This window comes from Neolamprologus brichardi, chromosome 3 (assembly GCF_056152115.1).
Source record: "Neolamprologus brichardi isolate AB-2024 chromosome 3, ASM5615211v1, whole genome shotgun sequence".
NCBI lineage: Eukaryota > Metazoa > Chordata > Actinopteri > Cichliformes > Cichlidae > Neolamprologus > Neolamprologus brichardi.
Window position 1 is genome coordinate 18,211,629 of NC_142106.1, and position 132,036 is coordinate 18,343,664.

The following is a 132,036-nucleotide window of genomic DNA, read 5'->3' on the forward strand; positions in this document are numbered from 1 at the left end:
CCAGGCCGCACTCTTATCCCCCTCGGTAACTCTGTCATTAGCTCAGCCATTAGCATCGCCAACCTCTGTTCATCCCTTAGCTTCCCCACTCCAGTCAGTTCCCTCACCTGCTGTTCAGCTTCCACTCCAGTCAGTTCACTCACCTGCTCTTCAGCCTTCACTCCAGTCCCCTGTAGTCCTGTCTCCTCCCGTCCTCCAGTCTGTCCAGTCTCCTCCCGTCCTCCAGTCTGTAGTCCAGTCTGTCCAGTCTCCTCCCGTCCTCCAGTCTGTAGTCCAGTCAGTCCAGTCTCCTCCCGTCCTCCAGTCTGTAGTCCAGTCAGTCCAGTCTCCTCCCGTCCTCCAGTCCCCTGTAGTCCAGTCTCCTCCCGTCCTCCAGTCCCCTGTAGTCCAGTCTCCTCCCGTCCTCCAGTCGCCTCCCGTCCTCCAGTCTGTCCAGTCTGTAGTCCAGTCAGTCCAGTCGCCTCCCGTCCAGTCGATTCAGTCCCCGGACCTGCAGCCACAGCACCCAGAGCTAGCTGTGAGCCCTCCTGCTCTCCAGCCAGGGGCCTCCGCGCCCGCTGGCCCGGCCGCTCTCCCGCCAGGGGCCTCCGCGCCCGCTGGCCCGGCCGCTCTCCCGCCAGGGGCCTCCGCGCCCGCTGGCCCGGCCGCTCTCCCGCCAGGGGCCTCCGCGCCCGCTGGCCCTGCAGCTGTGGCTCCGTCACCCCCGGCTCCCGTGCCGTCGCCTGGTCCAGCCTCAGACTCAGCTTCAGCGTCTGCTTCGCCTGGGCCAGCCTCAGACTCAGCTTCAGCGTCTGCTTCGCCTGGTCCAGCCTCAGACTCAGCTTCAGCGTCTGCTTCGCCTGGTCCGGACTCAGCTTCAGCTTCGCCGGGTCCGGCCTCAGCCTCATCGCCAGCTTCTGCTTCGCCTGGTCCGGCCTCAGCCTCGTCGCCAGCCTCTGCTTCGCCTGGTCCTGCGGCTGCGCACCGTCGCCCCAGCCCCGTTCTGGGCGTCATCGCCGGCACGGCCGCCCACCGGACCTGCTCAGCGGCCGCCGCCGCCGCCTTCCTCGCGGCCGCCGCCGCCTTCCTCGCGGCCGCCCACCGGACCAGCTCAGCGGCCGCCGCCGTTTTCCTCGCGGCCGCCCACCTGAACTGTCTTGTCTCAGCCGCCGGTCTCGCGGCCGCCCACCTGAACTGTCTCGTCTCGGCCGCCGGCCACGTGGCCGCCCACCTGAACTGTTTCTGTTTTGGACTCCGTCCCTCCGTCCTGGGCCCCCTCCGCCCGCCCTGTTCTGGTTTTTCTTTCTTTTGGCCGTCGGGTGCCGGCCTTTGGAGGGGGGGGGGGGTACTGTCAGGGTTCCTGGGTCGGTGACCCAGTGCTTTCCGTTTTGTTCACGTTCAGTTTATTTCGTCACTTCCTGTTTGTTCCTGTGTTAGCTCGTCTCGTGCCGTTAGCCAGATTATGTTCAGCTGTGTACTCACCGGTCTCTCATTATCATCCTCATCAGTCTGTGTATTTAAGTCTTCTGTTTCTATTCGTTCTTTGTCGTGTCATTGATGATGTTCGTGTGATGTTGTCCTCCCCGTGTTCTCTCAGTCAGTCAGCCATTCAGTGTTCCAGCCAGTCAGTGTCCGTTCACCCTCTGTTCCTCCACTCCTTATACTAAACATCCACCAGTCTTCACCTACCTGTGAGTCCTGCGTTTGGGTTCCTTCTTCCTCGCCTCCACACAACGCCTGACAGATCTTCAATATCAGTATCAATAGATCCTCATTATTTTTTAAGGTGAAACACAAAAACAGTTTTACTGCAAGGATGTGGATGAAGATGAGGCTTCACTGTGTCTTTTTAAGCAGAAGATACAAAACATCACAAAGATAAACTCACAAGATCTTGAGAGAAAAAAGCAGCAATATGTCAGTGACCACTCCCTGCTTACATTAATTATGTTGTTTTTGGTTTTACAACCTTTACTATAGATAGATTTTTTTTAATTTTGGTATTGTATATCAGGAGGTGTTTTGTAAGTCAGTGCTAAAAGTGAACCATGTTATTGATGTTTTAACTCACTAACATAGTTTAATTAACTAACATAGTTAATGTCATCAAGACAAAAGCACTGAATCAAACAACAGTGATGATGCGAGTGATGTTTTATTTACAGTGAACAAACCAAGGTGAGGGCAGAACTAAACAAACCTAAACTGGAAAAGCTAACAGACAAATCTAAAAACATAAGGACAGTAGGGAAAACAGAGATGACACGAAGAAGGCTGGACAGAGAGACGCAGCGTAACACTGATTAACAAGGAGTAATGCAGACGACGCGACAAGGAGCACAGCCTGACACCCACTATATATACACACACAAGGTAATCAGGAAATGGCACACAGCTGGAACTAATGGGCATAACGAGACACAGACCTACAAAGTAAAACACAAAACTCGGGGACACGAACACAGAAGGAAGACACAGGTAGGGTCTCACCTGAACTCACACGAATACCAAACCCAAAGAATTAATACAAAATATAAGCTGACACCAAAATGAAACACAAAACGCTGGGTCAATGAGCCAGGACCATGACATGTTCCACCGATAAGACAGTGTCACGTTTGTTTTCTTTAGATCAGATAAATCCAGATTCTCGTTGACTGATAATTTTTCAATAAACTAATGAAAACATTTTTTTCAATAACTTCACTAAACAAATTTACTATGTGACTGTTAATCAGTTTCATTTATATGTGAATGTGTTATTTGTTATGTAGCTCTGACTTTCCTGAAGAGTAAAAGTCATCTATATGTATTCAAAGTATAATAAATGATTTATAAATGTGTCACATGTGAAGTCTCTGTAAACCACATTCTCTATTGTTTTTATTACATGTGATTAGTTGTTTCCTATATGACACATTAAACAGTTTTTCAGCCTTGTTTGTATTCAAATACTGAGTGATGATTAGTCTAACGGCCTGTGACTGGGATCTAAAAAAAAGGAGAACAGTCAATTAGTCTTTTTTATTTTGCTTCACAAGGTGCTTAGAAAGGTTTTTGTTTCCTACCATTAGTTTTGTTTTTTACAGCAAACAATAAATCCAGTCACTCTGACCCCGCCTCCACCTCCTTATTTCATTGGTTTGGTCCATGTGCAGCGCTGCTAGTATGTGCTGAGCATTAAGATGGTAGGATGTCTGTTAAAACTGGAGTTTTAAGTTTAAAAAAGAAAGACAGACAGGTGGAAATTAAACTCATAGTGAGGTCCACATAAAAGAAACTGCTTGACTTTGCTAGTATTAGTTAGTTCACTTCACTTCTAATAGAAAACAATGTACCCTCTTAGATGAGCCCTGGCTAGATGTTGAACAGGCACTATGCAATGATCTAGAGATTTCAGACCTACCATTTATTAGCTCAAACATCAAAAGACATGAATGCTTTAAAAGCATCAACATCAGCTTTTCTCTGACAGCATGGTGAGAGTTTCTAAAAATAACGGAGTCTTCATTAATCCCATGCAAACGTACTCCTATCTGGAATAACCCTGACATATTACAAAACAATAATATGATTAATTTCCCAGAATGGAATTGTAAAGGAATTAAATACTTAGAACATATATTAGAGGGAACAGAATTTATTCCATTTGACAGACTAGTTACACAATATGGGATCAACAAGAAAAGATTTTTAGAATATCAACAAATTAAATCCATGTAAAAAAGAAATTTAACCTCAGTCAAGTTGAATTACAAACACCACCAAGTGTGATACATTTTCTTACTCTTAAATCCCCCAAATTATTATCTAAAATATACAGAACACTTTCTAAAATAGATGAATCAATATCCCTTCCTATTGCAAAGTGGGAAGCAGATTTATCAGTCAGCTTAGACCAAAACGTCTGGTCTCAGATGTGCTTAAAAACCTTTAAATTGATTAAAAATCCCAGTCTGCAATTAATACAATACAAAATACTACATAGAGGGCACTATACAGGTCATCGAATGTTCAAGATGGGCTTTACATCCGCCAACAACTGCTCACACTGTCAAGGCAATACACCAGACAATTACATCCACGCTCTTTTGGTTCTGTCCACCAGTGCAGAAGTTTTGGCACGAGATATGTGAAGACTTATCAAAGTGTCTGAAATGTAAAATTCCAACCTCCCCTTTAGTATGCTTGTTGGGAAATTTGGATGATGTCACTACAGAAACTAATACAGTCCAGATGGTTTTTACTGCTCTATGCATCGCCAAGAAAACGGTCCTCATGAACTGGAAAAATAAAAATAATCTTAATTCTAGCCAATATAGAAACTATCTAATAGATCACATTAGTCTCGATATAGCCTCTGCCACCACATTAGATCAATCCCTCTGGGCTCCTTTGATCGGCTCCATCACCTAGCGGGGGTGGGGGGTCGTGGTTTGGTCCCGCCTTGGCTATTGTGGTTGATGTGGAGGTTGGGACGGGCTTAGGGCACCTGGAGGACCCCTAGAGACGTTATCCCTGGAGGGCTTAACCCGGGGGTTGTGTTCCTGGTTAGTGGCTCTGGTCGCTCTTAGAGGTTGTTCTCCTCGTGGCTGCGTGCAGCGGGGTTGGAGGATGGTCTGTGCTGGCGGACGTAGGTTACTGGCCTGGTGGCCTGGCTGCCCCTGAGTGGATCCGGGGCAGGCGTGGGGGTTTGGGGTTCGGGGGTGCTTCGCCTCCGTGCTGGGGCTCTGGCTGGGCCTTGGGGGCTTCGGTCCTCGTCGGTGTGTCGCCGAGGTTGTGGGCGGGTGGGTTAGGGGCTCAGCCCTGGCGCAGGGGGCCTCCACTGGCAGGGAGGTTGTTCCATCCTTGCAGGAGTCCACTCTGCAGGTGGGGGAGAGATATAGGCGAGGTGGAGAATAAACTTAACCTGGGTGTCTGTTGTCTTGTGTAGTCCCCCCCCCCCCCGTCCTCTTCTGGCCACCTGTGCCTCAATTTTATCTCACAACTTAGACATCCACATTACTTACACTCTCATAACACACACATATATATATATATATATATATACATATATAGGGCCTTGAGGGTGGGCACGTTAACGGCGTCCAGTAGACGGTGGCTACTTGGCGGGGCCTGGCGCCTGTTGCTCGGTCAGGCCTCTTCCGGGGCGCGGAGGGCCCTCAGGCCTCCGGCCTCTGTGCCTGCGGCTCGGTTCACTGTGCACGCCGGTGCAGCCCCCTCTAGTTTCTGCCCGGTGGCTACTGGGTGACCCCTCGTCTGGGGATCCTCAGCCCTTCCCATGAAGGTGGCACGGATGCCCCTCCGGTGGTCCTCCTTGGGCTCTTGCACTCTGGGGCCTCTGGATGTCTGGGGCCTGGATCTCCTCCATGCCTGCTTCATGCCCTGGGGGACAGGGCTATGGCTCTCTACATCCTCTTGCAGACCATTACATGGGGAAACCATTTGAATACAAGCGCGCTGATCCACACAGGTGTGCACACGGGTGTTCACTGTTCGTAGACTTAAATCACACGTTTCTTGGCTGCTACTTCAAAGCACATTGTGCTGTCTGTCCTGCGTGCTGCACAACAACATTCAATATTTAGTATTTACTGCTGTTTACACTTAGCTAGATTAATGCGATGGTGTTGTGTTTAGTATGTTGCTTTGTTTTTTTTTTGCTTGTTTTCTATTCTTTTTCTCTCAACAGGTGATCCAGGAGATATTTCCCCCCCCCCCCCCCCCTTCTCACTGTCCCTCTCCCCTTCTGTTTTTCTTTTGCTTCCTCTTTCTTTCTCCCTTTCCTATCCCTCACTCATGTCTTTCCCGTCTGTAACAACTGAAAATAAAATAAAATAAATAATAAAAACAAAGGTCGATCAAATGGACCAATACGGCAATGCCATGATGATCCATTTGGCAAAATAAATCCATTGGGTCCAAAATAAATCCAACAATTCTGATGGCTAAAGAACCAAATGGGACAGGCAAAAAAAAAAAAAAAAGAAAACAATGTGTTTGTGTTATTTCAGCAAACGTATAATTGGTGCAGGCAGAGCCTTTGTATGTGTACTGTATGTATACTGAATCACTGATCTGCTGCCAGGTCAAACAGATCAAACCTCTTGCTCAGGCTTAGCTCTCCCACTCCCATCTCCCCACTCCTGACACAGAACCAGCCCCACTGACACCTGAATTTAAAAAAAAAAAACTATTTTAAACTATATTAGCTCTGTCTTTGAGCTCCACTAGGTCTCAGGGCAGAGGCACATTTTAGTTAACTAAACTTTGTTTGAAAACTGATATACAAACTATTGTTATATTTGCCAATACTTAATATTATTTTAAAAAATCTAATAAAATGTAAACGGTGGCACATATTTCATCAATCTTACACAAAATCAAAAACTCAATTTCTCTTAGCAGAATATTGATCCACGTCTGCAGCCTTATATTTTTAGGGGTGGCGTGGATTGCAGTGTCAAAGTTCTGGGGGCCCAAATTCATATTGTTTTCACAGGGCCCCAGATCCCTGGTGGCACCCCTGCTCACACTGTAACAGCTGGGAAAGGCTCCACCACCCCTGTGACACTGAAATGGATAATGGATCATTTAAAACAACACTGAGTAGCTTATCAGTGTGTGTTCAAATATCAGTCCTGTACTGCCACCTTCAGTATGATAGCTGAGATAACACATAACATGTGAACACTCCCCCCTTTTTGAACACCATAAAGACAGATATGGTTTCAGCTCGTATTTTATAACAGGCTCAAAGTTCAGCATTTGACACAGTGTATACCTGAACTAACCAGATTCAACAATGAGTGTTAACCTGATAAATTAATATTTTTCCAGCATTATACTTTAAACTTTGAATCTTAAGAGCCTATTTTTTCATAACTCTGAGCTTACATGAGGGATCTGCAGTTGATAAGCCAAAGTAAGTTCAGCCTGCAGGTTAATAATTTTTAGACTTCACCTTGTAGTCTCACACAACTTCCCACAGGTAAGTCTCTTTCAAATTGTTTATTTAGTGTGTTTACGTTCTACATGCTTTTCTGATGTCTAGATATAAAGTCTGACTATAGTATAATTTATTTCACTGTCATAAATAAATCTTTGTAAATGTAATTAAATATTTTATAAATTAATCGCAGAGATTTTAGATATTTGACTGGAGAGCAGAAAATAAAGTTTTTATAGTTAAAGTATACTGTAGAGGTGTGAGAAAAGTTATTCTATTGAATAACTCAGTACAGTATCTATGAAAAGTCATACAGGGGTCATTTCAAGAACAGAGATAGCACTGATCAAAGGTTATTCTCTAGGCTGCAATTTGGGACTAATGTAAAGTAATGGGTTTGCTTTAATCAACAACTTTATGTCTGTTGCTTTAACTCTGGAGTTATTAGGGAGCAATAACATGTTAAGTGAAAGTCATGTTGATGACCTCATGAAGATACTTAATATACTGAAATAACATCTAAAATATGTGTTTATTCTTGAATAAGTTGATTTTAGATATGAAATGAACAAATTATTATTATATTAACTTTTGTGACCACACTTGATGTATTTTCAGAGGAGGATGCTTCCACAGATAGATGCCCTCTCCCTTACTCGAGTCAACGTCTTCAGTATTTTGGTTTTCCATCTTCTAATACACTTAAATAAAGGTAAGTTTGATGTTACATGTGTAATATTTTTTATTATCATTGATGCAAATGTTCTCACTTTTTTTTGTGCAGTAAAACTGTATAAAAACCATACAGTTATTACAAAATGGTGCAAATTTGTTACATTTGGTTCAAATAGTAATTTTTACTTTGTTGCTTTTATTTGTTTCCTGGCTGCATTTTTTAAATTTAATTCTTTAGTGAAACATTAGTTTTTGACATTTTTATGGTAGCCAAGATTAAAAAAAAAATACAGACAGATAATGCTCTATGCTGAGTGTCATCTTTAATTTTGATATATGCATTCACTCCTGCTGCAGAAATTAATAAACTAATTTTCTGTCTTTCTTTCTTTCTTTCTTTCTTTCTTTTTTTTGTCTCCTGTCTACAGCGGAGTCTGAGGTGGTTGGTCCACATCAACCAGTAGTTGCATTAGTTGATGATGATGTTATTTTACCATGTCACGTGGAGCCTGCAGAGGATGTGACAGCTGAGATATTGGAGTGGACAAGATCTGACTTGAACCCAAGATTTGTCCATGTGTGGCGATCCGGTCAGGATCTGGTGAATACAAGAAATCCTTCATACAGGGGAAGAACATCACTGTTCATCAATGAACTGAAGCGTGGAAACATTTCACTGAAACTCTCCAGAGTAAAACTCTCTGATGGAGGAACATATGAATGCAGCATTCCTTTAATGGAGAAAAAATCTTTTGTTAAACTTGTGGTTGGTAAGTAGATACACGTCACATGTTCATGGTGTAGTGGATTTAGTTACAGTGAAAATTAATATTTGTGCAGGATGAGGAAAGATTTTATCCCAGAAATGTTTATTTATTAACTTTACAAAGAGAAAAAAAACAAACAAATCAGAATTTTGCAATAATAATAATTTCATAATTGTGAATTACTGTACAAAGTGTTTTTGTGAACTATTGATATCTTTTTTACTCTTTTTGTTCAGCATCAGATGCTGCCACCTCACCTGTCATCAGTTTATCAGGGATTGACAAAAACAGAGGAGGAGTGGTGTTACAGTGTGAGTCTGCAGGCTGGTATCCAGAGCCTGAGCTGCTGTGGTTGGACGGTGAGGGAAACCTCCTCTCTGCTGGACCTACAGAGACCCTCAGAGGTCCTGATGACCTCTATACTGTCAGCAGCAGAGTGACTGTGGAGAAGAGACACAGCAACAACATCACCTGCAGAGTCCAACAGAAGAAAATAAGCCAGAGCAGAGAGACACACATACATGTTCCAGGTACAAAATAACTTTATTTGGGTATGCTTCTATATTTGTATATATTCATAAGTCTAACCTTTTCTCATATTTCAGATGATTTTTTTGGGACTCCATGTAGCTCTGCAGCTTGCATTGCCATCAGCATGACTGCTTGTGTCATGAGTGTCCTTGTACTCATCTTTGCTTTGTGGAAAAACAAAAACAGTAAGTTAAGTCAACAGTGTATTAGTTTTAACCTTCTTGGATTTGTGAAATTCACAGTATAACTCTTCATATGTCTGTTTATAGGTTTTGTTAAAGTAGCAATAAAAAATACAGATGGGTTTTTACCATTTTTTTTGAAAATATTTTTGTCACTGAAACACATTGGAATTAAAATGTATTATTTAAATGCCCTACTGAGATTCTAATATTAAGTCACATTTAAGTTGTTCTTTTCTGTCCTGTTAAACTTTCAAGCATCCGTGCACACATTAGCTGTGAAACTTCCTGTTTGTCTGTTTGATAACAGAAACCACTATGACCGGACAACAAGAGAACTTGGATCACACAGAGAATCAAAAAATGAAGGATGACATGACCAAACTTACAAAAGAATTACAGAAGAAGGAGGAAGAGCATAAAAACATGGTGGGGAAACTGATGTTACACAAGAAAGAATTGAAAGAAGAGAAAGATAAATTTAAACTGCAATTAAAGAAAATGGAGGAAGTGGTGGAGGACAGTGAAACGGAGCTCCACTCAAAGGAGCAAGAAAAAGGTTCCTCGAGTGCACCATCTTTAGATCTTAAAAAAAAAGTCTTAGAATGCAAATGGAGCATGGATGAAACAGTGACAGCATCTGAAAAACTACTACTAAGCATAGAGAAACTGTTACAATATATAAAAACTGTGGCAAGCCCTGGTTTACAGAGTACGGACTCAGGACATAGTATTTGTGAAGACAGTACACTGATATCAGAGGAAGAAAAAAAAGAGTACAGCGATCACATTAATAGTGTGATCATTTTTTCGCAGGAAGAAGAAATGCTCATGCACTAGTAGGTTGGTCTTAAATTTGCTTCTGGTTAAAGCAAATGTCTATCCATAACACTCAGCAAATGCTGTAATGTTACAGTTCCTCTGTTTATTTGCAAATTACCACATTTAGAATTTGTTTGGTGAAGTAGTGTAAAGTGATGCATTTCAATATATGTCAACATAAATTTTGATGCTGTGGAAATTTAGTGCCTAAATAAAGGAAATCTGCTGGAGTTGTCCTTTGAAAGTTTTATTTGTACAAGAAGGAATTCAGTCTAAACACAGAGCACACAGAGGAGCAGTAAGGAATTCACTGGAACAGAAGACACAGACCCTACTTATACAGGGTCCCTAAGAGTCCCTAGTTGAGTACCCTAAGAAATAAAAAAGGACACTCAATTACGGAGTTTCTGCACAGACAGCTGTATCTTTAATATATAACAAAATGATCTACAAAAATCTAAAATGAATCATGGCCGTAAAAAACAAGAAATAACATGCAAGCAACACTTATGATGTCATGGTGGCTGAGATGGACTCTGAAGTCAGATACTAGTAGCGAGAGGCAGAAATGTTTTATTTAAACCAGGAGCTTTGCAAATGGTGGGAAGGATGTTAACTGAGTTTGAGGTGAACTGCTGAATTGACATTTGTGAAATTGGAAGATGGAAAAGTCTTGCGTGGAAATTATACATTTTAGGCCCAAGGTTTCCTCTGAGTGAGAACTGAGTGACAGTAAAACTAGTGGAGAGCTGGCAGGCAGGTGAGTTTTCCATGCGAGTCCTTCCACACTGTTTTCTGACAACATCAAATTTCTTGTAAAAGCTTGAGGCAGTGCTGACGTCCGATGTGGTGAATGAATCACAGGAAACAATGAGCCACTCAGGAAATGAAAAACCTAAAGCAGATGGAATATTTGCATTAATTGAAGAAAGTCATTAAATGCATCACCCATATTGCACCTTGATCATATGAATAAAATGGTGACCTAACTAGAGAAAAACCATTACTCCATAAAATTATCTAACACTAATGCCATACTGTCCAATAGCACCAGAGTGGAATAAAAATACATAGCAGTACAATAAATACAATTTTAACTGTGCAAGTGCTCAAATAATGTTATTCCCCTTAGTAACACACTGCTGAACATACTACTACTAAAATAGACCTAAACTATGTTTGTTCTGTTTTGGGGTTTTTTTTCAACATAACTTTATTTATATCATGGGGGCAATTCAGAGTATATAGATGTATCAAACACTAGGGGGCAACAAAGAGTCATAAGTAGTCATTGGTCCTGGGTCATTTGATCCAGCATTTCTATGTTTCTGAACTTACTAGTGATTATTTGAATATTCTATGTTGATTCATGGTTTAATATGTACTTCATGTATTCTGACATGTATTTGGTCTAGCTTTCAGTTCTTAGTTTCTTTGTATATTTGTTTGTCTTAGTCTCCCTTTGTCCATTGTCAGACTGTCTGTTTCCTTTTGTATTCTTTTCTTTTTGTTATGTTGTACTTTCATCAGCTATTTAATCAACTAAACATTTAGTTTTTGTTCCCTGCAGTCTACCTGTGCCTGTCTGCATTTGGGTCCAGTTTACAATGTATGATCTGCATTTCCTGCTGATTCCAACAACTTGGAGCTTGAAAATTTGAAAAAAAAAAAAAAAAATTTGGAAATGGCTTATTATCCAATGATCAAACTCAAATGTAGATGCAGGTGTTTGTAAGTTGTGGTCTACTCCAATATCAGCTGAGATATTGGAGTGGACAAGATCTGACTTGAACCCAAGATTTGTCCATGTGTGGCGATCCGGTCAGGGTCTGGTGAATACAAGAAATCCTTCATACAGGGGAAGAGCATCACTGTTCATCAATGAACTGAAGCGTGGAAACATTTCACTGAAACTCTCCAGAGTAAAACTCTCTGATGAAGGAACATATGAATGCAGCATTCCTTTAATGGAGAAAAAATCTTTTGTTAAACTTGTGGTTGGTAAGTAGATACACATCACATGTTCATGGTGTAGTGGATTTAGTTACAGTGAAAATTCATTTTTGTGTAGGATGAGGAAAGATTTTATCCCAGAAATGTTTATTTATTAACTTTACAAAGAGAAAAAAAACAAATGCATCAGAATTTTGCAATAATAATAATTGTGTAATTGGGAATTACTGTTTTTTTCAACTATTAATATCTTCTTTAAATGCTTTTTGCTCAGCATCAGATGCTGCCACCTCACCTGTCATCAGTTTATCAGGGATTGACAAAAACAGAGGAGGAGTGGTGTTACAGTGTGAGTCTGCAGGCTGGTATCCAGAGCCTGAGCTGCTGTGGTTGGACGGTGAGGGAAACCTCCTCTCTGCTGGACCTACAGAGACCCTCAGAGGTCCTGATGACCTCTATACTGTCAGCAGCAGAGTGACTGTGGAGAAGAGACACAGCAACAACATCACCTGCAGAGTCCAACAGAAGAAAATAAGCCAGAGCAGAGAGACACACATACATGTTCCAGGTACAAAATAACTTTATTTGGGTATGCTTCTATATTTGTATATATTCATAAGTCTAACCTTTTCTCATATTTCAGATGATTTTTTTGGGACTCCATGTAGCTCTGCAGCTTGCATTGCCATCAGCATGACTGCTTGTGTCATGAGTGTCCTTGTACTCATCTTTGCTTTGTGGAAAAACAAAAACAGTAAGTTAAGTCAACAGTGTATTAGTTTTAACCTTCTTGGATTTGTGAAATTCACAGTATAACTCTTCATATGTCTGTTTATAGGTTTTGTTAAAGTAGCAATAAAAAATACAGATGGGTTTTTACCATTTTTTTTGAAAATATTTTTGTCACTGAAACACATTGGAATTAAAATGTATTATTTAAATGCCCTACTGAGATTCTAATATTAAGTCACATTTAAGTTGTTCTTTTCTGTCCTGTTAAACTTTCAAGCATCCGTGCACACATTAGCTGTGAAACTTCCTGTTTGTCTGTTTGATAACAGAAACCACTATGACCGGACAACAAGAGAACTTGGATCACACAGAGAATCAAAAAATGAAGGATGACATGACCAAACTTACAAAAGAATTACAGAAGAAGGAGGAAGAGCATAAAAACATGGTGGGGAAACTGATGTTACACAAGAAAGAATTGAAAGAAGAGAAAGATAAATTTAAACTGCAATTAAAGAAAATGGAGGAAGTGGTGGAGGACAGTGAAACGGAGCTCCACTCAAAGGAGCAAGAAAAAGGTTCCTCGAGTGCACCATCTTTAGATCTTAAAAAAAAAGTCTTAGAATGCAAATGGAGCATGGATGAAACAGTGACAGCATCTGAAAAACTACTACTAAGCATAGAGAAACTGTTACAATATATAAAAACTGTGGCAAGCCCTGGTTTACAGAGTACGGACTCAGGACATAGTATTTGTGAAGACAGTACACTGATATCAGAGGAAGAAAAAAAAGAGTACAGCGATCACATTAATAGTGTGATCATTTTTTCGCAGGAAGAAGAAATGCTCATGCACTAGTAGGTTGGTCTTAAATTTGCTTCTGGTTAAAGCAAATGTCTATCCATAACACTCAGCAAATGCTGTAATGTTACAGTTCCTCTGTTTATTTGCAAATTACCACATTTAGAATTTGTTTGGTGAAGTAGTGTAAAGTGATGCATTTCAATATATGTCAACATAAATTTTGATGCTGTGGAAATTTAGTGCCTAAATAAAGGAAATCTGCTGGAGTTGTCCTTTGAAAGTTTTATTTGTACAAGAAGGAATTCAGTCTAAACACAGAGCACACAGAGGAGCAGTAAGGAATTCACTGGAACAGAAGACACAGACCCTACTTATACAGGGTCCCTAAGAGTCCCTAGTTGAGTACCCTAAGAAATAAAAAAGGACACTCAATTACGGAGTTTCTGCACAGACAGCTGTATCTTTAATATATAACAAAATGATCTACAAAAATCTAAAATGAATCATGGCCGTAAAAAACAAGAAATAACATGCAAGCAACACTTATGATGTCATGGTGGCTGAGATGGACTCTGAAGTCAGATACTAGTAGCGAGAGGCAGAAATGTTTTATTTAAACCAGGAGCTTTGCAAATGGTGGGAAGGATGTTAACTGAGTTTGAGGTGAACTGCTGAATTGACATTTGTGAAATTGGAAGATGGAAAAGTCTTGCGTGGAAATTATACATTTTAGGCCCAAGGTTTCCTCTGAGTGAGAACTGAGTGACAGTAAAACTAGTGGAGAGCTGGCAGGCAGGTGAGTTTTCCATGCGAGTCCTTCCACACTGTTTTCTGACAACATCAAATTTCTTGTAAAAGCTTGAGGCAGTGCTGACGTCCGATGTGGTGAATGAATCACAGGAAACAATGAGCCACTCAGGAAATGAAAAACCTAAAGCAGATGGAATATTTGCATTAATTGAAGAAAGTCATTAAATGCATCACCCATATTGCACCTTGATCATATGAATAAAATGGTGACCTAACTAGAGAAAAACCATTACTCCATAAAATTATCTAACACTAATGACATACTGTCCAATAGCACCAGAGTGGAATAAAAATACATAGCAGTACAATAAATACAATTTTAACTGTGCAAGTGCTCAAATAATGTTATTCCCCTTAGTAACACACTGCTGAACATACTACTACTAAAATAGACCTAAACTATGTTTGTTCTGTTTTGGGGTTTTTTTTCAACATAACTTTATTTATATCATGGGGGCAATTCAGAGTATATAGATGTATCAAACACTAGGGGGCAACAAAGAGTCATAAGTAGTCATTGGTCCTGGGTCATTTGATCCAGCATTTCTATGTTTCTGAACTTACTAGTGATTATTTGAATATTCTATGTTGATTCATGGTTTAATATGTACTTCATGTATTCTGACATGTATTTGGTCTAGCTTTCAGTTCTTAGTTTCTTTGTATATTTGTTTGTCTTAGTCTCCCTTTGTCCATTGTCAGACTGTCTGTTTCCTTTTGTATTCTTTTCTTTTTGTTATGTTGTACTTTCATCAGCTATTTAATCAACTAAACATTTAGTTTTTGTTCCCTGCAGTCTACCTGTGCCTGTCTGCATTTGGGTCCAGTTTACAATGTATGATCTGCATTTCCTGCTGATTCCAACAACTTGGAGCTTGAAAATTTGAAAAAAAAAAAAAAAAATTTGGAAATGGCTTATTATCCAATGATCAAACTCAAATGTAGATGCAGGTGTTTGTAAGTTGTGGTCTACTCCAATATCAGCTGAGATATTGGAGTGGACAAGATCTGACTTGAACCCAAGATTTGTCCATGTGTGGCGATCCGGTCAGGGTCTGGTGAATACAAGAAATCCTTCATACAGGGGAAGAGCATCACTGTTCATCAATGAACTGAAGCGTGGAAACATTTCACTGAAACTCTCCAGAGTAAAACTCTCTGATGAAGGAACATATGAATGCAGCATTCCTTTAATGGAGAAAAAATCTTTTGTTAAACTTGTGGTTGGTAAGTAGATACACATCACATGTTCATGGTGTAGTGGATTTAGTTACAGTGAAAATTCATTTTTGTGTAGGATGAGGAAAGATTTTATCCCAGAAATGTTTATTTATTAACTTTACAAAGAGAAAAAAAACAAATGCATCAGAATTTTGCAATAATAATAATTGTGTAATTGGGAATTACTGTTTTTTTCAACTATTAATATCTTCTTTAAATGCTTTTTGCTCAGCATCAGATGCTGCCACCTCACCTGTCATCAGTTTATCAGGGATTGACAAAAACAGAGGAGGAGTGGTGTTACAGTGTGAGTCTGCAGGCTGGTATCCAGAGCCTGAGCTGCTGTGGTTGGACGGTGAGGGAAACCTCCTCTCTGCTGGACCTACAGAGACCCTCAGAGGTCCTGATGACCTCTATACTGTCAGCAGCAGAGTGACTGTGGAGAAGAGACACAGCAACAACATCACCTGCAGAGTCCAACAGAGGAACACCAACCAGAGCAGAGAGACACACATACATGTTCCAGGTAAATGTAGTTTGTAAAATTTATGTTGTTGATTTTGGTTTGAATGAACCAGAATCTTTTAAAATAACATGTAATTCTGTTTTTATTGTTTCAGATGAATTCTTTGAGCACACATCCAGTTCTGCTGCTCCCATTATCATTGGTGTTGTTGTTAGTTTGGCTCTAAGCATCATCTTGATTTTAATTGTAGTTTTTTTCATCTGGAGACGAAACAAAACAAGTAAGACACAAATTAATTTACTTAATTTATTTTATTTGTTTTGTTGTCAAAATTATTATCTAAAGTTTTGCCTACAGGGGTTAAAGCAACACAAATGCAAAGTTAGAGATTTTTTTTATAAACCTCTTTGTGTTGCATTAAAAAGAAAACATACAGCATATTTAATTAATTTATATTAAAATGAGATGATAAATGATGTGTTACCATTCTAAAGCCCAGGAGGACATCATATTGACTTTCTTGTCTAAACTTTAACAGATGTCTGGAAACCTCACTGCTTACGAAAAAAACAAGAAACAACAAAAACTGAACCGGACCAAGAGCAGGAGACGCTCATGACACAGGACATCGAGTCAGTGAGTGATATGAAAGAAACAGACAAGGCAACAAAACATGTAGAAAAAAAAGTATGGCAAATTTCCTGTATTTGGAGAAAATAATGTTTATAGATAAAATATAAACATTTTTAAAGAAAAGAAAGAGACAATTTTACTAACAGTAAAATGGAAATAAAACAGTTAAAAATCATCAGAGGAATAATGTGATGGGAAATATATAGTGATCATCTTCTCCTGTATGAATAGATGGTATTTTTCTACTATCCTAATATTTAAATATGTTTCATTTTGCAGTACATTATGTAACAACCCAAATGTTTCTGTTCATATCTTCTCTCAGTCTGGAGGCTCATCAGCTCTCACCAAACATCAGCAACTGAAGCAAAACTTGAAAAAGAAGGAATGCAATAAAACAGAGGTTAGCAAAAGTGTTTGTTTTTTAAAAAAAACAACAAAAAAAAAAACCTTTAGATATGTTTCTTGTTTGTGTAAAACATTTTTTATGCTTTTTATAATTCTGAGGGAGCTGTTTTCTCTGTTTACAGGTCATTGATGAGGTTAAGATTATGAAATAGAAAGAACAGAAAAATATAAGAGTACTTCTTGTTGTTTGAGAAATTAAATCAAAATGATTGTGTTTTAATTTAATTTCTGAAAACTGGACTGAAACTTTGTTAAAAGTTACAAAAACACAGAGACCACATTATCAATTATTTTATTTTATATCCTATCTTAACTGTACATAAACACATGCATGTTTCTTTTACCATAAATATATTTATAGAAATAGAAATCTTCAGCATGTTCTCATATTCAGTGACATTATTGGAGTTCAGTTCATTATTAGTTCATTATTGATAGTTTTGTTCAGGCTGAACCTTTGTGTTCATCTGTTTGTCTGTTAGTTGGAGAAAAACCAACATGCAGCTGAGGAGAAGCTAAAGGAGGAGCATCATCACCCGGAGAAGAAATATGCAGAGATCAGCAACATGAAAAAAGAAGTAAACACACACAGACTGTTGTTTTGAACACTTCAGGACAAACACACATTCACTTACTGGGACCTTGCTCTGTCCCTTAATAAGTATAATGTCCCCAAAATCCTATTTAGGGTGTCAGATAATGTGCATTGACTATTTAGATATGTCAAAGGAGCTTACTGTTTACCAAACAGTTGTTGCTATATTTACTGTGATAGTTAGGATCCAATGCACAGCTTACTTACATGTCAGGAACTGGCATCCCCCCATGAAGCAGTATTGCTGCCATACAGAGTGTGCACAAGTAATTGTTAGTCAAATAGCTGTGAAATTACTATATTACTTACTTATTATTTTACTTACTTACTTATTCTTATTATTTATATTATCTTACTATATTTACACTAGTTACTTTTAATCAGATCAGGACTAGAGAAAAGTTTGAAACTCAGCAATACACACCTTTCCTGTGTCTGTGATGTTTGAAGAGTCATGTAAATCCACATAATTTGTGAAACAATTAGAAAAGTGACCACCACAATGACCTTAGCTTAAAAAACACACTGAACTTTTCAGGCAAAACCGCCTGACTGTTTTATCAGGTGTTGTCTGTGTTCTATTGCTGATCCCTCGTGGGTGACAGAGTCTCTCTCCTCATGTCACTAAGTTGCAGCTTGGCATGCTCTTGTTGGAGCAGGGTGCTTTTTCACCCCTCACTCTCTCGTTCCAACGCAGCTGTAGGTTGAAAGGACAGAGCACGTCGTACACCCTTATCATCTTCCTCAGTGTCTATGGCAGACATCTTTCTTAACCTTTGTCGTTATTGCTGCGGTTCTGGAATCTTCTCTTGATGACCAGCAGGACCCCAAACGACATGACTCTCGACCTTAACTGCTGCCTGGGCTGTCAGCTTTGCGTGCACTGCTCCCTGCTTCCTGCTGAGTCTCTGAAGATTCTGAATCAGCACCCAGTCTCAGTCTGGAGGTTCCACCCTTAGGATGATTTCGTCCAGCAATACTCTGACTACTGCACCTGTATCTCCTTTACTAGAAGGAAACACTTCTACCCATTTTGGAAGCATATCAACCATCATGAATCAGCATTTTACTTTCTGTTCAGTGAACTTCACTTGTGGGTTATCAAAAGCTAATCTATTCCACTTGTAGAGTTTTAATACATGTAAAAAAAATCATAGAAAAATCACCAAATAGTCTTAGAGTAAGCCTGGAATCTCTCCTTTTGACACACGGTCCTTCCCATGTGGTAATTTACCATAATTAGGAGAATGAGGAAAAGAAAAAGGTTAGGTACATTATTTCTAAAGCAATATCAGGGCTTCTCCTCTGGCGTAGCTTCACTCCAGGCCTGTAAACCTGTGTTAGGAAGTGAAATTAGCATGGTGTTCATGCTAGGTCTGCTTAACCCCTGGTTTCATGGATTTAACTGAACTAGTAAAAAAAGTTATTATTCCCTTAATATGCCCAAATCATGGATATAACCAGCGGTCATGGTCATGTGGCTTTCCGTTGCCCTGGAGGTCCACCCATTTGTAGTTAGAGCAACAGAAGATGATTGGGACAGACAGTTAAACTTCTCCTGCTCATACATGCCTGGAACGATCTTGTCACACTGAAGTGGACGCGTAACAAGATATCATAGCGTGGCTCAAGCACGTTTATCATAGTTTAAACCCCTTGTTTTGCACAACGGAATACGGCCTCCCGTCTGCAGCTAAACACCCCAATAGCTTTTGTAATAGCTTTAGCCCGGTCGGATTGGGCTGCTTAAATGCCGCAAACTCCTCTGCTCCTCCACTTGGACTACTAGCACTGGCCATAACTACTGCTTGACAGACTGACCACGCGCACCATACACATACTTTTTTTTTCTTTTTCAAATCTTCGGATCACGTGCGTACCAAACCGTGGAGTGGGATTGGTTCGGATTACGGATCAACCGTGATCCATTGCACCACTACTGACAGAAGACAGACGGCAATTATCAGCGCAGGAGAAGACATCACGAACGCTTCCAGGCCATCCAGTGTAGATGTTAGTGAAACTGTTCGGAAGACAACTTTGGAGAAACGTGAACATTTTATTTGTACGGCTGGACAAAGCTGGACTGAAAGATAGCACAGAGGCACTAATCATGGCAGCACAAGAACAAGCTCTGAGTAGAAGATCCATAGAGGCTGGGGTCTATCACACCAGGCAAGACCCCAGGTGCAGGCTGTGTAAAGATGCCCCAGAGACAATCCAGCACATAACAGCAGGGTGCAAGATGCTAGCAGGCAAGGCATACATGGAACGCCATAACCAAGTGGCCGGCTTAGTGTACAGGAACATCTGTGCCGAGTATAACCTGGAAGTCCCGAGGTCAAAATGGGAAATGCCCCCAAGGGTGATGGAGAATGACCGAGCTAAGATCCTGTGGGACTTCCAGATACAGACGGACAAAATGGTGGTGGCTAACCAACCGGACATAGTGGTGGTAGACAAACAGAAAAAGACGGCCGTAGTGATCGATGTAGCGGTTCCGAATGACAGCAATATCAGGAAGAAGGAACACGAGAAGCTGGAGAAATACCAAGGGCTCAGAGAAGAGCTCGAGAGGATGTGGAGGGTGAAGGTAACGGTGGTCCCCGTGGTAATCGGAGCACTAGGTGCGGTGACTCCCAAGCTAGGCGAGTGGCTCCAGCAGATCCCGGTACTAACATCGGAGATCTCTGTCCAGAAGAGCGCAGTCCTGGGAACAGCTAAGATACTGCGCAGGACCCTCAAGCTCCCAGGCCTCTGGTAGAGGACCCGAGCTTGAAGGATAAACCGCCCGCAGTGGCGTGCTGGGTGTTTTTATATATATATATATATATATATGAAGTGTAAACATAGGTTGGACACAGCTCACTGGTGCAGATTCTCCCATAATTATTTAGGATGATCTTGGTGTGTCGCTGAGGACTTGCCCCACAACTCCCCCTTTTTGAAGTGTTGCTGGGACCAAGGATTGACTTTTTACCGAGGGGTGATCAGCCGTCTTTGGGGTTGTTCCTCAGCGCGCGAACGCGGAGCATCCCGTTTGTGACGCCAAGCTTGTCGTAGAATTTTGTAAATAAAGTCTGCAACACGGAAAGAGCTGTGATCAAGCAATTTATTACTGCGCAGGAGAGCCAACACACACATCAAACATCACAGTTCACAGTCATGCCAGCTCTGCCCTTGGGATGTCTCAGCTCCGCTTTTATACCCCTCCACACACAACTTTCTGTATCTTTTAGTTACAACAGGTTTCTGTCCCATGGGCTGTGGCTGGGCAGAGAGCAACTCCCACTATTGTTTCCCAGGAAGCTCCTGGTGCTGGCCCTGAGTTTCATCCTTCTGAGCAAAACAGTTAGCAGATAACATAGTGAAACATCATTACGCCTAGCTAAGCAGTTTTCCTTACGAGGTCATACTGACAGCTTCACCTAAGCATACAAAGGTTATACCAAATCCTACAGTGAGATTCTAAACACATAACTCTGAATGTCAGGATAAACTAGAATTTTTCATAACACATTTGACATCAGTTTGTACTGTCTGTGATCAGGAGAAAAAACAGGAAGCTGACACAAAGTTGAAGAAGGATGGAAAACTGAATTTACAACAGGAGATGAAACAACCATCTGTCAAAGAACATGCAAAACAGGTAAATACAGACAGACAAACACGTTTTCAACACTTCACTGATTTACAGTCGTTCATGGGATAAGAACTAAAAACTGGATCATGAACATCTCACTGAGAAAGAATTTGAAACTTTAGTTACTTCTGTGATTCATATATTTGTGTTTCTCAGCATTACCTCACTTCACTGAATTCTTTTGTTATAAACAGTTTCCTAGCTATAGTTTCTTAAGATTTAGCAACTTTTAGCAAAGACATTTTCTAAGAAGCTCAAATTATTTTACATCACTGATCTTTCACCCACTAATCTGTATTGAGTGACGTTAAAGCAGAGACTTTTTCAACAAAGTAATTCAGAAAGTTCTCACAAACTACAGACAAGGCCTCCACAGGACAGAGTTAGAGGGTTTATCACAGAATTCAAAATAAAAAGAAGTTAAAGCCAAAAAGCTGAAAATGTCTGCGACCTTCCGAACTCTTATTTCCATGTTTTAGAATCTAAAAGTATGAAGTCAAAAATCAAGTTTGATTTTTTAAATCTTAGCTGTTTACCTCTTAATGAACAACATATCATAAATATATATATTTAAATTAAAGGACAAAGTTATGAAAAGTAACAGAAATACTTTGATCTTTTTGAACAAACTGTTTTGGTCAGACTAGTTACCTCTGACATCAGTTTGTACTGTGTGTGATCAGGAGGAAAAACAGGAACCTGGCAAGAAGATGAAGAAGGATGAAAAACAGAATTTCCAGCAGGAGATGAAACAACCATCTGTCAAAGAACATGCAAAACAGGTAAATACAGACAGACAAACACATGTTTTCAACATTTCACTGACTTACAGTCATTCATTGGAAAGACGTGAAATTCTAATTGTTATTAATTATAATTATAATATTATTATTATAACATCATATTTAGACAGAAGTTATGAAGTGTCTGCAGAGGCTGAGCTTCTTTACTGTGTGTGATGAGATGCTGCATATATTGATCACACTGTGATGCTCAGTGCTCTCTGTTATGCTCCTGTGTGTTGGTGGAGCAGCCTGATGGAGACTAACAGCAAACAGCTGGAAAAGCTGCTAAAAAGTGAGCTGTTATGTTTAACAGTCCAGATAGTTTTGTTCAGGCTGAACCTTTGTGTTCATCTGTTTGTCTGTTAGTTGGAGAAAAAACAGGAAGCTGAAAAGAAGATTAAGGAGGCCAATGAAAAAGAGAAGAAACATGCAGAGATCAGCAACATGAAGAAAGAAGTAAACACACACAGACTGTTGTTTTGAACACTTCAGACCAAACACACATTCATTTACTGGGTCCTCGCTCTGTCCTCAACCATAAACAAACAAACATGCAGCACATTTACATTTATTATTGATTTTATTGGCTTTTTAATGCCAAGAAAGGAAACAAGGACCCAAACTGAGTGTGTAAAAACAGATTTCTATTACAAACACAGACAAAGACTCACATCCACACAATAAGAGACAATGGAGAAGGAAACTGCAGGTTTGCTGCAAAAACCTCTGAAATCATTCAGCAATCACAGAACAGAAGTAAAAGGCAAACAAGCCGAACATTTCAGAGACTTTCAGGACTCTTATTTCTACGTCTCACAGTTCAAACTGAAAAAATATGAAGACACAAGTATTAATTATTTTTAAATCTCACCCGTTTTAATAAACATGTAGTCATAAAATATATATTTGTATTAAAGCACAAAGTTTTGAAAGAAAACAAACCCTGCTCATTTTAAAAAAACTGTTTTGGTCAGACTAGTTTCCTCTGACGTCAGTTTGTACTGTGTGTGATCAGGAGAAAAAACAGGAAGCTGACACAAAGTTGGAGAAGGATGAAAAACTGAATTTCCAGCAGGAGATGAAACAGCCATCTGTCAAAGAACATGCAAAACAGGTAAATACAGACAGACAAACACATGTTTTCAACACTTCACTGATTTACAGTCGTTCATGGGACAAGAACTAAAAACTGGATCATAAACATCTGAGAAAGAATTTGAAACTTTAGTTACTTCTGTGATTCATATTAAGACCAACAATAAATATTTGTGTTTCTCAGCATTGCCTCACTTCACTGAATTCTTTTGTTATAAACATAGTTTTGGGCTATTTATTTAATGTGTATTAAATCTTTTAGCAACTTTTAGCAAACACTGTTTCTAAGAAGCTCAAACTATTTTACATCACTGATCTGTATTTGTTGTCTCTCTCTCAGCAACAGTCAAACAAACCTAACACACCACAGAAAGGTGACATCATTTTGGACGAGGTCGACAGACATGGTCACTATATCTGTCTGAAAAACACTTGCAGTGAGGTACTGCTGCTTGCATGCTGACGAACAATGAGTACTACCTAAACACAAACAACATGTTTTGTGTAGTCTGAAATATTTCTGAAACAACACACATTCATTTATAAACAATTTGGATTGAACACACATTGAACTTTATTAATGTCTCATTCTTTTGATTCCCTCTTGCAGGATAAGTTGTTGACACGTTGGGACATAGAACTACAGATCAACAACAAAAAAACGCTCACTTACAAATTTGAAAGAAACTTTACACTGAAAGCTGGAGAAGGACTCACTGTGAGTCTTTGTGTTACTAAATGTTTCTTTCTGTTAGTTTAATTATTACTTTTCACTTGGACATGTGTGACCTTCTTTTTGGCTTTATTTACAGTTGCGTGGAGCAGGTGTCATGAACCCATATCCTGACAATGCTGACCTGAAGTGGCAGGACCTTTGTAAATGGAGATCTGAAGACGACCTGAAGATCAGCCTCATCAGCAGCAGTGGAGAAAAGCACCAAGTAAAGTGATGCTTTTTACAACCTAGACTAAACCATGAGAATACACCAGAATGACTTTTTTTGTTTTCTGATGAACAAAAGAAAAAAAGAGCAATATTACATTTTATATATTTCATATAATTTTTGTTAATTACAAATTTTGTATTTTTTTATTGAAATAAAAAAAAAAATGAGGTTAAGATTATGAAATAGGAAGAAAAGAAAATGTTTAGAGTATTTGGAACATTTGCATTTAAATTTGTAATCTGAAAACTGGACTGAAAATTTGATAAAGTTACAAAAACACAGACACCAGATTATCAATTATTTTATTTTCATACTCTATATTAATTGTGCATGAACACATGCATGTTTCTTTTACCATAAAGATATTTATAGAAATATAAATCTTCAGCTTGCTCTCAGATTCAGTGACATTATTGGAGTTCAGGGTCAGTCAGAGGTCAGATTTCCTGTTTGAGCTCTTTAAGGAAGAGAGATTTGAAAGCAAACAGAAAATGTGTGAACAGTTTTGGAGACGTGTTCAGACTGCTGTGTTTAACAGTCCTGATAGTTTTGTTCAGGCTGAACCTTTGTGTTCATCTGTTTGTCTGTTAGTTGGAGAAAAAACAGGAAGCTGAAAAGAAGATTAAGGAGGCCAATGAAAAAGAGAAAGAGAAGAAACATGCAGAGATCAGCAACATGAAGAAAGAAGTAAACACACACAGACTGTTGTTTTGAACACTTCAGACCAAACACACATTCATTTACTGGGACCTCACTCTGTCCTCAACCATAAACAAACAAACATGCAGCACATTTACATTTATTATTTATTTTATTGGCTTTTTAATGCCAAGAAAGGAAACAAGGACCCAAACCGAGTGTGTAAAAACAGATTTCTATTACAAACACAGACAAAGACTCACATCCACACAATAAGAGACAATGGAGAAGGAAACTGAAGGTTTCCTGCAAAAACCTCTGAAATCATTCAGCAATCACAGAACAGAAGTTAAAGCCAAACAAGCCGAACATTTCAGAGACTTTCAGGACTCTTATTTCCACGTCTCACAGTTCAAACTGAAAAAATATGAAGACACAAGTATTAATTCTTTGTAAATCTCACCCGTTTTAATAAACACAACGGCATAAAATATATATTTGTATTAAAGCACAAAGTTTTGAAAGAAAACAAACCCTGCTCATTTTTAAAAAACTGTTTTGGTCAGACTAGTTTCCTCTGACGTCAGTTTGTACTGTCTGTGATCAGGAGAAAAAACAGGAAGCTGGCACAAAGTTGGAGAAGGATGAAAAACTGAATTTCCAGCAGGAGATGAAACAACCATCTGTCAAAGAACATGCAAAACAGGTAAATACAGACAGACAAACACGTTTTCAACACTTCACTGATTTACAGTCGTTCATGGGACAAGAACTAAAAACTGGATCATGAACATCTCACTGAGAGAGAATTTGAAACTTTGGTTACTTCTGTGATTCATATTAAGACCAACAATAAATATTTGTGTTTCTCAGCATTGCCTCACTTCACTGAATTCTTTTGTTATAAACATAGTTTTTGGCTATTTATTTAATGTGTATTAAATCTTTTATCAACTTTTAGCAAACACTGTTTCTAATAAGCTCAAACTATTTTACATCACTGATCTGTATTTGTTGTCTCTCTCTCAGCAACAGTCAAACAAACCTAACACACCACAGAAAGGCGACATCATTTTGGACGAGGTCGACAGACATGGCAACTATATCTGTCTGAAAAACACTTCCAGTGAGGTACTGCTGCTTGCATGCTGACGAACAATGAGTACTACCTAAACACAAACAACATGTTTTGTGTATTCAGAAACAAGGTCCTTTTCAGTTGCAGATACAACACCCCCCCCCCCCCCCCCTTTTTTTTTTTCGTTCTCTTTTACAGGATATATTGATGGCAGGTTGGAAGTTAAAACTACACGGAAGTGACCATATCACCACATACACATTTAAAGAAAACTTTACACTGAAACCTAAACAGGAACTCACTGTGAGTCTCTGTGTTACTAGATTTTTCTTTTAGTCTCTCTTATTATTACTTTTCACTTGGACATCTGTGACCTTTTTATTGGTTACATTTACAGGTACGACGAGTAGGTGGCAGGAACCCATATCCTGACAATGCTGATGTGATGTGGGCGGACATGACCATGTGGAAGCCTGAAGACAACCTAAAGATCAACCTCATCAGCAGCACTGGAGAGCTCCACAGGCTAAAGTGATACTTAATAAAAACACAATTACATCATGTAAAGTCACCAGAACTCTTTTTATGAATAAAAGGAAAAAAGAACAATATTACATTTTATACATTTCATATAATTTTAAGTCAGTGTAACATTGTTTGTTTTTATTAAATTAACAATATGTAAATAATAAAGCTGATCTTCAGTATCAGTATCAATAGATCCTCATTATTCTTTAAGGTGAAACACAAAAACACTTTTACTGCAAGGATGTGGATGAAGATGAGGCTTCACTGTGTCTTTTTAAGCAGAAGATACAAAACATCACAAAGATAAACTCACAAGATCTTGAGAGAAAAAAGCAGCAATATGTCAGTGACCACTCCCTGCTTACATTAATTATGTTGTTTTTGGCTTTACAACCTTTACTATAGATAGATTTTTTACTTTGGTATTGTATATCAGGAGGTGTTTTGTAAGTCAGTGCTAAAAGTGAACCATGTTATTGATGTTTTAACTCACTAACATAGTTTAATTAACTAACATAGTTAATGTCATCAAGACAAAAGCAATGAATCAAACAACAGTGATGATGCGAGTCATGTTTTATTTACAGTGAACAAACCAAGGTGAGGGCAGAACTAAACAAACCTAAACTGGAAAAACTAACAGACAAATGTAAAAACATAAGGACAGTAGGGAAAACAGAGATGACACGAAGAAGGCTGGACAGAGAGATGCAGCATAACACTGATTAACACGGAGTAATGCAGACGACAAGGAGCACAGCCTGACACCCACTATATATACACACACAAGGTAATCAGGAAATGGCACACAGGAGGAGACACAGCTGGAACTAATGGGCATAACGAGACACAGACCTACAAAGTAAAACACAAAACTCGGGGACACGAACACAGAAGGAAGACACAGGTAGGGACTCACCTGAACTCACAAGAATACCAAACCCAAAGAATTAATGCAAAATATAAGCTGACGCCAAAATGAAACACAAAATGCTGGGTCAATGAGCCAGGACCATGACATGTTCCACCGATAAGACAGTGTCACGTTTGTTTTCTTTAGATCAGATAAATCCAGATTCTCGATGAGTGATCATTTTTCAGTAAACTAATGAAAACATTTTTTTCAATAACTTCACTAAACAAATTTACTATGTGACTGTTAATCAGATTCATTTATATGTGAATGTGTTATTTGTTATGTAGCTCTGACTTTCCTGAAGAGTAAAAGTCATCTATATGTATTCAAAGTATAATAAATGATTTATAAATGTGTCACATGTGAAGTCTCTGTAAACCACATTCTCTATTGTTTTTATTACATGTGATTAGTTGTTTCCTATATGACACATTAAACAGTTTTTCAGCCTTGTTTGTATTCAAATACTGAGTGATGATTAGTCCAACGGCTTGTGACTGGGATCTAAAAAACAGGAGAACAGTCAATTAGTCTTTTTTATTTTGCTTCACAAGGTGCTTAGAAAGGTTTTTGTTTCCTACCATTACTTTTGTTTTTTACAGCAAACAATGAATCCAGTCACTCTGACCCCGCCTCCACCTCCTTATGTCACTGGTTTGATCCATGTGCAGCGCTGCTAGTATGTGCTGAGCATTAAGATGGTAGGATGTGTGTTAAAACTGGAGTTTTAAGTTTAAAAAAGAAAGACAGACAGGTGGAAATTAAACTCATAGTGAGGTCCACATAAAAGAAACTGCTTGACTTTGCTAGTATTAGATAGTTCACTTCACTTCTAATAGAAAACAATGTCTTTGTGTTATTTCAGCAAACATGTAATTGGTGCAGACAGACCCTTTGTATGTGTACTCTATGTATACTGAATCACTGATCTGCTGTCAGGTCAAACAGATCAAACCTCTTGCTCAGGCTTAGCTGTCCCACTCCCATCTCCCCACTCCTGACACTGAACCAGCACCACTGACACCTGAATTAAAAAAAACTATTTTAGAGCTCTGTCTTTGAGCTCCACTAGGTCTCAAGGCAGAGACACATTTTAGTTGACTATACTTTGTTTGAAAACTGATATACAAACTATTGTTATATTTGCCAATACTTAATATTATTTAAAAAAATCTAATAAAATGTAAACGGTCGCACATATTTCATCATTCTTACACAAAATCAATAATTTTCTCTTAGCAGAATATTGATCCACGTCTGCAGCCTTATATTTTTAGGGGTGGCATGGATTGCAGTGTCAAAGTTCTGGGGGCCCAAATTCATATTGTTTTCACAGGGCCCCAGATCCCTGGTGGCACCCCTGCTCACACTGTAACAGCTGGGAAAGGCTCCATCACCCCTGTGACACTGAAATGGATAATGGATCATTTAAAACAACCCTGATCAGTGTGTGTTCAAATATCAGTCCTGTACTGGCACCTTCAGTATGATAGCTGAGATAACACATAACATGTGAACACTCCCCCCTTTTTGAACACCATAAAGACAGATATGGTTTCAGATCAGTTATTTTAAGACAGGCTCAAAGTTCAGCATTCGACACAGTGCATACCTGATCTAACCAGATTCAACAATGAGTGTTAACCTGATAAATTAATATTTTTCCAGCATTATACTTTGATTAACAAGAACTTTGAATCTTAAGAGCCTATTTTTTCATAACTCTGAGCTTATATGAGGGATCTGCAGTTCATAAGCCAAAGTAAGTTCAGGCCGCAGGTTAATAATCTTTAGACTTCACCTTGTAATCTCACACAACTTTCCACAGGTAAGTCTCTTTCAAATTGTTTATTTAGTGTGTTTACATTCTACATGCTTTTCTGATGTCTAGATATAAAGTCTGACTATAGTATAATTTATTTCACTGTCATAAATAAATCTTTGTAAATGTAATTAAATATTTTATAAATTAATCGCAGAGATTTTAGATATTTGACTGGAGAGCAGAAAATAAAGTTTTTATAGTTAAAGTATACTGTAGAGGTCTGAGCAGAGTTATTCTATTGAATAACTCAGCACAGTATCTATGAAAAGTCATACAGGGGTCATTTCAAGAACAGAGATAGCACTGATCAAAGGTTATTCTCTAGGCTGCAATTTGGGACTAATGTAAAGTAATGGGTTTGCTGTACTCAATAACTTTATGTCTGGTGCTTTAACTCTGGAGTTACTGGAGCAATAACATGTTAAGTGAAAGTCATGTTGATGACCTCATGAAGATACTTAATATACTGAAATAACATCTAAAATATGTGTTTAGTCTTGAATAAGTTGATTTTAGATATGAAATGAACAAATTATTATTATATTAATGAACTTTTGTGGCCACACTTGTATCATTGATGTATTTTCAGAGGAGGATGCTTCCACAGATAGATGCCCTCTCCCTTACTCGAGTCAACGTCTTCAGTATTTTGGTTTTTCATCTTCTAATACACTTAAATAAAGGTAAGTTTGATGTTACATGTGTAATATTTTTTATTATTATTGATGAAAATGTTCCCACTTTTTTGTGCAGTAAAACTGTATAAAAACCATACAGTTATTACAAAATGGTGCAAATTTGTTACATTTGGTTCAAATAGTAATTTGTGCTTTGGTGCTGTTATTTGTTTCCTGCCTGCATTTTTTAAATTTAATTCTTTAGTGAAACATTAGTTTTTGACATTTTTATGGTAACCAAGATTAAAAAATAAATAAAAAATAAAGACAGATAATGCTATATGCTGAGTGTCATCTTTAAGTTTGATATATGCATTCACTCCTGCTGCAGAAATTAATAAACTAATTTTCTTTCTTTCTCTCTCTCTCTTTCTTTCTTTTGTCTCCTGTCTACAGCGGAGTCTCAGGTGGTTGGTCCACATCAACCAGTAGTTGCATTAGTTGATGATGATGTTATTTTACCATGTCACGTGGAGCCTGCAGAGGATGTGACAGCTGAGATATTGGAGTGGACAAGATCTGACTTGAACCCAAGATTTGTCCATGTGTGGCGATCCGGTCAGGATCTGGTGAATACAAGAAATCCTTCATACAGGGGAAGAACATCACTGTTCATCAATGAACTGAAGCGTGGAAACATTTCACTGAAACTCTCCAGAGTAAAACTCTCTGATGGAGGAACATATGAATGCAGCATTCCTTTAATGGAGAAAAATTATTTTGTTAAGCTTGTGGTTGGTAAGTAGATACACATCATATGTTCATGGTGTAGTGGATTTAGTTACAGTGAAAATTCATTTTTGTGTAGGATGAGGAAAGATTTTATCCCAGAAATGTTTATTTATTAACTTCACAAAGAGAAAAAAAACAAATGCATCAGAATTTTGCAATAATAATAATTGTGTAATTGCGAATTACTGTTTTTTTCAACTATTAATATCTTCTTTAAATGCTTTTTGCTCAGCATCAGATGCTTCCACCTCACCTGTCATCAGTTTATCAGGGATTGACAAAAACAGAGGAGGAGTGGTGTTACAGTGTGAGTCTGCAGGCTGGTATCCAGAGCCTGAGCTGCTGTGGTTGGACGGTGAGGGAAACCTCCTCTCTGCTGGACCTACAGAGACCCTCAGAGGTCCTGATGACCTCTATACTGTCAGCAGCAGAGTGACTGTGGAGAAGAGACACAGCAACAACATCACCTGCAGAGTCCAACAGAGGAACACCAACCAGAGCAGAGAGACACTCATACATGTTCCAGGTAAATGTAGTTTGTAAAATGTATGTTGTTGATTTTGGTTTGAATGAACCAGAATCTTTTAAAATAACATGTAATTCTGTTTTTATTGTTTCAGATGAATTCTTTGAGCTCACATCCAGTTCCGCTGCTCCCATCATCATTGGTGTTGTTGTTAGTTTGGCTCTAAGCATCATCTTGATTTTAATTGTCGTTTTTTTTATCTGGAGACGAAACAATACAAGTAAGACACAAATTAATTTACTTAATTTATTTGTTTTGTTTTGTTGTCAAAATTATTATCTAAAGTTTTGCCTACAGGGGTTAAAGCAACACAAATGCAAAGTTAAAGTTTTTTTATAAACCTCTTTGTGTTGCATTAAAAAGAAAACATACAGCATATTTAATTAATTCATATTAAAATGAGATGATAAATGATGTGTTACCATTCTAAAGCCCAGGAGGACATCATGTTGACTTTCTTGTCTAAACTTTAACAGATGTCTGGAAACCTCAATGCTTACGAACAAAACAAGAAACAACAAAAACTGAACCGGACCAAGAGCAGGAGACACTCATGACACAGGACATCGAGTCAGTGAATGATATGAAAGAAACAGACAAGACAACAAAACATGTAGAAAAAAAAGTATGACAAATTTCCTGTATTTGGAGAAAATAATGTTTATAAATAAAATATAAACATTTTTAAAGAGAAGAAAGAGACACTTTTACTAACAGTAAAATGGAAATAAAACAGATAAAAATCATCAGAGGAATAATGTGACGGGAAATATATAGTCATCATCTTCTCCTGTATGAATAGATGGTATTTTTCTACTATCCTAATATTCAAATATGTTTCATTTTGCAGTACATTATGTAACAACCCAAATGTTTCTGTTCATATCTTCTCTCAGTCTGGAGGCTCATCAGCTCTCACCAAACATCAGCAACTGAAACAAAACATGAAAAAGAAGGAATCCAATAAAACAGAGGTTAGCAAAAGTGTTTTTTAAAAAACCTTTAGATATGTTTCTTGTTTGTGTAAAACATTTTTATGCTTTTTATAATTCTGAGGGAGCTGTTTTCTCTGTTTACAGGTCATTTATGAGGTTAAGATTATGAAATAGAAAGAACAGAAAAAGATAAGAGTACTTCTTGTTGTTTGAGAAATTAAATCAAAATGATTGTGTTTTAATTTAATTTCTGAAAACTGGACTGAAACTTTGATAAAGGTTACAAAAACAGAGAGACCACATTATCAATTATTTTATTTTATATCCTATCTTAACTGTACATAAACACATGCATGTTTCTTTTACCATAAAGATATTTATAGAAATAGAAATCTTCAGCATGCTCTCATATTCAGTGACATTACTGGAGTTCAAGGTCAGTCAGAGGTCAGATTTCCTGTTTGAGCTCTTTAAGGAAGAGACATTTGAAAGTAAACAGAAAATGTGTGAACAGTTTTGGAGACGTGTTCAGACTGTTATGTTTGACAGTCCTGATAGTTTTGTTCAGGCTGAGCCTTTGTGTTCATCTGTTTGTCTGTTATGTGGAGAAAAACCAACATGCAGCTGACGAGAAGCTAAAGGAGGAGCATCATCACCCGGAGAAGAAATATGCAGAGATCAGCAACATGAAAAAAGAAGTAAACACACATAGACTGTTGTTTTGAACACTTCAGGACAAACACATATTCACTTACTGGGACCTCGCTCTGTCCCTTAATAAGTATAATGTCCCCAAAATCCTATTTAGGGTGTCAGATAATGTGCATTGACTATTTAGATATGTCAAAGGAGTTTACTGTTTACCAAACAGTTGTTGCTATATTTACTGTGATAGTTAGGATCCAATGCACAGCTTACTTACATGTCAGGAACTGGCATCCCCCCATGAAGCAGTATTGCTGCCATGCAGAGTGTGCACAAGTAATTGTTAGTCAAATAGCTGTGAAATTACTATATTACTTACTTATTATTTTACTTACTTACTTATTCTTATTATTTATATTATCTTACTATATTTACACTAGTTACTTTTAATCAGATCAGGACTAGAGAAAAGTTTGAAACTCAGCAATACACACTTTTCCTGTGTCTGTGATGTTTGAAGAGTCATGTAAATCCACATAATTTGTGAAACAATTAGAAAAGTGACCACCACAATGACCACCTTAGCTTAAAAAACACACTGAACTTTTCAGGCAAAACCGCCTGACTGTTTTATCAGGTGTTGTCTGTGTTCTATAGAGTCTCTCTCCTCATGTCACTAAGTTGCAGCTTGGCATGCTCTTGTTCAGTGGTTCCCAAACCTTTTTTGCTGGGCCCCCCTTGTTTTACAAGAAAAATGTTCGCGCCCCCCCCTCGCGCGCACGCGCACGCACGAACGCACGAACACATCCTCCAACCACACACACCCATATTTTGCTCCATTGCGGTTTATTTCACACCTCAAACATTTAGTAAACAATTAAGCAAATACAAGTAATCTGCAATAAATTACAGGTAGTAAGAAAATAAACTACTAAGTCTTTTACGCTACGTCCACACCTACACGGGGATTTTTGAAAACGCAGCTGTTTCATCCACACGTAAACGGCGTTTCGAATCACTCTGCAAAATGGGTTCAAAAACATAAATAACTGTGGGATCCTGTTTGTCCGTGATTTGAACAGCCCAGCGCTGCTCCCAACAAAGGGAAAACCAATTCTGCAGGGAGACCTACCTCAGCACTTGTGCAGGTGAAACCAAAGGGAAGACCTGCTTCACCATATTTTCTAGTCTTTGGCTTAGAATGAAGTTGGTTTGGAAACATATTCAGTGATGCTTCATCTCCTGCTTTGCGATTGTGTGGGCGCCGTGCTAGCAGTGTCCAAGCGTTGTTGTTGTTTTTTTTTCCCCTTTTCATGCCGCGCCCCCCCTGCAATGGCTCTGCGCCCCCCCTAGGGGGCGGGCCCCACACTTTGGGAACGTCTGCTCTTGTTGGAGCAGGGTGCTTTTTCACCCCTCACTCTCTCGTTCCAACGCAGCTGTAGGTTGAAAGGACAGAGCACGTCGTACACCCTTATCATCTTCCTCAGTGTCTAACGCAGACATCTGTCTTAACCTTTGTTGTTATTGTTGTGGTTCTGGAATCTTCTCTTGATGACCAGCAGGACCCCAAACGGCATGACTCTCGACCTTAACTGCTGTCTGGGCTGTCAGCTTTGCGTGCACTGCTCCCTGCTTCCTGCTGAGTCTCTGAAGATTCCGAATCAGCACCCAGTCTCAGTCTGAAGGTTCCACCCATAGGATGATTTCCTCCAGCAATACTCTGACTACTGCACCTGTATCTCCTTTACTAGAAGGAAACACTTCTATCCATTTTGGAAGCATATCAACCATCATGAATCAGCATTTTACTTTCTGTTCAGTGAACTTCACTTGTGGGTTATCAAAAGCTAATCTATTCCACTTGTAGTTTTAATACATGTAAAAAAAAATCATGGAAAAATCACCAAATAGTCTTATAGTAAGCCTGGAATCTCTCCTTTTGACACACGGTCCTTCCCATGTGGCAATTTACCATAATTAGGAGAATGAGGAAAACCAAAAGGTTAGGTACATTATTTCTAAAGCAATATCAGGGCTTCTCCTCTGGCGTAGCTTCACTCCAGGCCTGTAAACCTGTGTTAGGAAGTGAAATTAGCATGGTGTTCATGTTAGGTCTGATTAACCCCTGGTTTCGCCACCGCATCTGCTCTGTAATTGCCCACAAAACAGACTCTTTAGTTAATATAAACTTCACATCTATAAACAACTGTAGATCAGAGGAGTAATAAGGCATCCAGCACTGTAGCCACAAGTTTGTCAATGGATTTAACTGATCCAGTAAAAAAAGTTATTATTCCCTTAATATGCCCAAATCATGGATATAACCAGCGGTCATGGTCACGTGGCTTTCCGTTGCCCTGGAGGTCCACCCATTTGTAGTTAGAGCAACAGAAGATGCCTGGGACTGTTCAGCCATAACTTTAAACTTCTCCTGCTCATACATGCCTGGAACGATCTTGTCACACTGAAGTGGACGCGCAACAAGATATCATAGCGTGGCTCAAGCACGTTTATCATAGTTTAAACCCCTTGTTTTGCACAACGGAATACGGCCTCCCGTCTGCAGCTAAACACCCCAACAGCTTTTGTAATAGCTTTAGCCCGGTCGGACTGGGCAGCTTAAATACCGCAAACTCCTCTGCTCCTCCACTTGGACTACTAGCACTGGCCATAACTACTGCTTGACAGACTGACCACGCGCACCATACACATACTTTTTTTTTCTTTTTCAAATTTTCGGATCACGTTCGTACCAAACCGTGGAGTGGGATTGGTTCGGATTACGGATCAACCGTGATCCATTGCACCACTACTGACAGAAGACAGACGCCAATTATCAGCGCAGGAGAAGACATCACGAACGCTTCCTGGCCATCCAGTGTAGATGTTAGTGAAACTGTTCGGAAGACAACATTGGAGAAACGTGAACATTTTATTTGTACTGTATAATCTGCAGATTCTTACAGAAATCTGCAACTATCCTTGAAGCACCGCTTCTCTCCAAAATAGCACGAAGATGGCCCCAACTGACCGAGTGCTCAGTTACCTCAGGCAGCAGAAACCCAAGAAAGAGGAGGGAGACAAGGAACCATCATGGAGGGACAGGCCCCAGCACGGTATGTACCACCGGCAGATAGAGGAGGTGGCTGATATCCAGAAATCCTACCAGTGGCTGGACAAAGCTGGACTGAAAGACAGCACGGAGGCACTAATCATGGCAGCACAAGAACAAGCTTTGAGTACAAGATCCATAGAGGCTGGGGTCTATCACACCAGGCAAGACCCCAGGTCCAGGCTGCGTAAAGATGTCCCAGAGACAATCCAGCACATAACAGCAGGGTGCAAGATGCTTGCAGGCAAGGCATACATGGAACGCCATAACCAAGTGGCCGGCATAGTGTACAGGAACATCTGTGCCGAGTATAACCTGGAAGTCCCGAGGTCAAAATGGGAGGCGCCCCCAAGGGTGGTGGAGAATGACCGAGCTAAGATCTTGTGGGACTTCCAGATACAGGTGGACAAAATGGTGGTGGCTAACCAACCGGACATAGTGGTGGTAGACAAACAGAAGAAGACGGCCGTAGTGATCGATGTAGCGGTTCCGAATGACAGCAATATCAGGAAGAAGGAACACGAGAAGCTGGAGAAATACCAAGGGCTCAGAGAAGAGCTCGAGAGGATGTGGAGGGTGAAGGTAACGGTGGTCCCCGTGGTAATCGGACCACTTGGTGCGGTGACTCCCAAGCTAGGCGAGTGGCTCCAGCAGATCCCGGGAATAACATCGGAGATCTCTGTCCAGAAGAGCGCAGTCCTGGGAACAGCTAAGATACTGCGCAGGACCCTCAAGCTCTGGTAGAGGACCCGAGCTTGAAAGATAAACCACCCGCAGGGGCGTGCTGGGTGTTTTTTTTATATATATATATATATCCATCCATCCATCCATCCATCTTCATCCGCTTTATCCGAGGCTGGGTCGCGGGGGCAGCAGCCTAAGCAAAGAGGCCCAGACCTTCCTCACTCTAGCCACCTCCTCCAGCTTATTTGGGGGAACACCAAGGCGTTCCCAGGCCAGCTGAGAGATATAATCTCTCCAGCGTGTCCTGGGTCTGCCCCGGGGCCTCCTCCCGGTGGGACATGCCTGGAACACCTCACCCAGGAGGCGCCCAGGGGGCATCCTTGTCAGATGCCCGAACCACCTCAGCTGGCTCCTTTCGATGTGGAGCAGCAGCGGCTCTACTCTGAGCCCCTCCCGGATGGCCTAACTTCTCACCCTATCTCTAAGGGACAGGCCAGCCACCCTTCGGAGGAAGCTCATTTCTGCTGCTTGTATCCGCGATCTCGTTCTTTCGGTCACTACCCACAGCTCGTGGCCGTAGGTGAGGGTAGGGACGTAGATCGACCGGTAAATTGAGAGCTTCGCTTTTACACTCAGCTCCCTCTTCACCACGACGGACCGGTGCAGCATCTGCATTACTGCAGCTGCAGCCCCAATCCGTCTGTAGATCTCCGGCTCCCTTCTCCCATCACTCGCGAACAAGACCCCAAGATACTTGAACTCCTCCACTTGGGGCAGGAACTCATCCCCGACCCGGAGTGGGCACTCCACCCTTTTCCGGCTGAGAACCATGGCCTCAGATTTGGAGGTGCTGATCCTCATTCCCGCTGCTTCACACTCGGCTGCGAACCGCTCCAGTGCGAGCTGGAGGCCCTCACCCGATGAAGCCAAAAGAACCACATCATCCGCAAAAATCAGAGATGAGATTCTGAGGCCACCAAAGCGAAAGCCCTCCGCCACTTGGCTGCGCCTAGAAATCCTGTCCATAAAAATTATGAACAGAACCGGTGACAAAGGGCAGCCCTGGTGGAGCCCATCACCCACCGGGAACGAGTCCGACTTATTGCCGCCAATGCGAACCGAGCTCTTGCAACGGTTGTATAGGGATCGAATGGCCCGTAGCAATACTCCCACAACACCTCCCACATGACACCCCGAGGGACACGGTCGAATGCCTTCTCCAAGTCCACAAAACACATGTAGACTGGTTGGGCAAACTCCCATGCACCCTCAAGTATCCTCGAGAGGATAAAGAGCTGGTCCAGTGTTCCGCGACCAGGACGAAAACTGCATTGTTCCTCCTGTATCCGAGGTTCGACTAGCGGACGAACTCTCCTTCCAGCACCCTGGCATAGGCTTTCCCAGGGAGGCTGAGGAGTGTGATCCCCCTGTAGTTGGAACACATCCTCCGGTCCCCCTTCTTAAAGATGGGGACCACCACCCCGGTCTGCCAGTCCACGGGTACTGCCCCTGATCTCCACGCAACATTGCAGAGGCGTGTCAACCAGGACAGCCCTAAAACGTCCAGAGCCTTCAGGAACTCGGGGCGGACCTCATCAACACCAGGGGCTCCGCCACCAAGGAGTTGTTTAACTGCCTCAGTGACCTCGCCCCCGGAAATTGGCGGATCGTTCCCCTCATCCCCAGACTCTGCTTCCTCCTCGGAAGACGTGTCAGTGGGATTAAGGAGGTCCTCGAAGTATTCCTTCCACCGCCTGACAATTTTCTCCGTCGACGTCAGCAGCGCTCCGCCAGCACTATACACAGTGCAGGTAGAGCACCGCTTTCCCCTCCTGAGACGCCTGACGGTTTGCCAGAATCTCTTCGAGGCAGTCCGAAAGTCTTTTTCCATGGCCTCTCCGAACTCCTCCCACACCCGAGTTTTTGCTTCAGCCACTGCCCGAGCCGCATTCCGCTTGGCCTGTCGATACCTGTCGGCTGCCTCCGGAGTCCCACAGGCTAACCAAGCCCGATAGGACTCCTTCTTCAGCCTGGTGGCTCCCTTCACCTCTGGTGTCCACCATTTGGTTCGGGGATTACCACCACGGCAGGCACCAACCACCATGCGGCCGCAGCTCAATGCAGCAGCTTCGGCAATGGAGACGCTGAACATGGTCCATTCGGACTCAATGTCCCCAGTCTCCCTCGGAATGCTGTTGAAGCTCTGCCGGAGGTGTGCATTGAAGATCTCGCGGACTGGGGCCTCTGCTAGTCGTTCCCAGCACACCCTCACTACGCGTTTAGGTGCACCAGGTCTGTCCAGCGTCCTCCCCCGCCACCTGATCCAACTCACCACCAGGTGGTGATCAGTTGACAGCTCAGCCCCTGTCTTTACCCGAGTGTCCAGAACATATGGTCGCAGGTCTGGTGATACGATTACAAAATTGATCATCGACCTACGGCCTAGAGCGTCCTGGTGCCACGTGCACTTATGGACACTCTTATGTTCGAACAAGGTGTTCGTTATGGCCAAACTGTGATTAGCACAGAAGTCCAATAACAAAGCACCGCTCGGGTTCAGATCAGGGAGGCCGTTCCTCCCAATCACGCCCCTCCAGGTCTCGCTGTCGTTACCCACGTGAGCATTGAAGTCTCCCAGCAGGACAACACAGAGGAGCACCTTCCAGCCCGAGCCTAAGGCGCAGGGAATAAACCCTCTCATCCACCGGGAAAAACCCCAACGTACCGGCAGCAAGCCGAGGGGATATTAGAATACCCACCCCAGCCCGCCGCCTCTCACCAGGGGCAACTCCAGACTGAGACAGAGTCCAGCCCCTCTCCAGGAGACTGGTTCCAGAGCCCAAGCCATGCGTAGAGGTGAGCCTGACTATATCTAGCCGGTACCTCTCAACCTCACGCACTAACTCAGGCTCCTTCCCCACCAGAGAAGTGACATTCCATGTCCCTATTGCCAGTCTTGGCAGCCGGGGGTCGGTCCGCCAGGGCCTCCGCTCCTGGCCGCCACCCGGCACACAATGCACCCGACCCCTATGGCGCCTCCTGCGGGTGGTGGGCCTGCGGGAGGATGGGCCCATGTCTCCTCTTCGGGCTGTGCCCGGCCGGGCCCCATGGACTAAGGCCCGGCCACCAGACGCTCGCCCTCGGGCACCCTCCCTGGGCCTGGGACCCTATCCCGGGCAGGGTAAGCTGTTCCCTCGATGTTCTTTTCATAAGGGTCTTCTGAATCGCTCTTTGTCTGGTCCCTCACCCAGGAACAATTTGCCATGGGAGACCCTACCAGGGGCCAAAGCCCCCAGACAACATAGCCCCTGGGATCCCTGGGGCACACAAACCCCTCCACCACGATAAGGTTGCGATTCACGGAGGAGATATATATATATATATATAGGAACTGTAAACATAGGTTGGACACAGCTCACCGGTGCAGATTCTCCAATATTATTTAGGATGATCTTGGTGTGTCGCTGAGGACTTGCCCCACAACTCCCCCTTTTTGAAGTGTTGCTGGGACCAAGGATTGACTTTTTACCGAGGGGTGATCAGTCGTCTTTGGGGTTGTTCCTCAGCACGCACACACGGAGCGTCCCGTTCGTGACGCCAAGCTTGTCATAGAATTTTGTAAATAAAGTCTGCAACACGGAAAGAGCTGTGATCAAGCAATTTATTACTGCGCAGGAGAGCCAACACACACATCAAACATCACAGTTCACAGTCATGCCAGCTCTGCCCTTGGGATGTCTCAGCTCCGCTTTTATACCCCTCCACACACAACTCTCTGTATCTTTTAGTTACAACGGGTTTCTGTCCCACAGGCTTTGGCTGGGCAGAGAGCAACTCCCACTATTGTTTCCCAGGAAGCTCCTGATGCTGGCCCTGAGTTTCATCCTTCTGAGCAAAACAGTTAGCAGATAACATAGTGAAACATCATTACGCCTAGCTAAGCAGTTTTCCTTATGAGGTCATACTGACAGCTTCACCTAAGCATACAACGGTTATACCAAATCCTACAGTGAGATTCTAAACACATAACTCTGAATGTCAGGATAAACTAGAATTTTCCATAACACATTTGACATCAGTTTGTACTGTCTGTGATCAGGAGAAAAAACAGGAAGCTGACACAAAGTTGAAGAAGGATGGAAAACAGAATTTCCAGCAGGAGATGAAACAACCATCTGTCAAAGAACATGCAAAACAGGTAAATACAGACAGACAAACACGTTTTCAACACTTCACTGATTTACAGTCGTTCATGGAACCCTAAAAACTGGATCATGAACATCTTACTGAGAAGGAATTTGAAACTTTAGTTACTTCTGTGATTCATATTCAGACCAACAATAAATATTTGTGATTCTTAGCATTACCTAACTTCACTGAATTCTTTTGTTATAAACAGTTTCCTAGCTATAGTTTCTTAAGATTTAGCAACTCTTAGCAAAGACATTTTCTAAGAAGCTCAAATTATTTTACATCACTGATCTTTCACCCACTAATCTGTATTCAGTGACGTTAAAGCAGAGACTTTTTCAACAAAGTAATTCAGAAAGTTCTCACAAACTACAGACAAGGCCTCCACAGGACAGAGTTAGAGGGTTTATCACAGAATTCAAAATAAAAAGAAGTTAAAGCCAAAAAGCTGAAAATGTCAGCGACCTTTCAAACTCTTATTTCCATGTTTTAGAATCTAAAAGTATGAAGTCAAAAATCAAGTTTGATTTTTTAAATCTTAGCTGTTTACCTCTTAATGAACAACATATATATATATATATATATATATATATATATATATATTTTTTTTTTTTTTTTTTTTTTTTTTTAAATTAAAGAACAAAGTTATGAAAAGTAACAGAAATACTTTGATCTTTTTGAACAAACTGTTTTGGTCAGACTAGTTTCCAGCAGGAGATGGGAGCTGAGAAATATCAGGTACTTCATGGCAACTTTATCCATCTGTAGTTATTGGAATATCTCACTTCTGTGTGTGTGATATAGATGAAAGAAACAATAATAATTATAATTGTTATTAATTATAATTATAATATTATTATTATAACATCATATTTAGACAGAAGTTATGAAGTGTCTGCAGAGGCTGAGCTTCTTTACTGTGTGTGATGAGATGCTGCATATATTGATCACACTGTGATGCTCAGTGCTCTCTGTTATGCTCCTGTGTGTTGGTGGAGCAGCCTGATGGAGACTAACAGCAAACAGCTGGAAAAGCTGCTAAAAAGTGAGCTGTTATGTTTAACAGTCCAGATAGTTTTGTTCAGGCTGAACCTTTGTGTTCATCTGTTTGTCTGTTAGTTGGAGAAAAAACAGGAAGCTGAAAAGAAGATGAAGGAGGCCAATGAAAAAGAGAAGAAACATGCAGAGATCAGCAACATGAAGAAAGAAGTAAAGACACACAGACTCTTGTTTTGAACACATCAGACCAAACACACATTCATTTACTGGGAACTCGCTCTGTCCTCAACCATAAACAAACAAACATGCAGCACATTTACATTTATTATTGATTTTATTGGCTTTTTAATGCCAAGAAAGGAAACAAGCACCCAAACTGAGTGTGTAAAAACAGATTTCTATTACAAACACAGACAAAGACTCACATCCACACAATAAGAGACAGCGGAGAAGGAAATTCAAGGTTTCCTGCAAAAACCTCTGAAATCATTCAGCAATCACAGAACAGAAGTTAAAGGCAAACAAGCCGAACATTTCAGAGACTTTCAGGACTTTGATTTCCACGTCTCACAGTTCAAACTGAAAAAAATATGAAGACACAAGTATTAATTCTTTGTAAATCTCACCCGTTTTAATAAACACGACGTCATAATATATATATATATATATATATATATATATATATATATATATATATATATTAAAGCACAAAGTTTTGAAAGAAAACAAACCCTGCTAATTTAAAAAAAAAACTGTTTTGGTCAGACTAGTTACCTCTGACATCAGTTTGTACTGTCTGTGATCAGGAGAAAAAACAGGAAGCTGAGACAAAGTTGAAGAAGGATAGAAAACTGAATTTCCAGCAGGAGATGAAACAACCATCTGTCAAAGAACATGCAAAACAGGTAAATACAGACAGACAAACACATGTTTTCAACACTTCACTGATTTACAGTCGTTCATGGAACCCTAAAAACTGGATCATGAACATCTCACTGAGAAAGAATTTGAAACTTTAGTTACTTCTGTGATTCATATTAAGACCAACAATAAAATTTTGTGTTCCTCAGCATTGCCTCACTTCACTGAATTATTTTGTTATAAACATAGTTTTTGGCTATTTATTTAATGTGTATTAAATATTTTATCAACTTTTAGCAAACACTGTTTCTAAAAAGCTCAAACTATTTTACATCACTGATCTGTATTTGTTGTGTCACTCTCAGCAACAGTCAAACAAATCTAACACACTACAGAAAGGTGACATCACTTTGGACGAGGTCGACAGACATGGCAACTATATCTGTCTGAAAAACACTTCCAGTGAGGTACTGCTGCTTGCATGCTGACGAACAATGAGTACTACATAAACACAAACAACATGTTTTCTGTATTTAGAAACAAGGTCCTTTTCAGTTGCAGATACAACACCCCCCCCCCTTTTTTTTTTTTTTTCGTTCTCTTTTACAGGATATATTGATGGCACGTTGGAAGTTAAAACTACAGAGCGGTGACCGAACCACAACACACACATTTAAAGAAAACTTTACACTGAAACCTAAACAGGAACTCACTGTGAGTCTCTGTGTTACTAGATTTTTCTTTTAGTCTCTCTTATTATTACTTTTCACTTGGACATCTGTGACCTTTTTATTGGTTACATTTACAGGTACGACGAGTAGGTCTCAAGAACCCATATCCTGACAATGCTGATGTGATGTGGGCGGGCATGATGATATGGAACCCTGAAGACAACCTAAAGATCACCCTCATCAGCAGCACTGGAGAGCGCCACAGGCTAAAGTGATACTTACTAAAAACACAATTACATCATGTAAAGTCACCAGAACTCTTTTTATGAATAAAAGGAAAAAAGAACAATATTACATTTTATACATTTCATATAATTTTAAGTCAGTGTAACATTGTTTGTTTTTATTAAATTAACAATATGTAAATAATGAAGCTGATCTTCAATATCAGTATCAATAGATCCTCATTATTCTTTAAGGTGAAACACAAAAACACTTTTACTGCAAGGATGTGGATGAAGATGAGGCTTCACTGTGTCTTTTTAAGCAGAAGATACAAAACGTCACAAAGATAAACTCACAAGATCTTGAGAGAAAAAAGCAGCAATATGTCAGTGACCACTCCCTGCTTACATTAATTATGTTGTTTTTGGTTTTACAACATTTACTATAGATTTTTTTACTTTGGTATTGTATATCAGGAGGTGTTTTGTAAGTCAGTGCTAAAAGTGAACCATGTTATTGATGTTTTAACTCACTAACAGTTTAATTAACTAACATAGTTAATGTCATCAAGACAAAAGCACTGAATCAAACGACAGTGATGATGCGAGTGATGTTTTATTTACAGTGAACAAACCAAGGTGAGGGCAGAACTAAACATAAACCTAAACTGGAAAATCTAACAGACAAATCTAAAAACATAAGGACAGTAGGGAAAACAGATGACACGAAGAAGGCTGGACAGAGAGACGCAGCGTAACACTGATTAACACGGAGTAATGCAGACGACGCGACAAGGAGCACAGCCTGACACCCACTATATATACACACACAAGGTAATCAGGAAATGGCACACAGGAGGAGACACAGCTGGAACTAATGGGCATAACAAGACACAGACCTACAAAGTAAAACACAAAACTCGGGAACATGAACAGAGCACAGAAGGAAGACACAGGTAGGGACTCACCTGAACTCACAAGAATACCAAACCCAAAGAATTAATGCAAAATATAAGCGGACACCAAAATGAAACACAAAACGCTGGGTCAATGACCCAGGACCATGACATGTTCCACCGATAAGACAGTGTCACGTTTGTTTTCTTTAGATCAGATAAATCCAGATTCTCGATGACTGATAATTTTTCAATAAACTAATGAAAACATTTTTTTCAATAACTTCACTAAACAAATTTACTATGTGACTGTTAATCAGATTCATTTATATGTGAATGTGTTATTTGTTATGTAGCTCTGACTTTCCTGAAGAGTAAAAGTCAGAACATAAGAAGCAGCAACAAAGCTTCTTCTACAGCAGCGTAAATGTGACACGCCATAATGTGTGGTCACATTATATGATTTAATTTTGTATATTGTACAAGTCTTTAAGTCTACAAATCAATTTAGGGGTGGGAGAAAATGTTCTTGTTTCTGCAGCTCAGAGTCGCACGCTGACCCTCCAGCACAGGAAAGACAGGACTCTCCAGGATCACAACTGATTAAAAAGAATGTTTTCGTTTCCATTCATGCTCTCAAATATTTAAAGCAAAGCCATTTAATTTTCAGTGACAGTAATGTTGACAGTGTTGCTTCTCCCGCCACTTTTAGTAGTTTCACACCAGTATTTTCCACTGTCTGCTGGATAGGCTCTGTGAATGGTACAATATACTGTTGATCTCTGCTTAATCACATGCTGATAGAAATCCCTCAGTATTCCTGATCCCTCTAAACAGACTCGTACTGAAAATTCAAAGAACAGGTTTATGCAGTGTGCCGAAACATTTATTGTAGGTTAAAATTTAGATATAGTCCAAGCTTAATTCATATGGAGAAAAATAGGGATAAAAGATTATGAAAAAAATGATTGCTACATACTGCTGTGCTGGACACATGCACTCAGCAGAATGAAAACAAAGCATGGCTGCAGAGATAAAAGCAACAAAAGCGCTATATAAATCCAATCCATTATTATTATACACTTTTCTGGTTTGGAAATTTCATTGGAATGAATCCTAAAATTGTGAAACATAACTTACTCCAGTGTGATGACTTTTATGTAAAGAATGTTATGCATGTGTGATCCATAATGTCCACAAAATACCCACAGAACAACAAGCTCCACAGTACACTTTTTAGCTTCAGAGGGGAACCTGTGAAAACAGAAAACGGATTTTCAAGCGTTCATAATACAAGTAGTATTAAATACACCGCTTAAAAGTGGTTCAGCCTACAATGCAGGGAACTGATGCATCAAAAATCACAGGACAACCTTCACCTTAAAATAAAGAAATAACCTTTTCTTTCATCACTTTAATTGGCCAAATGCCATTTTGATGTGTTGATACTTGGTCTAGATATGAAGCAGTGTATATCTACCCAGAATTTATTAGGACACATGGAAGGTATCACCTAATATCCTGTCAGCCTGAAAAATAGTGGATTACTTAAAAAGGAAAAAAAAATCTTGGGGAGTTAGGGGTGTTTGTCCCATGATCGTTCCTCACGTTTTCACCAAATCAAAAATTTACCTAAACAAATGAAATGTTCAGTTATATGGCTGTATGTTGTGTACTTGAGTACAGTAGCAAGTAAACATTTATTTTTATTGTCACTACTTCAGTATGCTACAGAATCAAATCAGCAACACATTTCAATTTATCTAGTAGAAAAAAGTGTGAACAGCACAAACATCTTTCTTTTTAAAGCGAACATTAAAGAAATTCAATTTCATTAAATGTTATTTACACAGCGCCAAATCATAATAGTCACTTCAGAAAACAGAAAACTGCGAAAACTCAACGATCTGCTATGAGCAAGCACTTTGGTGACAGTGGGAAGGAAAAGCTATCTTTTAACACTCCTTTGGTTTGCTCTGATACCATATTTTTCATTGTTTCAAGCTCCTGTATTTAGTCATCACCTGTAGCTGTTCTAACAGCCATTTTTACTGGACGTTTTCCTGCAATCTGTATCTCAAACTAGCTCACATGGGTGTAACACTGATTACACAGGACAGGCTATATGATGGAGTACTTCATCAGACCTTCTATTGATCAAACAGCCCTTACAGACCCAAAGGGCTGGCTCGTTGCAACAGGTCTGATTTACTTTTGACAGTAATGGGCAATAACACACATAAGCTCACAGTGCTGCTGATATTGAATTAGGTAGAAAGGTTAATTGCAACATACCATAGTACTATTTGCACTTGATTAATGTGTTAACCTTTCTTCAGTTTAGGGTAAATAACATTTCTGAATGTTCTGCTTTGTAGCTTATATTTTAACATTAACATCATGAGGCCAATCAAATCCATCCGTCCATTTTCTGAACTACTTTTCATCTTCATGATATCACGTTAATATATAACGCAATAATGTAAATGTGGTGGCAGGGTGTGGTTTGTGGCTGAGCTCCAGGGGACAGGTGGTGCAGTATGTTCAGAGGTCAGTACGGTGCAGTCAGTGCCTGGCAACCTGACAACACTTTAAAGTTCAGTTCTTTAACCCTTTAAAACCGGGCACGCTCTGTTTTGCATAACTATTTTTAAATCCCGGTAGCTCTGCAACCACGTAAGCTAGCGCAATATTTTTTTTGCATATGAAACCAGAGGAGTTGTACTTACATCTTATGCCATCAGCTTTTCCTAGGTCACGGTTTCCTTCCACATATAGCTTTGCAAAAACTGCATAAAAAGCGCTTGCAGCAACAAAAACATAATATTCCAGAAACAGGCTTTGCCAATCCGATCAGCTGTTCATAACACTTCCTACTTGGAATAGACATCAGCGCGAACTTTCGCATGTCCGCCATTACCTGCCCGAAACCGGAATGGACGTCATTTTCGCGGAAATGTCGTTTTTTTACCATCAAGGCCTCATGGGCCATGACGGGCCTATAGGCCCATCAAGGCCTAGGCCAGTATAGATGCTGGTGTTTTTAAAAGTTATCTTTGACTTTATGACTTTCTGTGTCGTTAGGACTCATATTGCACTGCTGGAAATAGTTTATATTGATGCATATGCTGCTTTTTTTGCAAATGTGCACTATAATATTAATTTATAATTAATATTATATTAATATAATATTAATATTATAATTTGCACATAACATACCAAAAAATTTTCATTTTTGGTATGTTATGAATTGCTCTAACAAACTTGGGGGAGAGTGAACTTTCCTCAGCTGTGATTACTTGACCTTAACATGTAATATACTACGTTATCATCATTTATTATTAGTGAATCATTTATCATGTATTTACTTTGAATGTCAAATGATTACAGGGGAAATCACCTGGAATGGAAACTACTGAAAATAGAAGTAAAATACAAGTGCTGTATAATCTAACAAGTTCCTGCAACCTATTAAAAGACAAATAACATTTTGCCCAGCAGTGCTCATAATGATAGTTTGCACAAGGTCATTGCTTCACTTGAGGTTTGCACATGAATTTTTTTATGACACCAATCTGTTACCTGGCAACACTGTCAAAGTTCACTTCTTCACTTAAATATGACTCTGTTTTCAATGAGAAAACAACACGATTCTATGTGAATTCTGTGCTATTTGAGTGTTTTCATTAGGAAAATTGTGAGACATTACTTACAATAAAAACTAAATTCATAGTAGTGATAAACAGAGCAATTGAATATTGTGAGCCTGTTAATTATTTACAGATAGTCTGATCATTTTAAAGGATGGGCTACATGCAACACGTACGTCACCCCGTGACATTAATATTGGTTTGATATTATTTCATGCATTGTTTTTAAAGTGGGTCTCCATTCAGAGTTCTCATCTTTATTTTCTTCTTCTTTTCTTCTTGTACTTTGTGCAAAAGCCTCTTATTTTTAACAACAACTCAAGAGGTTAGTGAGTGCGGCTAAAACCTGGCCAGGAAATGCAGTTTGTCCTCTTTAAGAACACTGCCAGGCTTCGTAGATACCTATCAATGATTTACACAGTGTGATGAGATAATGGACGGCGGCATTCGGGTATGTATTTGTTTGTTTTAGTGTTATCTAAAATTTATTTTAGAACTTAACTTCACAGAAAACATCACTTTGAGACTGTTCTGTGGTGTCTTAATTTAAAAGCATGCTGCTGATTATCAGCTGTTATTTATGTATAATTGACACCGGACTGTGTCACATGAAATGTTTTATTGTTCACTATAATATTCAAAAGATTTCAGCACAGGTTTTTATGACACTTTGGGAGATTTTTCAAAATCTTAACATGACAAAAGTAATTTTATACACAGTAACTATTAATAAATAAAGGATCGACAGCCCAAAGATAAGAAAAACTGGAACAGAAGCGAAAGCTTAAAGCCACAAATTAACACATTAGCATTTATAGCAGTGACATCACCCTGACAGTAAAATGACCAATTGAAAAGCTTTGTTCACCTTCAAGTTGCCTAGGTTATGAAACTTTTGAACTTTGTCTGCAGACGAGTGCTATGTTTTTCTATTCTATAATTTTGTGTCAGTCAAGCTAAAACTTCTTGTCTTGTTCTCTCTTTGTTTTTTTAATTGTCTTTTTACTTTCAGTCGTCTTCCGTTCTCTTCAAAATGGACCGTCTTCGCATTACATCTCAGCCCCGAATTCTCACTGTACTGGTTTTTCATTTTTTCTTAATACACATCTGCAGAGGTAAATACAGCTGTGATAACAAACACTTGAAAAATTATGAGTTACAAAGAAAAACTGTTAATTATATACCATCGTATTGAAGCATGGAGTGCTACAGACCTAAAAAGAAAAGAATATATATATATATATATATATTTTTTTAAATAACACAGAGACTTTGGATTTCCAGGTCAACCTCCAATCTTAAAATTGGCAACACTTGGTGCTGACATCTTCTTACCATGCCATGTCGACCCTACTGTATATGAAACTGACTTTACGTTGGAGTGGACACGACCCGATCTGAACCCCAGATTTGTTTATGTGTGGCGGTCCGGTCAGGAGCTTGTAGATAAAAAGCATGAATCATTTGTGGGAAGAACATCACTGTTTCATGATGAGCTGAAACATGGAAACATTTCACTGAAACTCTCTAATGTGAAAATATCTGACCAGGGAACGTATAAATGTTTTATTCCAGCACTGGAAAAGAACTCATTCATTCAGCTACTTGTTGGTAAGTAAATATAATCATATTATTATGTATCTGGACAAAGGAATTAAAAAGAAAGTTCCAAGATATGATTCAAGAGCACAATTATTATTATTATTAACTATTGTACTTTAAAGAGGCAAAATTACAAAAACGGTTGCTGTCCAAATACTTATGGATCTGAGAGTAGGAAAGGTCTGAGTACATGCTGCAGGTTTATTTTTATGCTTCACTTTTATTCTTTCTCTTCTGCTTAGTATCAGATGCCATTTCTGGGCCTGTCATCAGTTTATCAACCATTAATAAAGCCAGAAGCGGAGTGGTGTTACAGTGTGAGTCTGCAGGCTGGTATCCAGAGCCTGAGCTGCTGTGGTTGGACGGTGAGGGAAACCACCTCTCTGCTGGACCTACAGAGACCCTCAGAGGTCCTGATGACCTCTATACTGTCAGCAGCAGAGTGACTGTGGAGAAGAGACACAGCAACAAGATCACCTGCAGAGTCCAACAGAGGAACACCAACCAGAGCAGAGAGACACAGATATACATTCCAGGTAAACACAATTTGTAAATATGTGTCATGATGTTAATTTTGGTTTTAAGTGAGTCTAGTTTGATCAAAATGTCATGCCATTCATGTATATGTTCTCATTGCAGATGATTTCTTCCCGCTCGTGTGCAGTCCTGCTGTACCCATCATTGTTTGTTTGACTGTTTGCACCATTTTAACTTTAGCAAGTGGCTTGTTTATGTTTAAATGGAGACAACAACTAACCAGTAAGTCACAAATTAATAACCTCATGTACATGGGAAATTATTCTCATGCGTTTAATAGGGATTTTCAAAATGTGCAATTAAGTGAATCTAAATAAAAACAGATAATCTAGTTTTATTTGTTATCATCAGGGTAACTGGTTGTTAAAACCAAATCTACTGTTCTTATTTTACACAGAGACAAGGAGGAACCAGTTGGATGAAATGGAGAAGGGAGAAAAATACAGTTATTCTAAAAGGGACATAAATCAGGAAGAAAATGAGCACGGAAAACTAATGGCACATGAACCAGTGCCACCCAAGGTTTTGGAAGAAGGCGCTAACACAAGCAGTCATGTAAGAAACAGCAATGTGATCACAGGTTCAGTAAATAAAGTAAAACACTAGAACTTTATAATAAAAACACTTTTGTGTTTTCAATGAAGCATTTAGTGTAAACAAGGTAACACAATGCTAAATACTGATAGATCTGATAAAACAAAATGTGACAATGTGCAATTGTTTAGATGTAACAACCAAACTACTTTCTACTTAATTCTCCTCTCTCTATCACTGTAAATACAAAAACAGAAACACTTCCAGGCTATCCAGGATGTTTGTTTAGTAAATACCAATAAATATATATTTTATATAATTTCTGAAGGTCTCTAGTAATCAAGTCCAGAGGCAACTGTATTACTTCCTTATTTTATATACATATAATTATTCTATATACATATTATATACGTATTTGTCTGTTTTCAGTTGCTCAGTGCAAAACATGTCGAGGATGAGGCTGTGGAAAACATGGAGAATAAAGCAGAGATGAATGAAACTGAGGAAAAACAGGTAGGTCTAAAATAAATTAATTTCAACACGTGTGAAATACATGACCTGTACAAATGAAAACAACAACACCTGGATTTAACTAAGCAACCGTCACATCTGGCAAAACGTTATTTAACCTCAACTGACTGAAGTGCATTTTCTTAAACAACTGTGTTGGAAGGTCCTGTGTTCATGGAAAAGATTACTCTAAATAGAAATTATTGACCTGCATCAAGCAAAGAAAACAACTAAGGTAAAAACAGAAACCATTAGAATTTAGTGAAAAACTGTACTTTATAAAAAAATATTACAATAGTGGTGAACAGTCAGCTTCGAGGAAGAAATGTAGTCTTCAGTGCATGGAGCGATGTACTGTTTAGATCAACTCCTCTGAGTACAGTGTTAACATCTGGGGTTGCTTTAGTTTATCAACTCAGTTTAGTTGGTCAAACTTCAACAACTTTATTTGCCCAAAATATTAGGTTGGTCACTACTTTCTTATGTTGAATGGCCAAGTTTTTACATCAGTATATATATATATATATATATATATATATACTGCATGTGTTTATATGTGTTTATAGGTAATCATGTAAATATTTTTTTTTCATTCCCATTTGGAGGGAAACCAAGCTGCTGAATCCCAGTCATCCTGGTTTCCTTTGGTAAGCCATAACATACAGTCACTGTTGCTTTACATTTATTATGCACAGAGTAATGAAAACTCCATTACTTCCCAACTACTCTTAATATGATTTTCTAACATGTTTGCTCAAAGAAAGTGTGTTACATGTCTGTTGTGCTTCATCTCAGTTAAGGTATTCCTTCAAAAACCTTAACAATACTCAGCATGGAAGGGAGAACCGTGTCAGAGAAGTCACAACTTTAAAAGAGAAGGTTAATCTTTTTTCATTATTATGTACATGCCATTTCATGTCAATGTGTTTCTGCTCTAAAAAAAATCATTCAGAACTTTAGATAATACATAAATAATTCATCTTAATCTTAAAACTGAGAAATCTCCAATACGCACAACATGAAACTACAACAACAAAAAATAAACAATATGAGTTTGCATAAATTTGTGTTTAGACCTGCATGTTTCTCTTCTGGTGTTCTTTAGCAGTGCGAGTCCAAACATCATCTCAAGTCTGTCATTAATAATCAAGGGTCTGACAAAGACCTGACTGAACTAAGAGGAGAGAATGAGCAGGTAAGAAGTACAAATAAATAACGTCTTTATATATATTATTATATTTCATGCTGTCACTGTGCATTCCAGATCAATTTCCAGGTCAAGAATTCCCTCATCATAAGAGTCTATGACAGCTGGTCTGTTCACTCAAAGCAGTGGTAGAAAACCTTGCATAATTAGGAATTTTGATTTCCAACAATTAGTGAAACAGCAGCTCAGGTGCCTTTGTAATCTTATAACATCCAACCCCTGTTTTATTTTCAGTTAGTGGAGAATAAATAGAAATAATTTTATTTTGTGTAGATTATTTTGTTACATTGTAAGTACTTGGAAGGTGTATATCTTATGTCTGTTTCAAGTTACCCTGAGAATGAAGGTATTGTTACTGCTGTCACATTTGACAAAACATTTATGTAAAGTAAAAGATTTAATAGTGCTTTTTTTGTGTTTTTGCTTTGTTTTCCCTTTTTTTTAAATTTTAAGAATTAATTATCGAGACAAATCTGTGACATACAAAAGTATGGGTCTATTATTAAGCTTACAGTAAAGAATGATACCAAATTTCTAAAGAGCCTCTCTACCTGTTCAAACATCACATTTTCTCTTTGTTTGTCAGCCAGAGAACCAAAAACAAGCTGATAAGAAGTTGAGTGAAGAACTGAGGGAGACACAAGAACAACTGGACAACAAGACAGAAGAAAACAAACAGATTAAAAGACATGTACACACGTTAATATGTATCATTGTGTCACATATCACACAATATCAATATGGTGGTGAATCACCGAGCTTCATTATGTGCATTCACAAATATGAAGGGAATAATCCCAAAGAAACAAGGATTTTTGGATGGCTGCAAGATTTCTGTAAAGCCATCAGTATAACCATGCTCAAAACTGATAATTTTTTAAAAAATATCAGTTTAACATTTTTACCAAACTAGTGTAACTCTAAAGAGATATTTCCAACTAGTTGATTAATTTTCATTACATTAATTAATAAATTAAAAAAAATCTTGTTTTTCAGGTGGACAGTCTCATGGCTTCCATCAAGACCCTGAATGATGAGAAAAAACAACTGCAAAAGCTGCTGGAGACCAGAGAAAAAGAGGTTTATTTTAAAAGTATTCAAATATAAAATACAGAGGAGAAAATCTGCATATATTTTAGATGAAATGGTGATTTTAAAATAAAACTTGCTGGCTTTGCTTTCACGTCCTCATTCCTATTTTTTTTTTTTTTTTGTATTTATATTCATGTGAAGAAAAAATATAGAAACATATACAACAATGATACACATGCTGACATTAAATTCCATCTTTCTGTCTATTAGCTGGAGAAAGGGAAGGAAGCTACTGAAGGACTGAAAGAAGAGGTGGAGAAACAGAAATCTGAGATCAGCGCGCTAAAGACCGAATTAAACACACACGTTTTTTTTTTAAATCTCAAAATTTACTGGGACTTTGCCCTAAACAAAATTATAAAGAAACACACGCACAGCCTTGTGATGAAGAAAGTCTACCCTCTTTTGTTCTAATGTTTTACAGCACAATCCAGGACATAAAAAATAAGTAGGTCTAAAAATTAAGCATACACAAACTCAGATGAGGAACAATGTGGCATATTGCACTCATATACCACCCCCACCCACATGAAGATATAAAATAGATTGTAGGAGTCAATATAAAGCAAGTAGTAATCTATAAATATTTGAGACAATATAACCAGACATTGGGCAGCCTCATTGCACCAAGGTCTTGGGTTCAAGTCTATGATTTGAACATGGTTAACCAATGATTTGAAATTGCCCATAGATATAAATGTGAGTGTGAACAGTCTCTCTGTGTTAGTCCTGTGACAGACCAGCCACCCATCCAGGTGGTACCCCGCCTCGCCCCCAGTGGCAGCTGGGATAGGATCTAGCCCCCACGACCCTGAACTGGATAAGAAGAAAATAAGCATGTCTTGATAACTAGATATACTTTCAATGTTCATGATGTAACAGATGAAACTCTAGAAAAGTTTTATTTTATTTATGTCTGCTCCCTTGTTAAAAGACTGGCAGCCCAGGTATAATAGGTCATCTGAAACACAAGTGTTCTATCACTATGTTATATATTCAGTTAAAACATTTAATGACCCTGTAATGTCTTCTTTACAGTTCCACTAATAATAACAGATGCATTTTAATTTCAAATTTATTTTTATGTATTCCAAAATAAGCTGTCTGTCTGTCCATTCTTTAACAGCTTTCTAAGCAGCTCAGCATTGAGGAGCGGAAGGAGGCACAAACTGAATCTGAGTTGAATGAAGTCCTGACCAAGAACAAAGAGGTTAATTCACTTACAATCTTTTTTTTTTTTTAATATTTCCCTCATAATCTAAATGTTGCAGATTTATTGAGGTCACTCAAAACGACACATATGCACTACCATTACACAAAGAACTAATATTATTTATTGTCCTTTAAAACAGGAGCAACATCAGATTCTTCATTTTGCTTCACCATCTTAACAACTCACTTTGAGCTTTTCCCCTTAATTTTAGTGAAATGTGGTTATTTTAAAGATTCATGTCATTTAGTTAAGTAGCACTCTGGCTGTGACACCTGAATCTCACATGCATGACTTAAAATTATGAATAAATTATCCTGACCAGAGTATTATATAATGTAAATAAAGTAAAATATGCATCGTGTTGTCTTTTTTTCTTCCCTTCTATTTCTCTTAGTTGAAGGAGAGACTGAAGGAGGAAATAGAAAAAAGGGAGCAACTCGAAAAAGAAATGGAAAAGTTGAAGAATGAGCTGAAGACCAAGGTTAATTTCATCTGCAGACTCTAATCATTCAAAGCAAGAGCATTTCACTGAGAAATACTCAAAGTATTAAGAAAAGAATCCCTCTGAAGAAAGAAGAAGGAAAAAAAAACAGTCATTGATAAACCAAAAAATAAAAAAAATGGCATTACGGAGGATTGTATTGTGTCATATCACACCATCCAGCATTTGTGTTTAGAGAAAGATGTTTTAAACATGTATGTGTTTTTTGTTAGCTGGTAATAGAGACTGTTTCTCACAACTCTTCTGTATTTTATGAAACTAAAAACTCCTGTATGCTTCCCACATGAATCACTAACTTGTGTTATCATCCTCTCAATTAAAGGTACATCATTAACATTCAAGGCTGAGTAGAAATCACTTTAAATATTTTTCCATTTTTTCAGCTTTTCTTGTTACATTTTGTTTTCTCTTTCTTCATAATATTGCCTACCTGCCATTTTGTGATCTTCGTATTTAATACATTTACAGTTATGACACTCAGATCTACATGATCTCTGTCTTTACCTGGTGTGGTTGACCCTAACCTGCCCTGGAGCTCTGAACACCATTTGCAGATCACCATCATCTTAAACACTGAACAAAACCACAACCCACTGTAATACTTTCTAAACACTTGAATACTTACTTTCTTATCTCAAAATCATTTTTTTTTAATTTCATTTTAAAACTTCTCATTTAAAATGCCCATTTTGTATTTTTATTTTAAAACATGCAGGCACCACCTTCTCATTTTTTGGACATTGTCAGTCACCTGGTTTGAGGACAGGTCAAAATACTGTGAGCTACATTGTGTTCATATTTTGGTTGCTCAGCTAACATTGGGTTTGATTCACCTGCTATATTATTGTGTTATTAAACCAATAATTCCATTTCAATTTATGTAAAAAATAAGGTTTTGCTTATCTCAATTCTAACTAATAGAGACCACACAGGGTTCAATTTGATATTTACCTCTAGGTAAATATTATGTAAATATTATGAGCAAAAGTGGTCCTTATATTTTGTGACAAGTAATTAAAAATAATACTAATAAGTAAGATGTATGCAGAAAAAAAAAATATTTTAAACAAATATAAATGAAAAAAGGTTACTGAACACTACTATTTGAATCTTCTTCTTCTATATCTTTATATCTTCCACTCTTTTCCCCTGACGGAGTATCACGGCAGTGCAGCGTGTGATCTGGACACAAGCGATGGAGGCACAACTTGGAGAACTTTGGCAAGCTCATCCGAGCCTTTTCAATGTGGCCTCACAAAATTATCACGACTACAACAACCGTGAAAAGAGTTGGATGGACATTCCTGCTCAATTGCAGCTGTCTGGTCAATGTTTTTCATTAGCAATTTAGCAAAGTTATTGGTGGTGGTGTGTCTGTGTGCGTGAAAGACAGATAGGGAGACAGAGCGGGAGAGCGAGAGACAGAGACAGATTTTGTGTTATAAGCTTCATTTTATGGACACAGTGTGAGCACTCAGGTTGCATCGTGGTTGTTGTTGCAGGGAACCCAAGTACCTGCAAACCAGTCGTCAAGATCTTTTTGGTAAGCCAAAATATAATACATTTCCTAATCTGTATCAAACACTCATCGAAAATGAAACAGCAATTTTCACAGCCGATTTAAGCAAAATTTCAAAACATATTTCCACAGTGCTTCAGAGTTTCTGAGGAAAGACGAAGGCTGACTGTGAAGCTGAATCCATGATGAAAATGGTATGAGTGCCTGTTTATTTCTGTATCGATTTCTCATGTAGAACAGTTGAGAGTTCTTCTAAACTAAAAAGTTTGTGTACCAAAGTCTTTGAAGCTAGCATACTGTAATAATAAATAAATAACCCAAAGTTATATTTCCACAGATTCACTGAAAAATACATATAAATATAAAATGTATAAACTTATTATTTTATTTTTTTTATTAAACCCTTACATAAGGTTGACATTTTTCAGTTATAGGTACAGTATGGTGGCGTGGTGGTTAGCACTGTTGCCTTACAACAAGATGGTCCTGGTTTCATTGTGTTAATTTTTTATTGGAAAACTATTGGAAGTCTGACTATTTTGTCATAAAATGAAGTGAAAAAGTGATAAAGATTCCAAAAACACTGACACTACATATTTTGATGCATGCTCAGTCATCCAGGTATAGAAATCCCCAAAAGTTCTTTTTGTTTAGGCATAGTGTTTTCAGTGGGAGAAATGAGGAAGGGATACATCTTTCACCATCTCACAATGGTTTGTGATTACAGGAATTTCCCTAATCTCTGTGGATGGTACTCATGGCCATTGATCAATCGTCATTGATCAATTATGTTTGATCAGGGGTTGTTGATTAATGGTGATGACAATTTGCATAATGATCAAGAAACCAACCTCAGCCCATTGTTCACTAGTGTTGCTACTTTCAGTAATTATGCAGATGTATTGTTTATAAAGTTCGGGTAATCTGTACTCAGCTAAGACTGAAGAAGTCACTTGGATGAGTGACAAAACTTTTCTCTGACTGAAAACGCTACGTTCAGATAAACAGAAGCAACTTTTGGGGATTTATTTATCTGGATGATTGAGCATGTATCAAGATATTTTAATTAGGGGTGTGTTTCAATATTTGATTTTTCGATTAAAATTGATTTTAGCTTGAATAGCACGATATCAATTCATTAAATCCTAAAGCTTTCATTTCAACAAGCATAAGACAGCTAAAACAGCAAATGAGAGCAGATAAATGGATTCCACACAAAGACAAACAAAAAGCGCGGACCGGACGCATCAGAATCTGTGAGATGTTGGCTTTCTCACTCAACGCCATGTAGATGGACATGCAGCAGCAAAAGAAGAAAAAACGAAAAGAAGATCAAAACTACGCTTCACATTTGATAAACATCGTAATTAATTCCCTCTCGCCTTTGATTTTTGGCTTCCACTATGGTAAAATCACGCTTCCTGCATAGCTCTTTCTTTCTCTCAATGTGCTTCAAGAACAGCTTCCCATCTCAAATCTCTGTTTTCCGTAATATTCACTTGCTTATTACGCACCAGTCTACTATTGTTTATAGCACTGTCAGACACCATCTGTTGAGATGGTGAATGTAAGATGGCTGATTACAGGAACCATCTGAGATTCAGCCTCTCATGCAGAATAGGACATCTTTCAACATCGTACAATGCTGCAATACGAGGATTGTAATATGGTGAATGATGTACAGGATATCTTAATGTTTTTCAAGATGTTTTAAAAATATGTGAGCATAAGTAACACGTTAAAAAGTACAAAAAAGTATAGCTTTTGTCAGGCTGAACCTTTGCGTTGATCTGTTTGTCTGTTAGTCTGAGAAACATCAACATGCAGCTAAGGAGAAGCTGAAGGAGGCCATTGAAGAACTGAAAAAGGAATATCATCACCCGGAGAAGGGAAATGCAGAGGTCAGTAACATGAAGAAGTAAACACACACACAGACTGTTTTTATGAACACTTCAGGAGAAACACACATTCATTTACTGGTACCTCGCTCTATCCTCAACCATAAACAAACAAGCATACAACATATTTCAATTTATTTATTGACTTTTTAATGCCAAGACAGAAAACAAGGACCCAAACTGTGAATGTGTAAAAACAGATTTCTGTTACAAACAGAGACAAAGACTCACATTCACACAATAGAAGACAGTGGAAAAGGAAAAGGAAACTCAACGTTTGCTGCAACCCGAACATTTCAGAGACTTTCAGGAGAAAATACAAAAATTAAATAGTTTAATTATCTTTAAATCTCACCCATTTTAATATGCAAGATATTATAAAATAGAGTGTATTATTTGTATTAAAAAAATACGTTTTGAAAGGACAGAAAAAAATATTCTAACATCAGGCCGTGCAGTAGAATGACAGTGAAGGGACACAGCACCTCCACCCTTTTGTGACTCGTTTCTGTACGTAATTGGTACATTGTGATAAAGTGTTAGTGTATATTCTTTACAGAAAATGAGTCAAAGGCAAGGAATCTGAGGTTGAAATAACAAGAAGTTGCATAACCTTTCTTTTGATAATCACTTAAAATGGGACCCTTTCCTCAATAAGTTATATGAATTTATTTTTTCAAGCTTAAGTCATCAGAACACATTTGAATAATCAAGATATAAAAAATTTAAAAAGTGACTACATATGTTGTTTATACATATCAAAGAACCATTAATTTGAATTTGTAAAATGCTCACATACACAAGAATAAGTAGCCAATGTCACACTGAAATGTACAACATAACATTTATAAAAACAACATGGAAAAACCAAGAAAAAGCATTAAAAGACTAAAAGTCATCAACATGCAAATGATTTGTACACACATTCACAAAAACAATATTTTAACTGCCTTTTCATATTAGCATACCTTACAATTTAATTTATCCCACTTCTATCTATTCTTCTGTGTTAGTTGTAGTAAGAAGCTTTGTTATCAAGTTCTAGTGCACAGATCACACTTCCATCACTGATTTACACCTTGGTTAATGTCATCCTGAGATCTCACATGTTGACATGGTGGGTTAGTGACTCTTAGGATGACGTCCAAGGTGACAGCTCCACAGAAAGTGTCCTTGACTTCATCTCAGTTCAACTTGAAAGACTTGAACTGAAGCCAACTGTTTTATAGTTGACTTCAGTTCTAAAAGGTGACTTCCCAACAACTTTTAGCTGTTGGGAAGTCAGCTCTCAGATAAGAGGTGAAATGTTTTCATAAACCTAAAAAGAACTCCAGTTGACTTCAACCTAATGTTTAAGATTGCCACAATCTGGAAGACCAAGAACATACCCTGATATCTCAAATTAACTCCTAACAGTAAGTAGAAGATTTCAAAATAAATGAATACAACAAAACATTGCTCAGCACTTGTTTACTGACAGGACACAGCAGTACTTACTTACTTACTACTTACCACATCATCTTTTCTGTCAAATGCATAACCACTGGTTTAACTGATGTTAAAAATTAACTTTCACCACTTTGGAATTACAAATAGTCATATATTCATATCTCAGGACCTTAGCATCATAATTTAAATATTTAATTAAAATTAAATTAAATGCTTGCTTTTAATAAATACAAACTGTATTTATGGAATTTGTCATATTCTAGATTGACTAAAATACCAAATTAAGATCCACTTTAATTTCTTTAACCTCCTAAGACCCGAACTCTTCCACGACATGCATTTTTAATTTCTCTTTGATATTTGGGCTGATTGGGGCCCGATGAATGTAAAAACAAAGAATTACCAGATTTTTTTTTTCAACCTTATTTTTGTTTTTAAGAAAAATAAGAGCCACATATGAGGATATTCGTTTAAAATTTTGATAGAACAGTAGCAGTATAATGCCCTCGTAAGTAGATATCAGGCCCATGTAGAGCAAAATTGAGTATTTTAGTCTTAATAACCCAAAATGTGATGTCCACATATATGAACACCAGGTCCTAGGAGGTTAATGCTTGCATGCACTTTCTTCGGTTATCTATAAGAACATTTAAAATTATATGTCCCATCTCACTTTTAGGTCTGCTGATCAAGAGCAGTCATTTTTAGTTATTTCAAAATGCTAACTGGCTCTTTTAGCCAACCAGGCTTTCTCAGATGAAGCTTCAAAAGCCTCTATTTCCACTAACAGTATTCAAATCCCAATTGAAAAAATATATCTTCTTACTGTGCTTTTAAATTTCTTGTTACTTTTAATTTTCAGTATCACTTACACTACTGTGTCATTTAAACAATTTTTTTTGCCCCGCCTAATAATTTTGAAATTTCTATTATTTTTTGGCAGATTCTTACACTTAGATTGGATCGCATTTCTCTTACTCTCTATCTCCTCCATTTGTCTTTTCATTTGCACTAAGTGTTTCTCCAATTCTTCTTTCTGTTGTGTCATACTAGCAACCTCATCATTTATAGTATTTATTAGCGTGTCTGTATTAAATTCAAATTGTTGATTTTTTTTTTTTACCTCATTTATTTCCCCTTTGAGATCGATCATGATTTTTTTTAGTTTGAGGTATCCCTTTGCTTTATCTCCCTTTGCTACAGGATCATTTTCAACTGATTTAATCTTCTCCTCATTCTCCGTAGTCAGTCTTTCTGCCTCCTTTGTTTGGCTGATAAATTGTTCTTTCTGCTTCTCTATTTGAGTCAAAATCTCCTTTAGAACATCATCCATCCTCTGTACTGCATTCTTTTGTTTTTCTTCACACACTTTTAACTCTTCATCAAGTTTTCCATTCATGCTGCCTAAATCTTCCAGGAAAGACTGACATTCTGTGATACGAGTATCTTGAATTTTCATCTCTGTGGGAAAACAAATAAAAATTAAATATATACACTTTTTTTTAAACATGCATTTAGTTCAAAATAGCACAGTTTTACAGACTTTGACATGAAATGAATGTATAAATAAATCAAATACATTATTAACTCACTGTTTTTCCACATAAAAATAGCGACTGCAAGAACAAATATTAGGCAGAAAATCACATTAAAGGTGACAGCAACAACACAGCTTGCTGGAACCACGAAGAAATCATCTGAAACAATAGAAACAAGTATATTTTAAAAGCACAACACCTTCATTTGCCTTAAAGGGATTTTATTTATTAAGTTAAATGTTTTTATTCTACCTGGAACATATATGTGTGTTTCTCTGGTCTGGTTGGTGTTCCTCTGTTGGACTCTGCAGGTGATGTTGTTGCTGTGTCTCTTCTCCACAGTCACTCTGCTGCTGACAGTATAGAGGTCATCGGGACCTCTGAGGGTCTCTGTAGGTCCAGCAGAGAGGAGGTTTCCCTCACTGTCCATCCACATTACTTCAGGCTCTGGATACCATCCTGCAGACTTACAATCCAACATAACTCCACTGCTCGCTTCATCGAGTCCTGCTAAGTTGACACCAGGTTGGGAGGAAGCACCTGATGAAAAAAAGAAAAACGACATATTTAATCAATGACTGGTCCAATATTTAAACTAAATAAATGATCCTTTTTTTCATAAATGATTATTTACAGAAATAATCATTTAAAAGTGGCATATGCTGGTAGCATTTAAAAGTACATATTTAAACCTTTGTGTAACTTTACCTCAAGACAATTATAGTTTTTCTCGATTGCTTGAATACTATAACCAATCTTTTGAACTAAAATTTCCAAACCATAATGCTATTTTTCAAAAAGCACACCCATTCCTCTGAACTTTAAACACTATCCCCCTGCTTTAACACATGAGTCAGATGTGGTGTGGTGAACTGTTACTGCAAAACTACACACAAATCCCCAAATTTTTTAGTGCTTACACCATGTGGTCATTTAGAAAGCACTAGCATTCAATGAAGTTAACTTAAGTCAGCACAGCTTGAGCTCAATTAGCACACAATTAACCAAGTGGAAACACTAGGAGTCAAAATGTATCACACGCCAAACTTTAATGGATATATATAAAAGGGCCAAAGTCAGCTCATTCAGGTTTTAAACAATGGATCCACAGACATGCAAAGGAAGAGGTTGAGGAGGAGGAACATAATTGGCCATTGATATATTGTAAATCATCGGCCGGCGGGCGGGGGGGGGATTTGCATTTTTTCAGAAGCCCGGGGTTTTTTGGAGTGTAATTTCTTTCATAGTTAGATGCCTGACTGACAACTGTATAAAACAAAACCTACGCACAATATTCGAAGCACATAGCGCACAGTTGTAAATTCCCCCTAATTTTGGTATGATCCGAGCTCAGGCACTAGGCACAGCACTTACGCATGTGAGCGAGGGGGGGAGAAGCTGCTGCCTGTTTTTGCTGTAGAAGTGCAGACAGGCAGAAAGAAGAGAGCTTAAGTTTGACCAGGTACCAAAGCAAATCATTCGTACTGTACAAATAATGTAAATATGACGGTGAATCACAAAAGATTGATATCAAACTGATCACGTGACCCATATTACATTACTTGCTCTTCGAGTGAATCAACAAATGGCGAAATGAAAAGCCGAACAACAACAATGCTGTTTTTTAGAGAGTCTTAGCTTATATGTGTGTTTATTTCATATTTTCAGTTGTTACCCTCCACAGCTTAATAAAGCACTCAGTTTCACTTATGTACTGATGAACGTAATAATGGACATAAGGGGCTTATTTCACCGGAAAAACTCAGGTAGATGTTATTTTATATATTATGTTTTGTATGTTGTTCAGTATATTTCTATGCAAAACAAGAGGAATTTCAACACACAGCAGTATATATTGCTGTGTGTATTGAAACCAGATATTTACATTGACTTTATGGAAAACACAAGAACATTTTTTTACTGTACAACATCAATTTAGAGTAAACTTGTTTTGTTTTAGATAAATAAATATTGAAATAACTTTTGAATTAGTTAAATGTCAGAATAAAGAGAGACAGAGCTGTCTATTTTTATCAAGCTTCTGATTGGTTAGTAGAGTCCATGTGTGTAAATTGGTGGCACAACTGTGGATATAAGGCAAAACACAGAGCCTGTTTCTTTCAAATGGGAAAATCAAGAGATATCAACCAAAACACCAGGAAAAGAATTGTGGAGCTCCATAAGTGTGGCTCAATTTTGAATACAATACAGTTTAAACTGTATATTTGATGATGTTGGTGTTTGGCTTGATTGTCACACAAAGAGGGAGATGGAGAGGAGAATGAAGACAGAACATAGATGGAACAAGAGCCAGGTGAGAAAGACATGTTAGTCAAATGGTTGTTTACCAAAACTCATCAGAACATGTATCTCGTACCTAGTGTATCTTTTTAGATACCATTTGTTACTTTTCAAATTCTATATTTATTAAGTTATGCAGGCTTGTTTGCACAACAAGGTTAAATAGTTATGTAAACTTTTCTGAATCTAAATAGTGGACTTTGGTAGAATTAAAAAATAAGTGTAGTGCAGGTCTATGATGATTTTTAGTGCTACTATCATCTAGTTCTGATTCTGGTTCTGTCTTGGTTAAATCCTAAGTAGTCCTGATTTTGAACTGTTGTAGTCCTGTTTTAATTCTGGATCAGTTCTGGGTCTGGTTGAATTGGGGTTTAGTCCGCGTGTCTTGATACAGCCCTGATTTTGTTCTGCCTTGCTGCTTAATTAAAAAACTACTTTAAGGTGTCCTGCATATGTGATATATATTTTGTTCCTATATGAAGTTATTCTTTTTTGAACAGACTCAAAACAGAGCCTATTAATCTTTCAGTTTACTGTTTTGAGAATTCAAGGCATAGTTTCAAATAATGTATTTAAGCAACTGAGAAAAACTGTAGGATCCTCACCATTTATTGTCAAAGGTTTTGTCTATTTAAATGCTTTCTCGTGATTATTTTTATGTTGGCTTGAAATAAAATATCTCCATCTGCCGTTACTCTAGCTTATTGCAGCTTCTGCGTAAGTATGCATTTCAAACTTTGGAGAGGCAAAGCGTGGAATGGACCTGGTGGATTTGCATGTCTATTGCAAGCTATTTTCAATAATGCAAAAGAACATCATGCATATAACTGAGACAGCAATAATTTGACAAAGCAGCAGTTTTTAAAACCTGCTCATAGCTCATTAAGAAGATATAGCAGAGTTTATTTACTTACCAACTAGAAGCTCAACAAAATATTCTTTACTCTGTTGTGGAATGTAGCATCTGTATCTTCCACTATCAGAGACTTTCACTTTGGACAGCTTCAGTGAAACATCTCCGTGCTTTAGCTTATCGATGGAGAGTGACACTCTTCCCTTGTAGGCTGTGTTTTGATCAGTCTGAAGCTCCTGTCCATTATGCCGCACAAACACAAATCTGGGGTTCAAATCAGGTTTTCCCCACTCAATTGTCATCTGAACAGCATCCACAGGAGGTTCCAGCTGGCATGGCAAAACAATGTCGTCACCAGCCACTGCTATCAATGGCGGAGATAGACCGATCTTCTGTGAATTCCCTAGGAAAAAGTAAGTCTATTTTAAATTCAAATTCAATTGTCGTTGTCATGTTTGCTTTGCCCTGTTCAAATAAGTTACTTTGTTAATGAAAAAAATAGTAAAGGAGGAAAAAAAAACATTACTTTGAGAACCGATTACATGGGTGGAGTCACCAATTGTTCAGTGGCAGTTTTCTCTCTTTCTGTTTCCAAGAATCAAACAATAGTTAAACTGGACATTTGTATATACTTATTTAACAGTTACCTTTGCAAACTAGTGTCAGTAGAAGTACGACCACAATGTGCTGGAAAACCAAAGCAGTGACTCTTCTGAGCAGAGGCTTAAGAAAAATTCCATCCATGAAGAGCAATACTGGAGTGCTAAAAGTCAAATGTTAGCAAATATGTTTTTATTGTTGTTATTCATAAAAGAAGACAACACTGTTTTGACAATGAAAAAAGTTTGATTGGGATGAGATTGGTTATTTAAAAAAATAATAATTCGGTAACTTAGCAAATATAATTGCAGTACCAAGGATAAGAGTTGTCGTCTTCCTGACCTCCTAAAGATTTTTTCCTTTGTTATTAGTGGTTTGTAAAAAGTCTTGAAATATAATCAAATATAGCACCAACAATTTAACATCTTCAATAAAAACAACAAAAAAAACCCTAAAAAACTAAAACTTAAATACCTGTACACTCGTCAAAACAACCCTTCTCCCCTCCTTAAGCTGTGTTCAAAAACCTCAGACTGGTTTGTACTTTGATCAGGACAACATAAAAAAAGGTGGTGGTGTGTGTGCATGTGTGGATGAAAAAGAGGTTGAGTTTAAGATATGCAATTCAGCATGGCTGCGTGGATACTAAAGACACGTGATCTCTAATTCATTTTTACAAGTTGCTAAAGAAAGAAAGCTTTAGACAATTATATACATTCAAAAAGATCATGTGGTGTGTTATAGGTTTTACCGACTTCTAATTTATTTATTGTTTTATTGTTTCAGGAAAAAAACAGACTGGCTAATATTTAATCTAAGATACTGCTAGATGGGTAATATAAACAGATTTGTACTTTGAACACTTGTACATAAAGTACATGTACAATGTACATAAAGGCTTGTATATGGTGTGTATTGAGGCCTTTCTTGTTCAACTGTGTAGTGGAGGTGTGGTCCCTGGCTCAGTTGCCCGGGAGGGGTGGTGGAGTGAGCTCAAAAGTGGCAGTACCAGTGAGGTTAGAGGGACAGGTGATGCTGATTATCTTAAAGAGGTTTCCCTTTTTATAGTGAAACTGGAGAGGGAGGAGTGTGTGCGTGCAGCCAGCTGGAAAGTTGATGGACGGGGTGCCGAACCATGAAAACTACATGTGTGCAGCATCAATAAACACTTCCAAAATTATACACAAGAACAGTGTGTCTGGTCCCAGTCTTTACAAAATGCAATTACAATCTTTAAGTTTTAATTGATTTTAATGATAAACAGACTTAAGCTCTGTTGACCACTCAACAGACACATTGGCTTTTTATTATTATCATTCAATGGAACACTTTTATTCAAAAATAAGTATCTGGACCAGAATCCTGTAGATAATTAATGTCTTTTTGAATATGGGAAAAACATACCCGGATTTACAGACAGCTTGTTAGCCTTATGTTAAAATTACTACCACTCATATATTTAAACCTGCTATGTTTTCAGCATGTGTTCATTTAGCTGGTTAAAGGGCAAAATTTAGTGAACAGCATTTAAATAGTGATGTGTTGTTAAAAGGATTACTCATTGAGCATTTTTTTAAAATTATTATTTAATTATACATTAAATAGCAGCACGGTGGCGTGGTGGTTAGCACTGTTGCCGCACAGCAAGAAGGTCCTGAGTTCAATTCCACCATCAGGCCGGGGTCTTTCTGTGTGGAGTTTGCATGTTCTCCCTGTGTTTGTATGGGTTCCCTCCGGGTACTCGGGCTTCCTCCCACCGTCCAAAGACATGCAGCTTGTGGGGATAGGTTAATTGGAAAATCCAAATTGCCATCAGGTGTGAATGTGCGAGTGAATGTGAGCGCAAATGGTTGTCTGTGTGTTGGCCCTGCGACAGACTGGTGACCTGTCCAGGGTTTACCCTGCCTCTCGCCCTATGACAGCTGGGATAGGCTCCAGCGCCCCCCGCGACCCTGAAAAGGAGAAGCGGAAGCGAATGGATGGATGGATGGATATACATTAAATAACTAATCTCTATTGTCCTGTCACATTAAATGTAGATCCCCAGTGTGGTAATTGGGAACTTGAGCTTTCAGATTTTGGATGGATTTAATGAAAAAGTTTTTTTTCCCTTTTTCTTTCTTTTTATTCCAGCCACTTGATACCCTGCTGTGACTGTTTATGAAATTACCTCTAACTAAACACTGAACCAGCTACTCAGAGGCAGACAATGTGAAAAGCCCTAAAAAAGCTATTATTGCTCTATAGAAAGTAGAGATAGTGTCTGTTTCCCGAATCCAAACTGGAAGCTGGTTCCTCTAGAGAGGGGGCTGAAAACCAAAGACTCTCAATTCAATTCAATTTTATTTATATAGCCCCAAATCACAACAACAGTCGCCTCAAGGTGCTTCAAATTGTACAGTAGAACCTACAATAATAGATACAGAGAAAAACCCAACAATCATATAATCCCCTATGAGCAATCACTTTGGTGACAGTGGGAAGGAAAAACTCCCTTTTAACAGGAATAAACCTCCGGCTCAGGGAGGGGGGTACATCTGCTGCGACCGGTAGGGGTATTCTACTTTTAAATACTCTAGGAAAAACAAGTACCTTTTTTTGCAAGTATTTTGTCAACACAATCCACATACTCAACTCTCCTGCTCAACCCACAAATGCATTTCCCTTACAAATGTGGCACAATAACGTGGCACAAAAATGCAAGAAATAAACTGGCCTACACAGCATAAAACCCCCAGATTGTGGAATTCACTCCCTCCATCTCTACGTTGCCTGGATTGTATTTATTCTTTTAAACATCATCTTAAGACTCATTTATTTAGACTAGCTTTTAATTAGATTGGTGCTGTATGTTTGATTATGCTGTTTTATGTTTATCTATTTTATATTATGGTGAAGCAATATAAATCAATAAAGTAAAGAAAAGTAATTTATTACCAAGGATAATTGTAAAAACAAAAGAAATGTATTTGATTTTTATGATAAGTTTACATTTGCATGAATGTGCACTCAATCAGATATAAGGTTTATCGCACTGCAGATTTTTTTCTCGTTTTATTAAGCTGCTTCTAGTTCAAATCAATTGTGTTTTGACACTGCTTTATTTGCAGTTTGGTAGCTGTTAAAGATTTCTTTCATTTCTCTCTTTTTTCTCCATTTTTAATTTATGCAATTTTTGCATAAATGGAAAAGGACACACATGGAGAAGGACATGAACTATGTGGACTTAACCCAAAATATTTAACCCAAAATATTCAAACATGATTAGGATCATTTGTGGTTTGCTTTATTTTCTTAAAAAAAATATTTGAAGTCTTGAACATTTACATACACATTAAACAGTACGTCTCTGTCTTTTACGTCACTGACACAAGACAGACGCCAATTATCAGCACCAGAGAAGACATCGCGAATGCTTCCTGGCCATCCAGTGTAGATGTCAGTGAAACTGTTGGGAAGACAATGTTGGAGAAACGTGGACATTTTATTTGTACTGTATAATCTGCAGATTCGGACAGAAATCTTCAACTATCCTTTGAAGCACCGCTCCTCTAAAACAGCAATAAGGGTAATTATTAGGTTATCTGCATTATTATGTAAATAACAAAATAACTTAAAGCAAAAACTGGGAAACGTAAAGTCCGAAGTCTTTATATTAAGGGCCATCAGTCAAACAATACTGTTTGCTCTGGGTCTAAACAGAGCGCGTTGTGTGTAACATCTTCTTTTGTGCATGCGGGCTGCTTTGAGCGTTCACACTAGAGCGCGTTTGCTGTCGCATTTTTGTTGTAGTGTGAACACGCAGACAAAAACATCGGATTTGATCAAAAAATCGGAATTGAGCATTAAGACCTGCAGTGTGAACGTAGCATTAGTAACACAAATTACAGATTTACTTAGTGTGGTTAATGTAGCGGGTGTGCTTCAATTATACTTCATTTAGAAACATTGTGATGTTTGCAATGTGATGCTTAGTTAGTAACCTTGCCATGGCCCCTGTGTCTGACTGGCCGGCCCCGCAAGGCTACATATGTTTATTAGTGATGGGTCCAGCAACACTGACGCACCGACGCTTGTATCAAGCTCACCTAGCGATGCCTGTATCGGTGCGTGGGTCGCTTTAAGAAAAAGTCACGTGATCGATACAGCCGCTGTATCGCTCATTGCCAACGCGCCAAACTGTGTTTAAAAGGTTCCGCATCCGCATCTGCCAACGGAATGAGTCGCCACCAAAAACACACAAAATTACTGCAAAGATTAAAAAAAAAAAAAAAAAATACACATCTCTCCATAACAAAATGGAGCCCGAAAGAAAAATAAATGTTTCTGCTGTGTGGGATAATTTTGATCTTTTATCTGGAAATAAGGTAATAGTTTGTCTGTCTTTGTTTCAGTGTAATCTATCAGAACACCTTCTCAGTGTTTAGGCATTACAGAGCCAAACATGACAATGAGGAGACAAACACTGACAATGAACACAGGTAGGCCTATATTGACACTGAACAGCTTCATCGTCTTTTTTTTTTTTTTTTAATTAATATGTGTTTTATTATTTTGAAATCAAGCATCTAGGAAGAATGTTCTGGGCCAGGCAGTCCTGAATTTTATTATAAAGGACTGCCAACCCCTTAGTATTGTGGAGAGTGTCGGAGAAAAACATTCCAAGATCAGAGGATCCTTTAACATACTGGGGGAATAGGAAGACATCTTATCAGAACCTTTTCCACCTGGCTTTACAGTTTTTGTGTACCCCAGCTTCATCTGTGCCTGTGAGTTTTCCAAAGCTGGGGAAATGGTGTCAAAAACAAAAAAAAAACGCAATAGACTGAATGCAAAAACAATGGATAAAAATTTATAATAAACTCAATACAATTACAATTACATTTAAATGGGTAATATTATATTCACAATGCTTTCATTTTAACTTTTACTTAATGTCATTCACAATATATTTTAAAGATGGTAAATGGACTGGTGTGTGTGTGTGTGTGTGTGTGTATATATGTATGTATGTATATGTATGTATATATGTATATATATATATATATATAGCTCTTTTCTACTCATCTGAGCACTCAAAGCGCTTCACACAACTTGTGCATTCACCCATTTGCACAAGCACATTTTTCTAAGTGCTTCATCACACACATTCATACTCCGATGGATGCATCGGAGAGCAATTTGGGGTTAGTATCTTGCCCAAGGATATTTGGCATGCAGACTAGTGGAAGCAGGAATTGAACCACCAACCTTCCGATCAGTAGATGACCTGCTCTACCACCTGAGCTACAGCCACCCCAGAAGTCTACAATATTTGAAACATAAAAGATCTAAAATGATTCCATGGAAAATACAATACCTTACAGTGTATACACGTATGACTAGGTCATTGAATCAGTGTCTGTTGTGAGTCTCGAGTAAGTTGCCTGTAATGATATTTAATGTCCAGCAGGTGTCAGTATGGAGCAAAACAGCAACACTGTGTCGACACAGTATCGATACAGTTTGGGGAATGTGCTGAAACGCTTCATGAGGCCTCATCTACCCATCACTACTAGAGAGTGTCTATATGTGTCCACTCCTCTTAGTGTTAAATGAACACTTTTGACAGTGTTATATTTTTAAAAGTAACCTAGTTAGTTTTGAAGATTTACAATGACTAACACTGAGCAGTGCTGATTTTCTAAATGGTAAATGGCCTGTATTTGTATAGCGCTTTTACTAGTCCCGCCTAGGGACCCCAAAGCGCTTTACACGTCCAGTCATCCACCCATTCACTCTCACATTCATACACTGGTGGAGGCAAGCTACAGTTGTAGCCACAGCTGCCCTGGGGCAGACTGACAGAAGCGAGGCTGCCATATTGCGCCATCGGCCCTTCTGGCCAACACCAGTAGGCGGTAGGTGAAGTGTCTTGCCCAAGGACACAACGACAACAACGAGACTGTCCGAGCCAGGGCTCGAACCGGCAACCTTCCGATTACAAGGCAAACTCTGCATCGTTTTCTTAAGAAAATGATATGTTTTCTATATATACATATTTTTGCTTTACACTCAAATTGGGTAATATATTGATAACTGAACTTGGTTCCATTATCACGATATTACCAAGTTTGGTTATGGCTAAAATAATAATAAAATAATAATTAATATCTGAATGTTTGTGTAGTGAAACCAATTAGACTATTCACTTCCACTAATAGTCATCAGAGCAAAGACCTTTTGTGGCTCTGATTCCTTTTGCTTCTGACTAATCTAACAAAATACCCCCTTTGTCAGATCCACCAACTTGTCTCTGTTCAGTATTTCTCTGTCACAATTCTTCTTTTTCTCATCCAGTGTCCATTGAGCGTGTAACATGTTTTGTTTTTCCATTACTAATTTGTCTCCGCTGACTGAAGCCTGTCTTTGTTTTCCTACTGGTTCTTCCTCATCTCCTGAAGTTCCCTGTTGAGTTGTTTTTTCTGATTTTCCAATTTCTCCTTATTTTTTTTCACTACAGCAACAACAGAAACAACAACAAGACATGTCAATCAAAAGATGAAATGCACAAATATGCAAATATTATTTACTCTTTGCAAATATGCAAGGAGTAAATGATATTGCAGTATAGTAAATTTTCTCTCGTAGTATTTTATTCCACTGTAAAACAATAAACCACATGTCGATTTCAGAATCAGAATCAGAATCAGAAAGAGTTTTATTGCCAAATGTTGAGCAGGTTTACAACATTAGGAAATTGCTGCGGTACTTAGAGCAAACATACTGTCGTATAACACTTATATAGACATAAAAAAATAAAAATAAGAATTAAAAGTGCTAAGTAGATAGATATATACATGAGTGCAGGTGGTGATCAGTGCCAAACATGGCATGATGCAGTGAATACAGCGTAGGGTCATGTGTTAGTGGTGGGAACAGTCATACGGTTATTGTTCATGAGTCCAACAGCAGAGGGGAAGAAACTGTTCTTATGGCGAGAGGTTCTGGTGCGACTGGACCGGAGCCTCCTGCCTGAGGGGAGCAGGTCAAACAGACTGTGTCCAGGGTGAGAAGGGTCAGCTGAGATCCGAGCTGCACGCCCCAGTGTCCTGGAGGTATACAGGTCCTGCAAAGATGGGAGTCTGCAGCCAATCACCTTCTCAGCAGAGCGCATTTCCTTATGATACCAACTATCAAACCACCTGCAATCAGTCCAGCAATTGTAAAACCCACCACCTTGGAAGTGTACACTGAAAAGAAATAAGATATCTGGCATCAATGAAATCATGTATAGAAGACAGCCCAATTAATATTTAATGCAAATAGCTCTAATTATAAATATCTCAGTATACATGAACAAGTAAGCCAACCTCTGCTTGTGTCGGACTCAGTTAAATTTAAGGCCAAAGTCCTCCAGTAAAATCATTTTTACTTCCATATTTGTGATGTCTAATCTTAGGTAATCTTAGTGTTTGAAGATTTAAGTTGACCTTGGTGCACTTATGGCAAACTTGATGGCATGATAGAGAAAATAAATTCTGCCTTATCAGACTATTGTTACACCCCTTGTACTTTATAAGGTTCAATGTTCATTTGATCTGTAAATAATATATGTACTGAGGAGTGTAAAATGGCTAACAGCAGAGGGCAGAGTGGAACTAACAAAAAACGAGAGACGAAAACAGCCATTACTGAATGTTATAATTCAGAGGAATGAAGATTAGTTATGGATAGTTTTTTTTAAATATTGGATTTAATCTGCTATGTAATCAGTTACATCCCCCATTAGTCCAAGTATCTTTGTTTTGAAATGCTTGAGTTGGAACTCTAAAAACAAACAAACAAACAAACAAACAAACAAAAATGACAATAATGAATGAATTATTTAATTAAATAAATAATTTTACTCACCCAAAAAGTAACAAATAGCCAGAGATGGGTCACATCTGTGACATTTAACATTATTAGTGTATAGCAGTAATAAATATTTCTACTTACACCATCAACACCAGCAATACATTAAACAGGAAGAGGAAGTCCCAACCTACATTCTATCTTTGCTGTATTTCAGTCCAGTGTTCTCACAGTCAACAGTAAGAGATTATGGATTATGCAGCTCTAAGTATCCGACTTTGTAAGTACTGATTCTACCAATTAATTAATTAATATATTAATTAATACCAATTAATTCTACCAATTAATCATTCAATAGCAATCACATATGTCTGATGCACAAAATTCCATTTGTCTCTTCAGTAACTGCTGTTTTAGTGATGATGGCCGTACAAGCTGACCACAGTAACTTTGCTGGTGAGTAAGAAGCAGTTTCTTCCTGATATAAAGTGTAATTTTAGATTTCAACTACCTTCAAAACTGTTTGAAGCTCTGAAACTGTAGTCTTTAATGGTCTGCATTTTTTAACACAAGCAGATCCTGCCTAGAAAGTAACGTCACTGCCTTTGGAGTTTTATTTTTTTTATTTTGTAATACTAACACATTTTGAAATATTTTTTTCTTATTTTAAGAACAGATAATTCATTTGATTGCTTTCTTTCTTCATATCTCTGTCTCAGGTGCAGTTTTTGCTCGCGTTGTTCCAGACAAGCATCAGTTCTTTGAATACGATAATGTCTCTGTACATTGTGAGGAAGATAAGAGCATCGGTGAATGGATCGTGAAGTGGAAATCCCATAAAATAACAAACTCTTCCCTCACATTGAGCATATCAGCATCACCCTGCACAATTTATCCCATCTTTGAAAGACACAGTGGAGAATACTGGTGTGAAAATGAAAAGGGAGAACGAAGTGAGGTTGTGAACATTTCTGTCACTGGTATGTTGGGTGACTATATGCTTTATTTATATTTATATGCAGTGTTGGGAAGGTTACTTTTAAAATGTATTCCATTACAGAATACAGAATACATGCCCCAAAATGTATTCTCAATGAGAGTAACATATTCTGAATACTTTGGATTACTTAATATATTATCATGCTGTTTACAACTACATGAATGTACTATTGCTGTGATTTATTACTGTTACTGAAGGTCCGCGGCTCCGAACCGTAGTAAAGGGACCTCTGGCTAATACGGTGGGTTCTGTGTCGGGCTCGTAGCCGAAAAATAGCTTTACTTTGTTGTCTGGGTCAACTTTGCTAGCGAGAGACAGAGAGAGGCGTTGAAAGGCTGCTCCAACGGAACTTATTGTTTTTGGAGGAAAACACGAACACGGTGTACAGTCGAGTCTTAATAGCTTACTTACAACTGGGCTCGTCAGGCACTCTTCTTGGCTGCAGTGGTTATTATTATATTTACATGCTTCCTGCTCCCGTTTTTGCTCGATGACAGCTCGTACTTTTCCTTTTTCTCCCTCCCTCGCTCACAGACACATAACGTGTATGGCAGTCCATTCTCCATTCAGCACGGACTACACTGCCTATGATGCTATATTCTTTAGAGCTATACCTGTAGCATTCTGCCTATTAGCTTAGCACAACAACAACAGGCGCTCTCTCACCCAGGAAACACGCAGAGAGAGAGCGTGTTACCCTGTAACCATGGCAACCGTAACGCTGCCGCCTGGAACAACAGAACATAGCTGTCAAACAAAACCCAAACAGGCCTGACCCGCCACAATATGAAACAGGGAAGTACCGCCGTGTAATCCATTTATTTCAACAAAGTAACTGTATTCTAAATACCACCTTTTTAAACGGTAACTGTAACGGATTACAGTTACTCATATTTTGTATTTTAAATACGTAACGGCGGTACATGTATTCCGTTACTCCCCAACACTGTTTATGTTACTAACCTTACTAATGTCCACTGACAATATATGGCAACATTTCTTTAAAATATCCCCCTATAAGGGGACAATCAAGATGAATATGAAGAACATTTTTTATACTCATCAGTGCACTAATACTCAATAATATCTGTTAACAAGAGATACAAAAGTAGTTAAGGGTACAGAGTAAAACCTAATAACCAGCAGTCTATAATACAAGTCAGGTCCTACTTTAGTTTTTTTTTAGCACTTTTCATAAAAATCTAATTTTCCTTAGTGAGATCTTTACTAAAACATGTTAAAAATTAACTGATAAAATATATTCTAATTACTTCCCAGCTGGTTTTGTAATCCTGGAAAGTCCAACCTGCCCTGTGAAGGAGGGAAATGAGGTGACCCTAAATTGTACAAACAAGAAAACTCAGTCAGAACACATAACTGACTTCTACAAAGATGGTTTATCTCTTGGGACCTGGTATCAAAGCAGCATGACCATCAAAAATGTCTCCAAGTCTGATGAAGGACTCTACAAGTGCAGCATATCTGGAGCTGGAGAATCACCAGAGAGCTGGTTAACTGTTATAAAACAAAGCAAAGGTGATTTAGATCATATATATATATATATATATATATATATATATATATATATATATATATATATATATATATATATATATATATATATATGTATATGTATATATATATATGTATATATATATATATATATATATATGTGTTTTATTTGTTTTTGTTTTTATTTTTCCTGAATTGTTAATATCTTCAATGTAGACTTTCCAGTGCCTCACAAAGAGACTGATCTTCCATATAGTCCCTTCCCTAAAATGCTCTGGACTGTTATCTGTGTTTTACTGGTCGATCTGTTGTTGTTCTTGGTGGGCCTGCTTCTTCAAAACAAATGCAAAGGTACAGAAACCATGTCTCCCAGAAAGTAGACAGATATAAATAGACTTTTCATTCAATTTAATTTCCTAATATGTCAGGTATTAGGTATAATAATTATTATCAGACTTATTTACCAGATAAGTAAATTGTACTATTAAAAGAATGCAACAGAGGATTATGTTTTGCTTTTGTTGTAGTTTTTTTTAAAATGTTTTAGCTTCTGACATGTTGATTATTAGACATCATTGCATTAACATTCCCTAACATTTCCCTTGCTCTCTTTCCTACTAATGTATTTTTTTCTTGGTTTTTTTCAGTATCAGCCTGTTTTTCATCAGTACAAGGTTCACGCTCATGTGAAGACAACACAGGTGAGAAACTGCATACTTGTTCACTGGACACAAAATAAAACAAAATAAAAAAACAAAATAAAAATAAAATAAAGTCTCAGTCAGTGGATGTTCAGTTTGTGGTTAAAATCATGCAAACAGTTGAATGACCCACAGGGTCATTCTCTGAAACATCAGACAAATCTGAACAAAGTTCCCACCTTACTACCTCAGAATGAGCTGATTTCCTTCCAGAGTAAGTTTAACATGTACAGTGCATCCTGAAAGTATTCACAGTGCTTCACTTGCTCCACATTTTGTCATGTTACACCCTTATTTCAAAATTGATTAAATTAATTTTCACCTCAAAATTCTACACCCAATACTCTATAATGACAAAGAGACAAAGTGTAATAAAAAACAAAAATATAACAGGTCTGTAGACAGGTCTTGTTTGTAGATTTAAAGACAAGTTTGTATCCAAGCACAGATGTACAGAAGGGGACAGAAAAAAAATTCTCCAGCACCTAGGGTGCCAGTGAGCACAGTGGCCCCCATCACTCGTAAAATAGAAAAGGTTTGGTATTACAAGGGCTCGTCCTAGTCCTGGCCAGTCTGAGCAATCAGGGTAGAAGGGCTTTAATCAGGGCTTTTACTGCTCAGTAAAAGGGACACGAATGCCCGTCTAGAGTTTGCCAAAGAGGAGGGACTCTCAGACCATGAGAATCAAAATGATTTGGTTTGATCTGAACCAGGTACTGCTCATTACCTGGCCACTGCCATGCCTTCAGTGAAGCAAGGGAGTCACTTCATCATGATGTGATGATGTTTTTTTCATCAGAAACTGGATCTAGTCTGGTATGATGGCGCCTTTGTTTGGCTGCCGGCTGTGGTTTCTCTGTGATGTTTTTCTCAGCCTTTTTGCTTTCGCTTTTTGTCACTAATGTGTTGGCTGCCCTTGTCTATGATCGCCTGACCCTATTATCCATCCGATCCTTTATGATAAGTCCAGATGCCTCATCCTCCTGCGGTATATTCCATCCTCTGCTGCCGACACCGGTGTCTGGATCTTCGTTAGGTGTCATCAGTGGCGCCTTTCTGTGTCCGTGCAAGTCACGGAGGAGGAGAGGAAAAAGAGCAGGTGTAAAACTCAGACTGTTCTGGAAGCGGGGACTAGCGGTGCCTGGATCTATGAGACGGCGCTACCTCAGGAGTGTTCATCCAGACACTCCTGTTGTTTGGCCTTCCATCCCCGCAGTGAGTGGAATTTATGAGCGTCGCGGATCAAACTCTCTGTTTCTTCGTCCTCTGAATCGGCCGCTTCTGTTAATAATATGTCTTCTACTTCGCTGAGCGTGGCGCTTTTTAACGCTCGATCAATGACTAATAAAACGTTCTTGCTGAACGATTTTATTCTTTCCAAGAAACTGGACTTCTTATTTCTAACTGAAACCTGGCAGCGCGATGGTGACTTTTCATCCGTCATCGAACTTTGCCCAAGTGGGTACTCATTCATCAGCCAGCCTCGGACGTCAGGTCGAGGAGGAGGAGGAGGTGTCGCTGCGGTGTTTGGAAGCCGGTTTTACTGTCGCGCAGTGTTGGTCGGACATTTTTCATCCTTTGATCTACAGCTGGTTAGAATTGGAAAGGAAGATCCATTTTACTGTGCTGTAGTGTATCGTCCACCTGGCCTAAACAGTATGTTTTTAAAGGAGTTCAGTGACTTTTTATCCTCGACTTTGAACCTGTCCAGACTGGTTATAGTCGGGGATTTTAATATACACGTTGATGATGACTCTGACCTCTTTGCCAGAGGTTTCCTTAGCGTCATGGATTCTTTTCATTTTACTCAGCATGTGTCTGGTCCCACACACACCAAAGGACACACACTGGACCTTGTTTTTACTTTAGGTTTAAACATTGATTTTATTTTTTATTTATTTCGGATCATCATTGTATTCTTTTTAGCCTGTCTTTTCATCTGTCCCTCTCTCCTATTCGACACGTGGTTAGCGCTCACATCTTAAATTCCTCTACTGCTGTTAAATTTTCCGATGCCTTTAATTTAGTTTTATCTCCTTATAATGATGTTCATTTTTTAACAAATCTTTTTAATAATCATTGTCTTTCTATTTTAGACAATGTTTGTCCTGTCAAAGCTAGACTAGCTCCGGTTTCAAATTCGTCTCCCTGGATAAATGACAGCATTTGCTTCTTAAAGCATTGCTGCCGTAAGGTTGAACGTTCATGGAGGAAAACGCGTTTGCATGTCCATCTCCTTCATTTAAAGGACCTTTTAGTCTCTTTTAACCCTTCAGTTCGAGATGCAAGGGCGGCCTATTTCTCAGACTTAGTGTCTAAGAGCAGAAGTAACCCCAAGGTACTATTCATCACCATTAGTGATGTTGTTGCTCCTGCTCCACCTGCTGTCCCAATTTCATCAAATGAAGATTGTGAAAAATTTCTTTCTTTCTTTGTTGAAAAAGTCAGTAACGTGAGGAACAATATCTCTCCTTCTGTGTCTCTCTTGTCTGCTCCAACTCAAGCTAGGCCTGTTATTTTAGAAAGATTTTTACCTGTGTCCTTAACAGAGCTGGTCAAGTTAGTTAATTTGATGAAAGCGTCCTCCTGCTCTCTTGATATTTTACTTGGATCTTTGTTTAAAAATGTCTTTCAGTCTATTGGTCCCTGTGTGCTCACAATTATCAATACCTCACTGGTTTCTGGTCAGGTCCCTGTTTATTGTAAGAATGCTGTTATTCACCCACTGTTAAAAAAAACCCTAAGCTTGATGCTTCTCTTCTTAGTAGCTACAGACCGATTTCAAAATTACCTTTCATTGCTAAGATTTTAGAAAAGGTCGTGGCTAAGCAGCTTATAGCTGTTTTAGATTCATTCTGGATAAATTCCAATCTGGCTTTCGTAGAGCTCACTCTACTGAAACTACACTTCTTAGAGTCTCCAACGACATTTTGATGAGATGTGATGCAGGAGAATGCTCCGTTCTGTTGATGTTGGACCTGACCTCCGCCTTTGATACTGTGGACCATCATATTCTGCTAGATAGGCTGAGACACTGGGTGGGTATATCAGGGGCTGCTTTGGACTGGTTTGAATCCTATTTGCATGAACGATTCTTTTCTGTGGCTACCTCTAAGTACCTCTTCCTCTTCTACTTTTCTTGCCTATGGTGTGCCACAAGGTTCAGTTTTGGGGTCTTTATTGTTCTTGCTGTATTTACTTCCTCTTCAACACTTGTTGAGCACTTATAAGGACATTTCGTATCACTGCTATGCAGATGATATTCAGTTATATATCTCCTTTAACCCTTTAAAGCCGGTCGGAGCGGGCACGCTCCTTTTTCCCTAACTATTTTTAAATCCCGGTAGCACTGCAACTGCGTAAGCTAGCGCAATATTTTTTTTTTGCATATGAAACCGGAGGAGTTGTACTTACATCTTATGCCATCAGCTTGTCCTAGGTCACAGTTTCCTTCCACATAAAGCTTGCTTTATGTGGAAGGAAACTTGCTTTTGGTTGATTTTTATTTTTAGGTTTTAGCTTCTGTGAAGCACTTTGTGATTTTTATCTAGAAAGGTGCCATATATATATATATATATATATATATATATATATATATATATATATATATATATATATATATATATATATATATATATATATATATAGCATATATATATATATATATATATATATATATATATATATAAATAAAATTTTACTTACTTTACTTAAGTAATTGAGGAAAAAATGAATGCAGCAATGTACAGAGATGTCCTTGGTGATAACCTGCACCAGAGCGCTCCAGACCAAAGACTAGGGGAAAGGTTTATCTTCCAATAGATTCAAGATTCAAGATTTTTATTTGCCATTTGCACACAGGACTGACAGTCCATGCACATTGGAATTCTTGTGCAGAGCTTTCCAGGTCACGTCACACTTTTTACAGTATAAAGACAGAGCAGCTAAAAAAGAAAGATAGAAATAAAGTAAGAAGTGGCACAATCATATTATTTGCTATATACATTAAAAAAAACTGTACAGAGAGTGTTGTAATACACTTCTAGTATTGCACTCATAATATTGCAAATTTTTCACAGATCTGTTACGCAAGTCTGTTTGAGTATATTGCACATTAGTTTGTGAACATTCAAAATGAGGTAAAGTAGTGCTGTTTTATTTTAAGTGTTCTGTGTTTTTTGTTTGCCATCAGTCTGACTGTGGCGTATTCAGTGTTGTGTTTATATTTCAGTGTTTGTGTTTTGCCATCAATCTGACAGTTGCGGGGAAGAAGCTGTTGAAAAACCTTGTTCTGTGTGTGATGATGCTGTCCGCTCTGTTGTGGCTCAGATTGTATATGCAGTTTTTGTGTCTGAGCAGAGATGGTGCTGGATGGTGTGAGTCCCTGATAATTCTCTCTGCTCATTTTTGGCAGTGTTGTGCGTACAGAAGGTCCATGGAAGGAAGTTTTGTTCCTATAATCCTCTCCGCAGGCTTTATGACTCTTTGCAGAGCCTTCCTCTCTGTCTGTGTGGTGTTTCCATACCAGACAGTGATACCTGCGGTGAGGATGCTCTCTATCAGTCCTCTGTAGGCCTGGGTGAAAGGGCGGTGGTTCATGCTGGCTTTCCTGAGCACCCAAATGAAATAAAGCCTTTGCTGGGCTTTTTTCACTGTTGTTGTGGTGTTGAGAGTCCAGCTCAGGTGTGATGCAACCTGCAGTCCCAGGAATCTGTGGCCGTTGGCCCTCTCCACCTCTGTCACTTTGATGATAAGAGGCTGCAGGGGAGGGAGGTTCTTCCTGAAGTCCAGTATTAATTCCTTGGTCTTGTCCGTGTTGAGGATGAGGTAGTTTTTTTTCCTTCACCATAGACAAGAACGTTGTTTTACTAGAGACCTGTACCCAGACTCATCACCCCCCTTGATATGGCAGCCTCGCTTCTGTCAGTCTGCCCCAGGGCAGCTGTGGCTACAACCGTAGCTTGCCTCCACCAGTGTGTGAATGCGAGAGTGAATGAATAGTGGCATTGTAAAGGGTGCCTTGAAAAGCGCTATATAAATCCAATCCATTATTATTATTACAAGGTCATTAAGATAAGATGGGGTCTGATTATTTAAGACCTTGTATGTGAGGAGCAGGATTTTGAATTCAATTCTGGATTTAACAGGAAGCCAATGATGGGAAGCCAAAAAAGGAGAAATATGCTCTCTCTTTCTAGTCCCTGTCAGGACTCTTGCTGCAGCATTTTGGATCAACTGAAGGCTTGTCAGTGAGTTTTTTGGACATCCTGATAATAATGAATTGCAGTAGTCCAGCCTGGAAGTAATAAATGCATAAACTAGTTTTTCAGCGTCACTCTGAGACAGGATATTTCTAACTTTAGAGATGTTGTGTAAATAGAAGAAGGCAGTCTTACATATTTGTTTAATATGTGCGTTGAAGGACATATCCTGGTCAAAAATGACTTTAAGGTTCCTCACAGTGTTACTGGAGGCCAAGGTAATGCCATCCAGAGTAAGAATCTGGTTAGATACCATATTTCTAAGATTTTCAGGGCCGAGTACAATAATCTCAGTTTTATCTGAATCAAGAAGCAGAAAGTTAGCGGGCATCCAGGTCTTTATGTCTTTAAGACATTCCTGCAGTTTAACTAATTGGTGTGTGTTATTTGGCTTCATGAACAAATAGAGCTGGGTGTCATCTGCATAGCAGTGAAAATATATGCTATGTCTTCTAATGATGCTGCCTAAGGGAAGCACGTATAATGTAAACAGAATTGGTCCTAGCACTGAACCCTGTGGAACTCCATAATTAACCTCAGTGTGTGAAGAGGACTCTCCATTTACATGCACAAATTGGAGTCTATTAGATAAATATGATGCAAACCACTGCAGCACAGTACCTGTAATACCTACAGCATGTTCTAATCAATCTAATAGGATGTTATGGTCAACAGTATTGAACGCTGCACTAAGGTCAAGAAGGACAAGCACAGAGATGAGTCCACTGTCAGAGGCCATAAGAAGATCATTTGTAACCTTCACTAAAGCTGTTTCTGTGCTGTGATGAACTCTGAAACCTGACTGAAACTCTTCAAATAAGCCATTCCTCTGCAGATGATCTGTTAGCTTTTTGACAACTACTCTTTCAATGATTTTTGATATGAAAGGAAGGTTGGAGATTGGCCTATAATTAGCTAAGACTGCTGGGTCTAGAGATGGCTTTTTGAGTAAAGGTTTAACTACAGCCAGCTTGAAGGCCTGTGGTACATAGCCGATTATTAGAGAAAGGTTGATCATATTTAAGATCGAAGAATTAATTAATGGCAGGACTTCTTTGAGCAGTTTTGTAGGAATGGGGTCTAAAAGACACGTTGATGGTTTGGAGGAAGTAATTATTGAAGTTAACTCAGAAAGATCAATTGGAGAAAAAGAGTCTAACTTAACATCAATGGTACTAAAAGTAGCTGTAGATAATATTACATCTGTGGGATGATTATGTTTTTATTTTCTTCAATCAGTGACAAATAGTAAGATGTTCTGGCTTTGCGGAGGGCTTTCCTATAAAGCAGCAAACTATTTCTCCAGGCTAAATGATGATCCTCTAAATTTGTGACACGCCATTTCCTCTCCAGCTTACGAGTCATCTGCTTTAGGGTACGTGTTTGAGAATTATACCACGGAGTCAGGTACTTCTGATTCGAGACCTTAGTTTTCACAGGAGCTACAGTATCATAACAGCTGGTTTATTCTCCTACCTTCGATCTCTCTAGTGTACCTCTTCAAGCGGCTGGCCAAGGCTGTGAGTCGTTGCTTGGCAGTTTCCAAAGCCAGGTATGGATATCTTGCTGTACTTCTTAGGCATCTTCTTTGTTGTACCTTTCTGCAGCTTTGATAGTTGGCTAACCTCCGTCCGTGCTACCTTGATCTTAGCCTCTAGCCTCCTTCTCCATAGAGGGTACTGCCCCTTGTGGCTGTTCAATTTGTAGCCCAGCATCTCACTGATCACTGCTGCTGTAGTGTAGATCAGCTTGTTAGTCTTGGTAATGGTGGCTGTAGGTATCATCCGTAGTGCTGCATTAACATCATCTAGCAGACCTTCTGAGGGTACTTCATGTAGTCTTGGTAACCGGCTACGGGGGGTCTAGGTTTCAAGCCTGGCCATGATCCTCTTTCAGGTCAGTTCCTCTCGCAATCAACGAGCCTTCTTCTATCGCACTTGGGGCTTGGTAGCGAATCTCGGGTCACCCCCCTGACCTAGCGTCCTGGCTCTCCTTTGCCGTAGCATTTGTGTTGTACCTCGTCAATCTCTAGCTGTGAGAGCAGTCCCTTCTTTCGAATATCAGATTCTCTAAGGTTGTAACATGACAAAATGGGTCAAAATCTGGCACTTTTTGAATCACATTTAATTCACATTTATTCAGTTATTTTGAGCCCCTTTAACTCACACCCCTAAGCTCACATCCTGCTTATGTAATTTTTTTTAGATTTTTCATTTGTCAAGTGTCCCTGACACAGAAAATACATGGTAACAGAAAAATGAAACAAACGCATACAATTTTTAGAAATGTTGACATTAAGTGAACATTATTATTTAAAGTATTTCTATATCATAACCATTTAACAATTTAGTAATGACAAATATCTTTTAATTGTAGTTCAATGATTAGATGCACCGGAAGCACTATAATGCATAATAATAATACAATACATACTGTGTCCATGAAATGCATGTTAAAAACTTCACATTACATCCTCATAACAACCCCACCCTCTTTTTTTTTTAACATTTCAGTCTTGCAAGAGGAGTACACACAAGTGTCATATGGCGTGGTAGAGAAAGGTAACCTTTATGAGTCACTGATATTTTGTTAGGGTTTTTAAGAATTAATGTACATAAATGATAGCATGTGAGAAAACTCTTTCAAAGTTTTGTATTATCTTGTTAGATGGAAACAATTGAATTGCCATTGATCGCAACCACAACTACTGCTTTGTATGCATCTATCGAGCTTTATATAAAATGATTATTTAACACAGGTGAGAAATATACAGAGAAAATTTATAGAGAGAAAATAGATTTTGAATTTGATACATGTTTCCAAAACAGAACTGGAAGTATCCAGGGAAGACGTCGAGACTGTCATCTATTCTTCAGTGAATTGAGGCTCATGCATCCACGCATCCTATCCTGCTTATCCACTGTTGCCAACTCTTCAGTAAGGAAATCGCTATTGGCTGTCCTAAAAGTCGCTAGAAGTCACTAAATGATGTCATCATTACTAGTCCCCCCTAGTAGGGACTCCAAAGCGCTTTACACACCCAGTCATCCACCCATTCACACACACATTCACACACTGGTGGAGGCAAGCTACAGTTGTAGCTACAGTTGTAGCCACAGCTGCCCTGGGGCGCACTGACAGAAGCGAGGCTGCCATATCGCACCATCGGCCCTTCTGGCCAAGTAGGTGACACAAGGACACAATGACCGAGACTGTACGAGCCGGGGCTCGAACCGGCAACCTTCCGATTACAAGGCGAACTCCCAACTCTTGAGCCACGATCGCCCCAGAAACATCAATTAACCTAACCCTACTAACTGACTTACTGACTGAGGCCCATACATTTTTTATTTGCTGGATTTTCTTTTGCTAGACTATTAAACATTAAAAGTTATTATGCTATTAACACAGATTTCTTTTTTTCTCTCTCTGAAATGGCACATCTACATTCTTCTGTGTGTATTTTAAATTTTGTTTATTTTGTATTGTCTGCTTTTGTATTTTTTTTTAAACTTTTATCTTTTTTTATTTTTCTGCAGTCAGTGTAATTTGTAAAACCAAAACAATAAAGGAACAAAAAATAACAAAATACCGTATTTTTCAGACCATAAAGCGCACCGGATTATAAGGCGTAATGTCGATGAACAGGTTCTGACTAACATGAGGTTAGCCATTAATAAACTGCAACAACACGATTGTGGATGGATTATCTCAATTGTTCTCCTGAATGAAGTTTGGTCCGTTTACAGCATCTTTCCATGCGATTTCATTTGTCCCCAACCATCAGGAAACCTCATGTTAACTTTTATCAAGTGGAAAAAAGTTAGCATTCATTCTCCAGCTTCACTATGTTTATGTTATGATAACTTAGCTGTGACTCTAGCGATCATGTAGCACATCATTATATACCAGCTAGCCCAACTTCAGTAATCCTATAAAAGTCACTGCTCTTTAGTTTTCTGTCTTCATTTCTGTTGGAAGTCAGAGAAGAGCTGTATGTTTTAATTTAGTAGTTTGGACCCAGAGTACTCCGCGAGGCTCCTGACTAGAGTAGCCATAATGCTCCGACACTGCATAAAGCAGTACGGCTTCGTAGCTTACCAAAGTCAGACTAAATCACTTTTTGGCAGATTTTTGAGTGTGCCACATAAAATTGGTTCAAGGTCAGTAAGCACAACTAGAATTCATACATAAGGTGCACTGGATTATAAGGTGTACTGATGATTTTGAGAAAATGTGTACCATAATGTCAGGAAATACAGAAAGTACAGAAACCAGTTGGAGAGCCAAGGATATTCAAGTTCTAACACAAATAAAGTTGTACTCTCATTTCCTCAGGCTCTTCTAATTAGTTCTTCTATCTAAAACTACCATAATGAATGTATGTTTCAGTGGCAAAGAGCAGATTGTGCCTATTATTACACATGCAAACATAGATTCATCACATCCCCCACCCACTGTCTCTATATTGGTCTCTGTCTTAGTCACATTGTGTCAGTTGAACCACCTTGTGTTACCTGCTCAGTTTGTTACCACGTCTGAAGATGTTGTTCAAATAAACACAGATGCTGCTTCTTTTTAAAAACATTCACTGTGGTTAGCAACCAACATGACAGCACACTGCTGCTTTATGTTCCTATTAACATATTAAACCACTGACATCTATTAAAAACACACCGTCACTAATGAAGCACTGTGTATTTCTGAAAACCACATGCTCAAAGTAAGTTCAACTCAAGTTAACCGGAACATGAGCTGACACTTAAAAATTTCCATCGCTGTTATGATAGTTCAGTTAAGTATTTATTAAGCATTTATATTTTTACCATTTAGAATGAAAATGAAACACAGTGTTCTTCCTCTCCTTCCCCTTCCAGAGATGCAGCACATGAGCTTGTGTGAGTTTCTTTCTTAACTGAACATGACAATTTCAGATTTACTCGTAGTACTAGTAGGTGTGCTTCAATCGTGCTTCAGTAAGAAACATTGTTATGTTCCAGTGTGATGCTCAGTTAGTAACCTGTTATGTTGTAAACTGTTTGGATGTGCTTGTGAAAAATACATAATACAGTACTGACTGGACCTTGCAAACTTGTGGTCTCAAGTACACCCAACAGTGCTCAGTACACCCAACTATGAGGAAAAATCAGGAGGAATGTCTAACTCCAGCTTTTCAGTCAGATGAACCACTGGTGCACCTGACTCACACGGTCATTTATGAAATGCTCAACAAATTCTAGCATTATAGCTCATGGCTAGATTTCCCCATTTCACTGCAGCTAGCCAGTAATGAGAAACTACTTACTGATAAAGTCACACAACAGAGTACGCCCTTGTTTTCTTTTTTCTTTTCTTTTTGTTATAAAACCCATTGTTGGAGTCAGATACAGTGCAAAAATGACTCCCTTAGACTGCTTTTGAGTTTTAGTTTCTTTGTTTTCCACTGCATCACTGGTTTTGTGTTCTTATGTATTTGCAGTGTTGGGAAGGTTACTTTTAAAATGTATTCCATTACAGAATACAGAATACATGCCCCAAAATGTATTCTGTAACGTATTCCGTTACGTTACTCAATGAGAGTAACGTATTCTGAATACTTTGGATTACTTAATATATTATCATGCTGTTTACAACTACATGAATGTACTATTGCTGTGATTTATTACTGTTACTGAAGGTCCGCGGCTCCGAACCGTAGTAAAGGGACCTCTGGCTAATACCGTGGGTTCTGTGTCGGGCTAGTAGCCGAAAAATAGCTTTACTTTGTTGTCTAGGTCAACTTTGCTAGCGAGAGACAGAGAGAGGCGTTGAAAGGCTGCTCCAACGGAACTTATTGTTTTTGGAGGAAAACACGAACACGGTGTACAGTCGAGTCTTAATAGCTTACTTACAACTGGGCTCGTCAGGCACTCTTCTTGGCTGCAGTGGTTATTATTATATTTACATGCTTCCAGCTCCCGTTTTTGCTCGATGATAACTCGTACTTTTCCTTTTTCTCCCTCCCTCGCTCACAGACACATAACGTGTTTGGCAGTCCATTCTCCCTGCAGCACGGACTACACTGCCCATGATGCTACATTCTTTAGAGCTATACCGGTAGCATTCTGCCTATTAGCTTAGCACAACAACAACAGACGCTCTCTCACCCAGGAAACACGCACAGAGAGAGCGTCACCCTGTAACCACGGCAACCGTTACGCTGCCGCCTGGAACAACAGAACATAGCTGTCAAACAAAACCCAAACAGTCCTGACCCGCCACAATATGAAACAGGGAAGTACCGCCGTGTAATCCATTTATTTCAACAAAGTAACTGTATTCTAAATACCACCTTTTTAAACGGTAACTGTAACGGAATACAGTTACTCATATTTTGTATTTTAAATACGTAACGGCGGTACATGTATTCCGTTACTCCCCAACACTGTGTATTTGACAATATTTTTACCTGCCAGTTGAAAAAACATTACTCCCCTTATGCTCAACCCTCTGCCGTAGCAGTAGCTTGATGTTGAAGTATGGTGACCACAACTTACAAACACCTGCATCTACATTTGAGTTTGATCATTGGATAATAAGCCATTTCCAAAAATTTTTTTTTTTTTCAAATTTTCAAGCTCCAAGTTGTTGGAATCAGCAGGAAATGCAGATCATACATTGTAAACTGGACCCAAATGCAGACAGGCACAGGTAGACTGCAGGGAACAAAAACAAAATGTTTAGTTGATTAAATAGCTGACGAAAGTACAACATAACAAAAAAGAAAAGAATACAAAAGGGAACAGACAGTCTGACAATGGACAAAGGGAGACTAAGACAAACAAATATACAAACTAACTAAGAACTGAAAGCTAGACCAAATACATGTCAGAATACATGAAGTACATATTAAACCATGAATCAACATAGAATATTCAAATAATCACTAGTAAGTTCAGAAACATAGAAATGCTGGATCAAATGACCCAGGACCAATGACTACTTATGACTCTTTGTTGCCCCCTAGTGTTTGATACATCTATATACTCTGAATTGCCCCCATGATATAAATAAAGTTATGTTGAAAAAAAACCCCAAAACAGAACAAACATAGTTTAGGTCTATTTTAGTAGTAGTATGTTCAGCAGTGTGTTACTAAGGGGAATAACATTATTTGAGCACTTGCACAGTTAAAATTGTATTTATTGTACTGCTATGTATTTTTATTCCACTCTGGTGCTATTGGACAGTATGGCATTAGTGTTAGATAATTTTATGGAGTAATGGTTTTTCTCTAGTTAGGTCACCATTTTATTCATATGATCAAGGTGCAATATGGGTGATGCATTTAATGACTTTCTTTAATTAATGCAAATATTCCATCTGCTTTAGGTTTTTCATTTCCTGAGTGGCTCATTGTTTCCTGTGATTCATTCACCACATTGGACGTCAGCACTGCCTCAAGCTTTTACAAGAAATTTGCTGTTGTCAGAAAACAGTGTGGAAGGACTCGCATGGAAAACTCACCTGCCTGCCAGCTCTCCACTAGTTTTACTTTCAACTTTCCTCTCACTCAGAGGAAACCTTGGGCCTAAAATGTATAATTTCCACGCAAGACTTTTCCATCTCCCAATTTCACAAATGTCAATTCAGCAGTTCACCTCAAACTCAGTTAACATCCTTCCATTTGCAAAGCTCCTGGTTTAAATAAAACATTTCTGCCTCTTGCTACTAGTATCTGACTTCAGAGTCCATCTCAGCCACCATAATATCATAAGTGTGGCTTGCATGTTATTTCTTGTTTTTTATGGCCATGATTCATTTTAGAATTTTGTAGATCATTTTGTTATATATTAAAGATACAGCTGTCTTTTTCTTATGCCTGTGTTATGCTTAACCCCTTGACCCCTGCATGTAGAACTGGAGGTGTGCAGAAACTCCCTAATTGAGTGTTCTTTTTTATTTCTTATGGTACTCAACTACGGTGGGACCCTGTATAAGTAGGGTCTGTTTCTTCTGTTCCAGTGAATTCCTTACTGCACTGCTGTGTGCTCTGTGTTTAGACTGAATTCCTTCTTGTACAAATAAAACTTTCAAAGGACAACTCCAGCAGATTTCCTTTATTTAGGCACTAAATTTCCACAGCATCAAAATTTATGTTGACATATATTGAAATGCATCACTTTACACTGCTTCACCAAACAAATTCTAAATGTGGTAATTTGCAAATAAACAGAGGAACTGTAACATTACAGCATTTGCTGAGTGTTATGGATAGACATTGGCTTTAACCAGAAGCAAATTTAAGACCAACCTACTAGTGCATGAGCATTTCTTCTTCCTGCGAAAAAATGATCACACTATTAATGTGATCGCTGTACTCTTTTTTTTTCTTCCTCTGATATCAGTGTACTGTCTTCACAAATACTGTGTCCTGAGTCCGTACTCTGTAAACCAGGGCTTGCCACAGTTTCTATATATTGTAACAGTTTCTCTATGCTTAGTAGTAGTTTTTCAGATGCTGTCACTGTGTCATTCACACTCCATTTGCATTCTGAGACTTTTTTTTTAAGATCTAAAGATGGTGCACTAGAGGAACCTTTTTCTTGCTCCTTTGAGTGGAGCTCCATTTCACTGACCTCCACCACTTCCTCCATTTTCATTAATTGCAGTTTAAATTTATCTTTCTCTTCTTTCAATTCTTTCTTGTGTAACATCAGTGTCCCCACCATGTTTTTATGCTCTTCCTCCTTCTTCTGTAATTCTTTTGTAAGTTTGGTCATGTCATCCTTCATTTTTTGATTCTCTGTGTGATGCAAGTTCTCTTGTTGTCGGGTCATAGTGGTTTCTGTTATCAAACAGACAAACAGGAAGTTTCACAGCTAATGTGTGCACGGATGCTTGAAAGTTTAACAGGACAGAAAAGAACAACTTAAATGTGACTTAATTATAGAATCTCAGTAGGGCATTTAAATAATACATTTTAATTCCAATGTGTTTCAGTGACAAAAATATTTTCAAAAAAATGGTAAAAACCCATCTGTATTTTTTATTGCTACTTTAACAAAACCTATAAACAGACATATGAAGAGTTATACTGTGAATTTCACAAATCCAAGAAGGCTAAAACTAATACACTGTTGACTTAACTTACTGTTTTTGTTTTTCCACAAAGCAAAGATGAGTACAAGGACACTCATGACACAAGCAGTCATGCTGATGGCAATGCAAGCTGCAGAGCTACATGGAGTCCCAAAAAAATCATCTGAAATATGAGAAAAAGTTAGACTTATGAATATATACAAATATAGAAGCATACCCAAATAAAGTTATTTTGTACCTGGAACATGTATGTGTGTCTCTCTGCTCTGGCTTATTTTCTTCTGTTGGACTCTGCAGGTGATGTTGTTGCTGTGTCTCTTCTCCACAGTCACTCTGCTGCTGACAGTATAGAGGTCATCAGGACCTCTGAGGGTCTCTGTAGGTCCAGCAGAGAGGAGGTTTCCCTCACCGTCCAACCACAGCAGCTCAGGCTCTGGATACCAGCCTGCAGACTCACACTGTAACACCACTCCACTTATGGATTGGTCAATCCCAGTTAACCTTACAACTGCCTGGGAAACACTCCCTGATGAGCAAAATGAGCATCAATTGAAGGACAGAGTAATAATTATCACCCCAAGCATGCTGTACTAATGGCTATTAAAACACTTCTGAATAAACACATAAAAAAGGCACAAAAATAACTTCTGCTTACCAACAACAAGCTGGACAGTAGTCTCTTTATCCAAATCTGGAAAGTAACATCTGTATATTCCTCTGTCTGAGTGTTTTACTTTGGAGAGTTTCAGTGAAATATCTCCATGCTTCAGTTTAGTGATGTCTACTGATGTTCGTCCTTTGAAAGATGAATGCTGATTAACATGAAGGTCTTGACCTTCATGCCACACATGGACAAATCTGGGTTTAAGGTCAGGTCTTGCCCACTCAAAGGTCATAGCAGAAGCATCTGAAGCCGGTTTCAGATGGCATGGCAAAATAATGTCATCACCCACCATCACAGTTACTGCCTGCGATGGACCAATGACCTGAATCTGACCTGCAAAGATGATTCCTGCAATGAGACCCTTACTTATCCAAACTTATTTTATAAAATTGTTATTTATATGTAACAGCTGAACACAACAATTGTATGTTTTTTTCAAACCCAATGCCAATCAGCATAACATGTTATGCTATCAGTGACAGTTAAAATCACCCATTACTAAAAATCCAAATCTACAACACTCTAAAAAAAGATGCAGTCTTTAGTCAAGTCTGATTATTTTGTTTTGTTTTCCCAAAGTTACCTTCACAGCAGCATGTTAGGAGAAGCAGAACAGGGGCCTGATGAAAAATGAAACATGTGAGACTTGATGTAGTCTGCCTCTTACTTCGCTTTAGCACCATGATGTTCTGTGAAAGAATGAATAAATAATAAATAAAATTTAAAAAAAAAAAAAAACTATGTTCAGACTGTGCTGTATTGTGAATATATAAGAACTACTGCTAGATCGATTAATTTGCTGCAATCCAATATTTAACCTCTTTCATGCATAAAAGATAAAACAGATGTGTACTACTGCATGCATGTAAAAAAATAATACAATAGCTCTGGGATTCAGGGGAAGAGGCAAGTGAAACAACCTGCCAGGGCTCCTTTATAGTCTTCTGATCTAAACTCTTTCAAGTGTGCTGCATAAGATTGGTGCTAGGGGTCACATGCTGCCCTCTTGCTGCAATAATATCAGGCGTATTGTTAATCTGTTTGGCCTGCAGCTGTTTTATTTATCTCTTTCTGCCATTGCTTACTGCATTGCATTTTGCAGATTGCAAGTTGGAGGTCAGTTACATAAACTGAGTACATTCTGAAACGAAATGTTATGGGTATAAATATTTTGAGAGATGATACTTCCCACATGTGGTCAACAGCAGAAATTACTATATCTATAAAGGTCCCCGTTATTGAAATCCTTGTAATATATATTCAGCAGCATGAACATTCATATGGTTTATGCATTTATACATACAACAGCATTGGATAGTGGTATAGAACCAAACACAAGCTGACAATTTGTATTACCAGCCAAATGTTTCAACACACCCATTCATCTCAAAATTCAGGACTTAGGACTTATTAAAATCAGGAGCTGACCTTATCAAAACAAAACCAGCTTAAGTTAAAGATGAAGAACTTACAAATTAACAGCTAAATTCTAGTCACACAACCAATCATATGACTACCATTAGCCTACTAGTTTGTTTAAATATGGTTGAACCTGGTAATGACAGTTTTTATTGAGTTGTTTACAGTACTCGGTCATAGAATACAAATGTATGACTTCTGTTTCAATAACTGTCATACTCAACCTCAAAATGAATTAACCACTGTCTTATGCAGAAAAATTAATAGTAATATTCAAATTTCCTGAGTAACTCAATCATAAAATGCATAATATCAAGCTGTCGATTTTTAAAACCACTATTTAAACACGAAGACAGTGTGCCCCCCACCTATATCTACATGACAACTAATTATCACCAAGTAATGTCCAAACAAGATTTCATACCTGTTGTTGCTCTCAACATTGACTTCAGTGTAGTCAGTAAGTGAAAGTACTATAATAATGTACGTTGATCTAGGATTTATGTAGATCAAGGTACACTCTGCTTATCTCTGTCTCTGGTAATTATTGACTTGCAATACTTTGCCTGCTGAGCATAATTAAAGACAAAGCAATAGAAGTGTGTAAGATATGAGTATGAGTAGTTCAGAACCAATAGTACATTGCTGTTGTAACTTTTCAGGGGGTAAAGGGTTACATCCTGGAAAGATCGCCAGTCTGTTGCTGACCTAACACAAAGAGACAGACAACCATTTGCACAGACATTCACACATATGGGCAACCCTACTGCCTTAACTGCATGTCTTTGGAAAAAAGGAAAGAGCTGAAGTACTGGGACAGAACACAGATAAACATGGCGAGAACATGCAAACTCTACACAAAAGTAAAAGTTAGTAATTTATTAATTGACCTACACAAATTAAGCTACAGAAAAAGTGCAGATGTGCATTCCAACAGGAACTGGAATTAATAAAGTACAGCAATGAGATTTAACACCAAGTGAGAGCGCCTGCACAAATGTCTTTACCTTTGAAACATACAGTGTTGTCTGTTTGTCAGTTAGAAAAAAAACAAGCCAAAAACAAAAACAAAACTGAAACCCAGTTGTAATGTATACTGATCATACAAACCAAAACAGCTGATGAGTAGAAATTTGTTTTTATAAGAAAGGCAATCGACACCTGTGCAGTATGTGCAGAACTAGGCTGGTAAACCATTAACAGCTTGGAGTTTTTATTGGAGTTTTTTTTTTTTTATACAATACATAAAATACAAATATGTGACTCTCAGACAACCTCAAAATAAATGTACTCTTTCTTCATGTTAAGAGATATATTCTAAAACACTTCTTCAGTAGAGAATCAGAGAAGAGAAACACACAGAATTTCTTGCTAGCAAGGGCATCTCTCAGAACTCACACCCCAAGAGTGAGTCTCAGAGAGTGGCCCTGAGGACTTGCCCTGGTCCTTTATTTATACACTTCAGTGGGTGCTTGTGTGGTGTGTGTGTGTGTGTGTGTGTGTGTGTGTGTGTGTGTGTGTGTGTGTGTCAGAGTGTGACCCCATAAATGACTTCCCTAAACCTCATCTAACCAAAACCACTTAGATTGGAAACAGATATAACTACGTTAATCCTACCGTAAAACAATAAAACAAGGTACGACCTTTTCCCATGCTCCTAGGATGTGGAGGTGAATGCCAGAACACCCTGGAATGTTACAGACTTCCTAGGATGAGACCAACTACATACTTCTAAACACAAATAGTTACATGCAGTATTCTACCATATTCAAACTTATATCATTAAAAGATTATACTGACTACTAAGTACAATTTTCCATTGACACTTCATGCACAGAAATTGTAGATGATTGACCTCCCTTATGTTACAGTTAATTGTTAATTCTATTATTCCATTTTGTTACGAAGAAAGCTCAGTGGAGCTTCAATAACTGAGAAATGAGAATTTCATATTTAAAAACATTTTTCAAACACAAAGTCAGTTTGATCAGTGTGTTGTACATTATCAACTACTCAGTCACTATTACAAGTAGATTATCTGTTGTCTGTAGCATCTGGTCCACATCGAGCACAAAAGTTCCATATGTTCTCTGCTCGTCATCTAGTTTCGATTTGACATTTAATAGGTCATCTTTTTCTTTCAAAAAGTCAGGTGTGTCCTCTACTTGTCGAAGCTTCATCTTGTTCTCATTTCTCCCGGTCTCTATTCTTTCAACCTGCTGTGTAAGTTGATCTCTGTGTTTCTCAAGCTCCTTCTTTAGTTCCGTCAGGGTATTAATCACTGCATTTTTCTTTTCCAAACCTATCATCAATCCAACACAGAAACATGTTAAAAAAACAACCTTTTTTCAAGTGTAACACACACAGATCACATAATTTTGAAGAAAATGTTTACATGAAGGTATAATTCAGGTTTTTTTTTTCCAAACTCAGGGAAAGAAAACTCACGAAAGGCATTATACTAAAGAAGTATCACACAAAGACAACAGGAACTAGAACTATATTTACCATACAGAAAACTACACCTGTCTACAATTGCAGTTGGAAGCATGGACTAATAAACCCTCTTGATTATGCTAAAGATGACATCACTTTTGGGGTAATTGTTGGTAAAGTGAATAATAAATCCATGTATACCATTTTTAAGACTAAAGTAACTAAAGTAGCATTTTCATAGCATTATCTTAGGACATTCTAACACTCCCCATATCTGGTTTTCTAATTTTGACCACAAGTATTCAATATGTAGTTGCCTTCAATATAGTATCTGAAAAAGATTAATCGCCATTCCATTTTTCTCTGCCATGTTAAAATATCCACTACATAATGACTGCATAACACACGTCAAGATTATTATTTGACATTTTAAAATCAGTAAGTTGTAGACATATGTCCTTATACACACACACATATAACATATATAATTTTTTTACAGATTAATTAATTATTTTTAAATTAATTTTGTTGTTTTATGTATACTTACGCACACAGACACACATATACATATACACGGATTTAGTAAATTCAACATAACTTTCACATCTAGAGATGAACATTTTTGCCCATTCTTCATTTCAAAATAGTTCAAGCTCAGCCAGATTGGATGGAGTGTGTCTGTGAACAACTATTTTCAAGTCTTGTCACAGACTTTGGACCATTCTAACACATGAATATATTCTTTGATCTAAACTATTCCATTGTAGCTTTTGCTGTATGTTTAGTGTCACTGTCTGTTGGAAGGTGAATCTCCTTTCCAGTCTCAAGTCATTCGCAGCCAACTCCAACAGGATTGTCCTGTATTTAGCTCCATCCATCTTCCCATCAACTCTAACTAGCTTCCCTGTCCCTGCTGAAGAAAAGCATCCCCACTGCATGATGCTGCCACCACCATGTTTCACAGTGGGGATGTTGTGCTCAGGGAGATGAGCAGTGTTACTTTTCCGCCACACTTAGCGCTTTGCCTTTAGTCCCATAACTTTACCTTCAATCTGGTCTGTCATGTTATGCTGTGCAGCAGGCAGGATGAAGGACCCAAACGCAAGACTCACAGGAATCCAAGGAATAACTCAGGGAGGCAGCTTTATTTAGCCTGTACAAAACCTCTATGAGATACAAGGAAACTAAACTAGAAACTCAAACATGAAACTCCACCTAGAAAACTAGGAAACTAGAAGACAAAAACTGGGAACCAGAACATTACCAGAAACACAGAGGAAACACACAGCACTGTGAGGGTATGATGTGATGAAGGGCAGTGGAAAACACAGTGTTTAAATAAACAAATGAGTAACAAGGAAATGAAACACAGCAGAGGGTAATCACAATCACAAGACGGGCACGGAGACGTGGAATTAAGAGACACAGCACACAGGGAAGACAGAGTGAACATGGAGCACAGAGAAAAGAGTAACAAACTGTGACATGGAGACATGACTGACTTTGGAGACACACGAACATAGAGAAGAAAACATAACTGACTCAACATGACACATGAAATACGCAGGAGGAAGAGTACAAAACCTAAGATCTAAAAATCACTAAAGTGTAACAAGAAACTAACAGAGACAAAGAACATAAATAATCAAAAACAAAAACACTGAGTCACCAGACTCAGGACTATGACATCGTCTGAGCAGAGCACCTTCTTCCACATATTTGCCCCTACAAGGCTCCTGGCAAACTCCAAACATGACTTCTTATGTCTTTCTGTCAGCCATGACTTCTTGACACTTTTCCATATAGGCCAGATTTGTGGAATACACGACTTGCAGTTGTACAGATTCTCCCACCTGAGCTATGGAAATCTGCAGCTCCTCCAGAGTGACCATGGGCCTCTGGAAAGCTTCTCTGACCAGTGCTCTTTTTGTTCAGTCTGTCAGTTTAGGTAGGGTTTGCAGTTGTAGCATACTTTTTACATTTTTGGATTTCGATGGATTGAATCACAAATGAGCACTGTTTTTATTTAGGGGCATTGGAGTACAGGGGGCTGAATACAAACGCATGCCACACATTCAGATTTTTATTTGCTTAAAATTGTCAGGGGCCAGGAGGAGCCTCGCCAGGTTTGGTCATGACACTGCCTCTGCACCGGGGTCCTCTGCAGTTTCCAGCAGTCAAAATCTGGGGCAGAGGAATACTTAAGGCCAGTGTCGCTTCTCCTTGTGCTCCTTGCAGTTTTGGATCTTCCCAGTCCTTAACTTTTTGCAGTTAGAACCCTCTTTTTCTGCACACTAGACTACCTGCTCACTGGCTGTTGGAACAGGATTGTTACTCACCATCTGCCTGCCCGTTTGTCCACACTATATTGGATTGTTCAGCACCCTCTGGATTGGCACTCCTGGTTTCCCCACTCCCCACTCTGGCTCACTCCTGATTTCTGTTTTTTGCCTGTCATCCTCCTACCTGTCGTCAAGCCATACTCCTTTGCTAACCCGTATCTTATGTGCTACTTTGTGTTAGTCTATCACAGAGAATCTCAATAAAAAACATTGAAGTTTGTGGTTGTATGGTCACAAAATTTGTAAAGGTTTAAGCGGTATGAATACTTTATCAAGTCACTATACACACACACACACACACACACACACACACACTGCTAATTTTGGTCCAAATGGGACTGAGACTCTGTTACACCATAAGAAAAACAGTTATTAGAAATATTTCAAGAAAGGAGTTAATTTAATTATTAATGGTGCCTAGAGAAATAAGCTTAACATTAATTTTAAAATAATTTAACATAAATGTATACAATCTGTTAAATATTACCAAACTGTGTTGGAAATCTTTCCATATATAAAACTGCTTGAACTCACTTTTTTTTTTGTCTTCATCTTGTGGCACTTCTACAGCACAAGCTAATGGACGATGTTCTCCTGTCTCTGCCGGTGCTGATTCCCTTGATTCTGAAATATATGTGTGATATAGTTATCATAACAAACTGAATATAAAAATGCAACATGTAAAAATTGGACTGGAAAACTGTGGTCTTTAATATATACCAGTGATATTGATGATGTCTGCACAGAGTTAAGAAATGATAAAAAGACAACACCCAACATAAAAGATGCACCAATTTGATATTGGAATTGTTGGGATATCGGTCCCATCCTAACATAGAAAGTTGGATTGGATATTGGTGACAAAATACCAATCTGCGGCCAAATCATTCATTTCAGTTTGTTGTTTATTACATCTAATATCAGCAGTTGTGTACTGGGTAGTAAGGGATGATGTAGCTAAGAATAAAGTAAGCCAAAGGAACAGCAGTTTAAAGGTAATGCACTTCAAGTACACCAACATATGTCCAAAGAATCGCGACAATGGGCGCTATGTTGTCAGGGGGGTCTGTGAGGTTGTGAGATAAAGTCAGCTTCAGATACAAGCTGCAGAACTTAGCCTTTGTGGCTCGACTAGGTGCTATACAAACAATTTCATCCCCTGGGCTATTTGGGCTGTCAATAAACACTATCCCTCCTACACCCCACCACTGCCCACTTACTTCTCCAATTGGAGCCATGGTCTAAGTAACTCTCATCACTCAGGCCACTCACATACAGACTATTAATTTTGCACTACTTCCAAGTGCTTTTTTTCTCCAATGTGTGCCTTTCTTTTGTTTTTCTAAATGTTCCTGTAGTTTGCATATATTTCTCCTGTTTGCTATTACAGGGCAGCTGTGGCTACAACTGTAGCTTGCCTCTACCAGTGAGTGAATGAATAGTGGAATTGTAAAGCGCTTTGAGGGTCTCGAAAAGTGCTATATAAAATGCACTCCATTATTATTATATGACTCACATGTATTTATTTTGCCTTTCAGAAGCTTGGCATTATTTTATGTTGTCTGGAAATTATATGTGGCAATAGCAGCGGCAAAACCAAACTCATTAATACAAATAAAGCGTAACCAAATAAAAATAATAACAATGATAATGATACACAGAATGCTACTACGGATATGACTGCAGTATCAATTAATTATTTCCACTGTTTCTGTTAAGGATTTTTTTTCTTTAGATTTCTTAAAATTGCTAGAAATCATAACATGAATTGTAACAGTTAAACAGCTGTCTCTTACCTGTGGACCCCTTTTTGCAACAACCAGAACAAGCAAATCCAGCAAGAACCAAAACAATGGTTGCAACAACAGCTAAGATGAAATAAAAGAAACAAAACTTGGTTTAATTTGTTAAAAAAAAGAAAAAAAAAGAAAAAATGATTTGATGTATTTTTTTAAGTGACAAACAATATTTTAATACACAGTTCGCCAGTCAGTTTGAAAAGCAGTAATGTGAGCTCCAGTTTTCATGTCGTGACCGGGCACGGATTGTGTTTTGCACAAATGCAGACATTTGCATACAACTGAAAGCAAGGCAAAAGGACAAACTGGACAAAGAGAGACTAGGACAATATATAAACACTCAAGAAAGTCAAGGCAGCTGGGAACAAATCAGGCATGATGAGATAGGTAAAGTGAAACTAAACACAACGCACATAAGACGATGAACTGTCAAAATAAGGCAGGAAACACGTTAAGACGAAGACTAAGAAACTCAGCCTAATGCAGGAGGAAGGTGAGAGCGAGGGACACAGAAAGTGAGAGAGCGAGAGCAACAGAGAGCACACGGAGACAGAAAATTTACATAGTTAACAGACACAACTGACTACACTTAGGGAATCTTGGGGAGTGCACACAGAGGCGAGACCATGACTAAGACAAGTGACTTAGACACTGGAACTGGGTATAAAACAAACATGGAGACAACAGATTTGGGAAAAAGAACACAGCCCAGATGGAGACATGACTGAGCTGAGAGAGCAACAGACAGCTAGGGAGAAACAGAGACATGACAAAGGAAAAGGGCAAAAAAACAAAACATGGAGACAAGGCGGACTTCACAGGGAGACATTAATAACTAACATAGGAAAGTAGATGCTAGGGGAAACACTAAGGGGGAATGACTCAAACATGATGTATGACAAAATACGACTAAATATATCACAAAGACGACTTGAAAAAACTATATAAACATTAACCAACCATAGAACTCATAACACACAAACTTGGAAATCCACTAAGTAAAAACGCTGGGTCACACACCCAGGATCATGACATTTCATGCATCTGCACAACTCACCAATTTACATCATTGTTATTTTTAACATCATACATCTAAGAGCAAAGTAGTCAGCTTGTTGTAGTTGAAATATAATTACACTGAAGAGAGCCACAAGAAAATGTTAATTGCATGCAGTTGCTTACCTAATAATGAACAGTCATTTGAGGTTGTTTTGTAGCCTTCAAATACTGTTAGCATAATAACAGAAAATACACTGAGATAACAAAAAACAAAGCAAAAACAAAATAACAAACATGACATTTAAACAGTAATAAGAATTATTCCACGGGATACAGTGCACCTCATCCCAGTTTAAACCCCACAGAGGGAAATGATGCACAAACGAATTTAATGATAACTGAGTTCTGACGATTTGGTTCTATAGCTTATTTTCTCGGTAGATGAAAAACATGTTTAAATTGTGTCTGATTAACAACATTTTTTTTTCATCTCTAACTCTGTCGGTCTGCCTATTAGCTGAGTTTACTCAAGTACTCACTTACCTGATGCTGTTTTGATGTCAGATGAGGCCATCTCTTCTCCTGTGAAAGTGGCAGACATAATAGCTTGTAGGGAATTCCTTTTATATTACAATAGATAAAATAAGGCACTTATCGTTTTGGAGATTGTTATTATATTATTATTATATTTAGTATGTGTTTTAGAATTTAGCTCTGGTGGATAATCCAAATAATACATTCTTCATATATAAGCTTTTAGGTCACCTAAATTGACTGTAATTAGTCAGAGAAATGGCAGCTGAGAGTTTTTAACTCACCTAAAGCTTTTGATGGAGTAAGACTCATCCAGACACCACCCTTAAAAATGTATATCTTTGCAATGTATCACTGGTTTCATGCATAACTCACCTCCACAAGTTGATATAAAGATGCACATGGTGATGAAGATGAGAGTGAGGGGGGAAAGCGATCCACTGAAGCCATTGATGACAAAATTAAGAGAAAAACCATCCTTTAGATAAAAAAAAAAAAGGTTTCAAACATCCAAGTATACAAAAATGTAAAAAAAAAAAAAAACATTTCAAAAACCTCATAACAACTAGAGCCAAAATAAATAAATAAACAAACTACAAAAAGAACCGAAGAAAAACAAGTTTAGATACACTTGTATATATCCAAACACTGGAACAGTGTTTTTACATTTTCTGGGTGCCCTAGTCTTTTAGGTTCAGACATCAAGACACACAAAATATTAAGAATAAAACCAAAAGGACTAAAATTCTGCATTCTCCCTCTAGTCTGATAAAAGTTCTTACATAAACTTTTATCAGACTGAGGGGTGTCTTTTATCCTTAAAAAACAAAACAAAACTATGATAGCTTCATTTTCTCTTTTCCTTTTTTCATTACCTCTTCCTCTTGCTGTGTTTTCTGTTTCTTGTAACATTTTAATGAAAGATTGAGTTCTTTATTGTCCATCCTAGCTTTCTCTTTTTGGGGAAAAATATATTCAATTAAAAACAGATGCACAAAACAGATTATCTTTATGAATTTGATTATAATTACAGGAAAACATTCAGCTTCAATTTATCATCTCTAACATAGTTTCCTACCACTTCAATACCACATTATTGTTATTTAAGTCCATTTAAAATATTTATATATCATCAATAACCAACTGTTACTTACTTTCCCACGGTAAAAAAGACAGGAAAAATGTAAATGTCAAACTTATCACTCGCGCGTTCATGACACTGATTCAGTATTAAAGGATGAGACCAAATCACCTGGGAGGAAAAGTACAAGAGTGCACAACAATACAAGAAATAAGTAATTTGTTGAAATAATTCCTTTTCCTAAAACTGTGCCTTAAAATTGTATCAGTAAAAGCACAGTTACATCCAGAGTCTTTGTTTTGTAGTTTCATTTTCAATTTCCATTTTTTCAATTTTTACCAAAATTTTATAGACATATGTTTCTAGTAATTACATTTTCCCATTGCCACAAGAAATTAAAAAATATATATATAAAATTTTTTGTTAATATCTACATACCTGATAGATGTGTGAAAGTGTCGCTCAGTTTAGGGTGTAGTGTTGAGCACAGTATGTATGTATATATATCTTTAAATACAATGCATTGTACTTTAACCCTGCTCAACGGTAACTGAAAAGGGTGTGTTCACCCAGTTTTATTGTCACTTGCCTTGGACTACTCTGAATTTTATGCACTCCTACACACACGCGCGGGCTCCTGCACGCACACACACCCAAAACAAATTTACAGTGAAATAAATAAAACAATTAAACTTCTGGATATCAGTATGAGCAAGTCATAACATCTCTAACAGCAGTTAATGCAGTTCTTCCTCTGTTTTCTTGCATAGTACAGTAGCAATAGGCTCCTACTGATCAAAGGAGCTATGTCCTTGGGGGCAGTGTCTAAAATCAATGAATACTAGTAAGATGTAGTTAATGAACAGCTTGGATTTTTGAATCATCCTCCTGGAGAGAGACTCGACTCTGTTTCACTCTCAAATTGCCCAGAGGTGGCAAGCAGTAGTGGGATTACTTGTACTCAGGCATCTTGGGGTCTACTTATAAAATTACGCTTAAAATTTTCCTTTTTGGTAAAGGATATACAGTGGTGTGAAAGGTGTTTGCGCCCTTCCCGCTTTCCTAGTGTTTTGCATATTTGTCATGCGTACATGTTTCTGCCAGTCAAACAAATGTTGATATTAGACAAAGATGTTGATAATACAGCAATATGATGCAACAAACACAGCAGTACTACTAATCCAAAATACTCAAAGCTTCATATAACTGAAAAAAACATAGACATCTATTTTTAGGTCCATTCTGCTGCTGATACATACTTTAGGTTTCTGAATATTAAACTTGTTACTGCCTTTCATAGTGTGAAAGCTGAAGGCTGTTGGGATTAAATAATTTGCAATGCCTCAATAACGCTATGCTTTTTATTAATAATAAGTGTTATTAAGTTAAATAGAGTAGTATTAAGTGGACACAGCCCTGAAAAATAAAGGCATGAGACCCTGAGTCCTTGGAGAGTAGAAAGCTGTAGACTCTCACTCACACTTGCGTGGGAAAAATGTAGATAAGAGGGGACCATCTCTAGTGGAAAGTTACTGAGACACTGTTGTTTAGACTAGAATGAGGGAGCTTCTGTAATAAAACTGTCAGGGACACACCACCATTTTGAGATCCACAGCAGCGTGTCATGCAGGACGCATCTCCCTTCTAGAAGTAATGTGAAAGAGCAATGAAGTGTTAAATGGTCTACTGAGCAGTGTATTGTCTTCCATCGAATGCCTCTGAGGAATCAAAATAACTCGGTGAAGTGTTGATATTTAACAAGGCCCTGAGTACTTTCTCCCACACTGAAAACACTGGAATGATACAATTATTTTAACATTACCTACTAAGGCTGATTCAGGACAGACAATTAGTTATTTTAAACGTTTCTAGCAGTCCTTCACAAACAGGGAACAGTCTGTCTATTCTCTCCATCTGTCAGCTGCTGCTGGCTCTTCCTCCTCCTCTTCCTCACACACTGCTGAGTTTGTCCTGGTGGATCATGTCGGATTATAATATTATTTTATGCCATGTTAGACCCCTAATTAAAGATTGTGAATTATTATGTAGTTTTAGTTTGCATTATTCTCCTGAATTAGAAGAAGGTGATAACTATTACATTTGGTAAACTGATCTGCATTACATTAGACTGCTGATTTATTGTGAATGAATGATATTGTTTTATGATGCATTATACTGCTGAGTTAGAAGAAATACTGTTCGCAGAAAGTCCTCGCCTTATTTGTCTGATTAGAAGAGAACAGAACATACTGCCCCATCTCAGCAGGAGCAGATAAACAGGGAGCCAAGGTCGTAGCTTAGGCGCTGTGTGAGAAAGAATGTGAATGTTTAGGCTTTTATGATTAGGTGGGGGCCACTAGAGGCTATAAGAGTTTGATCAAGGCTCCACCATTTTGAGATCTGATGCTGTCTGCTGTATGGTGTCCATCTCCCACGCGTGTGTTCATTAAATCATCTTTTGACTTGACCCGGCCGGACCAGTGTGGTTATTTTGGTTTTCCTCTTGTATCCATCCCCAATATTTGAATCCGTAACAATCATCAGGGGTGCAAAGCCTCACAGATGATGTGCAGCAGTGGGTCCCTCAGTTTGTCCTCACTCTGGACACTTCAGCTTATCACAAATGGAAATCAAATGTGTGATAAGATGCAGGATTCAAAAATGGCATCCATGGGCGAGCTGCATGTGTATATATGTCTGTGTGCGTGTGTGTGTGTCCAGAGTTCAGCTGAGACAGTGTCCTTTGCCCCGCCAGGCTAAGTAAACAGTCTTCCAGCCAACCCAGGTGGCCTTGCATAGAGTTGGGGAAACAGTCTAAACACAGTCGTTATCAGGGAGTTTTGTTCGGCTACAGCCTTGAGCCCACAGCTGGCGCCGAAGGGATAGCCGCAATAAAATGGTGGTTCAAAAAAGCGCCCCTCCGACAGCCAAACCCATCTGTTCTCTGATTGGATTGTTACATTTGTGATTGACATGACATTGACCAATCAGATGAAAGGAAGAAAAATAGGGTCAAAATTCGTACTTGTAACTTGCAGGGGGTTTTTTTGGCTAAGTCCACACACAAATCTTTTTTACGCACACACAAATCTTTTTTACACATACAAAATTGATTTACAAGTACAAAATATTTATGACCACATTTTGAGCCCATACACCGCGAGCTTCTCCATGATGTTATCAAACTTGCGCTCCGTGGTCTTGTCATTCTTGTGCTCAGAGAGCCGATTCTGAGAACTCACGACTGCAGTGAGCTGCTCCACGATGTAATCCAACTTTCCCTCAGAGATGTTATTCTGAGTGAACTTCTCCTTGATGTAATCCAATATACCGTCAGAGGTCTTATTCTGAGTATTCACGGCAGCCGTAAGCTTCTCCAAGGTCTTAACCATGCTGCACTCAGTGAGCCCATTCTGAGAAGTTGCGCCTCGTACCACAGTTTCAATCCCAGCGGGCAGCCTTGAGGGGGGTTGAACAGCCGGTTCTGCTTTCTTAATTCTCCGATAAGCCAGGGCCAAGCCAGCTCCGATCAGCAAGAACCCTGTTATCATGGTTCCAAATAGGTAGATATCTTCAGCGTCCTCGATCGACAGTCCTGCCAGGCACACGACCCTCCATTTCTGCCACCCGTCCATCGTGTATCCGGCAGGGAAAGTCCCTCCAGGGCACTCAGGCTCTCCCAAGCCCAGACTTCTCATTGAGAAAAGGGTGTCAATAGCATTCAGAGACCAGTTGATCAAATCCATAATTCTCTTTAAGGTTTTAGAGAATGGACTGTGAGAGAATGTTCCAGGGAAAGTAATACACACGAGACAAGACAAGGACACAAGAGGCTAAGCAGGGAAGATAAGGGTAAGGAGGAGAGGAGAAAAAGTGCGACTGCCTTTGCCGAGAGCCAAGAAGCCACATGAACAACATGTTCTATGACCAATTTGACCTGCTCTACCTAAATCGATTTCTAACATGGAATTTACTTGCTTAATGTGAGGTTCAATTGTGTAGGTGTGATCCACACAGATATGTGGTCACAATTGTGAGTTAAGTGCCGTGATATATGGAGATTATTGTGCATGTTTTATTTTGCTGGTTTATTGGTGTAATTTAAATCCACAATGTCATGTAAGTTCCCTGTTGCCAGGAGAGTGTATAACACTTTGGACAGTAGGGGGCAGCAGCATGCTTTGGGAACTGAGTCGGGTGCATGCCGTAAGTTTTCCATTCTGGCAAGACTGACCAGGCGAACGGCAGCATGTCTCCTGTGTTGACTTTCTCTCCTGTTTTACAGGTCAGTAATGTGGTCAAAAACATAAAGAAATACACAGCTGGACACTGTGATACTTAGACTTTCATGACATAAGACGGGTCTGTGATATGTGATGTATTACACTGTCGCTATGTGAGCTACTTTAGCTCTGTAGGATGTTATAACTAGGCTGCATGCCTGGGTAAAGCTAGAAAGCTGTTGCAACTGCGTATAATACTCCATATAATAAGAAGAAGCACCAATCCGGTTGGGTTTACAGTTCCTGATGAACTTGTAGCTTTGTGTTCATGACAAATGTTTTGTATAACGTGTCTGTAAAGTGTTCTGAGCCCGCCTGAAGTCATGTGTAAACTTGCTGTTTCAGTGTTAGAATCGAACTGGTCTGAAAAAGACATATGAAGCGAGAGAGCTAATAAGAGTACGGCCAACAAAAATGCTGGCAAGGACAGTAGTGCAGTAATGTTGAAAGTAAACTTTCCTTTCTATGATAAGACACTACCATGATGATGTGAATTATTTTGTTTATCTGTTTTATGGTGTAGTTGAAAAGAGGTGTAGTTGTCATTTGTTTCATTCATTTCAACCCTTTGTTGTTTTATGCCAGTAGTGTGGATTAATATTGAAATGTACTGGTGGAAAACAAGCCATGTGAGAGAATGAGCAGTTATAGTGAAATTGAGTTACCAAAAGAGTGGAGCAGATATGCTCGTGTTGTATGAATAAATTCTGGCAAGATTGACCAGGCGAACGGCAGCGTGTCTCCTGTGTTCACTTTCTCTCCTGTTTTACAGGATCGTAATCTGGCTCCGCGCCTACCATAGTGGGGCCTGTAACATAGGCCTAAAGACAACATTCTAGTTTGTGTTTAAGAAAACTAAACAGCAGTATGCCAGGTTTGGTCATCAATTTAGAATGTAAAACTAAAGAAAACAATAAACTCAAATTGAACATATAAATAATTATTAGCTTTGACATATTGGATTAGCTGAAATGCTACAATCATTAGTTGAATTGTTCAAGGAGCCTTTTGCCAAGCCCAACACCTAAGCTGAATAGGCCCTTGCTATTATATTACTGTTCAGGGTGTGACCATAAGTGTAAAATATTTACAAATTTACACTATGGTCAGTGTGGATTTATTTTTGTTTAAGATGCTGAATTACTTACACCAAACTCCATGAAAAGGTCTTCTTCCTTCTCTCCAAGGTATGTGATAAGGCAGCGGATGGCTACTTCTCTGCGTATTTCGATTGTATTGTGCTATTTAAGAAAAAAAATAGATAAAGTATGAGAATTAACTACATGGAGTTGCAGGCAACACCAAACTCTATTCCTTCTATTTTTTCTCAATCTGTTTTAAATGAAAACATGAAGGATACATTATAACAATGTGAACAACAATAACATTCTTACACTTTATGTGCATCTTGTACACACATCTTAATGTAATGTCAGGCTGATCGTCATAAAAAAGGTACACATGAGTCATGACAGAACCCTGTTACTGTCTTTTTGTTCTGGTATTTTGTTGACTTCCAAATTTGACAACTCAAGGCTATGTTGGCATTCTATGGGACATAAATGTAACATTTTAGGGTTACAATGCTTTTTCCACCAAACATGTAAGGTGTTAAGGGGAACATGTCAGACAGCTCTGCTGGCTCTAGCCCTTTCACAGTGTGTGTTTTCTCAAGAACATAGCTCTTGAGATGCTCAATTGACCAAACACTTAAGCATTTAACAATGAATACAAGCATGCCCTTCACAACAACTATTTGGATCAACTGTCCAAAATCTGTCACACCACATGTCGAGCCATAAGCCAAAATCATGCCAACTGCATACTTTGTGCCACTGTAACATAAATTGTTGGCTATCTGAATGTGTGTTTCACCCAAGTTTATTATCGTTAACGAAAACTAACGAAATAAAGAAAACTAGAAGTGAAAAAACATTTTCGTCAACGGAAATAAAAATGAAAACAAGACTTTGCAAAAAAAGGAAAACTAACTAAAACTGTAATGAGTGTTCACAAAACTAACTAAAATTAACTGAGTTTATAGCAAAAATGTGTTTAGTTTTCATTGATGTGCGTGTGTCATACAATAGTCTAGGGTGAAAATGAAGTTTAGTTTCCATGGTTTTTTTTCTTGCTGTGTCTCATTATGCCAGCAGGTGGCAAGTACGTTAGTCGAGTCGTCTGTGTTGCTGCTCCGTCCACGCAGAATTACATCAGCAAAAGTCGGGAGAAATCGCCAGAGTCCAGTTTCGGATTACTTTGAATATTATTGTGTTTTAGATAAAGCAAGTGTCTTGTAGTGGAAAGAGACAAATTATGCGGGACATTTCTAAAGGGGAAAAAAATCCCACAAACCTTAAAGTGCACTTGAAAAGCTCGCACAAGAAGGCTAACCTAGCTTACCTTGAGAAGGTAAGGGAGCACGCCCAACCCTCATCCCCAGAAACAGAAGCTAACCCCAGACAAGGCAGTGTGATGCATCCCAAGACAACTCCACAAAAAACTCTTTTATAGTTGCCTGGTATCAATGGTTGTTCCTTTGCCCTAATTTTCTTTTTTTTTTTTTAAAGAACCCATAGGTGGGAATGTGAGTTGTCTGTCTCTGCGTGTTAGCCCTGCGACAGACAGGCGACCTGTCCAGGGTGCAGTATGGTAGCTGGAATAGCAACATACCCAAGGATAAGCAGTAGAGCATGACTGATATGATGAAACTGGGATTTTGTTACACTTAATTATTGCAAAAACAACTAAAACTATAACTGAAACTAATCAAAACTAAACTCAAACTAAGGATTTTTAAAAACTAAAAACTAAACTAAACTAGCAAACAAATGGTAAAAACTAATTAAAACAGATATAAAATTGAAAATCTGAAGTCAAAACTAAATAAAAATAAAAACTAATGAAAATTGCAAAACTATTAAAACCCTGGTTTCACCAGCAAATTTTGCATGCACTGCTTCCTTGATGTCTTCTCTTAGCACAGTAACATCTACAGTAGACAGTTGTGTGGCCTGCAAGACAGGTTTCACAGCACTGGGATCATGCTGGTTGTATGCCATTATCAACTGATGTTTCATGGACAGTGACAGTAGAATATTTCGAAAGCTGTGATTGTGCCTAACAACACGCTTGTCCTCAAACAGTATGATCCAAAGCAACACAAGTGGACCATAGGCCCTCTTCAGCTGTGGATAATGCTCCAGGTAGTGATGTTTGGGGATTAATTTTTCCTGTGGGAAAACCTGGAGAAACCTGTGTCTGTGTTCAGAGATCTTGTTGTCTAGGTAACAAATACTCTCCTCTGTGTGAACATGACTTACAACAAGCTCAGCTATGTCCTTCAGTACTAGAAGCACTTCCCAAGCTGGTTAACCCTCAGGGATTTTTGATCCAATTATGAGGGGTAGGAACCGCAGTAATGACCAATTTTCATGGGCATTCCCTCCAACACTTTTTCTTGCTGCAAAATTCAGAGGGACCTTTTGTGGAGCAACAGTCTTGTATGACCATTTGTATGGAAATTTTTGATGTTTTTGTTGAGTTCATCAAGAGTGAAGTATTTACTCTTAATGAACACTTGAAGACAGAGCCAGTTCACGAGGGACTATACCTTCAAACAGATCGTGCAACAAATCAGGTGGGTATCCTGTCAAAACATTGAAGTACTTCAGATTCTCTGTAAGTGCACACTGTCTCTTGACTCCACAGACATGTGTCAAAGCAGGGTTCTCCTGCACATTCTGGATGTGCATTTGATGCTGTTCTGTTTTTCTGGGTTGAAATGCGCCTGTTCTTACTTCTTCCACCTGAAACTGACTGCTCAGCCAGACAAAATCTACAAAAGTAAGAACTGGAGAAGTTTTCTACAAATCCTCCCACAGAATGGGCTCCAAGATTATCTGCAACAATACTAAACACTGTTCCTGTAACTTTTCCGCCTAATGCTGGGACATACAAGCCCTCCTCCTCCAAGCTCACAAGGTCTTTCAGCAGTGGCTCCAGTACAGTACTGCAACCAAATCTTTTCACATCATCAGCCTTGCAGAGAATTGCTAAGAAAATGGAGGTCAGTGAAGATCTGAGCTGTGCAGGAATATCAGCTATCACCCAGTACACAGCAGTGACTTTGTGTTTTTTCCTTGACGTACCCAAGGGATTGGGTTGTAAAATCTATTTTATGAGGGGGCCTGATGCTGTTTCGGTGATAAAGTGTAACTCCTCAATAATCTCATCAATACACTTGTTAGATACATTAAATTCGCTCTCCAATTTTAGAAACAACAACGAGATGTTTTTTTCAATGATATTTGGCAGATCTCTCACATCATCATCGTTACTTTGACCATCATTGGTAATCAATAATTCCCCATCCTGAACATCCATATTACTACAAATTTCTGTGATTGAAGAACACACATACCTTTTTAACAGGTTTTCCTTGAAGTCTTGCAGTGAATGAGGAGTATGCCTTCGGCTTCTGTGGGAGGCAAATGTTCCATAAACATTAGTGCTGAATTTACAGTTTTTAAATACACAAATGACAGTTTAGTGTTTTTTCAAATGTCGACCAAGGTGTTCGAAAAATTGTTTTTCTGTGGAGATTGCACTGGTGCTACAACACTGGCAAGTGAAAGACAGAGTTTCTGCAGATCTGATTCGTTCCTGAGTTTCCTGAGAGTGATTTCTTGATAGATGTGGTCTGAGGCTACCCCAAGTTTTGAAGGAAAAAAAACAATCTTGGTGAAGACATGGGAGACATCCCCCACCATAACCATGGCGTAATCTATAATGTTTTAGCAGCCCTGTTTTTGTAGTGGTTTCAAATTTACACATTTTGCACACCCAGCCCATTTTGTAAAAATGTGTACTAACTTAACAAACTACTAATGAGCCTAGATAATCATACTATGTACAAACTGCTTACGTAAAGTCTTAATGTCAAGTAGATTCACATAGCCTATGCCAGAATGATGTTGTCGGAATTACATTAACAATATTTCACACAACCTGATTTGTTAGAAAAAGTAATAAAGATAGATACAACTTCAAGAACAATACTTACTTTAAGCTGTATCACTATAGTAACCACATAAATTAAAACAAATTACATTTGTGCTTGATGATGTTGGGGAAACATTAGCTGAGCCCTTTTCAAGCTCAAGAGCCCTGATACGGAGATGCATAGCTTGCACTTCCAGCTCCCTGTTGCGGGTCTCCACCTCTCTTATGCGGAGCGTGAGGCGCAGATCCTCAGTGGACGTACCTTCACTGGATTCAGAAATCCGATCAGCCTCGGTGCCAGCAGCAGACGCATCAACTGCGTTAGCATCCGCTTCAGATGCAGTGCCATCTGCCCCTTTCACTGGCTTGCTTTCCCCATCCCCTCGTGGTAGAAGCACACCTTTTCCCACTAGCTTTTCAGCCAGGGTTTCCTTCAACTCTGCCTTGCGAGCACTGTAAGACACTTCCACATCATAAGAGTTAGCCACAATGAGCAGGTCCGCTTTCTTATATTTGTCAAGTTTTTCCCATGAGGGTGCCTCCACAAAATCCTCAAGTAAAAAATCCATTCTCACACACACCCCCACACAAAAAAACAAAACTGCCAACCAGAACAAGACACGCCAACCCCAACACACCAACAAGCGAGAAAAGAGACGGAACGAGCCCCCAATTGTGTTATGGCCCGTCTAGGCGCGGCCAGACCACAACATAAAGGGTGATCCATCCCCGTCCAACCCCAAGCAGCACGTCACACACTTGATTTTGTGACAGTGATTTATTTACAATAAGTGCGTTAAACCAAGGAAGGGAGCATATCTTAATGTCAGGGTGAACCCAAAGCCAAAACAACAAACAAAAGGTAACCTAACTCAAGAATAAACCACTTACCTACCCAAAAAGAACTAAACCAAACGACACACGCTTTCCTCCCTGCCTAACAAAAACAGGAGAAAACTGATCTAAAAAAAAAGGCGGTCCACCCCTACATGCTCTTACATCGAGTAACATAACACAGTGACACAGTGAATGGTCTGCCGGTCGGGTTGGGCCGAGGATGAATCAAATAGCAGTCGCCGGCGATCTCCTCTTATCTGCTGCCTCCCGGTCTGCAGCCAATCGGTGCCAGCCATCCACCCGGACGCACCAATCCCGGAGGAGCACCTGGACACTAAAATTTGCATGTGATTAAGATCAGTCGTAACAAGTTTCTATTGTGTTTTCTCATAAAATAACCTGACATGATGTGCTTAGAGGACAAACACATATACCTTTAACACAGCCTCCTTAACAGATTTATAACTTAAACCTTAACTTCCTAATGATGCATATGCCTCCTGCACATTCCCACATAAGACACACTGCAAAAGAAAAATTTGTTCAGTCTGACAACTTTTGTGCTTTTGCCATTCAAATAAGGAGAAAAAGACACCTGGGTCCTTCTCATTTATCAAATTACTCACAATGTCAGGAATCTTTGATGACAAACATGAACCTCGTTCCTCAAGCAAGACATCCCCTTAAGGCTTACCATCTCTAAACAAAGTTAAACAAGTTTTCTGCAAATCTATTTTTTGCCTGCACCCACTGCAACCTCTCATATTCCACCCACTTATCAGACTCCATGTTGTGTTATCCACTTCCATCTTCTGCCTAGCTCCAACTTTTGTTTTTCCTTTTCATGTGATAGTTGCAACAAAATTAGCTCTTTCTGCTGTTTAGAAGTAAAGGTTCTAGGTTAAACACCAGGTGGCAGTATTAATCACTCCCTTTTGCCCAGCCACTAACACTCCTTTTTCAACCATATGTAACTTATTGACAGTTTTTCTGTTTTTATTTAATAATACTTCATGAATCACCAAGACCACTCAAAACAAGTTGATACTTGTCTGCAACTCTCAAAAGCTGTTTTTATTGCAATGATCCAGGAAATTGTCACATGACACAGGAACAAATTCCTCTATTCCCACCCTAACTCTTTAAGGTACAGGAGGAAAAAACACAAAGTCAAAAAACAGCATTGTCCCACGTCAATAAAAAGAAAAATATCCCTCAGTAACTGGAAATCCACCCTGTACTTACCTGTCTATGCCACCTTGCCAATGCCATAAACCTTAGTCTTCATGGTCTAAGGAGCTTGGAAAGAAAAAAGCATCTGGACTTCTTTAAGTTGCTTGAGGACGAGGTGAAGAGAAGAGAGTTGAAACGTCTTCAAGCAACTTAAAGAAGTCCAGACGCTTTTTTCTTTCCAAGCTCCTTAGACTATGATGACTTGGATGACTGAGAACCTTCACTGACTTAGTCTTCATGCAGATTAGCGATGGGCTCTTTAAACACTCAACACAGTAACCCGATTAGGCCCCCAGCAAGCTAGTTACTCATCTAATAGCTCTAGATTTGTCCACGAGCAAAATGCTCTGACCCCACACTACACAAAATTAAAAAACTAAAAAGACAAACCTACGAGTCCAAACAGACAATGCTGCTATCCTTACTGAGGGAGACTCCACAAACATATTTATCACACTTCTACATACCACACACTGTGCCACATAGGCAAACCAAAGAAAACCAAAATCCAAAAGGGGAAAGTGACACCCAGTGACCGAGCTCTGAAGGCTTTTATAGTGTACTTTAACTGTAACTGTAGCAACACTGGGCCATGGTGTTGCAATTGTCACTAATTAGGAATCAGCCACTCCACCCCTTCAATACCTTTAAACGAGACATGCCACACAAACACCTTAAAAGGAAGGCAGGATGGAGTGGGTCATCACAGCCTCTTCTAAACTCTGTAAGAAAAATACAAAAAAAAAACTTGATCAGACTTGATCAGCCTGTTATACATCTACAGTACAGATAAGTAAGGGTCACCTTTTCAACAGAAATATTTAATAAAAACAAATCACATGCCAACAATAAAATACATTTAGACAGCTAGACATGATTAGGACCCCTGTTGAAGTGAATTAAGCATTAGAATGGGTTTTTGGACCCAGACAGGGTAGTCTGTCTGAGGCAGTTTTGTGGCTGAAAATGGCCTTTGTCGGTTGCCAGAGAATAGCCAGATAACTTCAAAATAATAGGAAGATAAAAGTAATTTAACAACTTGTTACCATAAAGGTATGCAAAAGAACCACTCTGAAAACATAAGACAAAACATCAAACATAGACAAACCTAAACCTAGACATCAAAGCTACATTGTTGCTGTCCCTTTATGGCCACCATGTACCCATCTTCTGATGACTGCTTCCACCATGGTAGCAAATCATGTCATAAAGCTCAAATCATCCCAAACTGGTTTCTTGAATGACTGCACTTCCCATAGCTCATGAGGTAGTGCAGGTGATCCACTAACTGGCATATTTACAAGTATGCAGATAGTAAAACTTACTTTGAACTTTTACTACTTTAACATTTGGGATTGTAACCATTTTGCTGAAGACATATAGTATGACTGTGTTTTAGACAGACATTTTTTGGACCAATTAAAACTTGGTATTGCATCACTAAAATAGGCTGACAGGAAGAGGAAGTTCTCAGTGATATCTGACTGCTTTGACACACTGACAAAGACAAACCGCAGCAACACAACATGGAGGTCATGGCTTTCTGCATCAGACTAAGTGAGTAGTTCATTTGGTATATGAAATACACGTCCACGCACACATATTTACAGTATATTCAAGAGGAAAAAAAAGGACAAAGTAATTGCCATAACATTATTTTTTTTAACTTGGAAACCTTACGTACTACTACTACGTACTTCTACTGAATGATACTATTTAATAAAATACAGAATCATCTGGGGTGAGTTAGATAATAAGTTAAGAAAACAAATATTGGAGCAGTGTTGCTAAAAAAAAGCATAATTTATGAAGTAGAGTATCTGAAACCAGTCTTTCTTTGTCTCCCCAGTAATTGATGTGCAGGTGGTGTTGACTGCTATAGCTCAGCATAGCTATTGTTCTGAAAAGGAAGGTAAGCCACAGTCATTTACAAAATGTCTTTGTTCCTCAATGAAATGTCCATTCTTTACAAGCATGCCGTCTTCACAAAACATTTAATTTGAGATCATTCGAGATCAAGTTGGGTTAACAAAAGCTATTCTGGCTGTAATTTTCAAGGTAATCTAAATGACAAGGATTTCCATAAACGCTAATAGATCTATAACCTTTGGGGTCAGTGTTATCCTTCCTTGTTTTTGGTATGACAGAGATATACGCCTCCCGCCACGATGGTGGCGGGAGGCGTATATCCTTGTTAGATATCCTTTTTTATCTAACATTGGACTTAATATGTTGCTTTTCTGTGTCAGATGCAGCTTTTCCTCATATTGTTCCAAAAAGACTTCAATTTTTTGAATATGAGTCCATTCATTTAAGTTGCAAGACTGACATCTCAACTGATATCACCGTGTTGAGGACTGTGAAGGAAATTGACATTTCAAGAAACTCATCCAACTGGATGACATCAAGAGGCTCTGGCACTGTTAATCCTGCATTTGCTGCAGACAGTGGAGCATACTGGTGTGAAGATAAAGAGGGACACAAAAGCAACACGATTAGCATCTCTGTGACAGGTCTGTTGAAAACAGAAAATGTAATTAATATTTTTGATCAGTATGCTAGTATGCTTTAGTGTAATAAAAAAATTGCTTTGACAAAGCACTCTTTACTACTTCTACAAAGTAGAACTGAGAAAAACAGACAAACAAAAAAGAATGAATATTTTAGAGCCACTTTCAAACAAATAATTTAATTACCATTGTGGGTTTGAAATGGCAATTTTAGACATGTTCTATGGGAAATTTAGAAATCTTAGAATCTAGCAAGATGGTTTAAGCCTGCATGGCACAACTCATGCAACTATAAGGTTGGAATGCTTTAGAATGCCAAGTCATGGCCAATTTTGTTTAGGAGCTAAACCAACCTCCTACATTGTTCCTTTTTAAGATCAGCCAACAAATCCACATTACACAGGCAAGGATGGAATCTGTATCACACGCTTGATAATCATCAGATATAAAACAGTTAAAGTGATGCCTGTAACTAAACTCATTTCCATTATACAGTCACAGCAGTATTATAGTTTTCCTGATATTTAATCCATGATACAGAACAGATGTGTTATTTTCATGATAATTAAATTAAATAAAACATTTAAGCTAAATGTATAGTTTGGTTATCACTTTTGCTCCCATATTTCTCACAGTAACACAAAGCATTCATTTAAATTACATATTTTTTATTTTTTTTAGCTGGTATGGTGATCTTGGAGAGTCCTGTCCCGCCTACTAATAAGGGAGAAAATGTGACACTGTATTGTAAAAAGAAAAATACAACTGGCCTTGTGGCCGAGTTCTATAAAAATGGACTTTTATTTAAGACTGGCTATAAAGGATTTATTACCATCAAGAATGTTTCCACATCTGATGAAGGTCTTTACAAATGTCACATCTCTGGAGTTGGAGAATCATCTGAGAGCTGGCTGACTGTCATGGGTGAGACATCTATTAATAATGTTACCCCAAACCACCGACTTGTGCTAAAGATTAAGTGAATGTTTTATGTATAGTACAGAAAGTATTTCTCCACTTTTTTCAGAACCTTATGAATCTGGTCATCAGCCCCTGAATCACCATTCGAATCCTCAAACCTTGCTGTGGAGTGTCATCACCTTTTCCCTTGTGTCCCTGCTGCTGTTGGCACTGGGAGTAATATACTATAGAAAACACACAAGTGCAGACATCCAAACTGAAGTAACCACTAGCAGAGGTAAAGATTTATCAAAAAAATCTATGAAAACAAATCTGTCAAGCCTTTGTTTTTAACTGAGAATACCCCAGAGTTCAGTATAGCAGCTGTTCTAGGGTTCAGATAACTTTATCAATGTATCATCTTACAAAGAAAAATCTATAAATGTCAAACTAATCAGGGTTTCGATAATACATTTTACATTAGAATATAGCTAATGAGTGAAAATCAACTTGAGGGAAAAATTACATAAATTGACTGGAAGCCTATAAAATCTACCACCTCTTGTAGTTTGATAGTTGCCTCTGTCAAATATAAAACAAAATTGCATGTGCCACATCTGATTAAATACGAGAGGATAGTTGCATTTCATTCTATGTGATATACTTTCAGGACATAACTGTTCACTTGATCCACAAATAGCAACATATGCTGTTGTCAAGAAAGGTATGGGAAGACAAAACAACAGCATAAACACAGACACAGACACACACACACACAAAACAATTTCTGCTCAGTTTAACATTTTCATTTTTACATCTTAAATTGTTTTTCTCTTTTAGTCACAGGAAGTATAGCTGAGCCACAGAATGTAACTTGTACTAAAGTCAAAAAGCAAAGGAAGGAGGAAGGTAAAAAGCACACAAAAAATATACTTCTGCAGTGTTTTGATTAATATTGATCACATAACATTATCCAGATGCAAATGCAAAAGAAAACAATCACAATGCTAACAGATTGTTTTGCTTTTTCTCTTCATGGCCAGATTTGATTTATGAGGTTGTAAAAATAAAGGAGAACAAAGGTATGTATATATTCCAGCTTTACTGGTTCCACACACACACACCTGCAGTCAGCTTAGACTGAAGAAGTCACTTGGATGAGTGACAAAACGCTTCTCCCACTTATATTGGAATACTGGAATCTCCCAACAGCCCAAGCCTATGGCAGCATAACTAAGGGGGAATTCAGGGTCACCTGATCCAGACGTAACTGGCCTGAAAGCCGAAGGCTCTGCCTCCTAGTATAAATTGTAAATATTAATGGTTTGTCAACATCCACATTTAACCTCCTAGGACTTAGCGTCCACATATGTGGACATCACATTTTGGGTTATTTAGACCAAAATACTCAATTTTGCTCTACAAGCGCCTGATATCCACTTACAAGGACATTATATTGCTACTGTTCTATCAAAATTTTAAACAAATATCCTCATATGTGGCTCTTATTTTTCCTAAAAACAAAAATAAGGTAAAAAAAAAAATCTGGTAATTGTTTGTTTTTACATTCATTGGGCCCCAATATGCCCAAATATCAAAGAGAAACCTTAACCTTAGGAGGTTAAAGATAAGCTGTAGTGAATTGTACAATTTTACAATTTTATTACAATTTAGTACAATTTTATTCAAACGGTGCAGTGGTTGATGAACCATGAAATATAGTGCAGTTTAACTGTAACTGGCAACAATGTAAAGTTTTGAATGCACTGAGGCTGTGGTGTCTCCTTTGTCGCAAACAGAACAAGATTCCAATTTACATGCCCGTCCAAGTCTGCAAGAAGAAACAGTTGTCTATTCTTCTATTAAGTATGTTGCAGGTGAGACTGGCACTGGTATAGGATTCTTTTCTCAGCTGCTTGTTATATTTTAATTCCTGTTTCCTGTATAAAATGTTTATTTCTTGTTTGACTTATAGATTACTAAAGAAAAGATGACTGCAGAAGAGAAAGTGGAATTTTTACAGTTAAAAACAGCAGTTCCATTAGGACAAACATCATTTTTATTTACTTTTACTTTTTTTTTTGATTGAAGCTTTACATTTTACATCGCTTCAAAGCAATACATGAATTGACTACATTATCAGTAATTATTAACTGAGGTATACTGCACATGTAAATTGCTAGAATGCTTTAAAAAACAAACAAACAAAAAAAAACAACTATAGTGTACTATAATGGATTTATTACCCCATGTCATTTTTTGGTCATATGTTTGGCTTGTGTGAAATGAAAATAAAAAATATATACCTATGCAGTGAAACACCAAAATCGGTGTATAAGGACATTTGACGCATATGTTTCTAAGCAACGCATATTGTTAACACACATTTTGAAATGAAGGCTGCTATAACATTAGCCAGAATGATCTATATGTCTCTATATATCTGTAGATAAATAAAGGCTGTTGTACCAAATTATAACAAAAACCAAATTATATTTATATTTTAGAATAAAGACTGTAGAATAGTCGAGAACTTGCAAACAGGGTGAAGGAATAATCATCTCCCATGACCGAGGTATACAGATTAGGGTTGAGGGGAGAGAGGGGAAGGAAAAGACACACTGACAAAGATTAATAATAACTAATGATTAAATGTAGAGTGTGTGTATAATCACAGAGAGTTAAAAGAGGTGCGCTCTTTCTAATCCCTGTCACTACACTGGAAAATTTTGGATCAACTAAAGTGTTTTCAGGGAGTTTTTCTTTTCTTTTTTTTTAGGTCATCCAGCCAGAGAGTAAGAGCCCCAAAGAGCTTGAGGCAATGGGCAGCCAAGTGCACCAGAGGCTAGCCATTGAAAGTTGACAACCAGTACAGGGCACGAAAAGCAGATCCGAGATCCTAATCTTCATTTGGGAATTCTAATATACCACCTAAAATGTTAAAAAACTATTACATATGTACCACTAATAAAGTCCCTAATACTTCATTTTAATCACTTATTTTGTGAAATCTTCTTGGGGAAATAAAAGTTTAGATTCTTCTAGAAATTGCTTATTTTCCATTGTTGCTATTGTTGCAGGATGAGTGAATTTTGCAACTTTAGCAAACATGATGAAACCACAATTAATTTTTCATGCTATGAACCACCTTAAAGTCTTACGTCCTCAAGGTACACAGTTTCAAAATGGTGTCAAAATTTGGCTCTTTGAGTCCTTTTTGCATTTTTTAAGTCCTTGTAACATCTGAAGTATAATGAGCACCCTTGATACTAGAGCCATGCTAGTCATTTTCAAGTCTCCTTCACTTAGAATATACACAGTTATAAAGAAGTTAACCAAATTCTTTCCTTTTTTAACAAATGCTGACATTAGGTAAACAGCAGGATTTAAACTATTCCCATATGAGTGTGCTGAGCAACTCCTTTAGCCAGAGACTGAAACACCCTTGCTGCAAGAAGGAGCGCTTTAACAGATCATATATCCCAACAGCAGTTAGACTCTATAACTCCTCAATCACGATGTCATAATCACTGGACACTGTGAACATCCACGGTCACCACTTCATGCGTAATGAACCTTCTATGTGTATGGACGTGTGCAGGTATATATGTATGTATATGTATACATATGTATATTTAGTGTGTACATGTGTGTGTACATGTCTATATATAGGAATAGTAGTGGTAGAATATGCTAAGCTATATAGTTTATGTCTTGCATATTTCCACAACCATATCCATAATCACATACTGTGTATGCTACCGTTGTATATAGTGTATTATCTTACTTATTTTTTCATTGATTGTACTTATTTGTATTTTTTTCTTCTGATATCTGTACCTGAGCTGAGGTAACGCAAAAAAATTTTGTCGTGGGATCAATAAAGTCTTATCTTATCTTATCTTATCTTATCTTGTCTTGTCTTGTCTTGTCTTGTCTTGTCTTGTCTTGTCTTATCTTGTCTTATATTGTAATCATTTAAATCAATGTCAGTCATTATAGTTTAGTAAATTAAAGCACAACAGATTAACCAGATAGCACTGGTTATAACTAAGCTTTCACATAACCAGAGATCCAACATAGTAGTAAATACAGAAGATGTCTAATATAGCATGGGACACAAATTGAGAACCAGTTTCCACTAGTTCAATTCCTTGAACTTGTTAGTTGATTGCCTATCAATCCCACTTATTGGTTCCACTTGCACTTGAGCTACAATCAGCTGATTTCAGACTGCTAGCTGGAGAAGAAAAATAGCAGCACAGTCTATAGCATAGATATGGACATTACTTTTAATATTATTGCACAAAAGGACAAGAGCACAATGGTAAAATGCAAAATGCACCAAGGACAAAAACAACTGGATAACTACTAACTAAACTTTGCAAGTACCTGCACAGTCAGAAAGCTAATGGTAAGCTAGACAATAGCCCAGGGTGATTTAAATAATTGCATAACCATCCCAACCCACCAACCCGACTCTGAACTTCCGCAAGCAGTGATGAGCAGTCAGGCTGCAGTCTCCGTTTCTACCTGTTCATATTTCTAAAGTAGAATCACTGTGGTGATTGCTTTTAACTTTCTTTCTGCTGGTTTTCCTTTTTGCTTTGTACTGGTGGCTTTGTGTTCAAGGGAAATGCCTCCAATATGCATGGACAGTTGACCATACAGCATTCAACTAATTTGCATGAATACAATGTCTTGATATGCTACTTAGAGATGTGAACCCATGGAGAATAAGAGAATCGATAAGGTGATCTAGATAGTAGAGTTAATTACATCTCTAAATGCAATCATTTTATTGTAATCATGATGCACATTACATGCATGCTTAAAGGATCACATTAAAGTGTCACAACATCAGGTCAAAAGGCATATTTCCAGTATTGTTTTGCGAGGACAATGAAAGCACGTTGGGGTGGCTGTAGCTCAGGAGGTAGAGCGGGTCATCGGAAGGTTTGATCCCTGGCTTCCGCTAGTCTGCATGCCAAATATCCTTGGGCAAGATACTAACCCCAAGTTGCTCTCCAATGCATCCATCGGAGTATGAATGTGTGTGAATGTATAGTTAGAAAGCACTTCAAAGCATTGAAGACAGTGCTTGTGTGAATGGGTGAATGTGGTATGTTGTATAGAGAGCTTTGAGTTCTCCGGAGGATTAGAAGTGCTATATAAAAACCATTCACAGAAAACCAGGTTTTCAGGAAGTGCATACAGGACAGAAACCACTTAGAGAGCCAAAAAAATTTCCATTCTTAAAACACAAAGAAAAAAGACCCAAGTTTTAGTTTTGATTCCTCATTCCCAAACAATCACAATTTGTGTCTAAAGGAGCCATGACAAGAACTTCAGTGTCAGAGAGGAACTATTCTTAAACCAATAATTCAACTTTACACTACCACTATACACTAAAAAAGCTTACATTCAATTTTTTTAGATATCTGTAAACTTGTGGGGTTGGGTATTGTTTCTGTGCAGATTCAAAGTGGGAGTTACTGGCAGCTGACCTACATTTATGGAAAATAAATGTAGGTCAACCACAACCACCCCACATCAGAAGACAGAAAACAGCTGGGTCCGCTTCTCAAATAAATTTAGGGTTGGTAGCTGCCAAAATGATAACACTCTGCTTTTACACACTGCACTTCCATTAGCACATTAAACCACTAACAAACACTGAAAATACACCAATGTTAACGCAGCCTTGGGCCTTTCTGAAACCTAAACATAACATTCAAATTAATTTCAGCTCAAGGTTAAAACACATAAACTGACACAAGAAGGTCTATTGTGACAGTTCACTTAAGCATTGAAGCACTAAACGTGTTGTGCTTCTTGAACGAATAATATGGGAGTAGTTGCTTACAATGATCTATTTATAGTCTTGCACAAAGGAGCGGATACTGGCCCTTCTGATTGGGTTAGGACCTTCTACGGCCCTGTCCAGCTCTCTTAGAGTAAATGCCTGTCACGGTCCAAGTGTCACTGCACAGGCAACATTAGAAACTATATGCATGGTATACGGTCTTGTGCACCTGTTCAGCCATCCTTGTGACTGCAGATTATCCTTTAGCGATGTTATCTGCATTCCCGTTACCCTCTACCCTTTGCAAGCTTTCAAGAGCTGGCTCTTAAGAAACATCGCCAGAGCATGCACTGCTGCCACCATGCTTCATGGTAGATACTGTGTGTTTGTGGTGATTTTCAATGTCTGGTGTTCCCCAAACAAAGTGTCTAGTCTGATGGCCAAACAGCTCATTATTTGTGTCTTATCTTGTGTAGCCATCTCCCCTTTTGTCTCACATAGCTTGGAGTGTTCTTGTTACGGTTTTGCTCCTGAGGACCAACACGCAGGACTACAAAGCTTGAATTCACACAACAGAATTTATTCACAGTATTTCACCAGGTGTATTTACAGGTAGAGCTGGGATAGTGCCATATACAAGATGTGAGGAGACGGGGCCTCCAGGAATCTGGGAAAAGGGAAACACACTCGTTCCTCTTCGTTCTCTCTCCACTGGTGACCAGTCTCTCCCTCCACACTCACCACTCAGGGTACACAGGAATGGGTCCAGGAAATCTATATACAGGAAAAGCTCAAGTTAATACAAAACACTAGAACACGAGTAAACTTGGCTTAGAACTTGTTTTCACTGACACAACAATCCAGCGCTGAACAGCAAACCTCTCCTGGCCTAAATGCTGAACCTAATAAGGTCCAGGTGTCTCCAATTCAGGGAGGCGTGGGCCGAGGGCGTGAGAGAGAAAGAGAGAGAGAGAGAGACAGAGACAGAGACAGAGAGAGTAAAACAAAAACCAGCGATCAGCACCCTGCTGATTGTGATCTTTTGTCTTCATGTTGCAATTGTAGCAGGAATAGTGATGATTAATAAATGTGATTAATAAAGCAATAAAAGGTTCAAATATTGCAGGCAGGTGAATACATTTCAGTTTATACCAAGTAAATAATGATGCTATTATATGATAACACTGTTGATGCCAATTACATTACATTGAAAACTGGAGATGGTGGAAGAGAAGGAGGTGTAGTCATCTCTGCTTAGATTGCTAACCTTTTTCCTCCTGCTTGTGCTGAATCTTTTTTTTCCTCCTGTTCTTTAATGTAAATTAGTATATGTTCAATTTTTTATCTCCCCTGGATAAAAAGGTCATGAACTTAGTAGTCATTAAATGACCCACACAAAACAAATTCACAGCCTCTTTTCACACAGTTCAAGAAGTGTTGTGGTTATACTACAGATAGTTTGTCAGGCCAAAACACTAAGATTTAAAAAAGAATAAACGAGTTACAAAAATACGAATATAGAGACGCTGTGTGGTTTGGAAACTCTGCAAAGGGCTTAAGCAGCATTCATGTCTGCAAAACTTCCCCTCCTCGTGTGGTCACTGTATAAATTTGTATCTCTTCATATCAGCATTTGCATGAAATCCTTCTATGCATTGTGTTTGGTCAGAACACAGAATTACACAAGAATCATCACCAAAATCATCAACATATCAAATTGTTTTGGGTTTTTTTGTTTTTTTAGAAAAATGAGAGTTATGCTCACAGTTTGGATTCTGATATTTGTAGAATCAATAGCACTGATACTCTTCTAGTGAAACTTAGTTTGATACTAATGATTGGGCTAAAAATTATTACAACTGCTAGATAAAAAGCAGCAGCAACACCTCAGATGTGTAACAAACTCAGTACTCACACAATCTAATGCAGAAAAATGTAACCTCCATGTTGTCTTGCTGACAGATCATCACAGCGATATGCAGTTTATTATAGCTAACAACCTCTTCCTGTTTGGCTTACTGCTGAAGTATAGAGGTGTCAACTTTCTACTCTAGCATGAGGTCTTGTCTGGTATTATGACCCCATACAGACAAAAAATACATTTAGGGGCCTTTAAAAGGTCATGCTCTAAATGAAGTGACTAGAGATACTGTTGAGAGGTCACTGCCATGTATGGTGTGTCAGGAAGTGTCTCACACACACACACACACACACGCTTTGCTTACACATGCTTGCCTTAAAACTGTCACGTGGATAACTGTACTATGTGTAACCTCTGTTGTCAATAAAAGAGTGAGGCGGACGCAGAGGAGTTGGAGTTGCTTGGACAGGCGAGTGACAACACTGCTCTCCAACGCTCCCCTTGCAAGTGAAACGTACACTAGTGTCTGTGTGGTTGCTTTCAGTAACAGCTTCTGTTTACCAGCAGGGTTGACTTAAACCCAACAGCAGATCCCTTTGGTTTAACCACATGTTAAAGAACAAAGTGGCTTCCCGCTCCACCACAATCACCCACACATGCAGGGCCTTGGGGTAAAGGTGTGTCACAAGGGTGCAGGGGAGGCATCCCCCCTTCTGTCCCCTTCTGGCTGCCTGTGCCTCAATTTTATCTCACAACTTAGACATTCACATTACTTACACTCTCATTACACATACATATATGATCTTGGGGGTGGGCACGCTACACTGACTCCAAAAGACCATCAGGGTGTACACTTCACCCCTGGCATCGTTGCCCACTTCTCAATTTTGAATACATGTAGACATCGAGAGCTATCAGGAGGGGCTATGCGCTTACCTGCTGCTCTCTGGCAGGTAGCTCCATGCCCTCCTGGGTCTGGGTGCAGTTTCCCCCTCCAGGGGCAAGGGTACCTAGACCCGGTTCTTAGAGTACGCTTGGGGATTGTGATTGTGTGTACAGTGTCTCTTTATGTCTGTCTCCACGTTGGTTGAGTGTTGAGTAATTGCATATGAGAGCATGAGGGTGGGAATAGATGTTTGTATCTGTGTGTGCCTGTTTGTTTGTGTCTATATGTCAAGTTGGGTATCAGACGTCACCTCTCTGGGGACATCTCAGGACCTCTAAGGTATGGAGGCCTATCTCCCCCCACCACTTCCCCTGCCAGTGGCAGACGCCCTCAGACATCGGTGCGTTGGTGGTTCTTTGTGTCCGGGGATGGGCGTCCAGGTACACACCGGCTCACTCCTTGGTGGCTGCTTATCGGGGCCTGGAGCCTGGGGGCTCGCTCGGGCCACTTCGGGGGTGGGGTGCCCCCGGCCTCTTGGCCTGGGGCTCAGTCATTCTGGCGCAGCTGGCTGCCAGCAGAGCTCACGGGCACGTCACTGCAACCCCCCCTGGCTTCTGCTCCGCGGCTGCTGAGTGACCCCTCATCTCTCCTCGGCTCTTTCTGGGATAGTAGGGCGGCTGCCCCTCTGTTGGTCTTCCTTGGTCTCTTTCTTTTTCTTTTTCTTTTTTTTCTTTCTTTCTTGGTCCCCACACCCTCTAGCAGATCATTACATGAAGGAACCTTTTAAAAACAAACGCGTCCATGCTCACAGGTGTACACACGGGTGATCACACACACAAACTACACCCTTTTTGGCTCCTACCTCAAAGCACACTGTGTGCTGTCGATCTTACGTGCTGCACAATAATGTTTAATATTTAGTATTTACTGTTATATTCCCATATATCCTCGTGATGTTGTTTATTGTACTGCTCTCGTTTTCTTCTTCTTGTTTTCTTTTTTTCTTTCTCAACAGGTGATCCAGGTGATCGATATATGTATTTTTTTTGTCTGCTTATTTAGTTGGTTTTTGTTTTTTTGTCATTTATCCCCGTCCCTCTTCTCCGCTGTTTTTCCCCCCTCTTCCTTTTTCCCTTTTCTTTTCCTCATTCAAGTCTGTCACGTATCTAGCAAGTGAAAATAAAAAAATAAATAAAATAAACAATAAAAGGTGAATCAAATAGACCATTACGGCAAGTCTGGGATGGACAATTTGGTAAAGTAAATCCGTTGGGCATCTTTCTTCGCCTTTAGACAATAATTCTGATGGCAAAAGAACCAAACGGGACAGGCAAAAAAAAAAGGAAAAAAAAGAACAAAGTCACTGAGAAGATCATTGGAGACTCTGTTCCCTCCATCACATACACTTATCAGACCCGCTGCATCCACAAAGCCACCAGTGTTGTGGAGGACCCCACACACCCCTCACACAGACTCTTCACCCTGCTGCCTTACACACACGCACACACAAACACAAACATGCCTTCATACATCAAGTTAAATTTTGCACTTTGCTCAGTCTTTTGCACAACGCACTGTTGCAGTAGTCTGGCACCTACTGGCAGCCAGCTCTTTGCAGGCCGTTTCTATTTATGCTTATTACACAGAACCTACCTCAGGTGTTTCCAAGTAATAATTACACACTTTAATTTTGCCTTAATAGATTATTAATATGCTATTAAAGAGAAACGGACAGCTTCACATTTTGCAGCTCTGTTTCCTGCTTATTACCCAGAAACTACTACAGGTAATTGAGTTGTAATAACTTAGAACTTACCACATTATTACACTCTTGCATTTCCCTTGTTACCTATGATTACCACATTACTACCAAGCTGTAATAGAAATATGCTACCAATTATTGAAACTAGGTTAAGGAGGTGAGCAGCAGTGTGGCTTCATGCAGGGAAAGAGCTCTACAGATGTGATGTTTGTTCTGAGAGTGTTGATGTAGAAGTTTAGAGAAGGTCAGTGAAAAGCTTCACTATGTCATTGTGGATCAGAGAAAGCAGATGATTGGCTGCTGAGAAAGGAACTGTGGTGCTGCATGTGGAAGTCAGCAGTGGCAGGGAAGTATATATGGGTGGTGTCAGCAGTGGTGAGGTGTGCAGTAGGAGGGACAGATGAGTTGAAGGCGGAGGTGGGTGCTCCAGGGCCGTGCACAGATGTTTGAAGGGGCGGGTGCTCTAAGTTAAAAAGGGGCACACAGAACCAGGCTGAAGAACAACAACCCACATTCATCAACAATCTAATATGGAATCATGTCATACTATATCACTGTGATTAGATGGGGACATTGCAAAGCAAACATAGCCTTTGTTTTACCTGATGTTGCTGTTGAGAGGTTGTTGCTGCCCCTGTTGGGCAGGGCTGTGTTGATCTGGGACTGTAGACATTAAGGAGTCCATGGGAGCTGATTAAACAAGTCTTATGAGATAATAATAAAGCGCTTGGAGCCACAAGGCAACAAAACTGTGAGAAATAAGCTAGATTCTGCCTGTGACTCACTCTTTGCCTCTACCGCTCCTTCAATCTCCTCATATCATCTATCACTCTCCACTTGCTGTCCATCTGAGAAAAAAGGCACCGTTTGCTATTGCATTAATCTGTTATTTAAGTATCCACACTTAAGAACTCTTGCACTTAACCCTTAATAAAGGAATAATAGAAAAATGTTATAGAACCAAAACATTGTGTTTATTATTGTTTTTATACCTCTGCAATACAACAACTGGTACATGTGTTATTGTTACCTCTCTGCTCTTTTTAATGCAGCTGGTGAGGGATCCACTGTCTTTAGTAGCCTCACACAGCTCCTGTCACTGTTTCCTCCTCCTGTCCATACAGGGTATCTGATGACTTGTCATAAAATCAGTTAATGAAACTCTGCTATACAGGAAAAATTTCAAAAACCTTCTCAGTGGCATCAGTGGATTTCCTTCACTCTTAAAATGCAGATGACATGTGTGTGACTTATGCAAACAAAGGGCAGATAAAATCCCGTCACAGGGGTATCCCAGTGAATAAAAAAAGAGCAGGGTTTCACACAAATCAGCATCACAAGATAAGACCATTAAAATTAAGTCCCTGCCAACATGTGCCAAGAACATAACTTATGCTGTGCATTTTCATCACATTCATTAACTTAATTTATAAATTAATTCAGTCTGCTCTCCTCTTTCTACAAACTATCATTTTATTCCACACACGCTCACACAAGTAAACTATCACTCGATCACCTGACTTCTTCCATTGTTCTGAAAAACTTGTCAGAACTCCTGCAGCCACTAGAGGGCCCTATTGTGTGTCTTACGCTGATAAGGATAACCGGCTCAAAGGACTGATGCTGATATTTTTCTTCAAAACACATTTAATGTGGGTTAAGACCAGCTTATCTGCACTTCCACCTTTCAACAAATCAATATAAATTCCTCACAGGCTGCATGTCTTTTCAATGGGTTGATAGATATCATCTGACTAGCACACAAATACAGACTATTAGTGCCTGCATGTGCTTGTCCAAATCCACCTTGTGGTCAAATTAATGACATTATGCGTTAATTTCTTATAATATATAATGCATAATATAATTATGCATCTCGGTCAAAAACTGAGATCTACTGGGATTTTACCACACAATTATATATATAGATTCCAGAGAATATTCCAAAATAGGAAATTCCAGTAAGAGGCAGTTCTGTGGGTGAAAATGTCTTGTTTATGTCAGAGGTTAGAAGAGAGAAGCCAGATTGCTTCAAAATAATAGGAACTCAAAAGTAAGTCAACAACTTGTTGCAACAAAAGAATGCAAAACAGCGGCTCTGAAGACACAAGACATCAAACCTACAAGCATGTAAGTTAGTGTGCAAATATATATGCAGCCCAATATAGCATCACCTCCTACTATAGTTGTTAGATCACAGTGGAAGGTTCATTTCAATTTTATGTATATAGCACCAAATCACAACTAAAGTGGCTTCAAGGTGGTTAACAAACAAACACGTACAAAACCAGAAGTAGCAGTCCTGCTAAACTTATAAAAACAGGAACTTGCAATAGGTCATATCTCAAATGACCATTTAAAGGTGTGAAGTCTTGCTACAATTAAAAAAGTACTGATTAAATGCAGAATTGTGTATAAACAATGAAAAGAGCAGCGTGTAGAAGAAATACTTCTATTTCTAGGGTGCTGGGGGCTTCCCATGATGCACCATGGCAGGATAACTAAGATAAAATCTAGGGTCATGTGATCCAGACATAACTGTAAGCTTTATCAAAACGTTTTTAGCCTAATCTTAAATGTAGAGAGTCACCCAAATCCAAACTAGGAGCTGGTTCCCTATAAGAGGGGCCTGAAAGCTGAAGGCTCGGCCTCCCAGTACAAATTGAAAACATATATGGTTTGTGAAAACAACACTTAAAGAAAAGCTGCAGTGAATTGCACGATTTAATTCAAACCCTGCAGTGGTCGGTGTGATCTTTTTTCAGGTGCTTGTTATATTTCACTTCCTGCTCCCTGTGAAGAAGGTTTATTTCCTGTGTGCTATATAGATTACTGAAGAAAAGATGACTCAATGTTTTAGTTCTCTACAAAAAATGTGAAGGGAATCTTTCTTCCAATCCAGTAGATGTCTGATTAAATATTGTAGAATGTTGTTCTTACTATTAGTAGGGAAGATAAACAGTTTTTTTGTTTTTGTTTTTGTTTTTACAAAGTATGACATTGTAAAAAAGATATCCTTGTAACTGGATATCTTCAGTCACCCACTGGCATCTCTAAAGTTCTGATTATGCACCTTATTTGTGAGAAGTCATTATCACACCTTAAAAAAAAACAGCTGAGTGGAACAAAACGAAAGTACAAGAGGTGTGTGTAGCTTAATAAAAGCAGATGTGGTCTGTCTGGTAAGTCACGTAATGACTGTTGATTTAAGAGTAAGCAGCTTATTTAAGTCTAACAGTGAAACCTCTGCCTATCATCTTTGGTGTGTCTATGCAGGACACTATGCTTAGAAAGGGGCACATTTCATTACTAGAAACAGAAACTGGGTCATTTTTAACTCAATTGCATGTTTAAAGTAATTAAAGTTTATTTGAAACCACATCATCTCATTTCTCATCTCCTCTGAGGTGTGTGAAATGAAAATAAAAAAACACATACGTGTATACTAAACCACCAAAAATATCTGCTCCAATGAGCATTTGCAGATAATAAGTGTTTGCTTTTATTCTTTTAATCAACTTATTAATATATGTTTCTTGTTTTGTTGCAGCCATATGTGAGGTCAATTTTAAAATATATAGCCCCCTCGAGGTGCTTTATATTTTAAGCAAAAGACTGTATTTTAATACACAGAAAACCCCAACAATCAGAAAACTCATTATGTTCAAGAACTTGGCAGCAATGGGGAGGAAAAACCATCTGCTGTGACTGAGTAGGGCCTGAGGGGAGAGAAAAGAGAAAAGAGACACAGAAAGATACACCGTATAATAAAATTACAAATGTCTTTGCCACGAAACACATTTGAGGGTAAGAAGATGCAGCAATGATGAAGACCCAGGATCTTCCATTGCTCTCCAGGACACAAGGCCACACATCTCAATGACAACCCTGTGTCCACCTAAGAGGAAGGAGGAAGACAGAGTTCTCAAAGCCAATGGACAAGAGCCCCAAAGAACTAGAGGAAATGGGCAGCCAATCCTGCTAGAGGCTAGCTAACAAGAGCCGAGAAGAGTCTCAGGCCAGATGTCTAAGACCCACCAGATACAAGTTGTAATATTTGTTTATTCGGAAATTCTTATTAGTGGTATAAAATTAAAATGATTCATTAACAATAAAAATAAATATGTACAGGCTTTATGTCCAGTATTGTTTAGTGATGAGTATCACAGCACATGAAGCCTCAAAAACCAGGATTTCAGGAAGTACGTTAAATACAGAAACCACTTAGAGAGCCAAAGAAATTTCAGTTCTTAAAACCAAACAGAATCAAACAAAAACAAACAAAAAAACCCTACAAATTTTTAGTTTCAGTTCCTCATGCTCAAACAATAATATATTGTGTCTAAAGAAGTCTTAAATAGAATTTCAGTGTCAGAGAGGAACGTTAGTTAAATACCAACGATAAACACCAATAATCTAACAAAATACACTACTTTCAAAAAATGTAAATTACATTTTTAGAGATATCTAAAAAAAAAGATCAGTAAATAAATCAAGGGATATTGTTTCTGTGCAGATTCATAATGTGTGTTACTGGTCCCATTAACACATTCCATCAACCATTGGGCATTTCTGAAACCTACACACGACATTCAAATTAAATTCAGCTCAAGGTATACGACGCATAAACTGGATCTCGAATTTTTATGGGGTTTCTAATAATATAATATATAATAATACAATTAAGAAACATAGATTTAGTGGAGTCCATCTTACATCCGCTTCTAGTACAAATGACATCACACATGGCCTTTAATCTACATGATAATTTTTTTTTAATAAGTCAGAAAGAAGTAACTGAATAATTTATTTGTTCTTCCTTTCATGACCACAGTAGTCTTTCACTGAGCTCTCTGCAAACTTGCAAACTCTGTTGACAGAACTTTGGAGACACTGTGGTTGTATCACAGAGTTAAACGCTGAGAAGATTAAAAGACATTTAAACTCACGTAAAATAATTAATATACACAACTGATCTACTTCTATGTCCAAAATACATAGTTATACTAGACAGATAATGTGTGTTTTTTTTCTTTGTTTTGGGTTTTTTTCAAACAGGTCCATGACAAAATATCAAAATATCTAAACAGGTTAGCTGGTGATAAAAATATCTGTCTATATCTATATATCTATTCAAAAAATTATCC

At 38.6% G+C, this 132,036-nt stretch overlaps 7 protein-coding genes across 7 annotated transcripts; 5 read left to right on the forward strand and 2 right to left on the reverse strand.

Annotated features, from left to right (window-relative positions):
- Nucleotides 1-6,876: 6,876 nt before the first annotated feature.
- Nucleotides 6,877-26,258, forward strand: LOC148103713 (uncharacterized). Its single transcript, XM_087838191.1, has 16 exons — nucleotides 6,877-6,904; nucleotides 8,032-8,373; nucleotides 15,659-15,952; nucleotides 16,047-16,172; nucleotides 16,431-16,528; nucleotides 16,851-16,928; nucleotides 17,416-17,511; nucleotides 21,079-21,177; nucleotides 21,855-21,953; nucleotides 22,323-22,412; nucleotides 22,972-23,070; nucleotides 24,596-24,685; nucleotides 25,245-25,343; nucleotides 25,667-25,768; nucleotides 25,914-26,018; nucleotides 26,113-26,258. The coding sequence occupies exons 1-16, from the start codon at nucleotides 6,877-6,879 to the stop codon at nucleotides 26,248-26,250; spliced, it is 1,983 nt and encodes a 660-aa protein (XP_087694317.1). The 3' UTR covers nucleotides 26,251-26,258.
- On the forward strand, nucleotides 9,402-13,449 carry LOC148103714 (butyrophilin subfamily 3 member A2-like). The gene is made up of 5 exons (XM_087839517.1): nucleotides 9,402-9,642; nucleotides 11,664-11,906; nucleotides 12,139-12,426; nucleotides 12,502-12,612; nucleotides 12,920-13,449. The coding sequence occupies exons 1-5, from the start codon at nucleotides 9,402-9,404 to the stop codon at nucleotides 13,447-13,449; spliced, it is 1,413 nt and encodes a 470-aa protein (XP_087695643.1).
- A 3,321-nt stretch (nucleotides 26,259-29,579) lies between the features above and the next one.
- On the forward strand, nucleotides 29,580-43,292 carry LOC148103715 (uncharacterized). The gene is made up of 13 exons (XM_087838192.1): nucleotides 29,580-29,667; nucleotides 30,058-30,399; nucleotides 30,626-30,919; nucleotides 31,014-31,139; nucleotides 31,396-31,493; nucleotides 31,816-31,905; nucleotides 32,463-32,552; nucleotides 40,395-40,493; nucleotides 41,612-41,695; nucleotides 42,292-42,390; nucleotides 42,712-42,813; nucleotides 42,956-43,060; nucleotides 43,155-43,292. Exons 1-13 carry the CDS (start codon nucleotides 29,580-29,582, stop codon nucleotides 43,290-43,292), a joined length of 1,755 nt encoding a protein of 584 aa, XP_087694318.1.
- Nucleotides 43,293-48,787: 5,495 nt separating this feature from the next.
- Nucleotides 48,788-55,475, forward strand: LOC118453443 (uncharacterized; the record flags this gene model as incomplete). The annotated part of the gene is made up of 13 exons (XM_087838193.1): nucleotides 48,788-48,902; nucleotides 49,072-49,398; nucleotides 49,632-49,925; nucleotides 50,029-50,148; nucleotides 50,324-50,481; nucleotides 50,890-50,983; nucleotides 51,773-51,849; nucleotides 52,764-52,868; nucleotides 53,174-53,257; nucleotides 53,480-53,575; nucleotides 54,408-54,479; nucleotides 54,877-54,963; nucleotides 55,422-55,475. Coding segments are annotated over 13 exons (1,683 nt in total), but the record flags the coding sequence as incomplete, so codon positions are not given.
- A 5,107-nt stretch (nucleotides 55,476-60,582) lies between these two features.
- Nucleotides 60,583-65,286, reverse strand: LOC118456126 (butyrophilin subfamily 3 member A2-like). The gene is made up of 5 exons (XM_087833073.1): nucleotides 65,190-65,286; nucleotides 64,604-64,945; nucleotides 61,641-61,928; nucleotides 61,443-61,547; nucleotides 60,583-61,311 (listed from the first exon to the last, which is right to left on the reverse strand). The coding sequence occupies exons 1-5, from the start codon at nucleotides 65,284-65,286 to the stop codon at nucleotides 60,719-60,721; spliced, it is 1,425 nt and encodes a 474-aa protein (XP_087689199.1). The 3' UTR covers nucleotides 60,583-60,718.
- Nucleotides 65,287-73,227: 7,941 nt separating this feature from the next.
- On the forward strand, nucleotides 73,228-76,972 carry LOC148103716 (low affinity immunoglobulin gamma Fc region receptor III-A-like). Its single transcript, XM_087839518.1, has 7 exons — nucleotides 73,228-73,258; nucleotides 73,381-73,434; nucleotides 73,698-73,958; nucleotides 75,257-75,514; nucleotides 75,707-75,841; nucleotides 76,138-76,191; nucleotides 76,905-76,972. Exons 1-7 carry the CDS (start codon nucleotides 73,228-73,230, stop codon nucleotides 76,970-76,972), a joined length of 861 nt encoding a protein of 286 aa, XP_087695644.1.
- A 27,966-nt stretch (nucleotides 76,973-104,938) lies between these two features.
- Nucleotides 104,939-105,606, reverse strand: LOC148103717 (uncharacterized). The gene has a single exon (XM_087833299.1). The coding sequence runs from the start codon at nucleotides 105,551-105,553 to the stop codon at nucleotides 104,939-104,941; it is 615 nt and encodes a 204-aa protein (XP_087689425.1). The 5' UTR covers nucleotides 105,554-105,606.
- Between the last annotated feature and the right edge of the window lie 26,430 nt (nucleotides 105,607-132,036).

What these genes read in the sequence shown, in the direction of transcription:
- LOC148103717 (XM_087833299.1), bottom strand. Translation starts at nt 105,553, where the DNA reads ATGGATTTGATCAACTGGTCTCTGAATGCTATTGACACCCTTTTCTCA.
- LOC148103713 (XM_087838191.1), top strand. Translation starts at nt 6,877, where the DNA reads ATGAGGGATCTGCAGTTGATAAGCCAAA. An exon ending in TCAAAGAACATGCAAAACAG is followed by an intron (nt 21,954 to 22,322) that starts GTAAATACAGAC and finishes TTTGTCTGTTAG; the next exon opens with TTGGAGAAAAAACAGGAAGC. An exon ending in AACCTAAACAGGAACTCACT is followed by an intron (nt 26,019 to 26,112) that starts GTGAGTCTCTGT and finishes TTACATTTACAG; the next exon opens with GTACGACGAGTAGGTGGCAG.
- LOC148103714 (XM_087839517.1), top strand. Translation starts at nt 9,402, where the DNA reads ATGACCGGACAACAAGAGAACTTGGATCACACAGAGAATCAAAAAATG. An exon ending in CTCAAAGGAGCAAGAAAAAG is followed by an intron (nt 9,643 to 11,663) that starts GTTCCTCGAGTG and finishes CTCCAATATCAG; the next exon opens with CTGAGATATTGGAGTGGACA. An exon ending in TTTGTGGAAAAACAAAAACA is followed by an intron (nt 12,613 to 12,919) that starts GTAAGTTAAGTC and finishes GTTTGATAACAG; the next exon opens with AAACCACTATGACCGGACAA.
- LOC118456126 (XM_087833073.1), bottom strand. Translation starts at nt 65,286, where the DNA reads ATGGATGGAATTTTTCTTAAGCCTCTGCTCAGAAGAGTCACTGCTTTG. An exon ending in TTTTGTTGAGCTTCTAGTTG is followed by an intron (nt 61,929 to 64,603) that starts GTAAGTAAATAA and finishes TTTTTTCATCAG; the next exon opens with GTGCTTCCTCCCAACCTGGT. An exon ending in TATTTTTATGTGGAAAAACA is followed by an intron (nt 61,312 to 61,442) that starts GTGAGTTAATAA and finishes GTTTTCCCACAG; the next exon opens with AGATGAAAATTCAAGATACT.
- LOC148103715 (XM_087838192.1), top strand. Translation starts at nt 29,580, where the DNA reads ATGCTTCCACAGATAGATGCCCTCTCCCTTACTCGAGTCAACGTCTTC. An exon ending in TCAGCAACATGAAAAAAGAA is followed by an intron (nt 32,553 to 40,394) that starts GTAAACACACAT and finishes GTCTGTGATCAG; the next exon opens with GAGAAAAAACAGGAAGCTGA. An exon ending in AACCTAAACAGGAACTCACT is followed by an intron (nt 43,061 to 43,154) that starts GTGAGTCTCTGT and finishes TTACATTTACAG; the next exon opens with GTACGACGAGTAGGTCTCAA.
- LOC148103716 (XM_087839518.1), top strand. Translation starts at nt 73,228, where the DNA reads ATGGATTATGCAGCTCTAAGTATCCGACTTT. An exon ending in AGCTCTAAGTATCCGACTTT is followed by an intron (nt 73,259 to 73,380) that starts GTAAGTACTGAT and finishes TTGTCTCTTCAG; the next exon opens with TAACTGCTGTTTTAGTGATG. An exon ending in TGTTATAAAACAAAGCAAAG is followed by an intron (nt 75,515 to 75,706) that starts GTGATTTAGATC and finishes TCTTCAATGTAG; the next exon opens with ACTTTCCAGTGCCTCACAAA.